The sequence below is a fragment of the Calypte anna genome, chromosome 6, assembly GCF_003957555.1.
Source record: "Calypte anna isolate BGI_N300 chromosome 6, bCalAnn1_v1.p, whole genome shotgun sequence".
Taxonomy (NCBI): domain Eukaryota; kingdom Metazoa; phylum Chordata; class Aves; order Apodiformes; family Trochilidae; genus Calypte; species Calypte anna.
Genome location: NC_044252.1, coordinates 29791067 through 29932102, shown reverse-complemented (window position 1 = coordinate 29932102; position 141036 = coordinate 29791067). Strand labels below are relative to the sequence as shown.

General features: G+C 44.4%; 5 protein-coding genes, 1 long non-coding RNA gene and 1 other non-coding gene across 9 annotated transcripts; 4 read left to right on the top strand and 3 right to left on the bottom strand.

Moving 5' to 3' along the window:
• Nucleotides 1-25535: 25535 nt before the first annotated feature.
• On the bottom strand, nt 25536-33222 carry LOC115598531. Its single transcript, XR_003987713.1, has 3 exons — nt 33139-33222; nt 29443-29446; nt 25536-25547 (listed from the first exon to the last, which is right to left on the bottom strand). It is a non-coding gene; the product is annotated as an uncharacterized LOC115598531 (long non-coding RNA).
• A 6650-nt stretch (nt 33223-39872) lies between these two features.
• Nucleotides 39873-45701, top strand: PRDX3 (peroxiredoxin 3). The gene is made up of 7 exons (XM_030453445.1): nt 39873-40083; nt 40184-40250; nt 40429-40570; nt 41775-41910; nt 43664-43767; nt 44836-45001; nt 45492-45701. The coding sequence occupies exons 1-7, from the start codon at nt 39898-39900 to the stop codon at nt 45543-45545; spliced, it is 855 nt and encodes a 284-aa protein (XP_030309305.1). The 5' UTR covers nt 39873-39897; the 3' UTR covers nt 45546-45701.
• Nucleotides 45702-47711: 2010 nt separating this feature from the next.
• Nucleotides 47712-59721, top strand: SFXN4 (sideroflexin 4). Its single transcript, XM_030453201.1, has 14 exons — nt 47712-47857; nt 47938-48003; nt 49651-49725; nt 50768-50794; nt 50909-50963; nt 51698-51723; nt 53096-53146; nt 53232-53297; nt 53421-53489; nt 54761-54851; nt 56308-56423; nt 57862-57947; nt 58232-58346; nt 59312-59721. The coding sequence occupies exons 1-14, from the start codon at nt 47792-47794 to the stop codon at nt 59387-59389; spliced, it is 987 nt and encodes a 328-aa protein (XP_030309061.1). The 5' UTR covers nt 47712-47791; the 3' UTR covers nt 59390-59721.
• A 6537-nt stretch (nt 59722-66258) lies between these two features.
• DENND10 (DENN domain containing 10) lies at nt 66259-75294 on the bottom strand. The gene is made up of 9 exons (XM_008494968.2): nt 75203-75294; nt 73858-74054; nt 72586-72665; nt 70008-70156; nt 69724-69835; nt 69240-69340; nt 67985-68092; nt 67207-67301; nt 66259-66542 (listed from the first exon to the last, which is right to left on the bottom strand). Exons 1-9 carry the CDS (start codon nt 75246-75248, stop codon nt 66366-66368), a joined length of 1065 nt encoding a protein of 354 aa, XP_008493190.2. The 5' UTR covers nt 75249-75294; the 3' UTR covers nt 66259-66365.
• Nucleotides 75295-77495: 2201 nt separating this feature from the next.
• On the top strand, nt 77496-111998 carry EIF3A (eukaryotic translation initiation factor 3 subunit A). 3 transcript variants are annotated; one of them, XM_030453763.1, is made up of 23 exons: nt 77496-77666; nt 81304-81494; nt 81683-81819; nt 85323-85486; nt 86691-86890; nt 88520-88728; nt 89703-89874; nt 90913-91017; nt 92338-92436; nt 93144-93260; nt 93950-94135; nt 96845-97192; nt 97705-97809; nt 99309-99422; nt 99637-99759; nt 100638-100791; nt 102846-103030; nt 104439-104527; nt 106501-107225; nt 107286-107429; nt 108705-108873; nt 109321-109490; nt 110723-111998. In XM_030453763.1, exons 1-23 carry the CDS (start codon nt 77618-77620, stop codon nt 110962-110964), a joined length of 4197 nt encoding a protein of 1398 aa, XP_030309623.1. In that variant the 5' UTR covers nt 77496-77617; the 3' UTR covers nt 110965-111998. The 3 variants fall into 3 exon arrangements, with proteins under 3 accessions (XP_030309623.1, XP_030309622.1, XP_030309621.1); XM_030453762.1 differs by having other exon boundaries at nt 107256-107429; nt 110723-110964; XM_030453761.1 differs by having other exon boundaries at nt 106501-107429; nt 110723-111995.
• Nucleotides 92800-92932, top strand: LOC115598560. Its single transcript, XR_003987729.1, has one exon. It is a non-coding gene; the product is annotated as a small nucleolar RNA SNORA19 (small nucleolar RNA).
• A 5253-nt stretch (nt 111999-117251) lies between the features above and the next one.
• Nucleotides 117252-118202, bottom strand: NANOS1 (nanos C2HC-type zinc finger 1). The gene is given in 5 exon segments (XM_030453760.1): nt 117252-117637; nt 117640-117703; nt 117705-117833; nt 117836-117972; nt 117975-118202. Coding segments are annotated over 5 exon segments (765 nt in total). The 5' UTR covers nt 118171-118202; the 3' UTR covers nt 117252-117398.
• Between the last annotated feature and the right edge of the window lie 22834 nt (nt 118203-141036).

Sequence of the window (141036 nt, the reverse complement as noted above, 5' to 3'; positions counted from 1 at the left end):
TGCCCAGGTAGCCAAGAAAGCCAATCCTGGCCTGTATCCGGAACAGCGTGGCCAGCAGGTCCAGGGAAGGGATTCTGCCCCTGTACTCAGCCCTGGTGAGGCCACAGCTTGAGTCCTGTGTCCAGTTCTGGGCCCTCAGTTCAGGAAGGAGATTGAGGTGCTGGAGCAGGTCCAAAGGAGGCAACTGGGCTGGGGAAGGGACTCGAGCACAGACCCTATGAGGAGAGGCTGAGGGAGCTGGGGGTGTTCAGGCTGGAGAAGAGGAGGCTCAGGGGAGACCTCATCACTCTCTCCAACTCCCTGAAAGGAGGTTGGAGCCAGGGGGGGGTTGGGCTCTTTTCCCAGACGACTTTCAACAAGACAAGAGGGCAGGGTCTCAAGTTGTGCCAGGGGAGGTTTAGGTTGGAGATTAGAAAGAATTTCTTTCTGGAGAGGGTGATCAGGCATTGGAATGGGCTGCCCAGGGAAGTAGTGGATTCTCCGTGTCTGGAGATATTTCAAAAGAGACTGGATGTGGCACTCAGTGCCATGGGCTGGGAACCACAGCGGGAGTGGATCAAGGGTTGGACTTGATGATCTCTGAGGTCCCTTCCAACCCAGCCAATTCTATGATTCTATGAACCAAATGAAAGCCAAGCTTACCTGTGGGCCTCTCATATGGCAGTGTCAAGAGTCTACCTACCCATGGAATCCTTCAACAAATTCATCAGGTATGAAAATCTTTCATAAAAGTGATGTTTTAACATGTGATAGCTGTATTTAAAACAACAAGTCAACAAAACACCAATTGTTTCAGTGCAACAACTGAAGCATAACCTAGATCAAGAGTTTTTAATTACTGTATTAAAAATGGCATTATCAACTAAATACAGCAACTGGAGAAATTACAGCTCATGAATATGGAAATTACCTGCCAAAACCTTTCTGTAAATGCTTCAGTAATTTTCAGAGATAAACCTCAAACAAGCTCTCTTTCATTTGCAGTTTTATTTGTTGATAAATACCCAGTGTTCTCCACCACATTTTTAGGAAATGTTTTCAATGCAGTCATCATTTAAAAGCGCTTTTTGCAGATGAAGTGCATTAAATGTACCCGAGGTTCTCCTCTTGCATTAAAGGGCATTTTGAGGCCTGAAATAGAAGAATTTTTTCTGCTTTTTAACATTCATCACAGGAAACCAAGACAAGTCTCTTTGGGCCTCAGTATCTGGCATTCCATGGTGCAGCAAAGATCATAAAATCAATCATGATTTTATGGTCATCTAGGACAAAACTTGGGCAATTAAAGACCTCAGAGAATTTTAAGAAGTTGTACTGATGCTGCCCAAAGACTTCTGCTGAGCTTGCAGAGTGAGGGAAACTGAGGACTGGAAACCTGTGTCTTCCTGAGGTGTCCTTCTGTATGCAACTGTTGTGCACATCAGAACCTTCCAACAGGTTTGTTCAAGCTGTTGTTTTACACCTTGACCACAGCCTCTTTCTTTACAAGAGGAAGCAAAGCTGCAGAAGGTGGCAATTACCAGACACTTTGGTTATTTTGTGGACACTCTCCATGATCTAGGAATGCCTGGAGCCTGTTCTGGGGGGATGCAATTCCAAGTCCTAATATGGGGTAGGAAGGGAGAGGAGAAAACTCTGGCCTAAAAGAAGAGTGGTAAGGAAGGCATTGGGATTTGAAAAGAAGAGAGGACAATGACTCAAACTGCCCTGCCACAGTTTCAAGCTACTGGATGATGAAAATGTCAGAATATAAAAATAAAAATATATATATTTATATATAAATATATTAAAAAAACCCCTAAAAACCTAAAACCTAAAAACCAGACCAATGAATCCATTCCTTCTCTATTAAAACAAACTGTGTATATACCAACATATGCACAGAAAAATGCTTCAGCAGATCTTATCCCACTTCTCTACCCGATTTTTTTTATTTATTGCCATAGACCATGAACTGTTTGGCCATAAACAGCTTATTCCCATGTTCTTCTACAGCAGTGGGATGACAGGGCCCCGGGTTCGTTTAGGTTTTTGGAGTGACAGCTCTGATGAACACACTACACAAAATAAAACCCTCCATAATTCAGTGATGCAGCACTTGTGTAAACACTTATGGGAGACCCAGAGGAGACCCAGGCAGAGCCTGTGGCAATATTCTCATCCCCAGGAACTGGAGATGTCCTGACTATGTCCAGCTTGTCAAGAAAAAAACATGTGCCCCAATTGCTGTGCTGCCCACTAGACATTCTCTTCATTTTCCACCTCTGAATTAGGATGTGCATTTCCCACCTCAGAGAGGTGGAAAAAAAACCCAGTGACTTTCTTTTCCTGCTCTGACTGCCAGGTGACTGTCAGATCACGGGATTAAGATACATTTTCCCCAAGATCCAGCCAGTCTCATCTGGCTTTGCACACACTTATTTGTAATTACTTTTCCCTCCAAGCCAACATAACTTTCCCCTAGAATTAAAGTCAGTTACACTTCCCAAAGCAGACAGTGAATGCTTTTCAAGCAAAATTCATTCTCCTCTTAAAAATAACAAATTTGCAGCACTGAAGGAAGGACAAACTACTTCATAGCAGAGCAAAAGCTAAGAAAATAAAAATACAAATAAAAAAGGACTATAGTGCTGAGGCAAAGGGCCTGAGCAACAAATAAAAGATTTGATTTTTTGCAGTGTTTTAATATTTAGCATCTTAAGGCAGTGCCCAGTGGACACCTTGAGCAGTCTGCTGAACTGAAGAGGACTTACAGGTGGAAGAGGCACTGGTGTGAAGCTGAATACCCTGAACACTGAACACTCCCTGTCTCCCAGGAAAGAGAAATGATCCCTCAAGCCCTCTTTCCAGTAAAGCCAGAGCCCTGCACGTGACTTTCCAGCAGTGCAATGAGGACGTGGCAGCTGAAATGCTGAGATATTGATGGGTAATTTTACAAGTGCTTCTGCCAATAGGTGCTTCTGTGATGGATTTCATGCTGAGCAGTGCTGCCCATCCCTGCTGCCTGCTCAGTTCCTTGGGATGCAAAAGCCCTCAGGACCTCTCAGGATGTGTCCTCGCTGACAAAGAGGGAGATGCCCTTTTCAGCTTGCTGGGGAGAAAGAGTCATAGAAGCAACCAGAGGATGGCTGTAAGGCTGTGCAGATAGAAGGCATAATTAGCAGATGAGTCCTTGGCATCCAGAGGCTCTGATTCCCTCTGATTGGAGCCACTGTTGTCACTTAACTTGTGACTCATTTCCTAATAGGGGAAAATAAATGACACCGGAATCCCCACATACCTATTTTCAGCCTCCTGATTAAATTGAGGATGTGGAAGGAGAAACATCTCCTCTCTTGAAAGATGACAACAAAGGAATGACATGCTCAAAATTCTAATACAGATCAGATCTTAAAAAAATAAAAAAAAATTGAAAGCTGAGTATTAAACAGGTCCAGCTGGTCCTGTCCCAAGCACTGGGGAATTGCTGTGCTGCAGAATAACCTGAAGATTTGTTTCTGCAAGCAGAGGATTATTTAGATTATTTTTTTTTTAACTTTTTCAAAATCTCTATACACTTCTGAATGAAAAGGACACTGTAAGTGCTACTGATGTCACTGTGCTTGTGGGGACAGAGAGGGAAAGTGTTAGCAGAGTGAAATTGGGAACCTCTGCATACCCAAACCCAAAGGCAGAGCCAACACAGCAGCCTGTACCAGGTCTGTGCATCTTGGGGATTGCACTGGGGCTCCTCAGAGCACTAAGTGACACAGCATCAGTCAGCAAAAGCTGCCATGGGAAGTGGCAGGTCTCTCTATACATACACAGCCAACTTTTTTGGGTGTGGGTGGGAGGCTGGGTGAGTTTTCTTCCCTACACAGCCTTGGCAAACTGAGATTATTGAAGCAAAACTCAGATTCCAGTTTGGAACGCTGGATTCCAGCACTGATGAAATGAAAGGCATCCAAGGCTTTAAATTCACCTCTTGCTGGATGCAAAATTACCTTCAGGCCTTTTTTAAAAAGGCTCTACCACAAAGAAATGGAAAACACTTATTAAAAAAAAAAGAAAAAGTCTGCAGATGTTCTAAATTACTCATTACCAACACATATAACCTCCCTTCTCCATCTGTGGGCATCGTAATTTTCATCCTCTTTCTCCCCTCAGGCTGTCTAACACTCCATGTATTTACTTTTGTTGAAGTCTGGTAGCAATAGAATGAACCCTGGGCCAGACAACCTTTATGTCCTGTGGGGCTGGGGGTGGCCAAGCCACTTGCCCCTGGCAGCTGTGCCAGACCCAGAGTGCCCAACCCCTGGCATTCTTCTTTTCCAGTGGTAACAGAGAAGAGAGCACAAATCTGCATTTCATACTGTCAGTCCAGTCTGCACAAACTTGACTATCTTCCTCCCATTCTTTAAAAAAAAACACCATAAATTATTATTTCTAAATAATATTGAAACATCCCCAGCAGCCAGGGGTAGGGATGAGCTGGTGAAGCATCACCCAGAGCAGCAAGGGAAGCTAGGTGAGTAGCTGGGCATTTTTTTTTTTCCAGTTTGGAGACAAAAATGGCTTGCAAGACAGCTTGGTGTAAGGGAACTCTGATGACAGGGACAAAGAGCAGGGTGCACTCTGGTTTAAAACATGCAAAATGCATAAAAAAAAAGCATTCCTGTAGGTACAGCCTGAACCCCACTGGCAACAGTGGCCAGAGAATAAACATGAGAGCCAGGACCTGCCATTACACACCAGCAAATATATCTGATGTTGTAAAGCAGTATCAGGGAGCTGCTGTCCTCAGCTCCATCAGCACACACCCCAAAGTACACACACACTGTGCCACCACAGCACAGCCTGCACCAAAAGTATGGGCCAGTCAGCTGAAAGAGGCTTTTCCAGGGGCTGTGGATAAAGAGAGAGAGGAGTTTAATGTGGCAGATGATAATCCGGATCCCTGAAGAGCTGCAAATGTCAAGATAGCTTTTTGGATGCTACTGGAGATCAGCTGGAGACCACGGGGCTGGGAGCACAGGAAAGGCTTAGGAAAGGTCCCTGGTGAAACATCCCAGGAGAGTGCAGGGCAGCACTGGGAGATGGAGCTGGCAGGATGGGGAATTCTGGAAGCAAGGTGAGTCAACAGCTGAGGGCTCTCAAATGCCAAGCCCTCCATTACAGGAGTGGCAAGGAGGAAGGATTTATTGCAGCTGGCATTTCTAGAGGAAAATAATTTACCTTGGCCTTTTTCATGTTGAGCAATGCATCTAGAGCTTGTTAAAGAAACCACCCCAAAATATCATGATATTATCTTTAGGAGAAGATTAGTTGACTGAGTCCCTGCTGTTTTGTTCAGACTGTGAGGTCTGGATGATGAATTAGGAAACACACTTTAGAAGTAATTTTTTCCTCAGACAGGACATATAAAGGTATGTCTAGAATGTATGCCTGTGGATAGCTACCACCCTCATATTTATCAGTGCAATGTACCCAGCTCTGGTTTTGCCTTATTTTTCCTTTATTTTTTTTTTAATTTTTTTGCCAGTGGTGATAATCTCAAGGAACTGGAGAGCTTGTGTTCAGCATTACAAGAAGCACTAACCACAATCTGTCTGAGCTGATCTGGTTTCCTCCTGACAGCCCTCTAAAGTGAATACAAATATGAACCTCACCAACACCAAAATGAAGAATATGGAGAGACTCCTAAGCCCAAAATTGAGCTCTGGATCCCCTCCAGGCTCAGGAATGTTTTGTGTCTCTTCCAGTTACCCAGGCCAGGTCTTCAGCTGCTACAAATAAGCAGCAGTGGGGTTGCTGTGCCCAAGCTGCTGTTCCCCATTCCCTCCAAGGAGAAGGCATGGAGCCAGCCTCCACCACGGGTCAGCTCCAAGCCCACAAGCTTCCAGAAGCAGCTCCTTGGTCTCTTCTGACCAGGAAGCATTTGCAAGACTCTCTGCTGAGCTTCCACCATCCCAGTGAGAGCAGGGAGAAGGTATCCAGGGTGCCTGTAGAGGGGATCCCACCATGGGGAGGGTGCTGGGCAATCCATCACGGTTCCCAGCTGGGGCAGTAAAGGGGTGATGCTGAAAAATCAAGGAACTTGGTGGCTGTTCATGGCTTTGCAGACAAAAAGGCTGATGGGGAAGTTTCTTGGCAGGGAGAGGAGGGAGCCCTGAAAAATGAAACCCATGTTTCTCTGCTTGTGCCAATCTCACACATCCCCAAGATGTACCAGCATGTACCTCCTCCCTCTCACACGGATCCAGCCACTGAGGATCTCAAAGGACTTAAACCATCAACTTTCTGGGGAGGTCCCCTTAATCTTTGTTTAAAATAGGGGTAAACAGAAAGGTTAAGAGAAATGCCAGTGATCTGGCTTTTTGGAAAGGCAGAAGGTAGCTGCTGCAGAGAAGAGCTGAAAACACTTGCACTCTTCTCAAAAATAAACCACCCGGATAATTAGGCTGCCATCTGTCAAGTAACAAACTAATATCAAAGCAAAAAAGTTCAGCCCTCAAGTCCTTCTCGAGCTATTGGCAGCATTTCTTGCTTTCCCTACCCAGGGCACACACACCAGGGATTTCTCTGTAAAATACAGAGTCTGGCATGCAGTGGACTTTGCACATCAGAGCTTCAATAGCACACAGATCTCCAAAGGGAAAGCATCAGATGGACACTTAAGATGTTTAGCTTCAGATTACAAGACCAACTTTAAATTAAAACCATACCACCACTATTTTTGCCAGTATAGAGCACAGAAAACTATGCACCTATCTACACAGAAAAAAAAAAAAAAAGGCTTGAAGCCTACAAACACCAAGTCTACAACCATGTTAATTCTGCATCCCACTACAGAGGTGAAAACGTAACCAAAAATCAAAGGGGAAATATTGGTTTCCACTACATTAGGAGCCTATGAAATTAACACACCTATATGAAAGACTTTTGAAATAAAAATCTCTGGACAACCCTGACTTTAATTTGCAAAGTCCTAAGCAGCATGCAAAAAGTGGAAATTTAAAAAGTGAAATTCTTTCAAAAGCAAAGCTTCTGACTTTAAAGGATTTTTAATCTTAGACACATTTGGTTTCGTGTCATTCAGAGCCTGAGCCAAGCCACAAAATTTGGGTCTGAGCATTTCCCAAAGTTCAAAGCATTTTGAATCCAAAGATTTTGGTTTGGACCCAACGCTAATGCTGTTACTGTATGGGTCAAATATTTTATTATAACGGTAGTAAACAGTCAGAGAAAGCTCTCAGACTAGCCAGGGCTCCCTCTGCCAGTTAATCACAGAAAACATTCACAACAGAGGAATGTAGGATGATGCTCTGGATCCCAGAACTGGCCACAAATTCTGCAGCACTTACGTGGCAGCTCAGTGAAGTTGTATCTGTACCCCAGATTAAGCAAGTTCAAAGGCAAAACCTAATTTTCCCATTAATTCCTGAGGTGTCAAAAGGAGCCTTGAAGCTACTGTATTCAAACCTGACCCAATCCCTTTTGGCCACCTGCTTTCAGAAGTTTCCATGCATGTCTATGCAGAGGAAGAGATCTGCTATTCATCTCCCACCATCTTACCAAGGCAGAGTGAAAGGGAGTGAAGCTCAGGCTCAATTTGATTGAATTTTAATCAGCTGGTTTATCAGCTCTAAGGTGAATGAGAGTTAAATGTGGAACTGCCCTGCTCCCTGCATCAAGAGAAACAGGAGAAACACCCCTGAGAAGGGACTGCTGAAAAAAAGAGATACACAAAGCTGGAGAATGTATCACAGCAACAACCACATCCAGGAGTAAACAGCTTTTATTCTACTGAAGAAGCAGAGGGTTTGCTATGAAGATCTTAAAGAACTTCTAAAATATCTTATGATGCACCCATCCTAGTGGGAAACTGGGCTTGGTTTTTATTGCCAGGGAAACAGAAGGAAAGGTGACAAGATGCCTTGCTACAGGCACTGAAGGAGTTTGGGCATCAAACAGAACTGGACCTCTCCCCAGCCCTTCATACATAGCACTCACACTTCCCCAGATGGAACCTAGCTAGAAGGGAGGTAAACCACAAAAATGTCAGTTGCCTGAAAACTTTATCTATAAGCCCAAGCCATGACTTCTAAAGTCTAATTATTTGGCTTTTAATTTCATGTTTAGGGATTAGAAGCAATTTTTTTTCCATCTTGCCTTAGCCTGGGAAGGTCTCCCTGCAATACTCTGGTTCAGTGGAGTGGGTTCCCTGCCCACACCCAGATGAAAAACTGACCTGGTGAGTACAAATGAACACCAGGCTTTGTCTGCAGGAACAAGTTGTTATGTTTCATTTCAAAAGCCTGAAGGAGGCACAGGATGTCTAAGAAAAACATACTGTAAGGCTGGATGAATGGGGCATCCATTTCCTTGACAGAGATGTCCTGCCTGGCTGCTTTGCTCTTCTTGTATTTTTGATACACAATTCGGTGCCTTCATTCTGTGATAGTGGGACCTCTGCCAGGTGCTGCTCCAGACACTCATAGTGAATGGCTTCAAGTGTGAAATCAACCCAGTTTTCTCTTTTTACAGAGTAGGGAACTCTCTTTGTGATCCAAACAAACCTTGAAGAAGGCTTCAAGCCAACTTCGTCACTGTTTGTTCTTATGTAACTGGAGTAGGAACACTCAGTACTCAGAAGTAACAACAATTTTCCTATATACCTAAAAAACTACTTTTACTTTGAACTTATCAGCAGCAAAAGCCTGTCATCTTTGGACATCATCCACTGGAACTGCCCAAGACAACTTATCTATTATTTTTGGGTGCCAACAACAATGGACTTTATATTGTCCACATTTATCAGAACAGATTTGTTACCCAAGATGCAGATAATTAAAAACAATTCCTTGCCTAGGGGGTCCAAATATTTTTCTGCTGAACTGAAGTGACTTTTTATGTTATATCCATACATGAAGCCCATGACTTCAAGAATCCAAAACAATAATACTCTGCCATTCAGTTTTCAGGGCACAGGTGAGAACAGCCAAAACCTGTCCACAGAGAGCAGCTTTGACCTCTTCTTATGGTTAAAGCAAACAATCCAGAAGCCACAGTTACCTCTTGTGTCTACATTGGTGTAGACATCCTAAATAGTGGTGTAACCCTCAGCACCAGAACTGCACCCAGTTCACAGTCACTGGGGGACAGAGATCCCCCAGGAGGAGCTCCAGAATGATGGATTCTGCCAGCATCAGCCCCAACCCACACAGTTCTGAGGGACTCCCACTGCTAAATCCCCTCCTATGGGGGGATCATCCAAACTATTACATGCCTTAGCCTAAATCCTGGCTGGCCCCCACTGCTAAAAAATATAGGAGAGGGACAAAAAAAAATTGCCTCTGGTGTTGTGGAGTTCTCACCGGAGAGTTCTCATCCCAGGGAAGGAGGGGAGCAGAAGAGGAAGGTTTTCCTGCTCCTCCACACCCAGCCAAAGGGAATTGGGCAGAAATGGGCTCAGGCAGCTCAGGGAAGGCTTCAGACCACCCAAAGGAAGCATCTGGCTGTGGGGCTATTGGAAACAGATGGAGTGAACAAACTGTATTCACTGCTGGGGCATTCCTGGGACAGGAGGGGTGTGGGGTAGGTGCCTGCAAATGGTGGGGGCTTCAAAAGACCTCAGTGGAAGCTTGGCAGAGCCTATGGCAGACTGAACGTCCTGCAGCAAAGCAAAGCAGCCCTGATCCGAGACAAGAGGGAGCAGCTGTTTGCCAGGTATTGCAATTACTCTTAAACTGCTGGTTTGGTTTTTGTCCCCAGTGGCTTGCAAAACTGATGAGGCTCTGTAAGCAGGTGCCATCCTGAGCCAGCAAAGGCACCACGGGGCAACCCTCAGGCACAGGCTGTCTCTGAGCAAGCTGTGAAGCCAGACTCTAGTCCTGAAGTTGGTCCCAAATCTATAACTGCTCCAGAGCAGCCACAGAGGGAGAACCAGAACAAGAACTCACCCCCAGGTTACACACACACAGCCCAAAGTGCTGGGCTGGGGTCAAGCACAAGTCCCTGAATGTTGAACCTGCATAAAGGGCTTTAAGTTTAAAATGAAAGGAAATAAAACCAGCACTTAACTGCACATGCAGCTAGCTACCACCTCTGGTGGCCAAGCCAAAAGTATTAGGTAGAATTAACTTTGGCTGACACTGCAGCATTTACTGTTTAATTTCCTGATACTTAAAAAATATTTTTTTTTTTTAAAAAAATCTGTATCTTGAATATGTGTGTTACTGGGAACAGCTCCTTATTACTTACTTTAACAACAGCTGTGTTTTTCAGTTCACATGTCACAGATTTTTCACCTTCTAAACTCAACTCCATAAAGCAGCACCCACAGCATCTTGGCAAAAGAACCTCCCTCCCTTGGACAAATATGTCACCAGACATTTCTGGCAGGCTGTCCTCTCACAGATAACCAGCATGCTGAGCTAAGAATAGGATTTGCTGCTTCTCTGGCTACTTTGTCCAGGTGCCTGCAGAAAGTCACTTGGCGGGGCAGTTCAGCTTCTCAGCACGAGGCTGAATCTCTAGGAAACTATTAGGAACACATGGAAATGTGTGGGAGTTTGGGTCAAACACATCAAAAATCAGTGCTAAGCATTAGCCTTCAGCTGGTGGGTGATCCCTGGCTAGTGGGACCAAAAAACAAAACAAAAAAACCAACCTTTCCAACTATTTTATTATGGGATAGTCAAAGCAGTATGGCCTCAGACATCTGGCTCTAGTTATTCTTACCAAAAAAAACCCAACAAACCCAAACAAATCAGATTATGGAGATCAGTACTATCCAAGACACCACTTTTTCTTAGGCACAATTGCCTACAATTCTTATGTGCTTAATTCAATACACAAACAGCCCCAATTACATATATAATAAAAAAGTAAAGCACTTCAGGCAAACAAGAAGCCTTCACTGGAGAGCCAGCTGCAGTGCAGGTGTGCTCCAAAGATTCCTGAATAGTATTTATCATAAAACATTTACAAGAGGTCCTAAAGCTTCATGGGCTTTTGTAGCATTCTGCAAAACGTTCCCTTTGTTTTAATTGGGAACATATCAAGTGGCAGGAGATAGAAGGTTACACTCCTTGAAGAGATGGCTGTGGAAAAAAATAAAGAGAGGGGGTTTTGTGCAGGAATCAAACATTACAAAAGGCACAAGGGAAAGAAGAAGGTTACACACACGTCAGATTGTACTGCAAGGAGAAAGGGGGGTGATGGCATCAGGAGAAGAACCCACGGACCTTGAGATAAAGAGGGAACAACTGGAACTTACAGCAGGAAGGCCAGCTGAGAGCCCCAGGAAAGGCTGCAGCAAAAGAAGAGAAATCACAGCTGGGAAAACACTATTTGATGTCTCCCCCAGGAGGTTCAGGGGGTTTCAGCCATCAGTGCGAGGGGACTAATTCTCTGGAACTATCTGTGTGTAGGTGACTGCCTATTTCTGTGTGTAAGTGTGTGTAGGCATGTCTGACACGTGTCTGAACACAGAGACATTATGGAAATAATTATTCCCTGATTTGCCATTTTGATTCCTTTCTGTAATTTCACTTTCTCTGACTACTTGCAAAGGCATCTGCAGTCTCTTTGCCAACACTGGAAGCAAATCACTGGATGCAAAAATATCCACTCTGTCAAGTGGAGCCTTCCTCTCTCTCTCTGTGTGCCTGAGTATGCAAATCCCCTCCCATTGTGTACTGGGGACACCAATTGTCCCCCAGAATTTCTGATTAGACTCCAGCTACCCCATCAGCTTGCCAAGCAGGCACAATTAAGATCTGAACACCATCCTATGTCCTCTGAACACCATCCTATGTCCTCACCTTATCCCTGCCCCAATACTTCCCCGATGCTTTTTGCTTACGTGACCTCACGCTGTGCTGGGGACCTCAAGTTTTGGTGGGGACGTGAGCCCACTGAAGACAGAAAACAAAGTGGGAGCTCCCTGCACCTTGGCCTGGTTTTTGGCAAGCTAAGTGTCCCCTGGCAGCACTGGGGAGGACAGCTGGAAACACCCATGATTGCTTTTAGGGTGTTCCTATCTGCTAAGGCCGGCGAGGTTCTCCTCGCTGTGCTGCTGGGCTGCTCATAACTTCATGATAAATATGTGGCAACAGCTGTTTCCACACACACAAAGGAACCCAGGGATATGATAAGAGACTGAAATGCTCCCTGCCAAGAGGGAGATGAAGGCAAAAAAGCTGGAGGGGGCACCTCTTGAGATGGCCAGGCACATACAGTTAAACAGCTCTTTCCAGCAGGTAGGAGGGAAGGGATAGAAAAGTGACCTTTCCCATTAAGAATTAGATATTTGTTTTGTTTCCCTACGAGTTATTTTTTCTGGCATTGTGACATGTAAAACATTTTGAACTTTCTAAGGAAACCGTTATTAAAGCACTGAACATTTCTGTGGGGCTGAATTTGAAAAACAGAACAATTAGGCACTTCAAAGTTTATCTAACTCAGTCACCAGGCCCTTGCAGCTTTGCCACCAACAAATACAAGCAGTTTGGGGACCATTTTTAATGATTCCTGTACATGACAGCCCTGCCTATAGAAAGAAAGGACCTCTCAACAATTTATCATTGTCTTTAAACCACCCTCCACCTTCCCTGCTGCAGTCTACCTGTGCACATCCTGGAAAAGGAAAGAGTTCCTAGGCAAGGGTTTTTTTGGTTAAGCTTCAAGAGCCCAAAGCTTTAGGGACTCACTGAGAGCTGCTCTGCAGAGCTGGGGATCCAGCAGCCCCAGGTATACAGAAAGAGCCACAATGCTGGCAAAGTGACAGCAAAAAGCAACAACAATGCTTTACTTTCATTAGAATTCACCATTTCAGCTCAACTTCTACCAAGTTCCCCCGAAAAAAAAAAAAAATTTGCAGAGCCACTGCCAAGGTTTAAAGCTCTCCAAAAATTCAGCCAGACAGAAGAGGAAATTCCACACAGCGTGCAGAAAGTCTGAAGGTTTCTGCTAGATAACAGGAAAGATGTGGTTGAGCTTGGGCTAGCACTTCCCTGACCACGTGCATCATCTTCTCAGAGGTGTTCAAAATAGGAGGTTTCTTACTGATGCCAAGGGACTGTCTGAACAGAAAGGTAATTGTTAAACCAGCACAGAAGAATTAGGAAGGAAACATGATTTGCTAAGCAAGAAAACTATTTTCTTCTGAAGAAAGAGATAGTTTTCTTTCTCACAAGAAAATTAATGGGGAATTCATTAGCTTGTTCCTACTGGGAAGGTACTGAAGGGCAGGATTCTGCCACATTTCATCCAGTCTATGTAAGCCGAGCCATCTTGTCTTATCTAAAGCCAAATCACCTTTCCCCCTTTTAAAATAAAACCCAAAAAGGCTGTTTGAATTTTATTCAAGGTCCTGAAGAGCACAGGGCACCATGGTGATGCTCCTGCTATGCCTGGAACGTGAGGCATCTCTGACCAGAAACACTGCAGAGGCACAGAGATAAATGCCAGGAGTTCATCACCTTGCCTCTTGGCCTTTCAAAGCAACAGACTCCAGAGTAACCATAGGTGGAGAAAGAACAAGAGGAGGTGATAGCATTTTTCACGGAGAAGAAGGAGAGAACAGAATAGATGTGACCACCAATGGCTGAGAGCTGGTGCACAGCCAGGTCAGCAAGGGGGTGGCTATTTTAGCTTGAGAAAAAGAGGGGCAGGTGATATGGAGATGTGGAAACAACAGAATGGTGCCCAAAGGCCCTGCTGGGAGCCTGCCAAGCCTCTCGTGCAACCCTGGGTTTAGGAACCGAGGTGGGAAATTAAAAATGGGAGGGGAGATAACAGCAAAAGAAGCTGGGACCCAGCTTTGACCTTAGGGCTGGAAAGATGTGATACAGGAATAAAGGCTCCGTGGCTGGCAGGAGGAAGAGCTTTGGTTGCAGATCAAGGGTTGCTGGAAGCAGAGGGCACCGGAGATGTGGTCAGAAATCCATGGGAGGAGGAGGAGGTTTGGCTCATGGAGGGGCTGCAGCTGTCTGTGCAATGAAAAGTTTCTCCTGGTGTTTTTTGGGTGGAAAAAAAGAAAAAAAAGTCCTTTTGCTCCCAGGGTACAGTGCCTTCAGAACAAAGATAAAATTCACTTCCTATTTGGCAGCCCAGAACTTCTTCAGGCCAGAGGGCATCAGAGCTCAGCCACCTCCACACCACAGCCCCACCAAAGGGCTGGCTGGGCATGGGCTTAAGCTCTGCCAGGGGAGGTTCAGGTTGGATATTAGGAAAAAATTCTTTACAGAGAGGGTGGTCAGGCATTGGAATGGGCTGCCCAGGGAGGTGGGGGGATTCTTCATCCCTGGAGGTTTTTAAGAAGAGAGTGGATGTGGCACTCAGCTGGAAACCACAGGGGGAATGGATCAAGGGTTGGATTTGATGATCTCTGAGGTCCTTTCTAACCCAGATGATTCTGTGTGGAGGCTCCCATTGAGGTGGTGAACATCATCCAGCCCCCACAAGGAGCCAGCGTGGGGTCTTTTAACCACCAGGCAGAAGAATGAAATACCTCCTGAAACAACCCAGAGGCTACTGATGCATCTCAGAACAATTATTTCAGGATTTCCCTAACTTCAGGCACGTGTCACATACCTCTGACTGAGGTTAGGAAAGGCTCAGGTCAGGGTTTTAACAACCCCAACCACCTCGAAACAAGAACTTCAATGCCAGATCAGATTTTTGCAGCAAATAACACAGCTCCAAAAATCCACAAACAGCAACTAAACTGAATCCCATCTCCTGATAGGTTTAAAAAAACACCTAAAACAAGCAAACAAACAAAAAAAAAAAAACCAAACAAGCAAAGCCGTGGAGACATCACAGCACATAGGGAACAACAGAGGGTTTTAAAGCCTAAAATCCAAACAGGGAACTCAAAATAATTAGGATTTCTAAAGCATCCTATTGCTCTCATTCCCATTCAATGCTAAAAGTCTTTTCCATACAGGAAAAGGATCTATTTATGTTTCATTAGTGCCAGTTTTGTGTATACCAATGGAGTGTGTGTGTATAGGAGAGAGGGGAGTAGGCTATGCAGCTGTGAGCTTTCTTGGCTAATTACTTGTTTTCTCTTTCTGAGCAAAATAAATACAACAACAACATTCAACAGGGACTAACAGCACATCTATTAAGGCTGTACATTTTCCATCAGACTCCACTGGTATTTGTCTTACCCATGCTTAGGCTAAGAAACCCAGTCTATGGTATCATTCATACCCAGGAGGAGCAGTGACCTGCTCGAATGCATTTATTAACCAAATAAAATAATACCCTGCCTTGACATGGAGCAATATATGACCATGATGCCAGTTAAACAGGCATTAAAGTATTTAGGAAATACTTCCCTCTTCAGCATCAGCAAGAGCAAAACATTTTGTCCCCAGTAAGGAAGCCTGCAACATCTCCTTAACTACAAAGATCTTCTAGGAAACTACAGCCTGAGCTGTGCTAGTTGCTTTAAAAACAAACCAGAAAGTTTGTTTCAGCCTCAGTTTTAGAAATTATAGATGTCTGATGTTCTGAGAATGCTTCTGGAGTACAACACACCTAAAACACATAAAAACTGTGCTTTTAAAACCAAACAACTGTAGCACTTAATACCCTCAGGCTTAACAACACTCTGAGCAGCAGCTGAATGATGAAGCTTTACAAGATGAAAGAAAAGGAAATTGTCATAAGTGACTTATAAACACTAACTGGTAAATCACAGACTGCAGCATGGTGTGTTGCACCAAGAAGTGAGCAGATATTTCAGGTCCCAAGCTGCCCACTGGCAAAACCTGCTGGTGTTCATATGCTCCCAAAACAGGTCCCAGACTAGTTCTTAAAGCAGACTGACTTGTGGATGTGCCTCATGGAACAACAAAATAAGATGAATACTTGAAAATCATAAAAACTTTGCTTGCAAGTCACCTTTCAGAGGCTGAGTCTGCAGTCACACGTGTTCTGTTTGGAAGGGAGAGGAACCATTGAGATGTTCACAGTCCCTCATGCATAAGACTTTGGAGAACAAATTCACATACCCACAGGTGAAAATCAAATATCTTTAATAAGATATATCTTTCTTTTTCTAAGAAATATCTTTCTTTTGCCCATACAAAATTTATTTGCCTTTGCAGTAAAGAACATTGTTCCTAAATGTTTAAATTAAGCTATAAAGCAAAAAGCAGAAAATATTTTCAACATGTTTAATTTTTTATACCCTAATTGCTTACTAAGTAAGTCTACAGTTACATGCTGTTATTCTTATGGGAGTTCCAACAATATTCCTGCTATTTAAAATATGTTCTTTGGTTTGCTGCTAACTGGAGACCTTCATTAGTCCCGTATTTCGCCAGCAGTAATTATTGCTGGGAGCCTCCATTCACAGTCTGTACAGATCACAGGGAGATACCTATGTGGATTTAAAGCTTAGCTAGTCCTCACACAACTGAACTGTCTGAAAAAGTTTAATTCATTTAAAAGAACAAGTTTAAAAAAAAAAACAAAAAAACCAATATCACCAGATTGGGTTTTTTTCATGCCACGTCAGTATTTGATGCAGCCTCATGGAAGTCAATAGGGTAATGGACTGGAATTAGGAACAAGGCACAGCAGAACTTTAGAAAAAGGAAACCCACTCAGTTCTCTGAGCACAGACACAACCCACTGAATATGGTGACACCATTAAACCTCCCAGAGCAGAACCAGCAGTCTTGAGCTTTCACTTTGGAGAACAAAACTCACAATTTTTTTTCTTCCTTCTTTCTACCCCCTGAAGTGGCCGTCTGATCTCCCAGGGGAGCTGTGACCTCTCCCTAAAGGGATTTTACTGTTATTTTATCCCATTAACATTTTGGAAAGGTCTTGAATCTTGATTTGCTCAGGTGAATTGACTGTAGGAAACAAGCAGCTTCTGCAGCCAACATCCACTTTTTCCCCTCCAATATTATGTCTTGGCAACTGGGTCAAATGCTTTCAGCTGCAGAAATCTTTGCAGGAATCCAAAGAAGCAAAAGTTGGCTGCAGGAGAGGACAACTTTCTCTGCAGGTTACAGTGAGGAGGTGGGGTGAAACAGTGCAAAAATGCCTGGTACAACAGGGAGATGAGGCCTCAAGAGGACTCAAGAGACCTGTATCCTGATGCCAGCTCTTGCCCAGACCCTCTCTGCAACCACCTGGAAGGGGTTTTCCCCTCTGCCCACCTGGTTTGAAGCTTGGTTAAGTTTTACACTGCTTGGGGAAGTGTCAGCATCATCCCTCCCCACAGCTGCCAGCACTGAGCAGCACCAAAGGATTCTGCATCTGCAGCACCACTGCCATGGGGAGTAAACAATGAATATTTTCAAAGTTCATGAGGAGGGCAGGAAACACTTAATGGCTGCTTCTGTGAAATTACTGAGCTGTTGACATAGCCACCAGCAGCTGACTTTGCAAGAGAAGGTTTGGTGCCTTCAGAAGGATTTTCATAGCTGTATGCTCAATAAAAAATATGGGTTTACTGTAAGGAAGATACTCCCAAACCTTAAGGCATGCCCACGTTCCCTTTTACATGTAATCACAGAGCAGGCTGAACCTTAGAATGCAAAACAGGACTTCCAAAAGATTTTTGACAACTTTGAATAATTAATATTATTCAAAATAATAATAAATTGTTAAATAAAAATTTAATTTATAATTAATGTAAAAAATTGTTTAAAATAATAAAAAGCTTCATAAATTAAGCTTAGCCATACTTATAAAGTACAAATGTTGGTGATGAAATAAGGATTCTTAAGAAAATGTGAGGTGCACTTGCTTCCAGTGTCTTGGAAAGAACATGATATGCTACAAAAAAGGGAGTCATCTCAAAAAAAAAAAAAAAAATAGTGTGAAAAAGCAGAAAGAATTCAGTTGGGTTACCTCATTTGGAGAAGGAAGAGATCTGGACATAGTCCTGAGGTTCTCAATCAGCCAAAGTCTACATTGCTTTTGAAGGGAAGTTTGCCAGGATGTCAGCTATAGGAACATTCCTTAATCTGCTTGGACATTAGTGGGGCATTAATCATGATTGCTCTACAAGATAATTAAAGATGAGATTCATCTTTTTACTTCCTTACATGGCACAGCTAATAGAAGAACCAGGCTGAAAAAAATTAGTCACAGCAACTAAGCAGGGTATCATTCCTGAATAATTAGGGTAAATTACTGTAGAATACACTGATCCATGTATTACAGATTGCTACAAAACAAATAAAATAGGCTGATTTATACATAGAAAATAAAAAACATATGCAGCTCTACAGCAAAAGGGAACTTGACTGCATATTCTGTGTTTTCCATGCAACAGAAACACCTGCATTAATACCTTCTTTATTACATCCTGGGGTTCAGCTGCTTTACAGAATATAGGGCTGCTGCAGAAGAGTTTTTGACCATGAAAGGGCAAACAGTTGACTCAGATACACAAAACTAACTGGAGGTCAAGATCATTCTCCCATTCTCCAGCCTCATCTATCAAGATGAAAAAAAAAAAATAAGTCTTATACGCCAGTGCTGGGATAACACAAAATGGAGCTTGGTGGCCAGTTCCCCCTCTGTTTTCAGTCTCCTGAGCATTTTTTCTCTTTCCAGGTGCAGGATTCACTCATGTTTAGAATATTGCTCACCTTCTTACTGACCTCAGCTCCCCTTAAATAGCTGCAGGTCCCTGCTGTGTCTCCCAGTTTCTTCCTGAAGGGGCTGCAGCACCAAACCCTCTGACCTTGTCCCCTCCCAGGGTGGCAGCCAAGGGTGCAGAGCCCAGCTGGGAGCCAAGGGCTGGGGTGCAGAGCCTCCTGGGCAATGCACACAAGTGGGTAAAGCATCCTTGCAGGGAGCTTTACTCCAGATTATAGAGGGGTGCAAGCATCCCAACAGCTCAAGACACTGGACAAGCCCCAGACAGATTGGTTTGCCTTGTGAAAAAAAAACCAAAAAAACCAAAAAACCAGGATTTAGATCCAACCAAAAGGATTAGATGACAACTTGAATATTCAGCCAGAGGAAGGAGCAGGGACTGTACAGCTGCTGCAGAGGAGGACAAGCCCTGAGTCACAGCCTGGGCTCTGCTAACTCCTACAGCAGCAAGAGGGGGTCACCAGAAACTGGGTTTTCTTTTTCCTTCTGGAGGCAGGGTAGTGAGCAGGGTTCTGTATTTTGCTTGTTTCTCTGCAAGGGACTGCAGAGGTGAGAAGTCACTGAGGAACACAGCCCCTGCATGGCTACAGAGCAGTGTGATTGAGGCTTCAATTCTGATTAAATAGTTACCAGAGAAAAGACCATTTCTAAACAGATTCCAAACAGAGCATCACTAGGCAAAGGAATGAGTCTCTGCATTATGAGAAGATCCACAATGATGTTATTTCTCCATGAAAAAAAAAACAGGTAGAACAACAGCACAGACAGATGTGGGCAGGGAGGTTTAGAAATTGCAGCATGGCCACAATCACAACTTAGATCCTGATGGAAATTCCCTCCTCACTACTTTGCAATGGTTGGTGTTCAAATCACCCCTGGCCAGGAGGAGAGCTGCTTGTCAAATAACAGAGCTTCATTTTTAAAACCAAGGTAAAATCAAGAGCACAAATTACCATCAGGTCTGTGCCAGCTGTTACAGATTTTGTCACAGAAGCCCAGACTGTTGATTACATTTTAAATATCCAGATATCAGTGTGATCAACTATCCTGACTCTTTCCAGGTTGCTGTACAGAGATCAGTTAATGGGTTCTTGCCCTCAGGCTAAAAATAGAGGTTTGGAACACTGCAATAACACAAAAACCAGTGCACTGAAAAGCTGGGAAGATGAAAAAAACTACAGACTTCACACAGTTCTGGGGCTCTGGTTGTACCTGCTCACTTCCCAAAGAAATAAAACAAGGTGTATTTAGTGTTTTCAAGAATGTCAGGTATACATGGCAATTAATCCAGGGCTTCAGAGGGAGCCCAGAGTGCTCAAGACTCAGATCTGAGCCACTGCACATCATCAGCTGCAGCCCAGGATGGGAAACTTCTACTGAATCTCATGTTGTTCATGACTCCTAGATTTCAATAAACTTTTCAGATGAGTTTCTACACATGCTCTGACCTACCAGCTGCCTGCTCCAGCCTGGAAATGTTGCTGATATGATGAACTGTATTGGGGATCTCTATGCTCACCTCATTGGTACCAAGTGATTCTCAATATTACTGCAAAAGCAGTAAACTGAACCTTTATCTTATGTGTCAAAAGTGAAAGGAGCTGGCACCCAATCATGTTTTCTTGTGCTTCCAGCTAAAAAAAAAAATTAAATAAATTTAAAAATGGGTGAGTTAAATAAAAAATTATAGTGATTTTGCTGTGTTCCATTGAATAAAAATTAATACCATTGAGGCTGAAATGAGCCTTTGGCACCTGCCCAAATTCAGAAGCTTCCTTCTTTTGAAAAAAACCCAATATATGCTTCATGCAGAAGATCAAGAGAGTGGAATAAGACAGGAGCTGTTGGGGAGATCATCATAAGGCTGCAGTGAGCCAAAGCAAGCTGAACTGACACTGAAAAGAATTAATAAAAATTACAAGACCCGAGGTTATGAAAGAGAAGTGGGAAGTTATTCCCCTTCCTTCAAATCAAGAGTGAAGTATAGCATCAGACTAAGCCTTAAGCACAATCAACACTAAGGAAAAATAAAAAGGGGGAAAAAAAAAAAATCTTTTTAGTGACTCACACCAAGGAGTACTTTCAAGACTGCAAACCCCTGAGGTAAAAAGGTAGAAAAGGAGGGGATGTCAGCTGTGGCTCCTTTTGTAATTGCTTTTTCTAACTGACTGCAGCAAAGCTATCAAGCAGGGTTTGCAGTGTGCAGGATGGCTTAAAATGGAAGAGATTATTATTTTATACAGTAAAAGTATCATAATATTTCAAAGGATGAACAAAACATGCAAACTAAAATGCAACTCTGGCCACTTTTACAGTCAATTTTTAAATCTTGTACCTACTGAATAGTGTCACAGAGTGCAGTGGCATTATTCTCAGACTAAGAATATAAGATTCTTGTCCTAAAATTAATAGCTGTGTTTACAAGCTCTTTAAGATGCTGCCTATTTTTACTCAGTGAATCATTGCCCTTCTTTACAAATTATATTTCACTAATCTTAGCAATGCACACAAATCTCAGTGGTGTTGCTCTGCTTACATACCAAATCTGAAGTTCAAATTCAAAACTATTTGTCACACTATTCAGCTTTAATAAAATCTGTATTTATTGGAAGATGCCACTTCCTCACATTCTCTGAAATCAAAACAAGTGATTCCTGTCAAGCTGTTCCTCTCCCTTTCCCCCCTCCCTAGAGGAAAACAGTAAGACTTCCAAAGAGTAAAACTCTCCCCTCTGCAAAATTATGCAATCCTAAAAACTAGCTTTATCCTCCAGCTGAACCTCATCTACCAAGATCAAATGAAACTTCATCTGCAAGGAGATATTACAGAATTTAAGATACCACTTGTGCTTTTTAAAACACACAATCACCAGGAGTTGCCACCACCCCAGATTAAAAGATCCAGTGGTAGCTGCTGATCTATATTAGCAAATATCTGCAAATCTCACCGTGTTTTTAATGAAATTAGCAAAGCCTCTTTGAAAAAACTGCTCTTTCCACATTTATTTACTAGAATTGGGTGCCAGGCCCTTGGAACAGTTTTTTAACCCCATCAGGCAATAGCCTGGGATGTGAAGCTTTTCCTTTCACTAAGGAGCAATTGCTCAAATTGTCCCTGCCCACAGATTGTTTGCCTGATGGGATTATTATTCCCATCTGAAATATATTTATCTCCTTTGGTGTTGATAGGATGGGGCCTCTTCAGCTCCCACCTGCATTGCAACCTTCTGTGCCTCCTCCTTCAAAACCTGATGCTGAATCCTAACAGCTGAGTGACAGCCTCCAGCATGGAGATAAAGGGCAGAAATCAAAGCTTTCCTGCCTGTCCTCCTCAGAATCTGACCTAAAAACTGCACCACACCTCTCATGTTGGTTCTTCCTTGCAGCAAACATGCATTTTTACAGAATCTGATACCCAGGTTCTCATTCTCAGTTTAATTCATCCTCAAATATAAATATATATAAATATACAAATATAAAACAAAGAAATCACTATTTTTTGCAGATTTAGGCCAGGACTGAAAAAATAAAAAAGATTAAGTCACGTTCTGTCCTTGCCTTGTAAAATATTTCTGGGTTTATAAACAGGCTTCAGGCTTCCACACAGCTGGTAAATGTTTGCTTAGAAATACATTCAAACAATCCCCTTGCAAAGGATTTGGAACATATAGACTTGAGCTTCATTTTGGAAGGGTCATTTACACAGCACATCCATAAGTTTTAAAAAGCTGCCTTCTATTTATTCTAAACTTTCCAATGACCAGTTTGTTTATTCCAACCACCACAGGGAGGTCCTAGAGAGGTCACCCAAGGAATAATATATTTTTCTCTCTGCTTTCCATGCTCAAGAAACCAGAGTTTCCTTCACTTGACTTGATGAATAACGCCAGCATCATCGTACTATTCAGCCTAATGAGCAAGAATAAACTATTATTAATTTCTGCCCCATCCCTAGAAGTGTTCAGGGCCAGGTTCGATGGGCCTTGGAACAACCTGGGAGGAACTGGATGATCTTTAAGGTCCCTTTCAAACTAAACCTTTCTATGCATCTATGACCTTGTAAAGCACAGCAAGTTAAACCCTGGTGCTGTGCAGCCCTATTGCACCACTATTTTTAGGCCATCTGTTAGCAGCACAGACAGCCACAAAAGGGTTGCAAGAAGAGCACAGCTCATACCTGTGCTACACACCCCACTCTGGCAGTCACTCAAGGCACGTAGTATTTATGATACACAGAAAAAAGAAAAAAAAAAAAAAAAGAAAAAAAAAGAGATGTGTTCCCCACAAGAGCTGGAGGCAAACAGCATCCCAAAAAAGGAAGAGAAAATAATATGCTGAATCCATCAAAGCTTGTTACTTCATAGACTTTTCACAGCCAAATAAACATTTTGCAGCTGGAGGTCTGCATGAGCCAGAATAACAAATGTCCTGAGACCTGCTAGAGATTTGAAATTAGGCTGCTTGATGAAAGAGCTTGATCCTGTTCTCAGATGCATGGACAGAGACAAGTGCTTAGAGTACTGGCAAATAATTCCTTGAATCCACTTTTTTTTTAGATTTTTTACTCTCCCCCCCCTTTTTTTTCCCCCTCACCCAGGACTGGCAGGGTTTGAGGGCAAGATGGGAGAGTTGGGTTGGGTTTATTTTTTTTTTTAAGCACATTGTGGCCAATTGACTGGCATGTGGCACACTCCCCCATGGGGTTCTAAATGACTGCTGACCTCTCAACAAGCTTCAGCTGCTCCAAGATTTGCTGGGGGCCCATTTCAGCATTGCCTTCCAGCCCTTGGGTGCTCCTCTGCCATTCAGCAGATGTCACAGGGATGGGTCCTTCGAATGCTGCCATCAGCTGGCAAATTGCAACATTTCTCATCCACAGGGCTTTGCTTTTCTTCACCACCTCTGGAACGAGTTGGCTGGAGTCAAAGATTCTCGGGCAGGTGGGTTTTGACACTTAGGCATGGTGATTTTTTTTATTTTTAATTTTTTTTTTTTTTTTTTTTTTTTTTTTTTTTTTTTTTTTTTTTTTTTGGCAGTGACCTTCACCAACAATTCTTGAGAAATTAAACTCTTTCTGTCACATGCTTATCCCTGATTTCCTATCTTGTCAACTGCTGCTGACTCACAATTGCCTGGACCACAGGCAACCAACTTCATGAGGATCCAGAGTACTGAAAAACATTTTAAAATTTAATTAATTTAATATCTATAGCAATCAAAACTAAAGAAAATGGGAAAAGACACATCATTGGTACTTTCCCTTTGCTTCTGAATCTCCTTTTTTTGTTTTCGGGGGGTTGGGGTTTTTTGTGTGTGGTTTTTAGTTTGTTTTTTGGGGGGGTTTGTTGTTGTTTTTTTTGTCTGTTTGTTTTGTTTTACACAATTTGATTCTCCATCAGTGCCTTCTGCAGATGCTGCCAAGAGAACGCAACTGAAAGGTCAGAGTTTCTCTGTTCTCCTGCCAGGTAACCCCTTTCCTGAGACACCCCAGGTGGGCTAGAGAGAAATGAGGGAGCACTCTCAGGCAGGCAGGGTGTAAAGTTGTAAATAAAGACCTCCTATAGAATCAGGAAGGTCTCCCATAACACACGCAAGCAGAGAAAAAGAACCATTTCAGTCATTTTAGATAGGAGCCCTGGCACAGAGACAAAAAACACTGACCAAAGATCAACCAATGATAATACAGGAGGGAAAATGTGTAAAACCTTAGATATGTCCAGTAAACTGACATTTAACCCAAACCTATTAAATATGCTTTAAAGAGTACAGCAAAGACTTCTCACATTCAAGTGTGGTCTCAGAAAGGGAGCACTGGGAAAATAAACCAAAAAGATAAATGTGGGAAGAGTGAAGTGTAGGAATGATGGTCTAGAAGAAATTAACTACTGTAACAGAGAAAATCAGACCATGAAAATTTATTCACTGGGAGAATGATGTTAGGAAAATGGGAATGGTCTCAGAGCATTGGGAACAGCATGCCAGAAGTCACTGCCTGCCCACATCAGGTAGAGATTGGATAAAGAGACTTAAAAAAAGAGGAGTTAAGCAAAAGAAGCAGTGTACCAAATACAAGGTAACTTCTAGAACTTGTAATATCACTTCAGCCTACTGGGAAAAGCCAAACTTATCATGGAATCACACCCTCAGGATGACAAATGAATCCTTAACCAGTGCAACCCCAGCTGCTACTGCTCAGTCCCTGCATTCAGCATCCTCAGGGAACACCATCAGCAACCTCAGAGATGGAAACTATGATGCAATAGATCTGATTGCATATCCTGATGCAATCCCTCTTTGGTACTGCCTATCCCCAAGGCTCCTTTCCCATCTGAGCAGTTTTTTCAGCTGGTTTTGAGGTGGGCCAGGATGAGAAGCAGATTCAGGGCCAGCTCCATCCCTGGGGACACCTAAGAACCCACTGCTGGGAGAGAACTTGTCCTGAGGACTCTGTGAAATTTGAGGTGGACCCAGGGAGCTGCCAAGCTTGAAGGAGGAAAGAACAGGAGCTGTTAAGCTTGGCAAGATAACTGGTGAGAACAGAAAGTACCTGGAGAATGAAAACTGTGCAAAAGGGATTAGATGAGTAAGGAGATTAGAGTCAGGAAAACATAACCAGAAAAATCAAGATTTCTTGGGCTGCAAGAAAAACTTTGATAGACCCATAAATTGAATTCTTTTTATGCCCAAACTCTTTCAAACCTTAAAAACTGCATGGAGGACAGGGGACAAAATGCCTCAGTGGGCCTTTCCTGAGGGCTGCTCCTAGATGAGTATTAACAGTGCAGTTTTACTTCCAGGTGCTGTAAATGATGGGTATTCAAACTTTCCAGCATCCATTCTGCCACTGACAAATGAGCTGTGGACAACATCCTAGGGCACAGCCAGCCACCCTTCCTTCATTCCTATTATTATTTGCATTATTCACTCCCAGGTCCAAATTAAGCCTCCAGTCCCTGGGTACATTTCTCCTCCTTCTGTGACACTTTCTTCAGCTCTATCTGAAGAGCTGTTAAATGAACAAGAAACAGCTGAGCCACTTCTGCAGACTTTGTAGCCTCACTTCATCATCTTGCCCCTCACCTGTGTTTTGTTCCATCCTTTTATTTTAAACATGCAACTCTGCATTTTGGGTTTTAATTTTAATTAAATAAAATACCCATCATCTTTGCAATATTTTCCTTGGAATGCTTAGTTTTGGTTTCCCTGCCTAATCTGCCTCACAAAGCAGGATGCATTTTTAAATCCTCCAAGCAAAACAGTTACAAGGATAATCCAGCTGAGTGTAATCAAACTGCAGGGTTCTTTATTTGCCTGGCCTTTTAATTTAATTTCACATCTTGTGGTCTTGAAGAAATTTTAGGATTGTATCTTCTTGATATTGTATGGATGATAAACATGAGTGTCAAAATAAGGAGCATTGCCACACAGAAAACTCAGACAGTATGTAGAATATTTTTCAAAAAGAGACCCAGGGGGAGATCTCATACATGAATTAGATCCTTAGCTGCAATTTTCATTGAAAAAAGAAAATTACAATTAAAAAAAAAATCAAAACAAACAAAACCAACACCCACACACAACCCTCCTCCCACAAAATCCCCCCAAAAAAAAAAAAAAAAGACAAGGGAGAAGTATGTCCTATCCAGCTGAGAAGAATCCTTGTTTATGTTTTGATTTCACAAATATCTTTTTTAAAAAGTTAAAAACTTATTTTCTAAAAAGAGAAAGATACTTTGATGAGATAATTTGCTTTTAAACTTCTTCAATGCACCAATATGGAGCTTGATGGAATTTTTTCCGTGGCTAAAAAAAGCCACCACAAAATCCCATTGAATTTAACACCACTGCTTGCACTTAGAGCTTCAGTAGCTCTCTTTGGATCAATACAAACCAGAAACCATCCCCAGAGTAAGCCAGGCTTAAAAGTAGTGTAGTAGAACCATCAGCTGGGTGCCTAAATACAGAAGGTCAGACAGCTTCAGTCTCTACACATGCAGAAGGACTCTGCCTACATCCCAGCAGTCAGCTTTGATCTCTCTGAGGCTCAGAGCCCATCACTATAATGAGTCTGAACACAGCATCAGGGCTTCAGACCCTTCCCTGCAAGCATCAAAGTCCTCAGCATGCAGATGTCCATCTTCTGAAAGAGAGATCATCATCATCAGACCTCAGCAAAGCAGTACCTGGAAAGGGAGTGCTTCTTCCAAGAAAGAGAAGATTGAAATAATGTGGTTATTTTTCCAGTAGTCACCCATCTTACTGGTCACAGGTAGGAAGGAAAAAAAAGCAGCAAGATCAGCCACTGAACGGGTATAACCTACCCCCCAGGGCCTAGAAACAGCAAAGTCAAAGCTGGTGCCTTCCTCTGTAGCTGCTGCTTCCTCAGTTGCCTTCAAACCAGGGCAGGGCACATCCATCCCCCAGCCTGGTGACAAAGTGATGGACACTCATGCTGGGACCCATCTCAGGGCAAGAGAGGGACTGAGGTTTTCATTCTGGAGCTGTTCAAGTGTGAGTTTGGTCCAAGTGCTGCTGGCCTGGCATCACTCTCAGTACAACACCCCCAAACCCACCTCCTTCAGACACTTCTGCCCAAGTTATCTCAGAATATTCTTCCTGAATACAAAAAGCTGGACACAGTCACAAAATCATGCCTACATCTTCTATAAATGCTAAGAATCCTTTTCTGAGTGGACTATTTCAGCAATGTGAAGTTAAAACCCCAGAAAAGGGACTCAGTGACAACAAATCCAGGCAGTCTCTTCCTAGGTTTAGGATTTTGCACTTGAGGAAAGTAATCACATGAGGATAATGGAGCAGATGTAAACAACTCCATAGTTAGCACAGTAAACAAGTTTTACTTCCCAGTTGCTTCTGTGTGTTAATAACCTCTCAGACCATCCAGCTCAGTGCTAACATTTTTAAAAGTGCCTACAAACCCAACAAGCTGGATAGAAATCTGGCTGTAAAAATCACAGTTCCACAGCAACAGCACACATGAAAGGGCATAGTCCTCTTCCTTCACTACACCAGTTTGAGTGGAAGAGTTCTTGGTTTCTCCCAGCTGCCCATGACTGCAAACTGGTGCAGTGGGCAGTCTCCAACCCAGGGATGGCTACAGAAATAAATTCCTTCTGTAAAAGACCCTGAATTCATCCATCCCTCCACATTGCATTCACAAAGACCTGAAGAATCCTATTTTCTTAATTTCCTTGACTAAAATATAATGAAATATTCTGGACTCTTTGGGATATTATTTTTTTCCCCAGATAGAAATGGTTACAGGTTTGAAGAGGAATCTCATTTTTTTTAAACTCCTGCTGAAAAGAATCATAGAATCATAGAATTGGCTGGGTTGGAAGGGACCTCAGAGATCATCAAGTCCAACCCTTGATCCACTCCCACTGCAGTTCCCAGCCCATGGCACTGAGTGCCACATCCAGTCTCTTTTGAAATATCTCCAGACACGGAGAATCCACTACTTCCCTGGGCAGCCCATTCCAATGCCTGATCACCCTCTCCAGAAAGAAATTCTTTCTAATCTCCAACCTAAACCTCCCCTGGCACAACTTGAGACCCTGCCCTCTTGTCTTGCTGAGAGTTGCCTGGGAAAAGAGCCCAACCCCCCCCTGGCTCCAACCTCCTTTCAGGGAGTTGCAGAGAGTGATGAGGTCTCCCCTGAGCCTCCTCTTCTCCAGGCTGAACACCCCCAGCTCCCTCAGCCTCTCCCCATAGGATCTGTGCTTGAGTCCCTTCACCAGCCTGGTTGCCCTCCTTTGAACAAAGCACCCCATTACATGTGAAGGAATGGCAAATTCCATTCCTGGATTTTTCTTTTTAAGCTATTGCAGTGAACTCCAAAAAGAAAACCAAAGGGAATCACTGCATGCAAGCTTCCTCTGCTTCTAGAGACAATATTTTCCTGACAAAGTATTTTGGGCTTATATCAAGGGACAGATGGCAGGACCTTAGATCCCACATTCAAAGCACCAGTTAATGAAGTTGCTCAAGTTAAATTGCAATAATCATATTCTCCATGGGGTTTGAGCTGTCACTACAGTCACCTTCTTTCCCTTCACAATATGCTTCTCATTGTTCTACTGCCCTTTTTCCAGTTGCTTTGCAGCCAAGTTCTTGGAAAGCAATCATGCTTCTTGTTTAGGATTTATTGCAAGCCTTTTGCCAATAAGGACAGGCACAAATCTCTTCTGTGATCATCCTGCAAAAGCAAGCTAAAAATATAGCAATTTATGAACAAGCACATTTCATGTGCTACAAGGCATCAATGTGCACTTAACAAAAACTCTGAGATATGTAGAAGAAAGTCCCCCCTTTTGGCTAGGCTGATCAAAGGCTCTGCTTGGGCACCATAAATAAGTTGATTTGAAAAATCCAGCCCACCTAAAAAAGAAAAAAAAATGCATTTGCTTTGTGTTTTAACGGATGAAGGATTTGGGTTTTTTCCTTTTAGCAGGTTTACATGGTAAACTTGGCACTTCAGAAACCTCATGTCTAAGTGAAACGATAGTTTCCCTTCCAAAGTGGCCACTTTCAAACTACTAGATGCAATAACTGGTTTGGATTCCACTGAAACTCTGAAGTGGGGTGAATTGTCTGTACAAATCTGCAATTTCAGAGTCAACTTTGGGTTTTGAAATGTGTTTCGTGGTGTTTAAGCAAGCCCAGGCACACAGAAGCAGCAGGTAACACAAAGCTGATCTTATGGCTAGTAAGGAATGGATTCTCATGAAGAATATCTAGGCAATCCCCATACCCTGCTCATGCTTATCTAACCATAATGAGTGTTCTTTATACAAACATCACTTTTTCATCATCAGCCTCTCTGAAAGAGTTGCCAGCCAACTGCTTTTGACAGGCAGAGATTCATGGCTGTGGATATTTTAAAGCTTCTCAGCATTAAGGTTGTCCAAACTCCTCTGAAATATTGGGAGGCTCAGTCCTTGGTCTCTCCTGAACCCTTCCATTGGTTCCTTGGTACTCAGTGAAAAAAAAAAAAACAACAAAAAAACCAACTTAAACTGAGAAGATGGAGTGGGATTCATTCACCAGCCTGGGAAATGCTAGCAGGGTGCTGTGTTTATCCCCATTGCAGCTGGCTGGGTGATCCTGTGGTTCAGATGTGATTGCTGAGACTCAGCAACAAGGATGCTAATTAAAAGCTCCAGATAAATGTTTCACCACCTCACAGCACAGGGTACTTACTCAGCCTGTTCCCATTTGGCTTTTCTTTTTATGATTCCCATCTTTCTTGTCTTCCCGTCCCTGCTTATTCTTTTCCCCAGGCAATAAGAGATGGTCCCAAATACCTATTTGATTCCTATAATTAAACCAGATGTATTTTCCATTCAGTCCTAAAAGGGATTAGCAATTTGTGGAATGGGATTTAACATTCAAGAAATGAGAAATTATAATTGAGGAAACAAAATTAAATTATTACTAATAAATCATAAGCAAACTTTCAAATGCAATAAAACTCCATTTTTTTTTATGTGTTTGGACTGGCAGACAATATCAAGTAACTTTTGTGCATTTTTTATGTCTGGAACTTCATATTCAGCAAAAAGATGGAAATTCCCTGAAATTTATTCTCTGCTTAAAACTATTCTGTGCAATACATTTTTGTATGCAAACTGCATTTACTCTTTTTGTTGCTCTAATAAGATTACTCATGTATCACATGGCATCTGTTAATTCTGGATGTGCTTCTCATTGTAATCACCAGGATTTGAGTGTAAGAATTTGTCCAACAGTTATAGAACTTGCTTGGTGGTATTTCAGCTAAAAAAAATTCACTTTGCATCAGGGCTTGGTTTAGCCCAACTTAGTCACACAAAGGAACTTACACAAGGGACCACAGAAAAGCTGCCTCCAAGGCCAAAGCAAATGAGTTGCAAAACTTAAACAAATATTTGCTAAAAAATGTTTGTGGTGGTCACTCAGAGCTACTTTGGAGTCCCTTACAAAAGCTTTTGCCACTGGAGACAACGTTGCAGGTTTACCTAAACCTCCCTTTGCAACAAATCGCAGATTTCCCTTTTGTTACCATTTCTGGGGTTGTGTTCCCTTCACAACTGCGACAGAACTTCAGCATTTCCTAACAACTGCAGAGTACAGCCCATCATTTTCCTTCTTTCTACGTTAAATACCACATTGCAGGCACCATATAACTGAGCTAACACAGCTTTCACTTTTGACTTAACAAGTGGAAACACACACGCATGGACTTGGCTTCGGCTACATGGATGCCCAGCTAAATCTGTCATGGAATCTGCAGGACCTGGACCAAAAACCTCATTTTTAGATACCATAATCCTCAATAGAATAATTTGCTTTTACTCTGGGTCTTCCATATGGTCTTTCTTCCTCATCTGCAATGACATCCACCTGCATTTCCTCCTGCAAGTTTTTTAAAACATTATATTCCCAGCAGCTTGCAATAACTTGCAAAACACAGACATAATACTTGTGGCTGGAGGTCAGGGTCCAGAACTTGTCCTTTTTCTTTTGTTTCAAAAAATTTTCATACCCTCTCCATAAAAGCTTTCAAAATAAAACAAGCACCAAGCCTAAAAAAAAAAAAAAAAAAGTTGGGCTTCATGGATAGAAAAGTTGGAATATAGTTGAAGTAAATCTTGATAAAGTGTGCCATTTAGATTATAGCTTATCCCAGCATGCCAATCAAACATTACTGTTACCATGTGATTAAAAAAAAAGAAAAAAACCCTGTAAAACTGAGTGGCACATTTCAAATGACTCGCAAAATATTGGCTCTCTGAAGCAACACAAATAATGTAATTAATCCCAGTTCTTTAAAGTATTCCTAAAGTCGACTGAAATCCAACCAATGCTGCACTGTTTGTTGGTAGCAACAGCTGCGTCCTAAACAATATTTCAAATGACAACAGAAAATAAAAAATTCTCCATCATAAGTCAGAAAGCTGTAATTCATCGATCTGCTGGATGGGAATAACACCTTTGCCCTTATTATTTATAGAAGCTTTTTCAGGAGGATCTCAGGACTTTACTCCTCAGCTAAGCCTCACAAGTTCAACAGCCCATGAGTTATATAAACATTTTTTAAACAATCTGAACTATTTTCCCAGCAAAGGATCACCCCAGGGGAGGACTATTTGAATGATTTCTTTTACCAAAACTGATATGCTCTACTTCTTCTCCCATTGCTTCAGAGTGACCAAACCTGAAGCCCACCTGAGCAGCCCCTCACTCACAGGTGGTTCCAGGCACTTAAAAAAAAACAAGGCTGCAGGTTGTACCGCACCTAAAAATGCCCCGTCTGACAAGGGTTTTCAGGGAAGAGAAGTTTGGATAAAAGCTTGGGAAAGCTCTTTAGTCAAAGCTAATAAAGCAAATAACACACGCACAAAGCCGGGATGCACCGGCAGAAAACGATCGCGTCTTGGCAGTGATGCTGCAGCCCTGAGACGTGTTGCTGGTGCGTGGCTCTCATCCCCTAGCTAGGGGGGATGCTCCCGCACCGAGGGGCTCTACGCAGCGAGTCGGGACAAGCCCCGAGCCTCCGATCCCTCTGCGGGCAGCGCCCGGCTCCGCGCCCGCGGAGAGCATCTTCCCTTGGGTACGGAGAGAAGGAACTCACGTCCGTTCCCGAAGAGAGGGGGAAAAAAAAAGCCCTGTGAGCCCAATCTACTGGCGGGTATCAGTGTCCATCTTCGCGGGTTCTGGGGGAAGGGGGCGAAAGGGGAGATGCTGGGAGAGCCCCCGCGCATCCCAGCGGATTTCTAACGCGCACCGTGCGGGGCAGAGGCTGCTCCGCGGAGTCACCAGCATCTCCCGGGGCAGGCCTGGACCACATCGGCTGGGAGGGAGAGACGGAGGGGAGGCAGCATCCACCTCGGCCAGGGGCCCCCCCCAAGGGTCCTCCGGAGGCATCCGCAGCCTGGAGGGTGACTGAGCCCCCGGCTCCTCTGCCCGGCTCCGTCCGGAGACAAACACTCTCAACAAATGGGCATGTTTGCAGCAACATGATATCACCTAATAACGCCGAAATAAGGCATGACTGCACGTTTGAAGCGATTACGACCCTGGCGGTCTCAGCACACGGCGCGGAAAGCTATTTGCAGATTTGCTAAAGCCCTTTTGAATGATGCATCTGCAGCTGACCTTTAACAATAGCCGCTGAAATAGCACAATCTGTGGAGCAGATTTGAGGGGAGGGGGGCGGGAAGGGGGAAGGAAGAGATGGTGAATATTGTAATCTCGGCAATCTCATTCACTTCCTTTCCCAAACCTCGGCAAACAGCAGGGGGGGGAAAGCGCTATTTTCCTTTTCACCGGCACTCAAACCAGCCCTTTCCCGACGCCGGTTCAGCCACATGGCACCCAAAAAAGCCGCCACCGGCGGGACCGGAGCGCAAGCTCCGCCAGTTGCCCGCACCCCGCGGAGGGGCGACTGCGACAAGGATGCTCCAGCCCCCCCTCCTCCCCACTCTCTCCCTCCCTCCCGGCGCTCTCTCACCTTCCCTGGCTTTCAGCAAGACGGTGTTGGCAACGATGTTTCCAGCTCCATTGACGAGCTCGGGCAGCGTAGGCTGGCAGCGGCACTGCAGCAGGGCGTCCACTCCCGAGGTGCGGAGTCTCGGGCGACCACCCGCCTCCCTGCCCCTAGCCCCGTTATCCCCCCGTGCATGATCCCTGCCTGCCTTCCTCCCTCCCGGTCTCCTCCGGGCGGAGCCGGCGCTCCCCGCGCTATCAGCTCCTCTCCCCGCTACTCCATCCTCCGCCCCGCGGGCTCCCCGCTGGTTTTGAGGGCTCGGGCGCTCCTGACTCCCTCCCCCCGGGGGGTGTGGCACCGCGGAGCGGCCCGCAGCCCCGCGCAGGCGCCATCACCCGCCGCCGGCTCCCGGGGGGGCCGGGGCACGCCGGGACGTGTAGTCCTAAAGCGGCCCCACCGCACCTGGCGCCGGCCCCGCCGCCGCGCAGCTTCCCCGCGGAGGAGCAGCGACCGCTCTCCCAGGGGAGGATGGAGACCGGAGTGACCCGGGCGGGCAGGAGCCGGGGAAGGTGTTTCGGACCGTGGAGAAGATGCGCGGAACTATGCGCGACCCCCCTTCTCCCCCTACCCTCGGCGGCGCGCCCCGACGGCAGCGGAGCGGTGCAGCCCTGGTGCCGGGCGCCATCCCGCGGCGGCGGACACGGCCCGGGCCCAGAGATCCCCTGCCATACCGCGGGGTTTTGGGGGCTCCCTTGCCATACCGCGGGGTTTTAGGGGCTCCCCTGCCCTGCCCCGGGGTTTCGGGAGCTTCCCTGCCCTCACCCCCCGCCTCAGAGGTTGGGAGAGCCGAGTGAAGCAGCATCCCCAGGAACCTCCAGACTTCTTCGCGCCATTCGCGCCCCTCTCCCCGGATTTCTCGGCTTTCTGGGAATCTTAAAAGTCCCCGAAGTCTGTCCCGGAGAGAACCCCATCTTCTCTGCCACACCATTTTTAAATTAGTTTAAATTTTTTTTTTCGTGAGACATCAGCCACCTGTGAGAAGTTTGTGGATTTTAAGCGTTATATTGCCACATAAATTCTCTTCTGTCTATATGGGACAGATGCTCATGTCAGCATGATTCTGATTTTCCCTGGCCAACAGAGTAGATCGATTCAGCACGTCAAACAAAGAGGAATAAAACCGACCCATTACTCTCACTAACACTTCCCCCATCCGTATGTACATGATTAATCCAGGTGAAGCAAATCAAATTAACATGCACCTTCTCACAAGTGCATGACATTACTCTCATTACTTCTCTTTTTTCTTTTTTTTTTTTTCCCCTTTCTACAGCTGGGCAGAAATAACTTGCAATAGCAAGGCTTTTAGGCTGCCTAGAACATAGTTTCTGAACATGGGAAATAAATGAGAAAATGCATTTAATGAATAATCTCTTGGCATCTAGAGAAAATTGTCTGTAACAAATGCCTTTTGTACCTGATTAATTACCAAACTTGGAAAGTTACTGTGCCTAGCAGGTGCACTATGTGTAATCTTCCTCTCCTACCACTTAGAAAGTACTCACCCTCCGAAGGCTGTGCCATGTTGTGGTTACTTTCTTTTTATGCCAAGTTCTATATAGCAGCAGTGGGATCAGTAAGTACTGGAAGATTTTTCTCTGATTAAATAATTCCTACAGGGAAAAAGAGCTTCCTGGAAACCAGAGCCCTTAGCATAGAGATGAGGTTCCTAAGGAGTGTCTGCCCTGCTTGCTGTTTGGCCATTTCTGTGCAAGGGCTGCTGCTTGCTTGTAAACAGAGCAAATGACACTCAGGTTTTAAGTGCACTTCACATCCCTGCCCAGCCCTCCCACTAATGGTCATCCACAAGGACAGCACCAGCACCACAACATGGCCGATGCTGGAAGACACAGTTGTACATTTTATGACATCCCAACCTTTTCAGTGCTGCCAGCAGCCCTCTCTCCAAAGGAAAATCCCCACATGTGCCTCAGAAGGAGCACTCACTCAGCTTCTGCTGGCAAGCACTGGGATAAGGGTGTGCTTGCCACATCTTAGGACCAAGGCTGTTTCAGTGAGGGAGGGATTTATCCTCATGGGAGACTCCACAGTGAGCACTGCCTGTTGTGTGGAGTGCAACTTTTATCCAGGTGCCAAAAAAAGAGGGTGGATCTTGACAACCTTAATTTGAGCTTGGAAATCAGCACATGAACCTGAGGACTCTAACTGGCTCCTCTTTTATCCAATATCTACATGTCCCTCTCTATACTCAAGGGACAGGCACACAGAACCCTCTGAGTGTCACCCTGTGGGACTCCATGGTGTTGTCCTGTATGCTTTGTGAACATTTATTTAGTTCTTGAAAGGGTAAGTTGATTTCTTAGAAAGAGTTAGAACAGGTCTATGTGGTGTTCACCAATCCAGGGAGCTACCTGGGGTTCACAAACACTCCAGCTCTGGAGCACTTCAAGTTCCTGGCAACCAAGGGCACAAATTACACAGTCCTTTCAGAAACAAGGGGCAGCAACTGAACAGAGTGTTTGTGCTGCTGTCAGAGTGGGTTATTCCAACTCAGATGGATGGCTTTGCATTGAATTGGACCAGGAGCAGTCACATGTGGCCGAGTGCAGGGAGTGGAAAGCTGAGCTCTGCCACCAGACTACTGAGATTCCACAATAACATTTGTCCTTAGTTACACATCTATGTGCAGAGCAGCCATTCTGGCTTTCATGTTATTTGGTAAGAACAATGGAGTGGGTTCTCTTAATTGTTCTTACTGTATTTTAACAAAATAAGACTTGCTTCCAATAAATCTGAGTCAATCTGGTGTGCTGGGATGTGAAAGGAGGTTTGTTGTTTGCTAGCACAACACCCTACTTTGAGAAACAAAATCAAGATAACCAGTCCCTCACTGAATTTCTCTTTTCTGCTACAGTTTTTTTAAGCCTGAACGGGACCACTGACACATGACAAGGATCTGCTTCACTGCAGGCATAGATGGATGGCCCCTTCATGGATCTGGCTCCCCATGGTCTGCCAGAGCAAGTGCCACTGGACAGACCTACTTGTGTTAAAAAGTCCATCAGTTGGTCTTTCAAACCCTACTGAAAGTTTTAGTCTTACCTTATGACTTCTTCAGAGCTGTCACCATCTTCATTTTTTGCATCACCTGGAACACTTGGTTCAAAAAAAAACCCAACAAAATATAGAAAAAAACATATTATATCCATTTTCTCTACACACCAACACAGTCCTTTCATTTCAAGCATGTCCCACACCTAATTTAATGAATCAGTCAGGTTCTCTGTGAGTGAGGGAGAAAGAATTAGGAAAACCTGTGAGTCAATTTGCCTGCTTATCTTATTCTATTCACTGTTGTAACTCTGCTGCTGGAAATGTTCAAGCATGGACCCAAAACCAGGGTGGGAGAGAAGGAACACAGGTCTTTTTTGTTGGCCTAAAGATCCCAATTCAGTGCTTGCTGGGAGAAAAGGCAACATTTAGTATGAATCATATGCAGAAGAAGTTGATTTTGGATGGTTGAAAAAAAAAAAAAAAGGCTACTAAATACCCTGTTAAAAGCGTTTCAGTTAAACCCTGAAATGTGCTTTCTAAGGTGCTTAACGCTGCTCTGCTTTTAAATAAAACATCTTCACCCAAAGTAATTCAGGAAAAAACCAAAAAACCCAAAAAAAACCCTTTCTGAGTGCTGAACAGCAGGGTAGAGCAGGGCTGGCAGCCATCTTTCCTTGATGGGAGAAGAGAGGTTTGCAGATGAGAGGCAGACACCGTGCAAGGCTCAGCTGCATGGGTGTAATGAGAGCAGGAGCAGCCAGGGATGAGTCACAGCCAGGGTGGGCTCCCCCTGCTCCAGCCAGAAACACAGCACCAACACACCCAGCTTTATCCTACCACCAGGAACAAAACCCCCAAAACCCCCCCCATAAAAAACCGCCTCGGTACAGCTTGCTTGAAATATCACGATAAGACACCCCCCCCAGCAGTGAGCCAGCTGTCAAAAAGGCTTTTTCCCTGCACTTATCAATTGGAAACATACCCCAAGAGCAGCTATCTCCCAAATCCATGGTATTTCTAATCTATGCAAGGAATAAAGCCTGTGCGCTGGGAGCTCCGAGCTGGGTTGTGTCAGGAATCGCTTCTGCAACTTATTCCTGAAAACGGGGGAATTCTTTCGGCTCCAGCTGGGATGCGGGATCAGCAGGTGGGAGCGGGCAGACCTGCCGGGAGGCACTTCCAGGCATCTGGATTTTCCAGAGCCTTTGGCTTAAGGACAGAGGCTGCCATCTACCAGCAGCCGGGGGTGATGCACAGTGTTGGCTAAACCAAGCTTAGGGTTTTGGTTTAGATAAAAAAAACGTTTATGCCTCTGTTGTTTCTTCTCGTTTTCAGACCTTGTTTTTCCTCAAGGTAGGAGACAAAGGATTTGGTGCAGGGTTTCAGCACATGGAGTAAAATAACCTGCTAGGAGAGGAGCAGATTTCATTTTTCAGAGAAGCATCTGCCATTCAGTATCATATCTGACTTGGAATTTCATCAGTTAGAGACAAACACTACCTTTGCACCAATATTTTGTTTTGCTAATAAAGATTTTTTCAAGGAGCTCTTTAAAAACCTCAGGGAACAATAATGGTAGCAACACACAAGTGTTATTTAATACTTTTTATCAACGGGGCTAAAGTTTTCCACATAAAGGCATATTTTGTTATTCCCAGAGAGGGAAAAAGAGGCACAGAGTGAGAGCAGACAGACAAATATCCTCACCAAAAATGAATTTTACATCTCCCACTCTCTGCTCAAGGGACTTATCTACTGCTCTGCACCTTGTAACAATACAAACCTTTCCCTAAAGCCTGCTGAAAGCCATGGAGAGTTTTTCCATCAGCTTCAAAGGTCTCAATCTGAATCAGGCTTAAGAACTCTAATTCTTCCCATGTGAACACTTCTGAGCTCACTCCGTAACAAGACAAGAGGCCATGGTCTTAAGTTGTGCCAGGGGAGGTTTAGGTTGGATATTAGAAAGAATTTCTTTACTGAGAGGGTGATCAGACATTGGAATGGGCTGCCCAGGGAAGTAGTGGATTCTCCATCCCTGGAGATATTTCAAAAGAGACTGGATGTGGCACTCAGTGTCATGGGCTGGGAACTGCAACGGTGGTTCAAGGGTTGGACTTGATGATCTCTGAGGTCCCTTCCAACCCAGCCAATTCTATGATTCTATGATTCCCTCAGTCCCAATATACTGGAGCCTGTCCCACCAGGCAAAGCCCTCTGAGAAACAGAAAAGCAGATAATCACCATGATTTGGAGAAGGCTGCACATATGGTACCACGTGGTAGATTTATTTTGAGCTTCAGATGGCAAGAAGAACTGGGCTTAGCATCTGCTCTAGCCTGTCCCAGAGCCAGAGCTGAGGGAAAAGGAACACCTCTTTTATCAGGTGTGCTTTAGCAATGATGAGGTCCATCTCCAAATTGTAGGGATGCCCAATAAAAAGCAAAATGGGAAATAAACCCTCTGTTAAGTGGCAGCAGTTCAAGCTTTTGCCCAGAGTCTGAGAAGCTGAATTATGTTCCCTTCATAACAAAGCGTGAGCAATATTTCCCCACCTGCAAGCCAAGTATTTAAACAAAGGGTTTTAAACAAATAAAACTTTCCGGGGAGGGGGGAAGGACATCGTTTTAGAATACAGCAGCTTAGAAATTGTGAATAATCATCTGTGGGTGAGACAACCATCCTCAGGAAATCCTAGCAATAGCCCTTTTCTTGCTGCCACAATGCAGCTCCCACAGCTGAGGGAAGGGAACTGCAGTGGCCAAACCATCCCAGGGGACAGAGTTTGCTGCACATTTCTCCATTTGAGGGGTTGTGCCAGCCTGGTAGATGTGAATGTGGAGGTGTCATTCTGCACTGCTATTCAGGAACCTGACTATCCTCACAAATTCTCTTCAAATTGGATTCTCTTTAGCTCATAAGGTGAGCTCTGCCCTTTGCTAAAGGCTGTAGGGATTTACTAACATGACTATTAAATCAGAAATTACCAAACCTCAGAAGTGAAACTGGGCTCAACTCAGTTTTATTCCTTAGGTGATGAAGAAACAGACAAAAATAAACTAGAAGAAAAGCTGGAGTTTCAGCAAGTGTTTGATTTTCAGTACTCCAAGCTGTGCACACAAAGCAGGGCAGGCAGCTGGCAGCTCCTTGGTGATCTCTACTGCTCCCACCATCAGATACTTAACAAAAAGAGGCTGAGAAAGAAAACCACTGCTCGACTGACTCCAGGTAGCTCCTTTGGCTTGAGTTGTGAGAGCTTGGGGACAGCAGACTCTCTGAAGCCACCAGCTTCAGGGACACAGGTTGGGATGGATCAGGTGTGCTCCCGTCCTCAAGCTGTACATCATTCCTGCACTGGGAGGAGACAGGAGACCTGGGATAGGGTTTTTTGTGACTCTCCATCTCCTGCAGAGCTAATATACACCCCAAGCGACTCTTTCTAGGGCCGGACCAGGGATGGTCCAAGCATTGAGCTGGACGATGCTCCACGGCTGAGCACAGAGGGAAATGAAGCCAACTTTGCATCAGCTCACAGCCCGGAGGACCTAAGCAGTAATGTCTTCAGGATAGTTAAACAGCTACAATCTGAACGCTTTTAACCATGTCAGGGACGGCTGAATCTGAGAAGCTCCTATGGGGAAGGTTTCCCAGCACAAGCTATTTGCTGTCTGTCGGCACACCCCTAACCCGGATCCCGCAGCCATCCCCATCATGAGCCCCACAAAGAGCCTCACGGCCCCGCTCCCGGGCACATCCCGCTGCCGGGCCCCGGGGAATGGAGAATGGAGGATGCAGGAGGAGGAGCCCCGGGGCTGCCCCGTCCTTCCCCGCCCCGCCGGAGCTGAGCTCCTCCCGCTCAACATGGCTGCCGCCCTGGGAAGGTTCCTGAGGAACGCGGTGAGTGATTGACCCTGCCCAGGACGGCCCCGCTGCAGCGGATCCCGGGGCCGCACCGGGTCCCGGGGCCGCTCTCATCCTCCCTCTTCCCTCCCTGCAGGTGCCCGCTGTTGGGAGGAGGCTGACGGAGCGGCCCCTGCCCTGTGCCCGCCGACAGTTCAGCCTCGGTAAGTGCGGGGAGGGACGGACAGACAGACGGACGGACGGACCGACGGACGGACGGGAATGGCCCCTGAGCCTGCGCCGAGGGGGGAGGTGGCGGTCCGGCCCGGCCTGGCCCGGCCCCGGATCTCGGCCCTTGCCCGCACATCCCGCAGCTCCCGGTGTTTGTGTCCTCCCCCGCAGGCTCCGCTCGGTTTGCTCCAGCGGTCACCCAGCACGCTCCGTTTTTTAAGGGAACGGCTGTCGTCAACGGAGAGTTCAAAGAACTGAGCCTGGATGATTTCAAGGGGAAGTATTTGGTCCTCTTCTTCTACCCCTTGGACTTGTGAGTGCGGGTTGTGGGGTTTTTTTGTTTTTTTTTCTTCCTATCTCTCCTCTCTCTCTCCTTCCTCTCCTTTCCCCTTTCTCCTTCCTTTCCCCTTTCTCCTTCCTTTCCCCTTTCTCCTTCCTTTCCCCTTTCTCCTTCCTTTCCCCTCTCTCCTTCCATTCCTCTCTCTCTCCTCTCCTTCCTTTCCCCTCTCTGCTTCCTCTCTGCTTCCTCTCTGCTTCCTCTCTGCTTCCTCTCTGCTTCCTCTCTGCTTCCTCTCTGCTTCTTCTCTCCTTCTTCTCTCCTTCTTTCTTCTCTCCTTTCCCTTCCTCTCTCCTTTCCCTTCCTCTCTCCTTTCCCTCCCTCTCTCTCCTTTCCCTCCCTCTCTCTCCTTTCCCTCCCTCTCTCTCCTTTCCCTCCCTCTCCTTCTCTCCTTGCCTCCTCTCCTCTCAGCCAGGGCCCTCTCCCTGCCTGAAGGTCACTACAAGTGCTGCAGGTCACTGTGTCTGAAGAGCCTGATCAGGTTTTGGCTGATCTGGGCTTGTCTCCTGAGGCAGCTGTGTGTGTTCCTAGAGCCTGACTGATAAGACCCGGTGGCAAACGGGCCCTGTGTGCTGAAGCAATGGACCCAGGGGCTGGAGAGCATCTCTTAGTTGTCAGGACTCCTTCAGGAGGTAGACACAGCCTTGCAAGTGTGGTTCCTCTTCCTGGCAGATCCCAGGGCACTGCCTTGCAGCTCAGGGTTTCATGGGGGGGGCTCTCTCCTTTTAAGAAGTAGTTTCAACAGAACTGCAGCTGCACAGCTCCAAAGCAAAAGGTGAACAGGCAGGGCTGAGCCTCTCCAGAATATTGGACTCATCAGGAGCATCCTGGACAGTTCTGCAGAAATTTAGTGTAATTGTGCCCATGAGGGTGAATGCAACCTACAGTCCTTTCTGTTACAGTTTCCAAAAAACTCTCTAGAGAGTGTCTGGCACAGAGAGCTTCTCTCTCTCTACAAAAAACCTGCCTAGAACTGAGAGCTGAAAACTAGCGTGCCACCCAAGTTAGTTTCAGTTCAGACTGAAACTAACCTTGAGCAGGAAACATGTTTAACATTATCAGGCTAAAGAAAACGTGCTGCTGCATTAGTGCATAGAAACAGGCATTAAGAGTCTCTTCTAAAGAAAACTCTCCAGCAAAGATTGCTGATCTTTACAGAATGCTCTCTCTTCCCACCCAGCACCTTTGTCTGCCCCACAGAAATTGTGGCTTTCAGCAACAAAGCAAATGAATTCCATGATGCAAACTGTGAAGTTGTGGCAGTTTCTGTGGATTCTCATTTTTGTCACCTGGCCTGGATAAACACACCACGAAAGGTATGAACTGGGTGTCTGTTTGGGTTTTGGTTTTGTTTGTTTGTTTTGTTTTATTTTGAAAAATGAGCTCCTGAGAAGAGGAGTTGAATAAACAATTGTGCAAACACTGATTTCAATAGATTGCTTAAGTGATAAGTCAAGTGCTTAACTTCTACATTTTATGACACAATTCTGACCCCAATCTTTGTTTTCTCGGTCTTTTCCTTAATAATTGGGTTTTTTCCATCTATGTTTTGCTATCAGGAGTCTTGTAGGTTCCATCCTATCCTTACACATTTATCTGGAGGGATAAAATCTCAGTGTACGTGTGTCCTAACCTGCTTATTACAGCTGCTGGTTTGTGTGCACCCTCACAGAAAATGAGCAGCAGCTCTTTAGTCAGGATTGGTAACCAGTTCCTAACAGTGGTGGCTGCAGAGAAGCAGCAGAACCAGGAGTGTATTGGAGCCCTTGTGTTATTAACTCTCGTTTGTTGAAATGCTTCCAATTCTGCAGTACAAAGAGACAAGGTCCTTGGCTTGCTTCAGGGAAAGCAAGCCATAAAGACAGCCTTTTACCAGAGAGGGGGCTTTTTCAGGGGTGTACAAAAATGCCCACTTTGATCACACAAATCACCCCACAGGTTTGGTTGACTGTAGAGTCAGAGGAAGGTGCAGGAGCTCCTGTGCCATCAGTCACAACCCCTGTGGTTGTGCATAGTTTGCAGTTGTGGCCACAGGCTGGGGTGTCTCCAAGTGCCTCCAGGGAGGGAGGAGAGTTTTCTAGATGTAATGTGGCTTGGCTGAGCTTATTGAGAGTGTTTCATTTTCTGCATGCTTTGTACAAAGCTCTAAACCATGATTGTGGACTGAATTCAGTTTACAGAAGCTGTGCAGCACACACCAGTCAGGCACTGCTCAGTGTAGCAAAACACTCTGCAAAGAGTGGAAGGAATTCTGTGGTGGTGCAGATGGGAAACTGACACCCAGAGAAGCAAAGACTTTGGTTTCTCTGACATCTGAGTTCGAAGCTCTGCATAGGAGAGCTCTGTTGCAGACAAGCATTTGCAGGATCAGGGGCTGAGTGACTGAGGTTACACAACAATTCACTGATGAGGACAGGAATAGAAAAGCTAACAAACTCCAGGCTTGTTTCAAGGATAGAGAGCTTACCTCTCTGCAGCTCCAGTATGTTGCAAAACTCAAAGAAGTCCTGGTTGACTCTCCAAAGAAGTTGATTTGGGGGAGGGAAAAAAAGTACATGCACTACATAGAGCAAGTATGAGAATGCTGATATACCCAGTGGGGCTGTTAGATGCCATGTGTTGTGTCTGATCATATTACACAGGCCTGGTTTTCCTGCCTGCCTGCCTTCTCTCCTTCCTTTATTTCTTCCTTCCCTCCTCACCATGTTCATCTTCTTTAATGTTGAATTTTTGTATTCAAAGCTCCTGAACAGGGTACAAGGGATTTCTTTCTGAAAATTTATGACTGTTGTCATAGCCTTTTGCCACCAAAATAAGGAGCTCTAAAATGCTCAGTGCAAAAGAAGTGCCTGTGTTCCAAAGAAACCAGATGTCCCTGACTACTGAAAAAACAAACAAACCAAAACCAAACCAACCCAACAATAAAACCCCTACACACCCCCTCAGTGGTTCCTTCCATGACGCCAATAGCACGAGTGTTTTGTTGTCAGTTTGCCTTCAAGAGCATTGAAGAAGGATAATCCTTAAAAAGTGTTTTGTAACCAAATGGAACCTTGCTCTTTCTTCTAGAGTGGTGGTTTGGGCAAAATGAATATTCCAGTTCTGTCAGACCTCACAAAACAGATCTCCCGTGACTATGGTGTGCTGCTAGAAGGACCTGGCATAGCACTCAGGTAATTGCCAGTAGAAGGACCTGGCATAGCACTCAGGTAATTGCCAGTAGCTCTGTAGTGACACAACTCAGTCTAAGCCATGGGCCATCCTGTCTCCCCCTGCAGGGAAAAATGCACTGAGAGGTGTCACTTTTTCTGCAGAATTTCTGCTGGATTCCTACCCTAGGAGAAGGGGACATGAGCATTATTTGTTATGGGCAGTAAGCTGCAAGTTTCTCCAAGCCTCTCTGTGAATACATCCAGGAGAAAAGCAGCTCTTGTGTTCTGAGTGAGTGGGGGAGATCCCTGCCATAAAACCCCCCAAGATTAGGATAGAAAACCTTTTCATATTTTTTGCAGTTGAGGTCTGTCCCTTTTGTATTTTTTTTTCCTTCCTTCTGAAGGGAGAAGAGACTGTCTTACCTTTTGTGTGAGATGTTTCTAAAGCAGTAATCCCAGAGGCCACTGCAGTCAATCCCATAATTACCTAGAATTAAAAAATTGACATTTCTTTCTCCACCATGGGAATAATTAATGAAAGCAAATAGTGGTCCTTGAGATCCATTTAATTGGGTAGAAATCTTCTGGATACCTTCAGTTCTTGATCTCTTTGGATCAGGAACTCCTGGCATTTATTTGTTGACAAGTTAATGAGTATGATAAGACTGGGACTTTGTTTTTCACAAATGTTTATATGCAAGGATTTAATAGGATTTAATTTAGTAGCTCAATGCATAAAGAACTCTTCACTCAGGACCTTTTGGATTTTCATATAAAAACAACAGGGGAAGGCTGCCAGCTACCAGCTTTGATATATAGGTGGGATTAAAAGTTCTGCCTTAGTTACACATCTGTCCCAATTTAAGAGTCTTTATGCATATTTTGTGATTTCCCAATACCATCCCAGTTGACTTTGCCATTTGATCACTTCAGTAACAAACCCCCCAAACCCAAACTCAGCATTTTTGCTCCTCCTAACTCTGAAAAGGGCACCGAAAAATTACTGCCTTGCTGATACCACTCACCCCCTTTCCTGCTCTTTGGTTTTGGGGTGGGATTGGCATTCCCCAAACCCTTCTTCAATTCCAGGGGTCTCTTCATCATTGACCCCAATGGGATCATCAAGCACCTGAGTGTCAACGACCTCCCCGTGGGTCGCAGCGTGGAAGAGACCCTGCGCCTGGTGAAAGCATTCCAGTTTGTGGAAACACATGGAGAGGTTTGCCCAGCAAACTGGACTCCAGACTCCCCTACAGTAAGTGCCTGCTAAATATCACTGCTCTAAATATAGCCAGGGGCATGTCTGAAGGGCTGAGAACCAGTTTCACACCAGGTGCTTGACTTCAGGCTGTGCCTCTTGCTGGAATCGGGACATTTTATCAGTTCTGTCCTAGTTGGATGATGCTAAATGTGTGGGTTCTGTGAAGAGAGTCACTGATTTTCTTGTAGAAGACACAAATTGTGTTTAAAACTCTAAACTGGACCATTCTCCACCAGCTGTCTTTAGTTTTTTTCCTTATTTAATGCCCTGCTTGCTGCTCAGCAGGAAAAATGTGTTATATACCTAAAATCTGCAAGTAAGGAGCTTGTACATCATTTGGGTTTTCACCTTTGAACCAGGTACAAAACCCATCAATAACCTATTATTTTTATGAAGTATGCATGGATTTTCTTTGATTAAGTCTCAAACCTGTAAATGTTTTATCTTACTTGTAGCATATAACTAAACTTCCTTTTCTTGACAGATCAAACCGAGCCCAGAAGGTTCTAAAGAATATTTTGAGAAAGTACACACATGAACACTCAAATATGTGGACAAAACTCGTAGTTGCCAAGCACGTGAAGACATTAGGAAAGCAGCTGTGATTATGAAAAGAATAACAATAATAATAATAATAGTAAAGGTTATTTTCTGATGCTTAAAAAAGAAAAATAAATGTTGAAATATTTACTGATGTCCTTGTCCTGTTTTAAAAAGAAGTGTAAAATCTTAAGGCTTTCTCCCTCTCTTTTGCAAATTCTGTTTCATGAGTTTTCTTCCTGAACATGACAAGTACACAAAATACAGCTGTATTCTAGGTTTTTCCTCTTCCCTTAAATAGTTTTTTGACCAGAAAGTGTCCAGCATTTCCTTTTCTTGCACGAAAAATTCTGTTAAGTTTGAAAACAATGGGTACAATGCAGAAAACAGAATGTTTGCTTTCAGTTAATCTTGCAGAGGAAAAGATGAATGTAACAAGTAAAAAATTAGTGAAGAAAAATCCTTTTTTTTCCTGTGTAAATGCACTATAACTTGAAATGAATGTAAGCATGTGCCACCTTAATCCTGCATATGGTTAAAGATGCAGTGCAGCTACACAGGAGCATTAATAAGCATGAAGAAATTCCATTCCATGTGGGAGAAGGTCAAAACCTGAACCCCAGGAGTGGACTTACAGGAGCTTAATGCCAATCTTCAGCCACTTAAAGCACTGCTCTTTGCCTTGAGTCTGTCAAAAAAAACTTAAAAAGGTGAAATGTACTGCTTGAAAACAACGTGGTGTTTCTCTAGAGCTGTAATAAATCTTGCTCTTGACCAGCAGCAGGTGTGTTGCTTCATTGTTCTTTCCCTTTATCCCCAAAGATTCCTCTTCCTCTGGTTGTGAAGAAGTTGGGTGAGTTGCATTGCCTCAGAAACTCCTGTCTGTCCCTTTGCTCCCAAGAGCTGGCACTGCATGTGCACCCCTGGCACTCAGGGCTGGGTAAATCCCTAAAAACCCAACAGCTTTGCTTTGTCTGGTGCCTTTTGAGCAGGGGAAAAGGGACTTGGAAGAGAGGAGCAGGAGGGAACCACCTGGGGAAAGTGGCTGCTCTTGTCCTCAGCTTTCAGGGATGCAAACAGGAGCCTGAGGTTGTGTGGTACCTGATGATGCTCCAGATTGCAGGACTTGAAAATCCTGGTGTTTTTTTTTTTTTGTGGTTTTTTTTTTTTTTTGTTTGTTTTTTTTTTTGTTTTTTTTTTTTGTGGTTTTTTCTTTCTCCCTTTCCTTTTTTTTTTATTTTTTTCTTTGTTTTTTTCCTTTTTGCTTTTTTTTTTCTTTTTATTTCCCTTTTTTCTTTTTTCTTTTTTCTCTTTCTTTTCTTTTTTCTTTTTTTTTTCTTTTCTTTTTTCTTTTCTCTTTTCCTTTTTTTTCCTCTTTTTTTCCTTTTCTTTTTTCTTTGCTTTTCTTTTTGCTTTTCTTTTTCTTCTCTTTTTTTTGTTTTCTTCTTTCCTCTTTTCCTTCTTTTTTCCTTTTTTTTCCTTTTTTTTCTTTTTTCATTTTTTCTTTTTCTTTTCCCTTTTTTCTTTTCCTTTTCTTTTTTCTTTTTCTTTCTTTTTGCTTTTCTTTTTCTTCTCTTTTTTCTTTTTTTTTCTTCTTTCCTCTTTTCCTTTTCTCCTTTTTTTTCCTTTTTTTTCTTTTTTCCTTTTTTCTTTTTCTTTTCCCTTTTTTTCTTTTCCTTTTCTTTTTTCTTTTTGCTTTCTTTTTTCTTTCTCTTTTTCTTTTCTTTTTTTTCAGTCCCAGTGTTTTGGTTCTGTTTTCTGTAATGCCTTCGTATCCATGGAGTTTCTCCAGTAAAATCTGGGACCTGCAACACGTGCAGCTCAGCGAAGACCAAGGAGGCTCCACCAGTGTTGGTGACAACTCTGTGACACCCCCGAGCAGGGACAAACACCCTCATCTCCTACCTGCCCGTGTCTTTCTCTTACTTTTAAGTCATTCTCAGCCCACGGAGAGGACACGGGTGGGGTGGGGGGAGGGGATCTGGGCTGTCCTGCTCCCTGGCTCTGCCTCCACGTGTCCCGCGTGGGGAATTGCTGGAAGGGGGAAAGCAACCCGACCTTTCCTCACCACCATGCGGGCTCTGCCCTCAGGGTGCTCCCGTTCCCCGCTGCCTCCCTCCTTCCTCCCTTCCCTCAGCCCGGGGGAGGCGGCCCGGGATCCAGCCCAATTCCCGGCCGGGCAGGGGAACCCGGTGCGGCGGTACCGAGCCCGGGCGGAGCGTGCATCAAGCGGACCGTCCCCCCATGGGCGGCCTTCCGGTGCCCGGCTCCATGGACGCCAACCTGCGGTTCTGGCGGTCGGAGGGGCAGGTGAGGGGCTTGGAGAGGAGGAGGAGGAGGAGGGATGGAGCCTCTTTCCGAAACACCTCCCTCAAACGCTTCTCCTTCAGTCTTTTTTCCAGAGGTTCCTTCTCTGGGCGGACGTTTTGGATCCCTTGCTGCTCCTCAAGTCCTCCGTGAGTACCGCGCTGCAGCCTCCTCATCCTCCTCCTCCCTAACCCCTGACGGGAGGGGAAGGTGCCCCAGGGCCCGGGCAGCATCGGGGGAAGGGGACACTGTCCCCACACCCCTCTTTCCGGGAGGTGGGTGCCGGGGCTCAGCTCCGGGGCAGCCCCTGGCTGTGGCTGTGGCTGTGCCCGTGGTTGTTTTAGGGACGACTTAGGGTCAGGAAACCCCCAGAGAGAAGAGAGAGAAGAATCCTAGGGCTGGGAGTGCTGATCCAGTGGCAATTTGCGGTGGGAACACTGGTGCTGGGGACCTGGGAGAGGTTTGCTGAGCCCCAGAATCTCTGCTGGCCAATCCACACCCCCATCCTGGAGCTCTTTGATTCTCCTCCAAGTGGCTGCACTGAAAGGAATCCTCCCCTACACCCCTGATCTGCAGGGCCTTTTGGTACCCGGGAATGATTACTACAATTTTTAGCATTTTTTTGCTCAAAGTGTGATAATCAGCACATCACCAGCCACTGAGCTGAGCTTCTACACTTCAGGACCTGTCATGACAGCAGACTTCAGGGGAAAGTGTGTTTTGCTGTTGTTCCACTTCTGTGTAGCTTTCATAGAATCATAGAATTGGCTGGGTTGGAAGGGACCTCAGAGATCATCAAGTCCAACCCTTGATCCACTCCCACTGCAGTTCCCAGCCCATGGCACTGAGTGCCACATCCAGGCTCTTTTGAAATATCTCCAGACACGGAGAATCCACTACTTCCCTGGGCAGCCCATTCCAATGGCTGATCACCCTCTCCAGAAAGAAATTCTCTATTTTCTAACACAAGGAGGCACAAACTAATCCCAAATCTCCAAAACCCTGAATGTACTCTAAAAATGTCTTCTTGGTGTTTATATGTGTGTAGATGTGTAACGTTCACTTACTAAGTTATAATATTTGCAGATGTAAATATATGTGGAGATATAGATCCATGTAACACATGCACATATATAGAGACTGGTAATAAAATGCAAGTGCCAAGGAAGTATCTCCTGGACACACATTCTCTGCTCTAGCAAAGCTTTCCCTTAAGAAAAATAAATTTAAGAAAACCCAACAAAAAATTCCTTTAACATCCTGAGCAGCTCTCGTGCCACGTGCTATGGTTTTTCCTCTGACAAAGGAGACCTCAGGGGAAACCTCATCGCTCTCTACAACTCCCTGAAAGGAGGTTGGAGCCAGGGGGGGGTTGGGTTTTCCCAGGCAACTCTCAGCAAGACAAGAGGGCAGGGTCTCAAGTTGTGCCAGGGGAGGTTTAGGTTGGAGATTAGAAAGAATTTCTTTCTGGAGAGGGTGATCAGGCATTGGAATGGGCTGCCCAGGGAAGTAGTGGATTCTTTGTGTCTGGAGATATTTCAAAAGAGCCTGGATGTGGCACTCGGTGCCATGGGCTGGGAACTGCAGCGGGAGTGGATCAAGGGTTGGACTTGATGATCTCTGAGGTCCCTTCCAACCCAGCCAATTCTATGATTCTCTGAACTGCTTTGGTGAAGGATAAGTGCATGAGCTTGACATTCTAGGTTTTACTTAATGTGTTTTACATCTCATGTATTGCATTTAGAATATGGAAAACTTAGTTATTTTTTTTTCTGTTTTATTTGTTTTGAATACAGGAGGAAATAAGAAGAACCAGGTTATTAATACAAAACAGTGAGAAGACACTAAATGAACCCATACGAGATGCTCAGGTATTTTGAAGCAGCACTTGTAGAAAACAGAAGTGGTTTTTTCCATGACTGGAATACTTGATATCAGTGCAAGATTCAGTGTAGTGAAATGAGGCAACCAGGTGCCACTAATTGCCAGGGAGTGGCATGAGCTTGTGTCAAGCCCACCTGTGCCTAATTAGGGTGGGCCCCCACTGGGCATGAGCAAGATTAGGGGGCCAATAGAACCCTAATTAGGCACAGGTGGGCTTAACACAAGGTCATGCCACTACCTGGCAATTAGTGGCACCTGGTTGCCTCATTTCACTACAAGCCAGCAGACACAATACTGAGATTCAGCTACAAGGGATAAGAGATGAAAAACTCCTTGCCTGGGAGGCATTTTTTTGGTTACTGCTGATGCCAAATCGCAGTTTTAACATCCTGAAGTTAGGTTAGGTACTGCTGAGTTTAAAAGATGCTCTCCTCTGCTAGGAATCATCACTTCAAACTTGTCTGCTCAGAGCTGGGGTGATCTAGAGAAGTGATAAACATGTGAAATGCTTACTGAGCTCATTTTGAATCTTTGGGGTTGCATTATCATAGAGAGGACACAGGTTGGTTTGATTCCATACCTCATAAAATCAGGAGTGGCAGCACTTGGGTGGGAAATCTGCTCCTGGAATTGCTGGCAAGCAGTGCTGAGCCCTTGCTTCATTTGATTTTTCATTTGATTCACTCTGGGCTTGACTCTTCCCATGCAGCATTTAATATCTTCTGAAAGAAATATCTGAAAAATAATCTGAAAGGAGAAAGAAAGACTCCTGTGGTTCCACAAGAGCTAAAGTCTTAAAATCAGTGTTTTTTAGCAATATTTAAGCATTGGGGGTTTTTCAATGTTTTTCATTGTTACACAGCATGTGGGATATGAGTAAGTTATGTTCAAGAAGGAGAGGAATTTTAGGAAAGAAATAATTCTTTATAAATGTAAATTATGGGAATAACATATGTAGCAGATATATATAGAAGATTTACCCAGTCTCTTCTTAAACTTGACTACTAACCTTATTTTCAAATTGTTTAGACAAAACAAGCATTCCTGCTAAGCCTGGTAAGTTTACAAAATATCCAGACACCTTCTCCTTTCCTTTCTTATTCAAGTATGGCAAAGAGGGTCTAATTTGATTTTTTTTTTTTCTTCCTTTTTTATTTTTTCCCTTTTAAGTCCAGTGTCCACCCTGATACAAACAAGATAATTCCTGTTTTGTTAAGGCCTCCAGGTAAACTGGGAGAAGTTTTGTGGATGTGACTGAAGGGGGATAGGTCAGAAGAAATATCCACTGTGACACTGCAGTGGCACTCTTCTACATACAAAAAAAAAACCAAACAAGAAGTATTGGAGGATTTATTTACTCCTAGTGTCCTCTTGAGGAGTTTCCTCCTCAGTTCATCTGCTCAGCTAGGCAGAAATAATTTGACCAATCAGTTTCTTATCACTACAGGAGTTCCCAACTCCCTCCAGATATAAAGCAAGCTACTACAAGCTAATTTTCCACTTGAGGGACTTGGCTGCTCTGTGAATTTACTTGCTGTGGTGGCAGAGAAAATCTGCCTGAAGTGGAAGCCAAGCCCCCCAGGTTGTTAATCAGCTATAACCATGCTTAGGCTGCTTTCTCATTCCCTTACATAACCACTGAGGCTTGTGGCAACCTCTTTCTGTTGAACAGAGAGGGGAGAAGCAATTTCTGCCCAAAATTTCTTTCCAAAACTGAGCAGCCACACTGAGTGGAGTTCACAAGGGTTTATTTTCCCTGTAAGCTGTGTCCAGATGCTCTTGGGAATGAGAGACAGAGGTTAGGACTGGAGTCTGTGGTGGTGGTGGTGGGTTTTTTGTGGGCCAGTGTTTTACTCTGAGCTGAAAGTAGGTGGGGGAAGTTTGGGGGATTTCCTGCTCAATATCCAGACTCACTGCAGTTTTTACTGAAATTGTTTCTTTTTTTCTTTGTTTTTAAAGCCTTCCTGCCCATAACACTTCCACTGGTGAGTAAGCATGAAAGGTGCTGATGTGGCTTATCTTTTGCCAATGCCAGGGGTTGGAGAGAGGGAATAAAAGGCTTTATGCTCCTTAGTTGTATTTGCAGCACAAGTTTTTAGAAAAGCCATCTGATTTATGGGAAGTGCTGAGTAACCTAGAAACTGAGCCCTTCAGGAATCCCACTGAAGTCTCACCCTGTTAGTTACCTTCCTTCAGCAGCATTCACAGAGGCTGAGCCTGAAGGTCAGCTGGTTGATGCAAGATGAAATTCACTCAGAACTGAGAGCAAAGCCTGGCTTTGGCCTGTTTAACCTCAAAAAGACTGGAACTGCAGCAGGGAGGAGTCAGAGCCCTGTGTTCTGTGTTTCAGATCCAGAATAGGATTTTTTTCTGGAAAAAAATGTAGTGTATTTGCAAGTAAGAAAAGGTCAGAATTGGAAGGGGAAATTACAAAAATTTTGAAAAAAAACCTTGTTACACTGCTCAAAAATTCCCTGGTATCTGGAGCTGTAATTATATGCATCTTCCTTTAGATGTTTTTGCCTTTCTTTTTGGAGCACACATACTGAGATGTGTCATTCCATGGAAAGATTCCAGCAGGAGCTTACATGGCACTACTAGGAAGCCTAATGGAAGTCTTGATGGCTGTTAAGTTCAGGAATAGAATAGAATTAATAGAATAGAATAATAGAATAGAATTAATAGAATTAACTAAAATAGTTTTTGATATTTACAGCTTAATGCTTTTTTTTATGGATGTGCTTAGATTCAGCACTGGCATTAATAATAAAGGTAGCTGGTCCACTAGTATTAAATTACTTATTGATCCTGCTCTTATTCACTATTTGCCTTATCTTGGTTGACTCTGTTCTTTAAGAGTGCTCCCCACCTTCAGCTTGGTAGGGCAGACCTCAAGAAAGGCTGTGGTTTATTAAAACTGAAGTTTTTTATTCACTGTCTGGATGGAGAAGGAGTTGAATTTGAGGTGATCTTTGCTCTTAGATGAGTGAGATCTGCTATTTGTACCCCCACTGGTCAAAACAATCTGGCTCTTATTCACTTCTTTAATTAATTAATTTTTTATTATCTCAGTTATTTTATTTGCATTTCTTATTTTGGTTAAGAAAGCTTCTTGCTCAAATATTCCAGCACATGAGTTGTTTTAATCAAAATGTTTCTGGTTTTCATATTGGGTAGAAAAAGTGAATGTGTCACATCTGTGGCAAGGATCTGTCTCAGCCTAGAACCAACACAAATGGCTTTGGGTACCCTCTGGAACCTCTGATAATGCTGCAAACACTCACACAGCAGTTATCTTGGTGCTCTTGCCCCCAAAACTTCATCAATCCTAATTTTCTTGTGGGGTTTTCTCCTCAGGTTGTTGTTTCATCACTTCAGCGCCACGCAACGCAGACATTTTTTTGCCAGGTATTTGCCTCTTTCTTTCTACATTTACAAGTCTTCTGGTCTCAGTCCCAAATTAATTTTTGTTTATGATCTCTCCTTTCTGCAGTTTGTGTTTCACACATATAACACAGCATTCACCCTCTTCAATGGAAATGGTACTGTAAAGGCTGAGGTATGTGTCAAATTTTTATTTTTTAAGTCATCTTCATTCTATAAGGCCATTTTGAACATGACTTACAAGTGTATTATGAATGTAGGATTTAATTAATATGGTCTTTTCTTCTGTCTTCCTTAGGAGTACTCAGTCCAACAAAAGCAGATCCTGTTTGGCTTGGGAGCCATCTCCTATGCAGCATGTATTGGTGTATGTATCTGCTTGGTGATTGCTTTCCTGATAAGGTCTGTTAGAGAAGGAGGCACTCAGATAATCAATCACCCTGCCAGATGCCCTTCAGGACTGAGCTTTAATGCTCTGCTCTGATGTCTTCTCCCAGACCTGCTGGGAATAAGAATTTTCCTGCTCATCTGTCAGCCAGTACCTTGCTTGTCTCTCTCTGATGCTTCCTCTTCTGTCCTTTTATGATTCTGCAAGCTTAGGAAAGAGGTGGTGAGAGGGATGGGCCTGGTTTTACAAACATGGGATAACTTGCTGGGTTGCTATCACTGATTTTTTTTGATGTGGTGCTGTAAAAGAGGTTTGTCTCACTCCAAACAAGGGGTGAAATCTCTAGGCATCTCTATTCAGATTTCAGGAGCATCAAAGCCAAGAAACTGCTGCACTGAATTCAGGTTAAATCACCTTCCAGGAGTAGCAGGTAGATGAAGGCTTCCCAGCTCTGTGCTGGAACAGGAATTTGGAGTTTTCAGTTTGCTACAAGCAGAATGAGCACTGGTGTCCTCATGACACTCATGACCAGTGTAGGTGCCTCTAGAGTGCATTTCTTCACTCTCCACACTTAAACAGTCGTTTTATAAGCCTTCTTATAAGAAAAATAATGGCTTTTTCTGCTTTTGTTAGCTGGGTTTTCACCTCTGTGCACTAGGCTAAGCAGTCAGGCCAGCAGTGCTCAGGATTTACAGAGGGGTGAGGAGACAGCTCATGGGTGAATGTGGGAGTTCTTCCCTTGTCCTCTGGGGGAGACTCAGGGCACTGGTGTCCTGGCCATTTTTTCCTAAATGAAACTTCCTGGAAGTGTATTAAAGTCATATAGAAAGTGCAGAGAATCAGGAACAAATGCACAAGTGCACCAGGTGTCCTGTTAGAGAGAGAGAGAGCAGTTGGACAGCTGCCCAGGGAATATTAGCCAAAGGTAATTGTTTTCCTTCTTCTGTCTTTGTATTCATACTCCTATTGTCCTAGACATTTTAATGTTTAATACTTTTTTTATCACAGTATTTTGTATTTTTATCTAAAATAGGGTTATCTATTTTTAGCTATTTTAATTATAAATTTTATCTAAAAGAGGGTTAACTAGAGAACCTGTGTATTTTGTTGGAATGTTAAATCAAGGCATTTGTTTATTTTTATAGGTGGTAACTCTGTATCAGATACTTGCTTTCCTAAGCTGTTGCACTCAGTGAAATGCAGCACATTTTGTTTTAATAGAAGGTGCCTGTTTCCTCCCAATGCTTTAGGCTCTTCCTGTTGGCTTCATGAATCGCCATGGAGTGAACAATCCACTCCTGCAGCTCCTGGTCAAACAGATTCTACCTGCTCCTCTTTTTGGTGAGTATAAAGGAACTGCAGCTGCTCTGAGGACCATTTGCTGCCCTTTTCTGACTGCAGAATTTTTTTGCCCTTGCACAAATGTGTTCTGACAGTTCCTCAACCTTCTTCTCTGACTCTGTTTGCTGGGTGCTCTCCTTTGTGGGAGAGTTTACACTCAGTGATCACTGGAGCTGACCTTAATCGATTGACCAGCCTGCTGGTTTTTAGTTTTGAAGCTGCAGAGTACTATTCTGACCTCTGTATGCATGGCAGGCAACTCTTTCTCCAAAAATACCCAGGGGTACAGCTGGCATTTTTCTTTGGTTTGGACATTATACCTGAAATTATCAGGAGGGCACATCTGACAGTGTGGAAAGTGAGTTCTTGGCAACAGAAAATTGTTACCCTTGCAAGTTAATAAGACTCAGGTCACTACTGAACAGCTCTACTGACATGGTGAAGTAGCACCAGGACAAATTAAACTATTTGATGTCATTAACTGTTTTTTTAGTACCATTGGAAAAAAAAATATTGGCCTTTTCTAGGGGGGAACTGGTAAAGTTAAAACACACCATCTGCTTTGTTCCAAGTTATGTGAGATGGCTTCCCAGATCTTTCCAAGGATCTGCATCAGAGCTTTCTGACTTGCCCTTGGAGTAAATGTCAAAATGTACTTTATTAAATGTAGAGAGAAACCTGAGGGTAATTGATTAAGATAAATCCAGTATTTGAAAAGTGGCATCTGTCACACTGCTGTCTTTATTGAACAGCCCTGCCAAAATCTAATGAAAAAGGAAATCTTCTGTTTCAAGCATGATCAGTTTGCCCAGCTTTGTGTTGTTATGCCTGTACCTTAGTCTAGAAAAGAGAAAGGAGAAAACAAGCTGGATTACTGACTCCCATTTAATGTGGCCCTCATGGGAGCCTGTGGTTCAGGCTTGTGTTTTCAGTGACTGGCTGTGGGGTGGATGTTTTCATGTAAAGCTGGGTCTGGAAGAGACTGAATCATTCTCATCTAGAATCCAGCTGAAGCACTGCCACTTGTGACAGGCAGACAGCTGGGCAAGCAAGTGCCATAATGGGAAATATTAGTGCCAATGTTCCTCTGGAACCTTTCCTGTTCCCTTCAGAGTCTTTTCTTCTGCACTAACCAGTACAAAACCTATCCACAACACACATCTCTCCCCTTAAGAACAAATTCCTCGTGGTTTGAGCTAGATGGCAGTGATTGAAAGCTCTGAGTCTGTAATGATAAAGCACCTTCTAGGATTGGGGCCTTAAAAATCTTTGTCAAGCTTCTGAAACAAAGACTAAGATCACAAGTAGATCATTATGGGCCAGTTTCTTCTTAAGCTGCATGGTCATTCAGTTGTGAACTGTTGAACTGGAACTGCAGAATGCACAGAATTACTAATGTTACTATTGAGAGAGTCCATTTGAATCTTTTAAAGTAAAACCTTCTTTAACCCTGCAGGCCTGATGAGTGCTTTTACTGTGGCAGTGGTGAGAATCCCAGAGTTTGAGAATGGAATTGAAGTGATGGACAGGAATGGAAAGGTTGTAGGAGTGTCACAAAAGGCTGGTGAGAAGGTAGGCAACTTGTCTTGGATTTCATTCCCTGCTAAGAGCTGAATGGAATGCTGAGAGTAGATGGAGTTGGATATCTTGAAATGAGGAATCCCAGATGGTTTGCTGAGTCTTTGGGTAGGCTTGGACTGGGTCTCTGAATTTTATTGAATTTTTATTGAATTGGCTTGGTTGGAAGGGACCTCAGAGATCATCAAGTCCAACCCTTGATCCACTCCCGCTGCAGTTCCCAGCCCATGGCACTGAGTGCCACATCCAGTCTCTTTTGAAATATCTCCAGACACGGAGAATCCACTACTTCCCTGGGCAGCCCATTCCAATGCCTGATCACCCTCTCCAGAAAGAAATTCTTTCTCATCTCCAACCTAAACCTCCCCTGGCACAACTTGAGACCCTGCCCTCTTGTCTTGCTGAGAGTTGCCTGGGAAAAGAGCCTGGCTCCAACCTCCTTTCAGGGAGTTGTAGAGAGTGATGAGGTCTCCCCTGAGCCTCCTCTTCTCCAGCCTCAACACCCCCAGCTCCCTCAGCCTCTCCTCACAGGAATTCTGCTGGATCCCTTTACAGCCTCCTTGCTCTTCTCTGGACCTGCTCCAGCACCTCAATCTCCTTCCTGAGCTGAGGGGCCCAGAACTGGACACAATAACACAGTAACACCTCTGGGACCAGGTTCCACAACTTGAAGGGTTGGCAGCCTCCCCAGACCAATACACTGAGTCCCAGAGCTGAGTACTAGACACACTAGCACTGGCTTTTCTGTTTCCCTGGCCACCTTAGAAGGAGATAAGACTCTTGATCCTTCTTCTGAAGGAAAACTTGAGAGAAAATCCCTATATTGAACATCTCCCAAACACCTTCTATGGCAGCAATATTACTTAAAGGCTGTGCCTTCCAAAGGGTAATGAGATGATTTGCTGCATTTTATCCTTGGGCTCCTGTTACTGACCAAGCTGACTCTATATTTGCTCCATGCCCTGCTCATCAACATCCACTGTAGAGCCTGGTTTAGGAATTAGAGCAAGGAGTCATATTTTACATCCTATTAATGATCCTCTCTTTCTACACTGCTATCCAGAGAGGAGGAGAATAGCTAGATGAACATAAAGATTTGTGGGCATCTGGAGAGAGAGAGCTTCAGATTTGACACAGGATGGTTAGGATGTCCAGAAGGTGCAACCATTTGGAAGAAGTTCAGCACAAGTTAAAAAGAAAACAAGCAAGTCTCAGCAAAAATATTATCATGGTAGGAAAACTGAATATGGCATCAGTAGTTTCAACTCTTTTTTAAGCTGTTTCTTAGCTACAAATATATTTTATCCTCATTACCTCAAATATACTTTTACCCTCATTTACCTGTTGCTTGAAACTCCACAGTATTAGACAAAAAGGTGCTGACAGAGGCAGTGGAAGCTTTAACAGTGTTTGTTTTTCTCTCTCCCTGGAGGCTGTCAGAGAAACAGCATTGTCCAGGGCAGTCTTGTTTGGGACAACACTCTTCCTGACACCTGTGCTCACACACTTTGTGCAAAGGTAGGAGGGGCTGCAAAAGGGCTGGGAGTGCATGCTCTGTTTGTATTCTGGTTTTCAGTCTGGCTTTTAACCACTTGACAATTTTTTCTTGGGTTTGTGGTGTTCCTTGCCTTGGTGGAAGTTATTATCTGGGTAGAAGGAAATTATCCAAAGGAAACGAATCCAGTTATGTCCACAAAGATAGAGGATTTGCAGGAGGTTGTGTAAATCTGTGAGGATTTTTCACTGTCAGATTATTTTCCAAGCCCAAGCTGACATACTTACCTTTTCCATGTCTTTAACAGAACAAACTTTGCCAAAACTCCGCGTGCTTTGGCTTCAGTGAGAATGCTTATGATGACATCAGTACTAGCAGGGATGCTACCAGTATCACTCAGCATGTTCCCACAGTGTGGGGAGGTAAGGCCTTTCACAGGAGATGACTTACAGTTATTATTATATTAAATAGTTACTCAAGAACTATGCCCAGGAGTCTTAACACCACACAGAAAAAAAACCCTAGAGGATTAATGTGGCTGTGCATCTAAAATGGGGCAGAAGAGGGGCTGCTTGTGAACACCCATGTACTAGGCAGCAGCTTAGAGGACTTCTTGAGTCTAAGTTACATTGTCTGTTATTTATATTTGTTTTTTGGTGTTGATTTATCAGATTTTCACAACACTCTGAAGCAAGCAAGGTCAGGAGAGCTGTCCTAAAGATTAAAACCAAGGCTCTTCCAGCACTGTTTTCAGTACTGCTGGAGATAGGAAGGATGTAGTTCAGAATTTTTTTCTTTCATGAGCTGGTGGGAGAGGTAAACCAAGTCATATGTGACATCTCTTCACCCTGCTGTACTGAACTGTGAAAGTTTCCTTTCCCTGGGAAAACAGGCATTTCTGGCAGGTTTTGAATGGAGGAAGTAGCCCTTGAACTTTGGGCTTTGGAGAAGAGGCCAGGTGAGAGAGAATATAAGAGATACCTGAAAATAAGAGATTACCTGAGCATAAATGAAGGGACCTGTGAGAATTTAAATACTGATTGGCTGGTTGGTTCCCTTTGAGCTTCCCAGCTGCTCAGGCCACAGCAGAATTTCTCCTGGGGTGAGTCACCCAAAATCTAGGGAATGGAGGCAATGTCACTAATGCTCTGTTTAGCTCTCAGGAGTTCTTCTAATTTTAAATAAAACATATTTAATTCATTTATGTGTGCTCATCAGAACACATGCAAAAAAAAAAAAAAAAAAGCCCCAAAGCAAAATAAACAAAAGAACCTCAAATCCCACACAGTCTTGCTTCAGTTTGGGCAAAGTTCCATGCAGTAAAGAGGGTTTAATGTATACTTAGCAGGACATGGTGGTGTTGATTCCCTTTTTCTATACCTTTCAGATAAAACGAGCAGACCTTGAACAGGAAATCCTGTCAGCTACAGAAGAACCAGAGTTATTCTACAACAGGGGATTTTAGAGGTTGGCTTTCATATACAAATGTGTGCTCTGGTTGAAGGGAATTCTGAATGCAGCAACAACTCCAGGTGGCACACATGGCTGACAGAATCCTGACCTCCTGGTGGCACAGGTAGCAGATCTGGTGTGCAGTGGGGTGGTTTGTGAAGGGACAGGCTTTGCAAAATGATTTTGCAGGGCCCAGCCCACAGGCAGATGTCTACATTTAATGCTGTAATAATGATATTTGTAGCAGAAAGCACTGTGACACAGCAGTTGTCACACCCTGTGTTCTCTATGTGATTGATTTCTTAATTAAAAGATTACTGAACGCAAAAGTTTGTGCTGCTACTCTTGCTGCTGCAGCTCTTGGCATGGTGCTTTCCAGGAACACAGCTGGTGAGGGTGTTAGCAATAGAATTCCTTTGGGTACAGGCAGGCTGGTTCTTCTCAGAACACTTTGTATGTGTAGTTAATACCACTCATTTCAAGGATGAGCCAGGGAGCCATTAAAGTGATGGCAATGTAACATTTTGTTCAATTCAGTTGTTTTAAGAAATGCTCAGGAAATGAGTGTCAGAATGTGCTGCAAAGTGGTTCCTGACTTTTTTGACACCCTTGAAGGAATTGTGAGGCCTCTTGAGCTTTAGAACCTTTATTTTTTGACACTAGAGCCACTGAGAAATCCTGTGCCTTTCTGATCTTCTGGGGGACAACATGGAACCCCCCACTTAAGCAGGTTGGTGGTGTTTATCCAGACAAAAAAAAAAAACAACTTTTCTTTTGAGATGTGGCATAAGAGTCAGCCTGTTGATCAGTGCAATGATACATTTTTCTGATGGTGTGAAGTTATCCAGGGGACCAGGGATGTCTGTTAAGAGCTGCAGAGTTTACAACACTGGATATAAAACCAAGTGAAATCCCAAAAAGTAATGAGCTTGGCAGAGGGGACAGTCCAGCTCCATGGCTGACAGTAGGAGTGGAATTAGGGGTAGCAACAGATTGCTCAACACATCACTGAACTTTGAAGTTCTTTCCAAAGGGCATTGCAGATACTAAAAGCTGACCTGAATTCACAGGGAAAATTGATGTTTCCAAAAGGAAATCAAGGATAACAAATTCATGGGAATTCCAGCAAAAAAAAAGCTCAGAAGCTCCATACTGCTGGAGAGTGGAAGAGGGCAAGAGCTGATCTGCCTGCTCCCATTTTCATGTTTGCATTTGGGTGGCCACTGGGATGTGACATTTGGCTGAGTAAATCTTTAGCCTGGCCCAGTACAGCTCCTTTCATGTGGTTTGCTGACCTGCCACCAAATGAAGATCAGGCCCTTTCCTGAGGGAACAAGGTAGAAAGCAGCTCCACAAGCATGGCTGAAGACCCTGTGGCTGTGATGAGGACAGATGGGGGGTGATAGGAAAGACAGCTCCAAGATCACTGATGACATTTGCTAAGGCTGTGTGTGGCAAGGATAAATCTGCACCAAATAATGTGAAATTATTTCTGTGAAAGTGGTTATTACAAGTACAGCCTCCAAAGTCTGCCATAACTTCACTTCCTTGGAGCACAGTACACAGGTCCCTGTTGCTGGGAGGATTGGATTTTTTTGTTTTCTCACTGTGGGAGGGAACCAATGGTTTCCCAACCTTCTCCATCCTGACAGGAAGACAGCAGCATAGGGCAAAGTAAGGAGAAACAACAGGCCTGGTCTCCTGCAGGAAAACAGTTCCTGTTATGCTTTTGGCACAGAACAAAAACAGGAAGCTCGAGTTTAGCTTATAGGGGGAGTTCTGCCTTTTTGGAGCATTCCTCTAAGAAGTTACTGCAGGAGGGTCAGACAAGGAAAGAGGACTGGAGGAACAGCACATCCTAAGGACCTGGAACTTGAGGGGGATGTGCTGGGAAGCTCTTCCAAGGCACTATGGATGCTGCCTGCTAAGCTGCCAAAGCTCAGAGTGACAAAAGAATTTGCCCTACTCCACTTGGAGACTCTTGTGGCTTTTTACAGGTATCATTGACACCTCCTGAACTTCACAGGGATGACCCAGCTTTGCCTTTGTGAGGCCAGGTCTTAACTAAATAGTTAAATCCCATCCAGGTTAAGAATATAAAACCAGTTGTACTGGGTCAGAACAAAGGTCTGCCTAGCCAAGTGTCCTCTCCACTGGCAACCAAAAGGGGACACAAGAAGAAAAGCTCACATCAGGCTGAGAGGGAGAACAGGAGCAAGGAAGAGCCATGTCCTGCTCTTTTTCCTCAGCTACTTCAGGGTTAGGTGGAAGAGGCTTTTATAGTCTCAGTGTGCCTCTCTCTATGAAGTTTGCCCCCTTCCAGATCTTTAATTACAGTGGCAGAGCTGACAACCTGGGGTAACATTCTCTAAACTCCCATTTCTCCATTTCAGTAACATTCCAAAGGCAAACTCAGATGGGGTCTAATTCCACTCTCAGCAAACACTGGCACTACAACAAAGACCCACAGCACCCCCCTCTCCTTTTTCTAATATAATTTAAGAATGGCTAAAGTAAATGCTAATTACATGAACCACACTGGCAATAAAGAAAAAAAAAAAAACAACAGGAAAACCCCAGCAGTAGAGCAAATGCAACAAATGGAAGAGAATGCATTTGTGAACTTTGAATTGTCATGGTAACTAGACAGGCTATAAATTCTCTGGCACCACACTTGGATGTTTTAAGCAAATTGATGTCATTACAACTCTGTGAGTAAGGCTGATGGAACAGAGCTGGTAATAGTGTCTGTTATTACAGCTGCCCCTTACCAAGCTCTGCCAGCTTGAGTTCAAATTGCCCATATTAAACACAGCCCCCTCAGGGCTATTTAATAACTCTTTCCTTTTCCCCAGTCCCAGTCGTGTTCCTACTGCCCTAACCAGAATTTTCTAGAAGAGGAGAGCAAGCTCTTGCCATTTAAATTGTCAGCCTGGGTTATTCAGCTGCTTCCCAAATCAGGGCAGGGAGAACATATTGCTAGAAAGGCCTTGTACTCCTTGGTCTTGAAATAAATTCATTATGTGACTAGAACTGCCAGCACCAGACACACCTGGTACTCCAGAGGGATGAGGAAAGTGAGGGCAAGAAGACTGGGACAAGGAAAAATGCATCACACCTGAAGGACTTAGCAGGAGGGTCCTACAGGACCTTTTTTTACAGGAGAACCTTGGTGATTTGGAATAGGTAACAACACAGAGCCTGATGTGGGTCTGTCTCCTGCCTTTAGCCCCAGCTGGTGTGTGATGTGACAGCGCTGTTTAAATAAACTCCAGTAGCTGGAAGCTTTGGGCTTCAAGGACAACTGAAGTCTCAGTACAGCACAAGAGAAGTTCCTCATTTCCCCAGCTTGGCATCTTGAAATTTAGGATTGCACAATGAGGCTTCCCTATCCCTTTAATGTAGCTTTTAAAAAAAAAAAAAAAAAAAGAATAAATAAATAAAATCAGCCACTCCCCTGTGAGGAAATACTGAGATCAAAGCATTTCCTCAGCTGTGTGGCAGTGCTAACCCCAAGCCTGTATCACAGCCATTCTGCTTTTCCCTGCAGGCCATAGGGGGGAGGAAAGGAGAAGGATGCAGGTGGGGAGGGAGCTCTGGGCTTGACACCACCCCATGTGCCTCAGGGAGGAGCTGGGGAAGGAGCTGTTGCTCAGTCTCTGAAGTCTCCTCCTGAGTCTTGCAGCATTCAGCAGCTCCAAGGAATGACCTCACCTGCCAAAGCTCCCTCTGGCTCAGAATCCAGGCAGGCAGCTCCATGGGAAGGGAGTACTGCAGGATGAGGCAGCTCTGAGCTGCCCACACTGAGCTCTATGGCTGGGGTTTATCTGCTCACAAATACTCATCAGCCCCTTTAGGAAGCTGGGGAATTGAAGCAGAGGTTGAAATCAGAGCAGCCCTGGAGTTTTGAGTTTGCCAGATGTCCAGTGGCAATTTACAAAGCACTGCATTGCTCTCAGGCAAAACATTTCCCCCCACACTTGCCCATGGAGGAAACAAGGCAGGGCAGCTCACACCAGGAACTAAAAGCCCAGGGATGAGAGCATTATCTGCAGCAGAGAATTAACCTTAAGAGACAAACCCAATTTACTCAGCAAAATCACAACTGAAGGGAGTGACTGTTTTACCCTCTGCAACCCTTTGCTGTGTTCAGCACCTTGCAGTGGCTACAAACATAGTGGAGATGGATCTGGGTCAGCTGGGCAGTGAGCAAGATACCTTTTTGGGCAGTACCTTTTGCCTCAGGAAGGAGCCGTGCAACTTTTTTGTTTGAATTCAAGGTTTTCAATCAATCATTCTGCAGGCAGCATCCCCTTCAGAGGCGTGTGTCTCAGCAGGAACCACCACTCTCACCATTTTGTATTTATCCAAGAACAGAAAGGCAGAAAGATGAGAAGGTGGGAAGGACAGTTTTGGTTTACATCATCTCTGCTTCTAGGAGGAAGAAGAAAGGATGTCATCTGACTTTGCAAAACCAGCAACTGCACACAGAGCCTGCTTGTGCACACCCTGGGGAAAGGGAAGTGAGAAAGAAGCAGAAAGCATTCCCTGTCCTGACCTTCCTGATTTTTCTATTTTATTCTCCACCTCCTTGAGATGAAACAGTGTCAAAAGTCATTAAGAAAATGCAAGAACATTAGGACAATCCTTTGAAAGAACTGAAGCTGAGGGAGGCCAATACACCTCTCTCAGTGCTGACACAGAGATCAGCACAGATGACAAAACTCTTGGAATGTTTAGTGGTGCATTTCTGACCTGAAACATCCAGCTGTAGCTTCGTCCCAGGATTGCAAAACTAAGAGCCAAAGCCTGTGACTCAGTGATCACAACTACTGAGAAAAACATTTACATAAATTAAAGGGCAGACTGTTCATGATTTCTTTAATAGACATAAGCATGCTACGAGTGCAGTTCCTTAAGTGCAAAACTGTGTTCCATTTGTTTCACACAAACCTCAGAATGCAAGATCCACAACACCAAGGTTTTCAACTTAAAACATTTCCAAACAAAAAGCATTCAGTATTTACTTTGTAACTGAGCTTCTCTTCTTTTTGTCTTTAACTACCTTAATGAAACACCTTAAGGCTTTCTGTTAATAAGAAGCTATGTGGATATCTGCACAGTTACCACCTGGTGTTAAGATAGATGACCAAAAAAAAAGCATGTTCTGTTTTTTCTTGGTGAATGACTTCTGTTTCAGTAGTTCTGCTACTGCAACTGTTGTAAAAGTCCCAAACCAGAAGCAGCAATACTACAGAACCATTAAGGAAAAAAAACCAAAACAAAACAACATTAATGGGCAAATGGGGAAAAGCAGCTGCAGAGCACTTAGAAGTAAACAAAGGCAATTGCAGTATTTTTCTCAGAAGTTAAACAAACAAATGAAAAACAAAGCACTCTTCTGTGTTCAGAATTTAGGCTAAGTGTTTAAAGCAGAAGTTTATACCCCTGAAAATAGGGGATTATTCTGAAGCACTTTCATTTACTGTCTGTAATAACTCACCATTTTATACATAAATGCCACATTCCTTATCCACATTCTAAAATAGATTTCCTTAATATATGATACATAGCAAAAGGGCAAACCTTTTTCAAGCCAACATTAGTTATTGATCAGAATAGCAAACATCCAATTATTTAACAATATAAATATTGATTACTAAAGTTTTAATCATAAGTACAAAATCTCTATGCAAAATGACATGCTTCAGTCTATCTGTACAAAGGGCAGGAAAAAGGTTATTTTTTTCAGGTAACAAAGTGCTACTGCAGAACTGACTGATTTGTTGTGGACATTTCTGAAGAAGTACAGATTGATTGGCTCAAAGTATTTCCCTAAAAAGACTCTAAATTCTTCTTAGAAGATTACAAAGCAGTTAGTTTCAAGCTGCTTAGGGGAAAAAAAAATAATTATTTGTTTGAGTTATGGCTATGCAGTCAAACAAGAAGGCAAATTTTAATTTTCTCTAAATTATTTCCCAGTTTTCACTATTGTCTTCCAAAGTTTCTATCTAGATTTGACACAGAGCACCATTAGACAGCAGCTGTGTTACAGCTCAAGCAGTGTAATTGGTGCCTGTGGCCATTTGAACACTTCTAGTCCGTCAGCCTCCATCTGATTTTCTGTCAAATGGACCAGGAATTAATGGCCAGCTATCTTCTCAGTGGAGAATCTAAAAAACTTCTTAAATTACTCCAGCTATAAAGCAGCACTTGTCAGTGACCCCCCTAGGAAGCCCCATTTTGGCTACAGTAATCCTGTTCTCTTTTCCCTCCGTCAGAGGCAAGGGATGGAGTGAAATGGGGAAAACCTCCAAGGCAAGAATCCCAAAGAGGTGTTTAACTCCCACTTGAGCTTCAAAATTATCTCTTCATTTATAGAGTAAGGCTAGCACATTGCATTTTTCCAGACATCTTTTACAGCTGGACACTTTCAAGTAGAAAAAAAAAAATAATAGAGAACTTATTAATTTATTTGGGATATCCAGGTATCAGGCAGTCCAGAGCAAGAGCAGCATCTGAAAGGCTGGAAGCCCCCTCAACACCAGCTGCACACTCAGTGTCTCCCTGGGCAGAGCCCAGAACATCCAGACTGTGCTGGTTTTACAGCCTGTGTGCTGCACCCTCTGTTCCAGAGCCCAGGAAGAAAAGTCAGAGCAAGAGCAGAGCTGTCAGACATCTGGAACCTGCAAGACAGACTGGCACAGCCTGGACACCCAGGCTCCTGCTCCTTGTGTACACTCTCACCTTGAGATGTGAGAGAAAGGAGCCACGTATACAAAGTTACAGCTGAGGAAAGATAATGACACCAGGAATGTTCCCAAATCTGCCTCCACATGTTCCCAGTCAAGCTCCAGTATTTTGCATGATATCATGGTAAATATTCACTCTTATACCTTCAATTTTTCCATATAAAATACCAGGTGTTCCTATCTGCATGGCAAAGACAGTATTTCTGGGTCGGTCCATAAATCTGCAGTGCATCAAAATCAGATTTTGAGCATTTGTTCAGCAGCTGCTAAATGAAAAAGGAAGTTTTCTGTAGCTGGTGGAAACCGTTTCTGTCTCAGGGCCTCAGAGTTAAGGGTTGGTTTTCCATTCCCATCAGAAACTTCAGTCAGTGAGGCTAAAATAGCCAAGATTTCTTTTGTCTTCAGAGAAATATCCTTGAAGAACAGAAAAACAAGCAACCTTGAATATAGTGTAAGTTCTATTAATGTTTTAACATACACTTATTAAAAAAAAAATCAGTACAGATAAAAAGAAAATAATGATAAATAAAAGTTAATTTTAAATAAAGACCCCATTTATTTTAAGGAAAACTGTCAACAGGTCTTCAGTCTGCTCTTGTGGGATGTTGAATAAAGGGGGTGCAGCCACTCCACAGGCTCTTTTGACTAAGTTTCTCAGTTGTGAAATGTCTAATAGTGTATCAGACAGGGGGAGAAGTGAAAAAAAGGACAAACAACACATCATAAAAGCCAGTTTTTTAGCTCAGAAGCCATATCTCAGTAGGGCTTTTTCAAAGGTGTTGAGCAAAACACATGCTTTGTGGAATAAAACTGAGAAACTAACTTTACTGGAGGTTTCATAATCAATGCAAGTTTCTTCAGCAATGTGGTTACCCAAGAGATAATATAAACCAATATAAACCAATTCTGCCAACCTCCAAAGCCTGTATAAAGAATAAAAATGCTCCTTTGTAAAGCAAGAGGGTGGAAGAGATCAACTTACTCCCAGGGACAGTCTTCAACTTACTCCCCTCCTTTCACCACCATTTAGTGATAGAATTAATTTAACTGGATTTAAAAAGAGAAATGAAACACTAACCTTAATGACTTGGCTGTCTGATTTATCTGGATCTTCAGCAGATTGAACAATTAGTTGTCCAATTTCTTTGTGAAGTTTTCCCATTGTCATTGCCTCTGAATAACAAAAAAAAAAAAAGTCTGCACATTCATGTAAAATGACCACTTCTGTGACATCTAGGAATTCATATTAATAATAAGCCAAAACAAGGAATCCCCTTCATGACTCCATTTGAATCTAGACCTGACCTATCAGCAGCCATGGTGGCACAGGCCAACTGTCTACCTCTAAAGCAGCCCTAAGCAGGTGACAATGACAGCAAGACAGCAAACAAAACACAAACTTTCCTTTTGAATAGTCCCAGATCTCCAAGTATTTGCTACAAGGCTTTTCTAAGGACTCTTGGTGTGTTCCTGCACTCAGTACCCCTCAGCTGAATGTCTTTCCCATGTAATTGTCCAAAAGACATGGTTTGAGATCTCAGTTGTACATTTGTTGGAAGACAAAGCCCTGTCTTTCCACATGGAAAGTTTCACCAGTCTTCCAGGAGCTCAATAAATCTGCAGGACAAAAGCTTCCACGTTGGCTTTCCAGAACCTGCATGGAAGGAGGATCAAGAGTGCCTGACCAAGGTTCAACAGTTACTATCAACCCTGGAATAAACAGCCCCTAAATAAAAAACAAAACCAAAACAACAAAAACAAGCAAAAAACCCCAAACAAACAAACAAAAAAGCCCAAACAAACAAACAAACAAAAAACAAAACAAAAAAAACCCCAAACCATAGAAAACAACCAACCTTTTACTCCAGGGGAAACAGAGATCTCACTATCTGCCAAATTCACATACACGTCGTAGAGGTCTGGCCTGCTGTTGACTTCAGAATCTGTAAATCCAGCAATGTAGCCTGGAGAGCAGAATTTTGGCAAGATGGAGGTCTTCATAAACACAATCAAACCAAACCCAAGATGTTGTGGAGAACTGCAATCCTACAATCTGTTAATCACTGGACCCAAGAGGTTGCACTCTTGACACTGTCAGTCACTTAATGAGTGTGTCCAGCTGAATGATGCACTTCTGATGAGCTTAAAAATTAGCTTCTAAAATCTCCTTAATCATCCTGTGCTCCTCTAGCACAATATGTGATATAAAAAGGTTATCAATTTGAAATTTTAAACTCTCTGCCTTACTACTTAAGTCATTTATTTGTAAGTGGAAAACCACTGAAGTTCCTATTTAACAGAATCTCCACTCACAAGTCCCTTGTCATCACTGTTAGATTGGAACTGGGGAATAAAACCAGAATATTTTCTTATTTATAGCATGCCAGGTGAGCAAACTTAGAGCAGCTTTTCTCTGTGAAGGATGTTTAGTGAGCTGAACCAAGCACTGTTATTAATGCAGTAGAAATACTGAAGATGAGTCTTTTTGCTCATTAGTCTGTATAAAGAAGCCTCTTAATTGCCACACTATGTGTCAGGACAACCTCTGCATAAACTAAAGGCCTCTTCCTGGATTATGTGTTAATTGCTACACAGTGATCTGTCACACAGAGCAAATTCCTACACAGCTGGTGAAGTCCTCTTGTGAGTAGGAGCCAGAGATTTCACTGGCAGCAGTCAGAATGTATGTCTGGAACTTCAGATTTAGGAACCAAAAAAAAAAAGCACACAAACAAATCTTCAAACAGGAAGTTATTAGCTATGTGTAGAATTTGGAAATCTAGTAGCTAAAGGGAGCTGCTTCTGTACAACAGTGATACCTTCAACCCCTCTGATCACAACATCAAAAAACTCTCAAAGCTGTTTTGCATCTGCAATTAGGGGCACACAGAAACACCAGCTTAACTAATGATCTTTTACCATCCTTCTTTAGTTGGGTTTGCTTTTTCTAAATAAAATTATGTGGTTCAAATTTGAACAAGAGCATTAGTAGCAAATTAACCACTTTTTCCTCAAAGATCACTGATGAAAACAGTGCAGGAATAAAAAAAAAAAAACCACACCAAAAAACCCAAAATTTAATTTCTCTTTCAATTAAGAAATTATCACTACCTGTGCAGGCTTTTAAGGCTTCCACTTCCTCTTCATTTAGATGTACATAGGAATGAAGAATTGACCAGTCCTGTCGATGCCACACTAAAGCAGGCAAAGTCCTAGAGAAATAATATTGATACTTGGCACACAGGAGATTTTTCCTTTTATTAGTGAAATTTTTACAGTACAAAATGCATGTGATAAGAAATAAATGACCAGGTCTCATCTGGTCTGGTCTTATGGCATGCACATAAGTGAACTGCAGAGGTTCTGACTATCAGAGCAAGCAGAGCTTATCACTCATCCTACAGCTGCATTTCTCTCAGCTGATAAACATGCAGCTAAAAGCCTTAGGAGGTGCTTAGCAGGATGTCACTGAACAGATTTAATGGAGATATATGGACATTTGGACATCCAGAAACACAAACATTTCTCTCAGTGAGGGCTCAAGACTTTCTGAACTTTTAGGGGTGGCTGGGGAGGTAGGGATTGACAAAAATACCTGGTAAACTCCTGGATAGCTTCTATTCTAGGATGGTACACCACAATTCTCTTCTTTAACATCAGTGCTGTATACAAGATAACTGTTTCCATTCCAAACTGAGATACTATATCTAGAAAAAAAGGTCAAAAATTATTTTATGGAAGATTTACATGCTGGTAATTACAACTTTTTGAAGAAGCTTAATGATATCAGCAGAGATAATACTGTTTACTTGGAGTACACATGAAAACTGGATTGTATTTTCTGTTGTACAAAAGAAATCAGAGAGTTTTGGTATTAACCTTTGATGGAACCAGCAAGATAAGCCTTCCGAGCATCAAAATCTTTGCTGAGGAAAGATCCATTTTCTTCACTTTGGCAGATCCCCTTGGTAAGAACTGCAATGTAGCTCTCTATCATTTTAACTGGACTTCCATACTTCAAGTAGATTCTGCATGAAAAGAGAAGAGTCTGGTATTTTGACTGTAAGCAGTACCAGGAGATACATAAAAGAAAATCACAGCATCACAGACAGCAATATTATGGGCAACAGTTGTTATTTTGGATGCTTGGTTGAGGTTTTAAAGACTGAACTAGGAGCCTTTTGATACAGACACAAAAATGTGTCTGTCCTGGATGCAAATACTACTTTGTATTTTTATTTGTTGTATGAAAGAACCAACATTTACCAACATAGAATCATAGCACAAAGGTGTCAGCAGCCTAAGGATTCTTTGCAGGCTGGGAAGGGACCTGCTTTATGAAAAAGCAACTTCAGTAACTCCTGTTACCACATGCAGACCACATAACCAGTTCTCAATGGGCCAGGCCCAGAGAGTGGTGCTGAACGGGGCTGCATCAAAATGGCGGCCGGTCACTAGTGGTGTCCCCCAGGGATCAGTATTGGGCCCAGTTCTGTTTAATATCTTTATCGACGACTTAGACGAAGGGATTGAGTCCATCATCAGCAAATTCGCAGATGACACCAAGCTGGGAGGAAGTGTGGACCAACTCGAAGGCAGGAGGGCTCTGCAGAGGGACCTGGACAGACTGGAGAGCTGGGCTGATCCCAACGGGATGAGGTTCAACACGGCCAAGTGCCGGGTCCTGCACTTTGGCCACAACAACCCCATGCAGCGCTACAGGCTGGGCACAGAGTGGCTGGAGAGCAGCCAGGCAGAAAGGGACCTGGGAGTCTGCATCGACAAGAAACTGAACATGAGCCAGCAGTGTGCCCAGGTGGCCAAGAAGGCCAATGGCATCCTGGCCTGTATCAAAAACAGCGTCACCAGCAGGTCCAGGGAGGTGATTCTTCCCCTGTACTCAGCACTGGTTAGGCCACACCTCGAGTACTGTGTCCAGTTCTGGGCCCCTCAGCTTAAGAAGGATGTAGAGGTCCTGGAACAGGTCCAAAGGAGGGCAACCAGGCTGGTGAAGGGACTCGAGCACAGATCCTATGAGGAGAGGCTGAGAGAGCTGGGGCTGTTCAGCCTGAAGAAGAGGAGGCTCAGGGGAGACCTCATTGCTGTCTACAACTACCTGAAAGGAGGCTGTAGCGAGGTGGGAACTGGACTCTTTTCACAGACGACCATCAACAAGACAAGAAGACACAGTCTTAAGTTGTGCCAGGGGAGGTTTAGGTTAGATATTAGAAAGAATTTCTTCACGGAGAGGGTGATTAGACTATGGAATGGACTGCCCGGTGAGGTGGTAGATTCTCCATCCCTGGAGACATTTAAAAAAAGACTGGATGTGGCACTCAGTGCCATGGTCTAGCAACTGCTCCGGTGGGTCAAGGGTTGGACTAGATGATCTCTGAGGTCCCTTCCAACCCGGCTAATTCTATGATTCTATGATTCTATGATTCTATGATCCAAGTTTCTTTACTCTTTAATAAGTGGTGGACAAAAAAATATAAACAGATGTCCTTTCTGCTCATGGATAAAACCAACACAGAGACACCAGAATTTATTTTACAGGTTAAGGTATTTAAGGAACAGTGCTGAAGCTCTCAACTGTTTTTTTTTCATGGTAGCAATGGTACAAGGCTATGTCACCCTTGAAACTCAATTATCAAGGTTAAAGGATTTGATTTACTTGTTAAATCAGCATGAATGTGATCCACAGCCAATCTAAACATTTCATCTATCAGTGGAAAAGCACAACCTCAGATTTCAGTACCCTGCAGAACAGATAATAATACCCTGACAGAATCTCCAAATCTATGATGCAATAACCTCACAGTTGCATCCAATAGCTGCAACATCTTGCAAAATCTCAGGGAATACTCTCAGTATCAAGAACTGGGACCAAACTTATTTGGGGACTGAAGAAAATGAATAGAGATGCAGAGGGAGATCATGAGAACTGTGACATGGAGGGAAGTGAGTAAAGAGGAATAGGGAAGGAGAAGAGAGCTGTGTGGTTGGAAGAAGGAAGACAGAGCCACAGACTGCCTAGAGAGGCAGAGAGACCTCCTTTCAAAAAAAAGGAAAAAAAAATACACTGGGTGTTGTGCCCTGCTCAGAGGAGCTGCAGGATATATCTGTAGCAGAGGTGGTGGGGAGGGATGCAAATTACCCACTCTATCCATAGTGACCTGTAACTGCACAGCACTGACCTCTTCACAAATGTTTATAGTTTTAAACATATGAAAATGAGTGTTGTGTGGGGTGTCTGGAGAAGACACCTTAAAACCTACTGGGCACCTGACTTTCACCCAACACTTACTGCATGAAGACATCTGATTCAGTTTGTAGAGCTGAATTTCCAGCAGATGGTGAGACCAAATACAAACAAAACACAATGGAATTTTATCTCTTGCCTGGGCCAGAGCAAAACATGCACACAGCAGTATCTCAGAGCAGCTTTTATACAGACCTGCAGAGTATCCTAGTGAAGGCTGCATACTTCTCTGGGTTGAAGTCTTTGGTAGTCAGAACAACGGAGAAGTGGGTCACCTGGGCAAGACACATGCAGAGAAAAAGGCACAGCTTATTTAATGGCCCCACATGAACAGAATTTTTCATATTATTGAATTTGCTGCAGTTTCAATTAAAAAAAAATGAACAGCAGCAGCAGATCCAAGTTACTGACTGCAGGAAAATCCCAGCCAATGGGTTTCTGATGCGACTCATTTCCATTAAGTCAGATCTAGGACACACTATCTTTTGCTTCATTTACTCTCTAAAAGTTGCTTTCCTCATAAGATTATCTTAAAAGAAGCATCTCTCTTTTCCACAGCAGGTATGAAACTTCCAGAATTTGTTGCCAAAGGAGGCTGTGGAGGCAGACAGCATCAACATGTTTAGAAAGAAACCTGAAAGAATTCAAGGTGAGAGACTCTCACAAACAGAAATGCTCTTTTACTTCCTTCATGTAATTACTGTGGGGTGGGACATTATGAGGTGGAAAATCTGCAGACAATGACCAGGCTCTTGTGTCTTCCTCAAATAGCATCACCACCACTGTCACAGGCAGCAATGGGCCATGTTATTATTTTTTTTTTTTATACCTTTAAGGTTCATAGGAGGTGTAAGCTTGGAGGGAGGAAAGGCAAGCAACATTCTGCTGTGGGCATATCACATAATCACCTTATCTTTCTACTTAAAAGCAGAATGAAATATGAAAATTGAATAAACTTAGAAAGCAATTTACTGAACTTTGTAATAGGGAAAGTACCGAAGATAAAAGTATATTTGCAGTTATCCAGTTAAAAATGCATCGGAAAAGAAACTGCCTATATAACTCAACCATTTGGGAAAACAAAAGCATTCAGTTCTAACAGCAACAAGATTTCAGACACTTTGTAGAGCTTTTTTGACAAAAGAAAAAGAAGAGGAAAAAATGCTGACTTGAAATTCCAAGCAACTAGAAATAATGGCATGAAAAAGCACCTCTACTTTGAGACACAGAATCTAAATCTTCTAGTATTTCAGTCTCTGCACTCCCATCTAATACACATCTTGGTGAAAACTTTAACTTGCAGAGAGTTAGAGAGATGGGCAAGACCTGCATTTGTGAGCCCACAAAACCTCGAATCCCTTCCCTTTCTCACAGCACACAATGGGAAAACCCTACTTAAATTGCCAGAAGCAGCTCTGCAGAAGTCTTCCCTGAACTTTACCAAAACACCAATGAGCCAAGTCCTACCTTTTTCAAGGCTGGAGAATCTTGAACTTCCACAGTTGTGATGTAGAACCATGACCTTTTATATTGGCCAAACACAAATGTGTGAAGCAGTTTATTTTCATCTGTAAGGCAGCACTTTCGCAGCAACAGACTCCTCAGTTCAGCTGTTATGGATGGATAACACCAAACCCACAAAGCATCTCCATTGGTGTCTTTTTCTATGGTGGAAAGATGTTCACTGTGAGAATGTCAAACAGCAGCAAGGAAGTAAATTGATGGGTTAATCAGGTTTGTTTCCTGGAATCTGATTAAAATTCCACCTTACCCTGACCCTAAGACAGCCAGTTCTGCCACTAAGGTTTAAGCTGTAAGGCAGCACGTGTGCTACAGGTTTTGTGTTTTAAATGTCAACAAACACTCACTCATGACCTGCTTCCTGAGGTCAAAAAAGCACCAGGAGTATGAACAGGCATTCCTATAAGCAAGGTATGATCAACAAGCTCCCAGACCAACTTATTTATGATTTTCCCTGCTTTACTCATTTCTGATTTCATGACAAAACCTCAAAACCTGTGAATTTCAAAGAATCATGGAATGTTTGGGTTGGAAGAGACCTTAAAGACCATGTATTTCCCAACACCCTGCATGGGCAGGGACACCTCCCACCAGCCCAGGATGCTCCAAGCCCCATCCAACCTGGACCTGGACACTTCCAGGGATAGGGCAGCCACAGCTTCTCTGAGAAACTTGGGCCAGGGGCTTACCAGCCTCACAGTGAAGAATTTCTTCCTGATAGCTAATCTAAATTTAACCTTTTTCATCTTAAAACTGCTTAAAACCCTTTGACCTATGGCCTACTTGTAAAAAGTCCCTCCCCAACTTCCCTGTAGCCCCTTCAGGTACCAGAAGGATGCTCCAAATTCTCCCCGGGCTGGACCACCCCAAATCTCTCAGCCTGTTTTTATAGGAGAGGTGCTCCAGCCCTCTCATCATCTTCATGGCCTTCCTCCGGACACGTTCCACCAGCTCCATGTCCTTCTTTTTTTGTTGAGGACACAATACCCGGGGTTGGGGTCTCCCCAAGGCGGGGTGTGTGTGTGTGTGTCTGAATCCCCTCCCTTGGCCTGCCGGCCACACTCCTTTTGATGCAGTCCACGCTAATTCCGGCTTTTTTAGGACCCTGTAGCAGGACCTGTGCACGATTTAGCTCTGTCAGAGGCAGACCCACACGGCACAACCCCAGGGACAGCCCCATGGCCGCAAGCGAGCGGCTCACAGCTCCCTCACACCGCCCACCATCACCACCATCACCACCACCCCCAGCCCGACCCTTCCCGCAGCTCCCCGGGGCCTGCAGGGCCCTTACCGATCAGCCCCACGGCCAGCAGCAGCTGCGATTCCGGTTCTGCCATCTTCCCCGCCCAGCCCGGCTCGGTCCGGCCCGGCTCGCCTCGGTCCGGCCGCCTCCCGCCCGCGCCCCGCCCCGCCGTCCCCCCTCACGGCCCCGCCGCCATTTCCTCAGCGCTCCCGCCCCGCCGCTTCCCTGACAGCCGCTGGGACCGGCCAGCCCGAGTTCCCTCAGGAACAAACAACCCCCAAAAAACCGACTTTTGGGAGAAAAAAAAAAAATAATTTATTTGATGCGCTCTGGGGGCACGATTCACGTGAAACGTTCCTCAGGAGGCGGAGGAGGAGGCGGCCGCCCCCCCGAAGTCAGGGCGAGGAGCGGTGCCCCGGTCACCACCCGAATGGCAGCCGCCTCCTTCCCGGGGTGTGCATAAAGTCACCTCCGAGAGGGTCCCCTGCGAGGTGAGGAATCAAATAACGAATTTATTTGGGAATAAAAGGGTCTCGTCCTGAGGTTTGAATGCACAATGGCATCCGAGCACCGTGAGGCAGCTCGGAATCGTCTTCAAGCCCGGAGGGTGTTGGGGAACTTTGGAGAGATCAGAGAAGCGAAGCAGAGCCTCAGAGAGACACCGCTGCTAGAAAATGGTGAAAAAATGGTAAAATGGTAAGAAAAAACTGTCCCCAGGAAGGCTGGGAAGCCTCGGGATGGGTAGTGGCTCTGGTGACAGGGGCACGGGCAGATGCTGCCACCCAGACCTAGCACCCATCTCACCGACTCCCGGGCTGATTTGAAGAAAAGGACTATAAAATAGTTCAGGATTGTAAATATTTTCATGGAGACTACAGAATATTTCACTGTGGCTTGAAACTGAAAGGTTTAGCCTGCCAGAGCCATTTCACAAGGCAGGCTGCACTAAAGCACCAGCACATCCATCAGTGATGTGGCTTGATGGGGACACTGCACCTCAGGGACCAAGGACATGGATAAAGTCCCCAGAGAAGGCAGCCTGAAAAAAAATGTGGTTTTTTTTTCCACTCTAGAACACAGGCTCACGCAGTAGAGTGAAGAAAGACTGGTGTTACATGGATACACTCGATGGTACTAAAGCTTCCGTGGAGTGGATGTGTCTTTTTTTTAAAAATCTTAGTTTTAACTGTTTATCAATAAACCATGACTGCAAGCCAACCTTACGTTTTTAAATGCATTGTACAATAGTGATGAAACTTTCTGGTGGTTAATGTCAAGAACATGCAAAAAAAAAACCAAACCAAAAAAACAACAAATCCATAGGAAGAGATGCACCAAAAGAGAAATTCAAAGGACAGGGACAGGCTGTCTTTGGTACAGACCTCTCCATCCACCTACTTTGGGAAAATCATACTTAAGAAACTAGTGAAACACAGCCTGGTCTGCAGAGAGCCACAGCAAGAGTCATGATGACAAAGCCATGGCTGCGGCTGAAAGGTTGAGAAGAACAAAGTGTTTGATGCCTTCAGTGGAGACGCTGTTGACTCATCCAAAATATCCCATTACTCACACAGTCACTGCTGTTTTAGTGCCTTTGCTGCTGCTGTTCCAGGGCCTCTCCGTCTAATCCAGAGTTTTAGACAGCTTCCACTTCACTCCATGTGCCAAAAGGAATTTTCACATCGGTAGTTTGGAAAAAATGCACACTGGCAGTAGTAGTTCTCACACCAGCAGTAGTACATACCATACTAACATCACTACTGCTTTTTATTGTAGTTGTTTTTTTTTAATTATTGCTTTTTAGAAGAAACGGCCAGATTCCCTGTAAAGATTGTCCTGATTTTTTAAGATTAAGGATGAGATCTGCAGCTGATGATGCACCCAAAGGGCCTTTCTGCCAGCTCTTAACTGCCCCAAAGTACAACTTCTGAACTGCCTGAAAAAGTCGCACAGAGCAAAGGCAGAGCACACACCACTGCCAAAATGCTCTTCTGCATCAAATTTATTTCATCCAGAAGCTCCAGGCTCAAGCTCCCATGTGAGAGCCGCTGCCTCCACCAGGAGCCTCATCAACCCGGAGCCTGCCCTGCCCTGGACGGGTACAGGGGGGCCAGCGACGCCGCTGTGACCGCCCCTACACCAGGCACTAGAACCCCTCCATCCCCGGCCTAGCACGTCCGGAGCGCTCCGGTACTCCCCTGGGGCGAGCTCGCACAACGCTTGAGTGTGGCCCAGATCAGAACGAACCGAACCGAACCGAACCACCCCGAACTCGGGACCGCCCCTCCGCGCGTCTCTGCCACCGCCCTCCCGCCCAGCGCGCCGGGAGGGAGCTTCCGCTTCCGCTGACGTCAGAGCGCGCGGGTGCGGGCCGCCCTCCCTCCCTTTCCGGCCTCGCAGGCTGCCAGGCAGGAGCACGGAGCCGCCGCCGCCGCCCTGTGAGGAGCCGAGGCCGCCGCCATCATGCCGGCGTACTTCCAGCGGCCCGAGAATGCCCTGAAACGGGCGAACGGTCAGTGCGGGACGACCCCTCCCCACCCCTCCGCTTCGCCTCTCGCATCTCCACGTCGTGCCGGACGGCCTCAGCCGTTCCTTTCCATTCCCTTTCTCCTCCCCGTCCTCCCCCTCCCCCCCCCATCCACCTCACGACCGCGCCGGGCCCAGCCCTGCCCTGCCCGCCCTTGCAGCCCCCTCCGCCGGCCCCTCAGCGCAGGGCATGGGCCGGCGCCGCTCTGGCGCTAGAGGAGAGGCCGCCCTGGAGCGGCGCGGCGCCGTCTCTCTCTCGCTCTCCGTGAGGAAACAGCCTTGGCCTGCCGGCGCCGCATGGCGGAGGCGAGGCCCGGGCAGCCGTGGGGAGCGGGCTCGGCCCGGCTCCGCCTCCTCCTCCCCGCCGAGGCCCCCGGCCGCCCCTGGCGCCCCAGGCGCTGCGGGAAGGGCGGGTGGGTGGTGGGGGTGGTCGCGGTAGCGGGGGATTGTTCCCCCGAAGCAGCGCGGCCCGGGCCCCGCCGCCTCTCAGGCTGCGGCCCTGAGGCAGATCTGACGCCGGGAAGGGGCTCTCTGCTGGCCGGGGCGATTTTAAAACCGGTCTGATCCCCGGGCCTCGCCGTGTTGAGTAGTCTCACCCTTCATGTGACTATGATTAAAGTCCTTCAATAACGCACAGGCTGATTTGCCCCTGGAATAGAAACCAAGGAGAACTGCGCTGTAGCTGGCTCGTTGAGTGGCTCATGTAAAGCTGGGCTGGTTATATTTATCAGCTTGTCTCCTTTCAGCCTAAGTATATGGCTTTGACACTTCTTTTTTTATTATAGTATCCTATTTTGAGCATCTAGCAAAATCATTCAGACACTTCATTCAGACACAGGACTGATTGTAGGATGACACTTCAAGGCGTCCAGAAATTACAGATGATGTAGAGGTCTTGAAATGACAGCTGAGGAGGCTGTGGAGTCTGGGGACTATACTTAATTCAAGTACTTGGTAATTAAATGAGAAAATATTAATAAAGTACTGCATGTCCTGAAGGTTTCTAATGGAAAATTCATTGTAAAACGTATTCCCACAAAGATAAAAAGTTGATAGGTAAAATCAGCTTCAGTGACCTTGCAAAGATGAAGTTGTATTTCAACAATCCTTTCACTGGAAAAGCTGCACCTACCATAGTGTATAAACGTCAATTAAACTTAAGAATTCTTGGGAAGGGTGAGCTGTACTTGGTGAGCAGTCACACTGGTGCAGTATTGACCTTGAACTGCTGTTTAATTCTGGCATTTTACCCTTCTTTTCCTGGCGTTGAAGAGCATCTTTCAATTCACATCCCTTGTACTACTGCAAGTCTGCTGAGTTCTGAGGCACTGAAGGAGTGGAGTTGAAATAAAGGATTGAAACTGAAGGAAGTGCTCTTCAGCCAGATGCTGGTGGTGCCCAGTTGTGATAAATGGAATAGAAAACATGACACATGATGTCATAGGGCTCAAGCCTTACCATGGCCAAGTGTGATGAAGGGTGAGAAGTCCTACCCAAGGCAGGTTGTAGGCTGCAGGAAGCAGTTTGCTGTTAAGCTGATGTTTCACAGTGCAGTTTCCAGAGGTTCAGTGTTTGCATTTTATATGTAAGGCTTAATTGAGCATTTGGGAGCACTTTATGCTTCAGGTTCTCCCTGATCTCGCTGTACAAAGTTGGTGTTAGGAAATAAGAACTTGAGTGATTATAGATACTTACAGATACATAAGAAAAGTTGTTTTTTCTTGCAGACAATAAATGCAGGTGAAAGCCAACCCTTGACTATTCTTAATATCTGGCATTGCTTTGTAGTCAAGGACGTATTACAACTTTTGGAAGTGTTTTATTGTGGCAGGTGCTGAGTTTGTTTTCTGTTAGAGATGCTGGATAATGTGTGACATTTTTCTCACCTCTGTGGTGATGTACATTTCCTCAGATTGAAAATTTAGCTTAATCTGGGATTTTGGGTTAGCAGATAAGTTGTCTGTGTGTGTATCAGCTAATTTTTCTCCAGTCAGCTTCAGTTGATGTTTTGGTTATCTTTTGGCATTTTAAGTCCTGTAACAGGAAAAAAACAGATAAAATGTAATCCTGACAGCTGCTCAGTTGCAGATCTTTGTTTCTATGACTTACAGTTTCCACTGCAAGGCACGGTGATGTGTAATGTGTTTGACTTTTCAGGTTCACTTTGTGCTTTTACTACATTGTCTGTTAAATTAGCCTTAATTATTTGACTTACTGGTAAGAACTTGCTTGGCCAGAGTTAATTAAAAGTTTCAAAACGTGACTTTTGTGCTTTGTCCAGTTGGTTATCGAGTGCTGAGAGTTGGGGCTGGAGTAGCCTGGCATTGTTGCAGGATTAAACTTGCCTTTCAAGTTTATTTTCATAAATAAGAAAATTGTAAAGCTGAGCACTAATTGTCTCAAAAGCAGCACTAAGAGAATAACTGTAAATTATGGGATGGAGAATGAATTCATTTGAATGAATTCAGTCAGTAAGCATAATAATATTGCTGAATACTGACACACTGTTAACCTTAATTATCTTTAAATACAACACCACGTTTTTTCTAGAAAGGAACTTGCTTATCTTATGCAAGCTCATTATTTACTTAAACTAAGCCCCAAATATGTGGTCCTTAAATTAAAACTGCTGCTTTCAAAATACATCCTTTAGCCTGGTTTCGCTTCCAAAACTTAAAAGCTCTCTGATATCTGAGCACCTTGAGCTGCCCTCACTTTAATCCTTTCTGCCATTGTTTCTTTTGGAATGTAATGATTTCCCAAGTACTTCATGGAAAATAGACTGCACCCCATAGCTTTTAAAAATACACACATTTCCTCTTAGCTGTACTCCACTTCTTGGTATCTTTCAAGCATGTTTGCTTCTCATTCTTTACATTTTTATCTTGCTTTTCTCCAGTGAGGAGGACCATTTGTGTAGGGCCTGTGTGTGCTGGAAGCTGGCTGTGCTGCTTTAATATTTGCTCAGGGATAGTTTCTGTATTTTGTACAGAGCAGTGTGATATGTCAGAGGTTTGGTGCTTAGGGATCCTCTTAATAACCAACAGCAGCTGCTTAAGGAGTGAATAAATGGGCACTGGTTTAAAAAATGCCTGACCTCTCAGTTGGACAGTAGCAGCTCTTAGTGTGCCCTATAAGCTGAATCTCTAGAGCACTCTGACTTGAAAAAAAATTCCAAAAAAAATTTCTGAACAAAGTTGCTTTTTTTTTCCTGTCTTGAGACCAGAACTTATTTTTAAGTCACATTCAGTGGATGGTTTGCATCTTGTTGAACAAAACTGATAGCTGCTGTGCTACAAGCTTTGTGGTGTGGAAACTGGCTTTAAAGTTGGATGTGTGTGTTTAATTAAAATACATGAAATGCCCAGTCATGCCTTGGTGGATGGTGAGACATCTCTGCCATCCTGAAATGTTCAAGTGAGAAGGAGAGGTTTGCCTGTGTTTGCCAGTTCTGTCACTGAAAGGCTGCAGCTGCAGCTGCCAACGTGTTTGCTGCAGCCAGGGAAACCAAACCATCAATGAACTTTGGTTAGTTGCTTGAATTCTAAAAGTTCACAGTGTCAAGTATAAAAATAGGCATCTTCTGGCTTGCAAGTCTTTGACTAGTTGGATTTTACTTTCAGAATTCCTTGAGGTTGGCAAAAAGCAGCCTGCCCTTGATGTTCTCTATGATGTTATGAAAAGTAAGAAACACCGAACATGGCAGAAGACCCACGAGCCCATTATGCTGAAGTACCTGGAGCTCTGCGTGGACCTCCGCAAGAGTCATCTGGCAAAAGAAGGGCTGTACCAGTACAAGAACATTTGCCAGCAGGTATGGCTTTTGAATTTTTGTAAGTTGTAGCAAGCATGTTAGGTTTCAGCTCATGTGATCTAAAAGGAACTGACCGGTCATGTGTTAATCTGCCTTTTAAATGTTCCTGGGTTTGTAGTGTTTATGTTTTAAATATTTGCTGCCTGTTGTGGGTGGGAACATCTTTCCATTTTCTGCCTTTCATGTAGGTGAACATCAAATCTCTGGAAGATGTTGTTCGTGCCTATTTAAAATTAGCTGAGGAAAAAACAGAAGCAGCTAAGGAGGAATCCCAGCAGATGGTGCTGGACATAGAGGACTTGGATAACATCCAAACTCCAGAAAGGTAAGTGGCCTGTCTTTACATGTAGCAGTTTACAACAAAGCATCCCTGTTTTCATGGAGCATATTGGCAGTTCAGAGAACTGAGATATCAAGGATGAGTTTGAAATGGTCTGTTCACATCTGTATCTGTAGTGATATTGGAGAGTTTATTACTGAAAGCTGCTCGTTATCAGTTATGCTGTTAGTTATATTAGACCAGCTTAATTCCTTTATGTCATAACCTCCATTCTTTCTGACCACATTGTGATCCTACAAACAGAAGGAAATGTTGCTTCATACTTACTTGGGTTACTGATAACATAATAGAAAAAAGGGCCTAAAAATGAAATTAAGAGTGTTATAACTCGTTGGATGGATAATGGGAATGTAGAAGGAATGGGAAAATAATCTAAATAAATATCCTGTAGGTTGGTTATAGACCTTCACTAGCAAGTAGTGCCAAGTTAGGATAGAACCACTCCAGCTCTGTGAGGAATCACTCTTGTGTTCTCAGCACATTTTGTGGGAGAATTTCCTAATCTGCTTCAGGCAATGTGAGGTTAGCTCTGGCTGCCTATTTATGTTCCTCAGATGAATCTCTTGGTTTAGGGAGTGCTCAAGCTGTCTCCAGTAGTACAGCTGTGTATGTGGTGACATTTGTGGAAGAGGGGTGACAAGGTGGAGGTGAAGAAATGTTTTAAAGAAAGCACTCCAGCTGAGTTTGGAGGAGGCCATCTGCCCACATCCTTTAAAAAAAATCAAAAAGTGTAAGAAATAAATTAAAATTTCCCTATGTCAAATTAAAATTGCTAATGATAACATATAAAAAAGGATCTTCATCCATAAGTGGAGAATTCTAGGAAAAACTGTGGTGAAATTCTGAGTTGAGTTGAGGTTGGGCATCCTAGGTGTGGTCTGAAGATACTGACTTTTGTAAGCATATTGATTCTGGAATAAAAGAGGAAGGTTTTTAGAGCATGGAAATAACCCTGTTTGAGGAGAACAGAGGATTTAGCTTTCTTTCATGTTGGATGACAGGATAATTTCTGTCCTGGAGTTTTTAAAAATATCAGCAGATATTTTGGGTACTAAAGCTCTGCAGCTCCCCATCTGAGCAGTTGTGTTTTCTCACCCGTGTGTAGGACTCAGTAGTGGTCTGAACAATTGCTGATGGGGTGTTATCTTGATTGTAATAACATCCAGGTCTGTGGTTTAAGTTTTGAAGGAAGTAGTACATGGAGTTAAACATAAAATCCAGCAGAAGGGGAGGTGGCATCTGATTACATTAGAATTTTATTTGCTAATTTAATTGTTTAGATTTATGAAATCACAGAGATCTAAACTAGGGAAAAGTAAAGCTGCTGGTACCATCCATACCAGTTGAATTGGAAGAGGACTGACTGTGACCAGTGAGAAACTGAGGACATAGAGTGACAAAAGGAGATAGGAAGCAAGAGTGAAGTTAGTGGGGATTCATTCAGGTAAAATCTTGGCACAGAGACTAAAATAGTTGAAGTTACATCTACTGATGATAGAAAATTGGAATAAATTATCAAAGTGGAGGGCATTTTGTCTTGTGTAGGCAACTGTGAGGGATAGTTATAGCAGTCAAATAAAAGTCACAAAGACATGGAGTAGCTGTTGATTTACATGTAACAGCAAGGCTCTCTGGTGGGTGGGTGTTGGGAACTCACTGGTGGCAAAAAATGAGAAGGTTACAGACCTGTCTTCAGTAGCTCTTCCAGGATGACAGTGCCATTTGTGTTACTTCAGTGGCTGAAATAGTCTTTGTGACAGGAATCCCACTGATGGAGGACATTGAAGGTCGACTGAGCACTCTTTTCCTTGTTCTCTTTTGTGTAAATGAGGCCTAGAAAATGTTTTTTCAGTCATACATCTTTATCTGAACAACCATGGTTCCTTTAGTGTTTTTTAGGGTCTGTTTTGTAGACTTTTCTTACTTTTTTGCTGGATTCACTGCTTGATCTCTTGGAGAAGGCACTAGTGAAATGTAATCTTTAATACTGCATGTAGTACTAATATTCAAGTAAAGTAGAAGCAGTGTAATAGAAAGGAGTGACAAGAGCTGAGAATTTGTTATAAGCAAAGTTCTAAAGGATTTTAAAGATGAAGCTACTGGTGAAGATGATGGGATCACGTGGGCCCTAGCACTGAATTTGTCTCTAAATCTCAACAACCTTTTCCAGTGTTGTTTCTCTGAGTGAGGGAATGCAGTTATGGCCACTAAATGGCAGATTATCATAACCTCTGACATCTTTAAGCATGTTTTTCATATCAGAATTTTTAAAGGATTTGATAACTCTTTATGTAAGCATTGTAGCTCTCAATGTCTGTAGATCCTAAGACACACCACCCTTTTGTTAAATGTCAGTAAGAAGTGAGCTCTCCTGGGCAGCATTGCTGATGACTAGAAAGAAAGTTCTTGCAAGCAGGGAATCGTAGAATCATAGAATTGGCTGGGTTGGAAGGGACCTCAGAGATCATCAAGTCCAACCCTTGATCCACTCCTGCTGCAGTTCCCAGCCCATGGCACTCAGTGCCACATCCAGTCTCTTTTGAAATATCTCCAGACACGGAGAATCCACTACTTCCCTGGGCAGCCCATTCCAATGGCTGATCACCCTCTCCAGAAAGAAATTCTTTCTAATCTCCAACCTAAACCTCCCCTGGCACAACTTGAGACCCTGCCCTCTTGTCTTGCTGAGAGTTGCCTGGAAAAAGAGCCCACCCCCCCCTGGCTCCAACCTCCTTTCAGGGAGTTGTAGAGAGTGATGAGGTCTCCCCTGAGCCTCCTCCAGCCTCAACACACCCAGCTCCCTCAGCCTCTCCTCATAGGATCTGTGCTCAAGTCCCTTCACCAGCCTGGTTGCCTCCTTTGGACCTGCTCCACCACCTCAATCTCCTTTCTAAGCTGAGGGGCCCAGAATTGGACACAGGACTCAAGCTGTGGCCTCACCAGGGCTGAGCACAGGGGCAGGATCCCTTCCCTGGACCTGCTGGCCACGCTGTTCCTGATCCAGGCCAGGATGCCATTGGCCTTCTTGGCCACCTGGGCACACTGCTGGCTCCTGTTCAGCTTCCTGTCAAGCCAAAGTATTAGAGTAGACAGTGGTATTTGATTCTGAAAGGTACAGTATGAACCTCCCAGGTAGAAGAGGAAAGGTGGAAATCCTGAAATTGATTCTCTTTGGCTTACTTGTGAAGGATGCAAAAACTCCTCCCAACATCTCTCACCTGGACCTTTTACATGTCAGTCATATGTGCAGGGGCCGAAGTTTGAAACTTAACAGCAAGGAAAGTTACCTGAATCTTTTAAAGAAAAAGGGAGAAGTCTAAGGGACCAATTTGAAAGTAAGAGATGGGCTTCTCAGCAATAATTTGCTGTTCAGTTTCGTCTGATCTCAACTTAGATCTTGATTAGAAAAAATGGTGAGAATTTCAGGGAATTAACCCTTTTTTTGTTTTTTTTTTCCTTACCCCTTCCCCTTCCTGCTCCAACTCCAGTGTTCTTTTGAGTGCTGTAAGTGGAGAAGACACTCAGGATCGTACTGACCGGCTGCTTTTGACCCCCTGGGTTAAATTCCTGTGGGAATCCTACAGACAATGTTTAGATCTTCTCCGAAATAACTCTCGGGTGGAACGTCTCTACCATGACATTGCACAGCAAGGTGAGCTGAGAAAAGGGAAGCTCAAAACTAGAAATTGGAATGTTATTTCTATTTGAATGCTGCTTCAGAGTTGGAAATGTGTCAATCTCTTAAATATATCTATGTACACACATACTATTCCTAAAATTACAGAGGTTCCTTAAAATTGCTGAGGTTTCTTGACTCTGTAACAGAACTTGCAAGGAAAAGTTACTTTTCCCTGGACATACTGAGAATATGAGAATTAGTGGTGCTTTGTATTTATTCTTTCTAAGTTACTGTTTGAAGTCAGTTGTGTTTTTCACTTTGCTACCCAGAATGGTACCAGTGGCCAGTCATCTGACTTCAAAAAGTAGTGCACACACAAGGGTGCTGTAACATTATTACCTTAAAATTTTGACACAGACATAAATTAGCAGAATGTTATGTGGAAAATACTAAGAAATTGTCTAATATTCTTTCTAGTATTATTCTGCAAAAATTTGATTTATAAGAATGAATATTTACAGTTTAATTGCTTCTCAAGGGTCAGGGATGAACATAATTTTTTTTTTGCTTTTTTAATACATTTTTAAGGCTCTATATATTTGAGAAAAAATCTTAGATTTTTAACCATGGATCCAAAGTGTGCAGGCAAGATGACTGTCATATGAGTCCAGGTGCTTTAGTGTATTTAAGTCTTTCTGCTACTGTGTCAAGAGTTCTTTTTATGGCTGTTTCTGGTCGAGTTGCATAGAATTTTCAGAATGACAGGCAAGGCTAACACAGATTTTTGAGGGGAACTATGAGGTCAAAGGTGATTTCTTTTTTTTTTGAGCCATTTCCAGTTGTTTTCAAGCTTCATTTAACTTTTCTATGTGCAGATTACTTAAGAATTTTTTCCCACATTTTAACAAAGCCAGATGAGCCATTCACAAACTCTTACTTGCTCTTAATTCAAAATAAAATCCAGATTCACTGCATAAATTGGAACATTTTTAGGGAGTGTCAGAGAACTCCCTTTGCTCTTTACCTTAATTCTGTAGAAGCATCTTCATATTTCAGGGTCAGGGTGGAAGTGCTCTGCATCATCCCGGTGACAAACTGCATCTTGTTTGATACATTTGTGGACTGTCAATGAGGATTCTGTAAAACGTGCCTGTTTACAGGTGTGAATCCCATTTAGAGCTGTCATGAAGTCACCCTTAGTCAGCATTCTTAATTTACACTGCTCATTTTTTTGCAGCTTTTAAGTTCTGCCTGCAGTACACCCGTAAGGCTGAGTTCCGGAAGCTCTGCGATAACCTGCGGATGCATTTGGGGCAGATCCAGCGTCACCATAACCAAAGCACAGCAATCAACCTCAACAATCCTGACAGCCAGTCCATGCACCTGGAGACCAGGCTGGTGCAGCTGGACAGTGCTATTAGCATGGAGCTGTGGCAGGTAGGCAGCAGGGCTCCTGTAACCACACTGTGTAGTCTTCAACCTTTCCAGGATCTGTTCCACGCAGAGCAGGTTTCGTGGTATAAACAACAAGGTAAAGACAGTGTAATAGCTAAAGAATAAAGTTGGATATCTAGAATGTGGTACTATGTGTACATCCAATACTTAGTTTGATGTTCCTGCATAGCATTTCAAACCAAGCTTCTGCTGGTAGTACTTAATGGTAACGTGGCCGAATTAATTTTGAGTTGAGGAAGTGAGAAGTTAGTGATGGTAGAATCATAGGATTGGCTGGGTTGGAAGGGACCTCAGAGATCATCAAGTCCAACCCTTGATCCACTCCTGCTGCAGTTCCCAGCCCATGGCACTGAGTGCCACATCCAGTCTCTTTTGAAATATCTCCAGACATGGAGAATCCACTACTTCCCTGGGCAGCCCATTCCAATGTCTGATCACCCTCTCCAGAAAGAAATTCTTTCTAATCTCCAACCTAAACCTCCCCTGGCACAACTTGAGACCCTGCCCTCTTGTCTTGATGAGAGTTGCCTGGGAAAAAGCCCACTCCCCCCTGGCTCCAACCTCCTTTCAGGGAGTTGTAGAGAGTGATGAGGTCTCCCCTGAGCCTCCTCCAGCCTCAACACCCCCAGCTCCCTCAGCCTCTCCTCATAGGGTCTGTGCTCAAGTCCCTTCACCAGCCCAGTTGGCCCTTTGGACCTGCTCCAGGACCTCAGTATCCTTCCTAAACCTGGTACCTTCACGTCTGCCATCTTGAGTTCCTGTGGACTAGGTCACTGAGAAGGGGTTGGTAAATGCTACAGGCTTTTATTAGAGCCCCAGCACTGCTGGTTGAGTTATTGTGGAATCACGGACTGGTTTGGATTGGAAAGGACCTTAAAATCCTCTAGTTCCACCCCCCTGCTATGGGACACCTCCCACTAGAGGTTGCTCCAAGCCCCATCCAGCCTGGTCTTGGTTATTGTCTAGGCAGTGAGGGTGCTATCAAGGCAAATTTTTTAAGAGGTGCATTGCTTTTCTAGCTTCTACAATGCCAAATTCCTTAAAAAGCCAATGTTTTACAATATTTGTTTTTTTACAATTTTTGTGGGGTTTTGTGAATTTGGAGAATGTTGTCTGTGTGTTGTTTCCATTAAATGGATGTACATAATCACTTGTAAAGGCATTATGTGTACTTTTAGAGAAACTATACCCATTTTTGATCACAAAAATGTTTCTATGCAAAGTGGTAGAACCAGTAAAGAGTACAATTTGTGTTAATTGTGAAAGAATTTCATTTTTGTTACTTGTTCTTTTCTCTTGGTTCATAGCTTGAAAATTGGGGAAAAGAAAAATGGTTTTCAAAAAATTATGCAAATTGTTAACAACCAAATTCTGAGCAGGTAGTGAATGGATTTGCAGTATATTCAAGTAATTTTCTTATAAGAAAGTAGTCTGTCCTTTCATGTAGCCAGCAAAACTGAGGATTAAAGCCTTCAGTGGTATCAAATATATTAGTCTTTCAACTTCATAGTACAGCTTTTTAGATATCCTTAACATGTTTTCTTTCTCTCTTTTGGATGTTGTGGAAAACTTCTTAAAAGTGGATTATTTGGTTTTTTTGTTTGTTTTTAGGAAGCTTTCAAAGCAGTGGAGGATATTCATGGGCTATTTGCACTGTCTAAGAAACCACCCAAACCACAACTGATGGCAAATTACTATCACAAAGTTTCAACTGTCTTCTGGAAATCAGGAAATGCTCTTTTTCATGCATCCACACTTCACAGACTTTACCACTTGTCAAGGGAAATGCGGAAGAATCTCACGCAGGAGGAGATGCAGAGGTGGGCAAAGATCCTTCATGTCATCTTAGGTTCTGTTGTTAGCTCCACAGTTCAAAAAGAAATATAAATTGTACCCCAAAAGAAGCAGGTGATCTGGTGGTTGTGAGCAGCCCTGCTTAAAGTGGCCACTGCTAATTGCACCAAAAAGAAACTTAGAGCAAGGAGGGTGTTTCACAAAACTACAGTGGAAATAATGTAAACATCAGGAGCACCTTGCTTAAACTTCCTTCTCTGTTGCTGACTGGAAAGCTAGGCAAGGTAATAAATATCTGTGTTTTCTTCCTTTTTGTCTTCTGAGTGGTGGGATTTACTTTGCATCATTTCACTAGAACTAGCATAGGTTTTTTTCTTAATGTAGAAAAGTCTGTGTGGCCAAGTGGTCTTTATTCTTTTGATAACAGCTGTGATACTGGCAAGGCTTTTGAGTCACACAGAGTTATTGGCTGCATTGACCTCTTGCAGTTTGTGTGCAGGCTTTTAGAATTCAGAACCTGGTGGGAATAAATACTCTGGGGAAGTGTTTATATTCCTTTTCATCTGGCTGCTAAGGTCAGAATTTAAATATTTACCTGTAATTTGTTATATCAAAAGGTACCTCTGGGTTGCACAGCAATTTTAAAAAATCAATGCAATCAAAGTAGCTGGTGTGGGTTTGCAGCTAAAATAAATGTTTCCAAGGTGCTGCTTTCTGCTGTTTCCATTGTTTTGTAGTAATTTGATATTAAATTTCTTTATAATTTGTATAAATGTGTATGCACACAGAAGTAAGTAGTGAAAAGATGTTATCAAAATCTCTCCCTTGGTTGTGGAAAAGCACTGCAGTCTGCACCCTTACCCTGCACTGCGCATCTTTTCTGTCACTGATGGTATTTTTACAGTTCTGCATCACAAATGCTACTCATTGCCACGTACATGCAAAGAATTAATTAGTTCTGTCTTGCACTTCACCTTCTGTGGTTGTGCTTTGTCAACAGGATGTCCACTCGTGTCCTTTTGGCCACTCTCTCCATCCCCATTACTCCCGAGAGAACGGATATCGCCCGTCTCCTGGACATGGATGGCATCATTGTGGAGAAGCAGCGGCGTCTGGCAACCCTGCTGGGTCTGCAGGCTCCACCTACTCGTGGCAGTCTCATCAACGATATGGTAGGTGGTGGTGGTGGTGGTCAGATGAGCAGCTTTTAAATGCTGAGTCCTCTTTTGGTGATAGTTTTCCTTGGAAAACGGAGCACATAACTTAGCACTGTGCTTAGTTATGGGACAATGGTTTAAGAATTAAACCAGCTTTATGCTTAATGGTGTGACTTACAGTAGAGTGTTAACATGTCAGATTGATGAGAAGGACTGTTTGGAAATGGCAGCAATAGGGGAGGCCTAAATGCTTGTGTGCTTAACAAGTCAGATTCTGTATTGTCCATTTATGTCACAAATGTTGTTTTGAGAGGTCTGAAAGGAGTTATGAGCCAGAACTTCGGGGTTTTCCCTGCTCTGAGGTGCAGTGTAATTAACTGAACCTAGTATTTATTTTTCTGTCCTAAATATATTTCAGATAACCACAAGCCAGATAACAAATAGCAGATTGTAAGGACCTGAGTGACTATGAAAACATCTTTGTGTCTCATTTGAAGGGAGGCTACACTTGTGTATCATCAGATCTTCCCAAATACCCATATACAAATAAGGCATTCAGTCATTTTCAGAGGATATCTGAATTTCTTCCAGTCACTTGCATGCATTACATTCATAGTTCAGTTAACAGTTTGCAATGCTACTTCTATTACCTCTCCAGTTTGCCCTAAAAACACACTTTAAGACTTGGTAAGTTTACTGATGAACTGAGGTGTGTCTGGTTTTAGTTTGGATGCAGGCCTACATCTGTGTAGTGGGACTTGTGTCTTACAACTGGCTAATAAGCTTAGGGTTATACTCTAGTCTAAATTTGGGTCTTGCTTGTGTGGTTTTGTCCATTTTTCCACTTCTAAATACAAATAGCTCAGTGGTACAGCCTGGAGTTATTGTTGCTGCAATTAAGAATGCTGTAGTGAAAAAGTACTATCCTGTATCAGAAGGTACATGTGGTGCCTATTTAACTTCTTGAATGTAAAATGCTGGAAGCATTATTTATTAATACTATGTTTATTTTGAACTCTTTGGTTTGTGTTTCATTTTGTTTGTTGACTGTAGGTGAGGTTCAACGTAGTGCAGTATGTTGTTCCAGAAGTGAAAGACCTTTACAACTGGCTTGAAGTAGACTTTCACCCCCTCAAGTTATGTAGCCGTGTCAGCAAGGTAAGTTTTGTAGCTCTGTTTGTATTGTCATTGGTCTGTTATTTGAGTATTGATCTGTGGTAAATACCAGGTAGCTTTCTCTGTTGCCAGAATTTTCAGTGATAAGATTAATTTGGTCAAATTCCATTACAATTACATGTGACTAACATCTGGTATATCATAGAATCATAGAATTGGCTGGGTTGGAAGGGACCTCAGAGATCATCAAGTCCAACCCTTGATCCACTCCCGCTGCAGTTCCCAGCCCATGGCACTGAGTGCCACATCCAGGCTCTTTTGAAATATCTCCAGACATGGAGAATCCACTACTTCCCTGGGCAGCCCATTCCAATGTCTGATCACCCTCTCAGTAAAGAAATTCTTTCTAATATCCAACCTAAACCTCCCCTGGCACAACTTGAGACCCTGCCCTCTTGTCTTGCTGAGAGTTGCCTGGGAAAAGAGCCCAACCCCCCCCTGGCTCCAACCTCCTTTCAGGGAGTTGTAGAGAGTGATGAGGTCTCCCCTGAGCCTCCTCTTCTCCAGGCTGAACACCCCCAGCTCCCTCAGCCTCTCCTCATAGGATCTGTGCTCGAGTCCCTTCACCAGCCCATTTGCCTCCTTTGGACCTGCTCCAGGACCTAGACCAGATTATTGAAATAGAAGGAGAATTCATTCTGGTCTCTAAGGTGCTATTCTCTGGGCCTCTGTTAAAGTAACAAAATTTTGGGAATGTATTAATTAGGTGGTCTTCTTTGTGGAGAAGTTATAAACCTAAGTTTTATTTAAAGATACAGAATTGAGAGCACTGTTTGTGTGCACGTATCCCAGTGCATGCAGGTGAGTTGTGTGGGAAGTGGAAATCTACACCAATGAGTATTTTACTCATTGGTATTTACTATGAAAATACAGAGATATAAAATACAGGGAGATAAAACAGCTTGAGAGCTGTTGATGAGGTTAATGTAAATTCTGAAATCTCTGAAGCACATCATGTTCTTTTTCTTTGTTCTTGTTCTTTGATGTTTTTGAAGCACATCATCTTCTTGATGGTGGGAACAAAGAAACTTGAGGTGCAAAAAATAACTTGAAGGTAAATTAGCAGTGTGGTAAATGTTGCCAGTACTGTCAGTCACCTTCACACAAAAAATGTTGGCAATCCATGATAAATAAAAGTGTTCTGATCTAATGATACACTTCAGTAAAACAATGTTGTGTTTGCACAGAAGTTCTGTTGTTTACTTCTTTAAACCAGAAGTGTTTAAGAACTGTGCCTCTTGCTTTAATGTTGAAGTTTTGAAGGGTTGATGCAGATAGAGTAACTTTGCAGAATTTTGATAGGTTCTGAACTGGGTGAAAGACCAAGCTGAAAAGGAACCTGAACTGCAGCTGTATGTCCCTCACCTGCAGAACAACACGATTCTGCGCCTTCTGCAGCAGGTATGGATAAAAATAAATGTGTGTTTGTAATTGTACATAAGTTAGAACGTGCTGTGGAACAACACTGAAGTTGGAAACTTCCATGCTGAAGTAGTTTTTTTCCCATCAAATAGGAGACCTTTACGATGTTGAAATATTTCTTCAAGTATATAACCTGTGTTTTCAGGTTTGTACGTTATTTCAGTACAGCCATCACAGCTGTACTTAGCAGTGGTTGCATACAGGGGCACAACCTCCTGTCTGGTTTTTCTTTGTTACAGGTGTGAGTTTTTAGTTAATTCATCATTTCTTTAAACGTTTTGGATTAAGGTCTGGGTGAGGTATTTAGTTTTCACTCTCTTGTGTGTCTAGGTGTTTTATAAAATGCACATTTCATTGACCTGCTTTCTTTACAAGTGACGAGCAGTGTTATTTCTGATGTGCTAAAGAAATGGTTGAAGGCTAATTAGCAGCATAGCTGTTTGTAGTTACTGCTGCCAGTCTCCTTCATACAAAGAAGACATTCAGGAGTGGCTTTTATCTCAGGTTAATTTTGCATACAGTACAGAAATACAATCCTGAAAGAGTATTTTTAATTGTATTAATATGTATACACCCATTTATTGATGATTTAGTAAGTTAGCTTTAGAGCTTGCACAGCTACAACAACTTCTGTGTCTGATCTTTTTTAATTAGGAAAAATCCCTGATGTTTCTCTTCACACACAGGTGGCCCAGATTTATCAGAGCATTGAGTTTTCCCGTCTGACTGCTCTGGTTCCTTTTGTTGATGCTTTCCAGCTGGAACGCAATATTGTTGATGCAGCCAGACATTGTGACTTACAAGTAAGTGCTGTAAAAAGATCTCTGTGGAATGGTGGGTGGATTCACCTGTAATTCCATGGTTGGAAACTAACTGGTGTTCATTGATCCCAGGAAAGACTATTGGTTCAGATAGCTGGAGATACTAAACAGAGTAAAAGATGCACGTGACACTAAATTAAGAGCTGACAAAATAAAATTTGCTGAACCTTGCCCTGTGAGCCTGTCATTTAGTCCAGAATATCCTGAAGCAAATCTGAACCAGCAGGGATGTGAGCTTGAGACTACAGTGGGTTACTTGTGCAAGACTGAAGAATTAACCCTTGCTGATGTTGGGTTTTGTCTGACCAAGTGACTGAAATAAAACTCTGTGGTTGAAGATAGCGTTGCTGGTAGAGTTGTCTGTATGGAATGAACGACAGCCTCTAATGAAATGTTGAAGCTGGTGTAGAGATACAAGTAGTTTCCAGTTGAGTTTACTTATTAATTATCTATTTAGGGTTTTTTAGCTAAAGCTGAGTTAATTAATTAAAGTTAAAGTTTTTTTCTAATTTGTCATTTTTCATGGTCTGCTATAGCTAGATTTATTTTTAATGAAGTAATTTTTGCTCAGAGCCTCTGTTGACTTACATTGGTCATAGGCAGAGCTCCAGAGAAATTGTTTAATAAATAAAACAATCCTTTTCTTCCCCCTTTTTTTTTTTTCCCCCAAGGTTCGCCTTGACCATAGCACCCGGACCCTGAGTTTTGGCTCAGATTTGAATTACAGTACTAGAGAAGATGCTCCCCTAGGCCCTCAGCTACAGAGTATGCCTTCTGAGCAAATCAGGAACCAGCTCACTGCCATGTCCTCAGCTCTGGCTAAGGCTCTTGCAGTCATTAAGCCTCCTCACTTACTGGTAAGTCTTTCTGAGTCTTCAGAAAATTTTGACACATTCTGACATTTGCCCCAAATGCATTTTGTGATGTTTATCTGGTGCTTTTTGGTTAATTTTTGCTTTTCTGATCAACTGCTCCTTCTAGTAATTTGTTTTCAATGTAGTGGTTATCAGTAGTTATCAGTATTGTTACTGCTGCCCCTACACCCCCCCCTCAGAACCAATAACTGATCCTTGAGGTGTTATGTAGGGTACCACTAACATATTTATTTATGGCAAAGGATGCTTCTGCATCTGTTACCTGCTTCCCTGGTCTAATGTATCTGTATTTTCTGGTTCTGCCAGAGAAGCCTGGTTGGAATTCATGAGGTTATCTGCACTGAGGAGTTACTTGGTTTACCTTTCCTTCACATAGTAAAGGCACTGAGCTAGATAATGATTAACCTAAGATGGCATTGCAAGGGTTTGAGCAGAGAGAGATTCTTGCTTTTTTAGGTTTGTGTTGCTCTGTTTTTCAGAGCATTGTGGTAACAATCTGTGCTGTAGTGTAATGATGATAGTGGGCTCCATTTATATCCTGTGGATTAAGTAGCAAAGTAAGCTAATAACTCTAAATGTTGTATCAAAGCTCTTCTATTTTAATGAATAACTTTTCTCAGACTAGGTGTGCCTTTTCATGTAGTTTTGTTTGCCTGTTTGTTTTCAGGCTGGTGGTGGTCAGCTGTTTGTTCTTGTGGATAAATCAGTCTTAAATCAGTCAGCCTAGTTAGTGTTTGGCCATAGATAAAATCATGTCAAAATGTACACAGGAGGCCTGAGTTTAAATTACCAGCCTTGCAAATACCAGGTCTAGGATACACTGAGTAACAACCTACCTATAGATTGGCCTGCAGGCCTAGGATTTGTTTAAAATTTTGCATGCATCCTTGAAAATCCAAGAGCCTGCTTTCTTTTATCCTTCCTGGAGAAACCACTGTTGTGAAGAACATGGAATGTAACTTCATAGCTTAAAGGTGTGAACAAAAGATCCCACAGCCCAAGAACAGAGCTGTCCTGGTCACTCCCTGTCCTCATCACTGGGGCTGTTGGCTTCAAGGTCAGACTCACCCATGAGCTCACATTTCAGGTTCTGCAGAGCCCTGTAGGAGCCAGGTCTGGCTCACTCTCAGATTTCTGGCATGCTTTGGTTGTGGCAAGTTAAAACTTCACTTCTCTTAAAAAGAGCAGTGGTAATTTTTTTTTTTAATGTTTATGAATGATATCATAGCAAATGTAAAAGAGAACTTTTCCATACAGAAAAAAGGCTGATGGTGAGATGTCCATGTTAGATTCTTTATATGGGGTGAAATACTAAGTAGTAATTTTAAATATAAACACCAAAGCAGGACTGGATCATGATTCCTGTTAGCTTACTTATGTTAGCTTGAGTATACATGAGCTGTTTTATAGTGTTCAAGAGAAAATATTTCCTCTAAATAGCTTTTATGAGTGATTGATATTAGACAGATAACTGGTTTGAATGAAAAAACATTTTTTTTTCCTTTATAAATGGAAAAGACAAACACTTGACATGTGAGCACAGTTAGCTGAATGAGGCATAATTGCTAGTAGTTCAGTTTGTAAAATTGGAGTAAAATATCAAGGTTGGTATCAACCTGTGTGTTTAGACAAGCTACAGAACTAGTTGATATCCTTTTTTCCTTTGCTACTCAGGTTAATAGTTTCTATTTTTTTAGACACTTAATTTCTGTCAAATTTGTTACAATTCACAAAATTGTTAGATTTATCTAACACATTTCATTTCTGTGTTTCTGGCACCTCAATCTATCTTTAAATGCTTGCAGATCTGTAACACAACATGGATGTTTCAGTCTTCTTGTTGAATGCCCTAGAAGAGACAGACTACTAAAAATACCTCTGAACTAGCTCACATTTCAAGAGCAGCATGACTTGAGGGAGTGTAGTGAGCTGATGGGGCTGCAGTGCTCTGCTGCTTGCTGGAGTGATTCAAGCAGGCAGTTCCTGAGCTGGCACAGTTACACCTTCTCATGTCTGCAGCATGAATCTCTGCAAAGAACTGTAAAGGTTCTCTGGAGGAGAGAGGTGGGGTGGTGAGGAGGGATGCTTAAAGAGTATTGGAGAATTTATGCTAGTGACTATAAGTTTGCTTTATATTATTTAATTAAAAGTGGGTTTATATGCAGTGTTTATACCTAAATTGTTAAAGAGACAGTAATTTTTTTTTTTTTTACATTTTTTCATCTCTTATGTCAGTGTGTTTGGAAAAAAACAAAACTTCAAACCCAAGAGGTCCCTGGTGAAATACAGGACGTGTTGCTATACCTGCTGACACATGCAGACACAGACAGGATTGACCCCCTCAGCTGCATTTCACTCAGAGCTTTAAAAATCTCTAACATCTGGGTGTACAGTGTTTTGGGGCAGAAAAACAAAATAGTGTGAAACTATCACACCCTTAAGATGTATTGCAGAATATTGTCTTTTACAGCCAACTTTCTCCATTTGCACACAGTTCTAGTCAGCTGACACTGCCTTGTTATGCCACGTGCACTGGTGATCAGATTTGCCAGAAAGTTGTGGTTTTATGCAGTTGGCTACTCCAGGGAGTGAAATTAATTTTGAGTTATCTCTGACAACAACTTGCTGTGTTTTCTGCCTTTTTAAAGAGATGCTGCACACATCACTGTCTTCTTCTTTATTTAAATTCAGCAAGAGAAGGAAGAACAGCACCAGCTGGCAGTCACTGCCTTCCTGAAAAACTCAAGGAAGGAGCACCAGCGTATCCTGGCGCGTCGTCAGACAATAGAGGAGAGGAAGGAGCGCCTGGAGAGCCTGAACATCCAGAGGGAAAAGGAGGAGTTGGAGCAACGTGAGGCAGAGTTGCAAAAGGTGAGGAAAGCTGAGGAAGAGAGACTGCGCCAGGAGGCCAAGGAAAGGGAGAAGGAGAGAATCCTGCAGGAGCATGAACAAATCAAAAAGAAGACTGTTCGTGAGCGCTTGGAGCAGATCAAGAAGACTGAGCTGGGAGCCAAAGCATTTAAAGACATTGATATTGAGGTAGGCTGCTTATTTTTCAGTTATTTTTTTTTTAATGCTTTTCATGTTGCATTTGAAGGTTACCTGATTTTCCTGTTCTTTAATGCTTTTGTACTGTAACTGGTCTTACAAACAGCCTCTCCTAAAAATGAGAGTCTGACGCTTAAATATTGGATTTGCTCAATGCTAAACCTTAATTCTGAGTTTGGGTAGGGCCTTTTTTTCAGCTGGAGGAATTAAGTCCCTGCTGTTTGTTTCCCCCTCCCCTGCTTTGTTGCTTGAGCACTATCTGAAATACAAAATAGAACAGAGTGCATTTTCTACCTGGACTGTGTGTCAGTTGAAAATAGAGAGTTTTTAAATAATAAAAGTTACCCAGAAGAGAGGAAAAGAAGAAGAAACTGAGAATGATTCCTGTGCAAAAAGTTTACCATTTAAAGGGAAAACTTCAGAGAAATTTGAACAAATTAGACCCCATTTTTAACAGGGAAAAAAAAAAGTGCTTTATTTTGTATTGATAACTTTACTTGTAGGATCTTGAAGAATTGGATCCTGACTTCATAATGGCCAAACAAGTTGAACAGCTTGAAAAAGAAAAGAAAGAACTTCAGGAGCGTCTGAAGAATCAGGAGAAAAAGGTACCAAGTAGGAAGGGTACAAAAACTGTGTTTATGCAACACTTTAGCCTAGAGGCTGAACTCAGGTGTTGAGTTATATATATACATATATAATATGTATATATGTACACACACCTCTATAATATTAGTGTTGAAAATGTTAATATAGAACTAAAAAAAAAAAAGCTAAGTGAGTTAAAAAAACCCAACTGATTTTCTACACAAATATGTTCTTTTTAATGGAGTTGTCTTGAAAATGGACCCACCCTTAACCTGTGTGTGAACTGAGTCTTAGGTGGGAAAATCTGTAATGGGAAAATGTTCAGAGAAAGTTAAGTGTTAAGGTGAGGCCATGACAAAGAAGCTACATTTAATTAATTGTATTATTCCTTACTGTAACAGAGGTAATTCCACTGCTGGCGCCCTTCTAGGTAGCAGAGTAGCATCTGTCTGAGACTTGGGTGACCATAAAAGTGTGAGGAGTATCTTGGCATAGTAAATAGAAAGTTACAACTTGTGATAGTATTCAAGAATGAAACAGAAGTTACATGATACTGTTGGTAATTCAGTTCATTTAAAAGTGGCTTGATACTAGAAAGTGTCAAGTTAATTGAAAAAGCTTCCAGTGAGGATCTTCTGTGCTGCAGACCTGTAAGCCTGATGCTGATACTGGGCTAAGCAGCTGGAAGTTAACCAGTAGAATCAGTAGTCACCTGGGTAGATACAAACTATCAGGAAGTGTCAGTGCAGCTGAAGAAGCCAAGGGCTGCTTCTTGAAGGTCTCTGAAGTTGTCAAAACAAACATGAGTAGGGGTGAGCTGGTGTAACTGAGTTGGATTTTCCAAAAAGCTTATTACAGAGTTGTTCACCAAAGAAGACTTAGCAGCTGTGGGTTAAAAGGAAGTGTCTGACTGAATGTCATTTTACATAAATATCAAATACCTTGTGTAGGGAGAGGGGAAAGGAAAATTCCCCAGTCTTTAGCTTTTGTGTATTAAATTACAGGTTCCAAACTTAATATTCTTAGCAATGAGAACTCAGTGGTTCTGCATCTTGAGCACTGGCTGCAGTTCTGGTCACTTTATCTCAAAAAGGATGTGGTTGAACTGGAAGTCTGAGAGGAGGCCAAGAAGAAATAAGTGGATTGGCTTCTGTGTAGGAAATGTTGGTGTAAATTAGTGTGTCTGAAAGACATCTGGAATTAGGATGTGATAGCAGTTTTTAAGAGTGTACCCTGTTCTAACAGCTGATGTTGGAGAGTCCCAGCTGCAGGGGACAGTGAAGTAGAAAGTGTTAAATGTAACTGATGTTGGAGTCAGATTGAGGACTGTTTGTAAAGAGAAGGTGAATCCTTGGTTAGGTGGAGCATTGGTGTGGTCCAACATGGAACAGTAAAATAACCTGATAGGATGGGGAAATCCCAAGATATCAAGGTTGTTTTGGGGGAGATGCTGAAGATTGAGTGTTTCAGATTTGCTGTCTGCATGCTGCCCAGCTAAGAGCGTGGTGTCTGTGTTTAGATTGACTACTTTGAAAGAGCCAAACGATTAGAAGAAATTCCTTTAATGAAGACTGCATATGAGGAGCAGCGAGTGCGTGACATGGAACTGTGGGAGCAACAGGAAGAGGAAAGGGTAAGAATTTTTAATAAGGTGATAAATTCCATTTATTTCCATTCCATTTTTTTATGTTCCTAAGAAGAACAAAGTGTTTCTTTGAAATTTTAGTGCACAGCACTCTTTTGTCTCGAATCTGAAAGAGGAAAAGATAATTTCTCTTTCTAGTGGCTGAGCTAGGTTGAACACAAACACATAATAGGATTTCACTTTGTACATTACCTGTTTTTAGATCACCACTTTGCAATTGGAGCGTGAGAAAGCCCTGGAGCACAAGAACAGACTCTCAAGGATGTTGGAGGATAGAGATTTATTTGAAGCCAGGCTCAAAGCATCACGACGAACAGTTTATGAGGTATGAAATATGGTGTTGTAATAAAATATTCCCCTAAAGTGAGGAACAAAACACCAGTGATTTCTTCATGAAAACTGAAAACAAACTGGTACTTAGAGTGGTTCTGAATTATGAAGCTGGTTATTTTCTACTTTGACTAAAATAAATTAAAATAATCTTGCTCTTGTTCCTAGATATATTACAGGTTTTTACAGCTTTTGGCATAGTTTAGGTGGAAAATAAAAGGTAATTTTGTTTTTTTTTTTTTTCAATGCAGCAATTAGTAAGAGATCATTTGGTAGCAGATGTACAGCTGTATCTTTACAGGCACTTGCACTTACTGCAGTGATGGTATAATACCAACAACATTATTGAAGCTGAGAAATAGAAATAATTACGTTGGTTTTTTTTTTAAATCTGAATCTGGAAATCATTCTGATAGTCCAGGTATTTGGAACTTCCCTGACAGGGAAAGAGCTGTGCCTTTGTTCCTTGCTCTATTAATTGGAAATTTTACATTTGCTGAGGCTTTCTGGCTGTGATTATTTGGCTTAAAAAATAACAGCAAAAGAGGTATTATGTTAAAATAAGTTAAATAATTGAATATGATTCTTTGTAACAAATATAGGTGATTTTAGGTGATGTTTTTTAGGTACTGGTAAGGTAGTAATTTAAGTAGAAAAGAACTAAAATGGTTCATTTTGGTTGTCTCCTGAGCATAACACGTTTTCCCATGTGTGAAATGTATTGCAGCAAAGGTTAAAATGGCAATCAGGTTGTTTCCCAGGAGGGCAAAGTTAGTATGTTGCAGTTGGTTTGTGTTTCTCTGGGGCTTTATTTAGTCATTTGTGTCAGACATTTCCCCAGTGGTGTTCTCACCTGTGCTGTGTGTGCTGCAGGACAAGCTGAAGCAGTTCCAGGAGAGGTTGGCAGAAGAGAGGCGCAATCGTTTGGAGGAGCGCAAGAAGCAGCGCAAAGAGGAGCGGCGCATTGCTTACTACAGGGAAAAGGAGGAGGAGGAGCAAAGGCTACGAGAAGAGCAGCTGCTTAAAGGTATCATTCAGAATGTGGTTATCTCATCCTTTGGGTTCTCCACCTCTTCCAGACATGGACGCAGTGATCTTCAGGTTTCCCTGTTACACAATGTTGGAGGAAGTCTTTTCGCTTTCAGCCAGTGGTGAAAACTGTGTTCACTGCTGTTAGACCATGTACCTTTCCATACCCTCTGAATGCTTACCTGTGCAGCACTACATATGGCCCCTCAGTTTAGGAAGGATATTGAGGTCCTGGAGCAGGTCCAAAGGAGGGCAACCAGGCTGGTGAAGGGACTCAAGCACAGACCCTATGAGGAGAGGCTGAGGGAGCTGGGGGTGTTCAGCCTGGAGAAGAGGAGGCTCAGGGGAGACCTCATCACTCTCTACAACTCCCTGAAAGGAGGTTGGAGCCAGGGGGGGGTTGGGCTCTTTTGCCAAACGACTTTCAACAAGACAAGAGGACACGGTCTTAAGTTGTGCCAGGGGAGGTTTAGGTTGGATATTAGAAAGAATTTCTTTCTGGAGAGGGTGATCAGGCATTGGAATGGGCTGCCCAGGGAAGTAGTGGATTCTCCGTGTCTGGAGATATTTCAAAAGAGACTGGATGTGGCACTCAGTGCCATGGGCTGGGAACTGCTGCGGGAGTGGATCAAGGGTTGGACTTGATGATCTCTGAGGTCCCTTCCAACCCAGCCAATTCTATGATTCTATGAAGGCAAAACTTTATAGGAGGAAAGGAAAATGAATGCTTCATGACCTCCCCTTTTCCCACCCATAAATAAAGGAGGGGATAAAGAGATGCTAATGACTAAAATCAAAGAGTTGATTTTTCGTTTAGTTCAAGTTCTGCTTGTCTGCTTGTTTGTTCATATCTTAAAGTAAACAGAAAAGGAGCTTAAGTGTCAGATGGAGAATTCAAGAATTTTAAGTGACTCAAACACCTTTGTGAGTTGCTCTGTTTAGTAGCCTGTTTGAAGGCTTCAGAAGAGATGATAGGCATCCTGTAGGGTAAATATCTGTCCAAGCAGTCACTTGGTGGCTGAAGATTTTTGGGTATCAGTTCGTAGTCATGCAAAGTTTAAAAAGCAAACAAAACTCAAGTAATCCTGACTATCAAATTTCTGACACTGCTAGTTGATTTTTTTTGTTTGACCTTTTCTAAGGAAAAGATTTTCTACCATGCTTGAGATAGTTACCAATATTTTAGCTGGCACATTAGTGGCCTACACATCAAATTAATGTACAGGTATTGGGACATTTTCTCTCCTTTTCTTGCTAGCTGTTGTTCCAAGATGCCACATTAATAGATATATGAGGGTTCCTTTCCCTGCTGCTGTCAAGAGTTAGGATATTTCCAGAAAACAGATTCCAGGGTTAGTTAAATGCATCCTGTGAAATACCTCAGTTTTCTTTCTTTCTTGCGTGCTTGCTTTCTTGCTTCCTTTCTTCTTTCCCTTCTTTCCCTTCTTTCCCTTCTTTCCCTTCTTTCCCTTCCTACCCTTCCTACCCTTCCTACCCTTCCTACCCTTCCTACCCTTCCTACCCTTCCTTCCCTTCCTTCCCTTCCTTCCCTTCCTTCCCTTCCTTCCCTTCCTTCCCTTCCTTCCCTTCCTTCCCTTCCTTCCCTTCCTTCCCTTCCTTCCCTTCCTACCCTTCCTACCCTTCCTACCCTTCCTACCCTTCCTTCCCTTCCTTCCCTTCCTTCCCTTCCTTCCCTTCCTTCCCTTCCTTCCCTTCCTACCCTTCCTACCCTTCCTACCTTTCCTTCCTTCCTTCCCTTCCTTCCCTTCCTTCCCTTCCTTCCCTTCCTTCCCTTCCTTCCCTTCCTTCCCTTCCTTCCCTTCCTTCCCTTCCTTCCCTTCCTTCCCTTCCTTCCCTTCCTTCCCTTCCTTCCCTTCCTTCCCTTCCCTTTCTTTCCATCATTCATTCATCTATTATCTATGTATTTATTAATTTGTTTGTCATCTTAAGGAGTCAAGGGGGAGAGGTTGTACTTTGTAACCTTTCTGTGGATACAGCAAAGTAACAAAATCTGTATCAGTAATAATTCTGTTTACATTTGCAACTGTGTAGAGAGGGAGGAAAAGGAACGCATTGAGCGTGAGAAACGTGAGCAGGAGCAGCGGGAATACCAGGAACGTGTCAAAAAACTGGAAGAACTGGAGAAGAAAAAACGTCAAAGAGAACTGGAGATTGAAGAAAGAGAGCGTCGTCGAGAAGAGGAAAGGAGAGGTCTGGATGACCCATTTTCGAGAAAGGTAGGTGGTGCCTGACAGTTTGGGTTCTTTTTGGCTGCTCCTACTGTAGATTGTTTGCATGAAGGTGGTAGCATTGCAAATCATAGTTGAAAGGGTTGTTTTAAGTTGGAGCATAAGTGGCTAATTTAATAAATAGTTAAATTCTTGTTACTTGGTTTAAGATCACTCCCTGGATCTGAAATTTGTAATTCAGTAATAAAGTAAAACAAACTGCTAAATCTCCAGACTGTTTAAAAACTCAACAAATAAAAAGAATATTGAATAAAATTTTCAGACTAAAGAGGGAAGGCTGTACTGGAAGTAAGTGTAGTGACTGATGCCAAAGTCAGAAATAAGACCAGATATTGAAGAAAAATTCCCAGACTAAACATAAAAGGATTGGTTTATATTTTGTAAAGAACTATGCAATAACATAAAACACAAAAAAGAGATGTGTGCTAAGTCCCATTTACATGTACAGGTAATGGGGGAACAATCATCCCAATCCTACAGGAAACATAAGAGGTACTCCTAGGTGTGGGCATTTGGTTCTATGGAAATGCTGGCTCAGGTTCTGAGGGAGATCTGGTAGAAATCTCTGCCAATGAAAGATGACATTTGCAGTTTGGGGATTCTTTATTTGCTCACCCTTGTTTGTTGGGGTCATTTCGAGAGCAGACACTCATGAAGTTGGTGGCTATGCAAGATCTTGTGCAACCAGTGAATTTCCCCATACTGAAGGGTGGACTTTGACAACTAAAACCACTTTTCAAAGAGCAGTTTAATACCAGAGTGTTCTTCTATAAAGAGGTTGTGTGATTATATGAAATCAGGTATTTTATATGGCTTACCTGATTTGCTTCTTGGGGAATAAAGGAATTAACAACTATGTTCCAAATAGCTTTAGTGGTTTGGCTTTGTCCATCAATGGGACATTTTATCCTTACTAAAAAAAGAAATAAATTCTTATTGCTCTGCTGTGCATCTTAGCAACCTGTGAATGCCAAATACCTCATCTGTGCTGTGCTCTGAGGTACTCAGAACAAGAGCAAACAAGTTTTTTAATTTATTCCTGTGGTCATTAAGCAGCAGGCAAATGGTACTGTTAGAACCACTTTTTTATGTTAACAGGTGGTAGCTGTGGTTCACTGTAGCTATTGTTCATAAACTTTTTAGTGTATTTGCATGTCCTGATCTACTAGTAAAGTATGGGGCACAAAGGGGGAAACACACTGTTCCTAAGCTCTGATAGAGGCAATAAAATGAGTCAGTTGAGAAAATAGAATATTCAAAACTCCTGATAATTCAGTATTCTCTATAGTTTTAATGAGCGATTTTGAAATGGCAAATTATGCTCTGAAAGGAGTAAATTAACATGTTGAAAATCTTAAAAGTATTCAGAATGTTGCTCATTTCTTTTGGCACACAGGAATCTCGTTGGGGTGATAGGGAGTCTGAAAGCTCCTGGAGAAGAGGTGGTGAGACAGAATCTGAGTGGCGACGAGCACCAGTGGAAAGGTAATCCTGGGATTACCAAGCACCTCTTGTATTGGGCTCAAAATTCATATCCTCCCTTTTTATTGCTACTGATGAAGTTGCACTAATTGAGTAATACTTCATGCTTTAACATCTCTGAAAGTTACTTTCTATTAAAAATTGCTTTCTAAGGATTTTAGAGAGAGATTTTTTTTTATCTTGTTCTTCCAAAACTAAAAAATTCTTCCAAGTTCCTCAAAGTGATTCCTCAAAATTCTTGATGCTGGGTTGTCACAAACTGTTGCCTCTTTGTTCTCACCTCTTGGAGTCCTACATCAGTTGTTTTATAGCAAGTCATTGTTCTTTTGTTTACATTTCAGTAGCACAGTAGATTTCTAAACCTGTGGGGTGTTTTTTCTTTGTGTTTGGTTGCTTTGTGGTTTGTTGGTTTGTTTTTTCTAATCCCTAAGAATCAACTCCAGTGCAGTTTCTCTTATACAAAAAAGCAGGTACATCTGCAAAAGAGAGAGTACATCTCTCTGATGTACCACTGCTTATTTCTTTTGGGTTTTTTTTTTGCTAAGGAGCTAGTTTAAGAAGGTTAATTTCCTGAAATAAATGGATTAATCTGGTGACAAAGCTGAGGTTTGTGGTCTAAAAACATGTAAAACCTTAAAGATGTTAAACTCAACAGTGTGTCTGGAGAAGTGACAAGAGTAGAAAGCTCTAACCATTGTCTGACATTTTAAGTGTTACAAATCCAAACATATTTCAAAGATAAAGTGATGACTGAGTAGCTCGGGGAGAAATCTCTCACCAATTCTCTACTTCCCACATACACCATAACAAGGAGACTCCATGCAAACTGGGGTAGCCAGCCAGAGCCTGGTGTACCCTGTGTGCCTCCAGGGAGTAAGGGAAGGCTGAGTGATGAGTTCACTACATTGTCCTGCCATACCTGGCTGTGGGTGCTTGTCAGTGAAAGCATTGCCTGTCTGTTGGGCTGGAGCTGTGCCAAAGCTTTTGGGAACAAGGATTGGTCTGTGGGGTTGGCATATGTGTGATAAAGGGGGATCTTTACTTGCTGGTTGTGGGCTTTTTGAATTTGGGTTCTTTGAGACTTAGTTTGTTAGATCATAGAATCATAGAATTGGGTGGGTTGGAAGGGACCTCAGAGACCATCAAGTCCAACCCTTGATCCACTCCTACTGCAGTTCCCAGCCCATGGCACTGAGTGCCACATCCAGGCTCTTTTGAAATATCTCCAGACACGGAGAATCCACTACTTCCCTGGGCAGCCCATTCCAATGCCTGATCACCCTCTCCATAAAGAAATTCTTTCTAATATCCAACCTAAACCTCCCCTGGCACAATTTGAGACCCTGCCCTCTTGTCTTGCTGAGAGTTGCCTGGGAAAAGAGCCCAACCCCCCCCCTGGCTCCAACCTCCTTTCAGGGAGTTGTAGAGAGTGATGAGGTCTTCCCTGAGCCTCCTCTTCTCCAGCCTCAACACCCCCAGTTCCCTCAGCCTCTCCTCATAGGGTCTGTGCTCGAGTCCCTTCACCAGCCCACTTGCCTCCTTTGGACCTGCTCCAGGACCTCAATCTCCTTCCTGAGCTGAGGGGCCCAGAACTGGACACAGGACTCAAGCTGTGGCCTCACCAGCACTGAGTACAGGGGCAGCTGATTGGTGCAGAAGCCCAAACCTCTTCTGTGGTGTGTTTCAGCAGTTAACCAACAAGAAAGTGTTGGTTCAGACTGTGGTTTTGAAGGAGATCATAAATGATTCAGTCTGTACTGAAGCTGTAGGGATGGTGACCTGCCCACTTTCCCATAGCAGTCTGGGCAAGTAGAAGGTGTGCCTTCAAAACCTGCAAGCTCTGTAAATGTGTTTGCAACCACGTCGTGGAGACATTCAGAAACAGCTTTGAGGAGGTTGTAATAATGTCAGTCTTACATGGAAATATTTCCTGCATGTCAGCTTCAACTTTCTGTTCATTCCCTGTGCTTTTGTAGAGATTGGCGGCGAGGAGACACGAGAGATGATGAAAGATCTTTCCGTCGAGGGGATGACCTGCCACGACGTGGGGACGACCTGCCACGTCGAGGGGACGACTTGCCACGTCGAGGGGACGACTTGCCACGACGTGGTGCTGCAGAAGAAAAGGAACGTCCTCCTGCGGAATCAACGGAGGACAGGCCAGCGAGGCGTGAAGGAGAGGAGGACAGGCCACCTAGACGTGAAGGGGACGACGACAGGCCCCCCAGACGTGGTTTGGATGAGGACAGGCCCCCCAGACGTGGTTTGGATGAGGACAGGCCCCCCAGGCGTGGTTTGGATGATGACAGAGGGAGCTGGCGGGCTGCAGATGATGACAGAGGTCCCAGACGTGGAATGGATGACGACAGACCTCCCAGGCGGGCTTTGGATGACGACAGACCCCCCCGACGTGTCTTGGATGACGACAGACCCCCCCGACGTGTCCTGGATGATGACAGACCCCCCCGACGTGTCCTGGATGATGACAGACCCCCCAGACGTGTCCTGGATGATGACAGACCACCCAGGCGCGGGCTGGACGATGACAGAGGCAGTTGGCGCGCAGCAGATGACGACAGAGGACCCAGGCGTGGTCTGGATGATGACAGACCCCCCCGACGTGCCATGGATGATGACAGACCCCCCAGACGTGCTTTGGATGATGACCGGGGCAGCTGGCGTGCAGCAGATGATGACAGAGGTCCCAGGAGAGGGATGGATGATGACAGAGGTCCCAGGAGAGGGATGGATGACGACAGAGGTCCCAGGAGAGGGATGGATGATGACAGGGGACCATGGCGTAATGCAGATGATGACAGGCTCTCCAGGAGAGATGATGACAGGGGTCCGTGGCGTGGAGGTGATGATTCAAGACCAGGTCCTTGGAGACCCTTTGGAAAACCAGGTAAAATCTGATCTCCAAACCGTGTGTTAACCTAGGATGTAACTGTACTCAGAGCCAGAGGTGGGATAATCAGCTAATGTGGACACTCCTTTCTTTAGTATAATTAAAACTTTTGGTTTGGTTTAATTTAAAAAAATGCAGCAGTGTCTGCTGCTTGCCTTGGAGATACCTAAAGGTTTCTTGGAAATGCTGGTGGTTTGCCTGTGTGCAAAACCAAAACGCAGCGATTGGAGTGTTCTGATGGGAGAGGAGCATTCTCACTGGCTTGGCACACCTTGATCTCTTGCCCTGCCCTCTCTCTGTGTCTGAAATTAACCTCCTGTGGAGGATTTTGATACATCATTCAAGTGGGTCTGGTTTTGATAAGCTTTTTATGTTCAAAGATACTAATATTTGATATACAAAGATATTCCTGTTTTTATCATGCCTTTTTTTGGCTTTTGTGTCTGCGTTTCTTAAAAATCGTGTTTTGAGCAGGATATTCATAAAAATTTGCTTGCCTAAAACCTCAGTTGTAGATACTCACAAAGGAATCTGCTGTCTGAGCCACCTCCTTCACTTTTTCCTGCACTTGTTTTGCACAAGACTTGAAGGAGCTTGTGGTTTGGAACTGAAAACTGCTGACTGTTATCATCAGCTCTGCTAAACTGCTGCAGGCAGTGGGTCCCACATGAGGGATAGATCATAGAATCATAAATAGAATCACAGAATCATCTGGGTTGAAAGGACCTCTGAGATCATCAAGTCCAACCCTTGATCTTCTCCCCCCCGTGGTTCCCAGCCCATGGCACTGAGTGCCACATCCAGTCTCTTTTTAAATATCTCCAGGGATGGAGGATCCACTACTTCCCTGGGCAGCCCATTCCAATGCCTGATCACCCTCTCTAAATAATTTTTTCCTAATATCAAACCTAAACCTCCCCTGGCAGAGCTTAAGCCCATGCCCTCTTGTCTTACTGATAAGTGGTTGGGAGCAGAGCCCGATTGCCCCCTGGCTCCAACCTCCTTTCAAGGGAGTTGTAGAGAGTGATGAGGTCTCCCCTGAGCCTCCTCTTCTCCAGACTAAATAACCCCAAAGGTCACTAGCTGCACATTAAGCAGTTCCTACAGTGGCTCTGGCTCCTGCTCAAGGTGCAGGCTTTACACAAACATCTTGAGTTGGGTCCTCAGGGATCAAAACTTGAAGAACCAGTTCCTTTGCGGGTTTTAAAGGATTCTTTGTCTAGAGAGAAATGGGAGCTCGGTCATACATTCCTTTGTGTTTCTGACTTGCAGGGGGATGGAGAGAAAGAGAAAAGGCTCGGGAGGACAGCTGGGGGCCTCCCAGGGATTCCAGACCTCCAGGAGACCGTGACTGGGATAGAGACAAAGATCGGGATGAGAATGAGAAAGATCGTGAATTTGACAGAGATTTTGATCGGGATGATCGCTTCAGGCGTCCCAGGTTTGGCTTCTCCACTTCACTACATCTAGAATCTTTATTTTTAAAAAAAGGAAGTGCCCTGCTGATGAAGAAATAATGTGACGTGTCCTAGTGAAAGGAAGAGTGGTTGGTTTCTATGAAATGAAGCACTTCAGTAAATGCAGAGTGGCATTTTGGGGGCTTTTTGGTTTCTTATTTTTAACTGCTTACAGAAGGAATTTCTAAAATGCTTTTCTCCTCTTTTTATTATTTCTTTTTAACCTGAGTCAAAAGATTTTCGGGTTGGGCTCCAGAAGAACAGAAAAAGCTTTGGAAATATGTCAGGGTGTTAAACAGAGACCCACCAGGCCTGAAAACAGATCTGTGTTGTGATATTTTTTTAATTTTTTTTTTTTTTTTTTGCTTCCTTCCATGGCATAGATAAAATCTTAACATTTAGTCTCACCTTGATGTTTTGCATGGCAAAAGGGATGATGCTGGTTGGAGAAGAGGGCCAGCTGAGGAAACTTCTAGCTGGAGAGATTCAAGTCGCCGAGAAGAGTGGGACAGAGGTGGCCGTGACATGAGGGATCGACGTGGTGATGACAGAGAGCCACCCCTCAGGAGAGGACCACCACTCAGATCTGAGCGGGAAGAACGTATGTTTATCCTTGTGTGCCTAAAGCTGACAGTCATTGCAGGGCCTAGGGCTACCCAGACAGTGCCCTTGGGGTCTGGTGAAGTGGGAAGCAGTTGTATTTTCAGCCATCTAAACTCCCTGTGCAGAAGCAAAGTGATAGAGAGAAGCTTAAGTGTAATTAACACATTTTTCATGAATCCTAACTTTTTAACTGCATTCTTCTCAGTGTTTCACATCTGCAGCAGCAGGATGTAACATTTTTTAGTATGCAGGTGTCACTGTAGGATTATGTTCAGGGTTGAAACGATTTCTTGTACTTGAATTATCAAAGTAAGACATCCCAGAAAGCAACTTTTGTTAATTTCTTAAAACCATTAAAATATGAGGGAAATATTTCCAAACAAGGCCTTGTGGGTGGCCTTTGATGAATAACCTACTTTAATTACATACATGAGCCTGTTTTAATTATGTACATTTATTAATCCTTTGCTCTGCTCTAAAAGTACAGTAACAGCAAATATATTTGGCCTGAGATACCCCACATTCCAGGCTCAGCATTCCACACTGTCCCTGCCCTGCTTGTGAGGGGTTCTGTCAGGAGAGGCTGAGGGTTCTTAACATTGAGATTTATTGGCTTTAATGAATCAAGAAATGTTGGTATTTGCCTGGTTTGGTGTTTAACGCAGCTCGGGTCAGACACAGCTGGGGGGGATTTCTACCATCCTTTTGGTGGAAAAGAACAGTTTTGATGTAGCAAAGGATGGTGAGTGCTGTTACCTGTGGAGCTGTGTAATCCAGTGCTGTTCATAACCTCTGATTTCAGCAGGCTGAAGAGTAATTAATTTACTGTCTTTTGGGAGTGAACACCTTCCACAGGAGTTTTTCTGTTAGGATTTTTCTGTTTTCAGGGCTCAGTCATTTCCCAGGAGACATTTTCTTGTGTGTGCTTTAATTCTGCTAGCAATATAAGAATATATTTTTACAAAAGCATGTACATCCAGTGGCCCATTCTTCCTGCAGTTCCTGTGTTTTAGAGATGACACTTGGGTTGCCCACAACAACCCTGACTCTGAGAAGAGGCTTGAGAGTAGTTCCTGTCCATTACTTCACCCTAAAAATGAAACTCTTCATTTGGCTGCCATGTTACCTCTGGGGATCAGTAAATCAAGACTCTGGGTGCTGGACACATTTGTTTAAACTCTTTCAGGCTGCTGGTGGAGCATGACAAAGGTGGTTTTATTGTCTTTGTAGCAAGCTCGTGGCGACGTGCTGATGACAGGAGAGAGGAACGCGGAGAAGAACGTGAGCCCGTCCGGCGAGCGGCTCCTGCTCCTGCTGCTCCTCCAGCTTCAGCTCCCCCTCCGGCATCCAAAGAACGGGAAAGAGATGGGGAGAAGGAGAAAGGTTCCTGGAAAACAGAAAAGGAGCGTGAGCCCGTTCGCCGTACTAAAAACGAGACAGATGAGGAAGGGTGGACCACTGTCCGGCGTTAAGCGAGGGGCCCGGAGCTCAGCCCATGTTTTAGCTTTGATCAAATCTGCGGATTCTCTTTGTGCTTATAAACATTCTGAATGGGAATTCTTTAACAAATGTTTTGAGGTAACACGAAAGCATGAGCTTGAATTACTTTACTCCTATAGATTGATCATGCACAAACTCACAGCAGAAGGTTGGGAATGGAATGCCGGTTGATGAAATTTCAAATGATGCTTATTTCATGGGTCATTTGTTGCTAAAATAAAGAAGAGGTGAGCCCAACAGTTGTCTTGAGTAATGCTTCTCTCTTGCACCAGAACAGGCTGACCTTTTTGGTTTTAGTCTTTCTTAATTTGGAATGGGGTATTACTGTCACAGAACATGCATTTGAAAACCCCTCTGTTCACACAGTGGAATTATTGAGAAAAAAAAAGCAGAGATAAATGAATCTCCTTAATTAGCCAAAAAATACAAAAGCCCTCTTTTACAGAGGTATCTTTGGGGGCAGGTGGTTTCTGAGAGATGTATTTCATCACTATCTAAATTCAGTAAGTTGTTTAAATTTGAATTAAATACAGCAAACATTATGAGCATTAGCTACACTGGGATATTTTCTGCAGATTTACTTGAATACATAATGCCTACGAGGCCATTTTGCAGTCCTTGTTCCAGTACTGCTGCAGTGTACAACCAGAGAACATCACAAGCTTTTACAATTTAAGTGTTTTGGTAAGGATATGGCTATGTATTTTCTGTTGCCAATATCACACTTGCTTTTTCCATTTCTGGATAATTCATGCCTTTCAAGGATTTATAAATATTGTCATATTTAAAATGTGTGGTTTTTTGGAGAACTTGTTGAATCTTCCCCCAACTCTTTGTCTTCAGGGTCAATTCTTTCCCTTTCCAAACAAGTCATTTGTAGTAATGGCTGTGTTGCCTTCAGTTTTGGGGTGAGGTAACAACAATTAACTATCTGGTCATACTGAAGCCAACACAGAACTTGCTGCTGTGTGTTTCTTCAATGATAAATAAACAACTTAAGGAATTAGCTGCTACAGTGTCTTGGCTTTTTAGTAACTCCCTGCTCTGTGTGTAATGCAGAACAACTGTACCAGCTGAAGGAGGATGTGAGAGCACCTGGCATGGTTTCTTCCTGAGAAACCTGGTTTAATTTTGATGTGTATGAACAGAATTTGTAATAAGCTGATTTTATGCCCATCAAATATATTTCTAAAACAGATTTCTTTCATGAGCCTCCACTAACAACAATACTATAAAACAATATAGCTAATTTGAAGTATTAAGGCTCACAAACAGTCACTGTGGCAAAGAGTAAATTATATTTTTGTTCCCTTTTCACAGGCATAGAAGTATACACAGAGGTAGAGTTTACTAAATATCAGGTACAAGATATTATGAGAATTGGGCTAAATCTAGGGGTTTTCTAGTGCTGTTTGTATACTTAGGGTGCTTGGTACTTCATTTGCTCTCTAATTTTAATTTAAATTGGTCCTCCCAGTTCAGTGTCATCCACAGACCTGCTGACAGAGCACCCTGTTGCTGCCTCCAGGTCCTTGAACAGCACCAGGGTAAAGCCACTCCAGGCCATTAACCAGGATGCTGAGCCTGAACATCCAACCCCTTTTTCTCCCAGCTGGTAGTCCAACTAAGCTGTAACATCCTACCTTGGGCACAAGAATATTCTGTGAGACAGTGTTAAAAGCCTTGCTAAAGTTGTGGTGAAGAACATGGAGCCACAAAGTTACTTTGTTGTTGAAGAGTGGTGATTCAGGCATGGTTTACCCTCAGTAAATCCATGCTGTTCCCAGTCACCTTCTGCATGTGCCCCAAAATGTGCTTCTTCCATGACGGTCCCAGGGCTTGAAGTGACACCATCTGGCCTGCAGGTTCTCTGGTGGTTCCTTTTGGCAGTTTCTGAAGATGGGTGCAACAACTGCCTTCCTCCAGCCATCAAGATGTCAAGAATACCTCCAGCCATGGCTTTTTAACCTTATCCAAACAAAGCGATTTTAGTGACTGCTGCAGCAGCTCCAAGCTGTGTTCCCAGGTTTGTGCCTCAACCTCCACTGAGACTCTGACCATGTTGCCAACACATGTAGAACTCTGAGGACTGAGCAGCTTGAGAAAAGATCTGCAGGATCTGGGAGCTTTACAGGCATGCCAGGCTGTTTATTTCACTGCTTGAGCATTTTAAACAGAGCACTAACTACAGTCATCAAACCCCACTATTGACCAGAGCCAACAGAAAACCTCCATCTCCAGCCACCATCAGCAAAGTTTGGTGACCTCCAAGCATTGATGAGGTCAGAGGAATGACTGACTTGCCAAGCATTGCTGCACCTGATCCACATCCACTGAAACAGCTACAACTTCCAGTGAACCTTACACTGCCACGTGCTATATTTAGAAGGCAGAACTCGAGGCTGCTGCTCCTGCTTAAATGATGCAAATGTTGCTCGATTAAAACACATCTCCAGCAGAGCAAGGCAGGATGTGAGCAGGTATGAACAGCCCAGCTTCTCTTCTGCTCCAGGAGCTGCCCAGAGACTGAGCCCTCACTGCTGAGCAGTGCTGAGAGCTGTCACAGAGCTCAGCAGAAGTAGGGCATAGCCATTGGAATTGTTTCCTCTAAAAATGCCTTTGTTCTCAAAAATCAAATTGGTATTTTGAGAGCTGGCAAGGGCAATGAATGAAGTGTGCCACTCCCAGCCTTGGGCACTGCCACAGCTGCATCTGGGTACACGTCGTGGCCTTGGTGACACCAAACTAGGGTGCAGATTGGCTGGTGGACAGCCAGGAGGCAATCTCCACCAGGAAGAGAGCCAGAAGTCTTGTCTTGCTGTACATAAAATGTATCTTGGTGGTTTGAACATCTCTGGGCTGCACACACTGACAGGAGCTGCACCCGTAGCCACGTTTTCCTTCTGTAACTACACAGCACTTGTTACAATTTTTGCACACCTACAAGGTAAAGGGGTTGTGTCAGTGAAAAGCAAGGTGAAAAATCTACCACCAGCACCCATCCTCGGCCCTTTACCACAGAACTGAAAGATGCAGGCAGCATGAGAGGCTTAAGAGGAGCACCTGACCCTTCCTGCAGCCATATGAGAAGGAATTGCCTCCCTCCTGCTGTGATGGGGCAGACTGTGCCCAGTATATAATAATAGGTACAGCTATAGGTACCTATAGTAATAGGTACAGCTATGGAAGTGAAGATGTTCATAGCCTTTGGGGTTTAAACCTGTGGCTTAAGGCACTGAGACAGAGGCAGTTCTGTCCAGATGGGTGTCACTAAAGATGGGTACAGACTTACCTGACTTTAGGTGAATCAAGTTCTCTCTGCATCTGAAAGGAGTTTTTATTTAGAAGGAGTTCCCTTTCTGCCCAGACTGGTATCAAGTGGGCCATGAGCTGCCCAATACTGTTGTTTCATTCCTCTTACCAAAATACCACTAGGGACAAGATTCCATCACTGACATACTTATGAGTATTTCCCTGTAATATAATTCTCTGAAAATATTTGGTTTAAATTGAGTGGTTGTGATCTTTTGATGCCAGCAGAACAAAGGAAGATAGCAAGGGGCTTGCTTTCTTTAGACCTCTTTGGTGGAGCACATAACAGCTTCCAACCTAGGTTACTTTCAGATTAAGCTATTTGCTATTCCTAGGATTGAAGTTACTAATGGAAAATGCTCCCAGTAATTTAAGGAGCCAAAGCAACACTGTAAGCACGATCTGTTGTAATAAGCTTTTCAGAGTGACCCAGAACAAGCATGTTTCTGCTTACACAGTGCCACAAGGAGTGTGCTGGTGCACAGGAAATTGCAGGAGCTGACTAGAAAAAAAAAAAAAAAACGAAACAAACCAACCCAACAAAATGTTCTTAAAGGCTCAGTCTTTATGAGACACAGACCTGCAAAAGTTTAAAGGGCAAGTTGTCCTGTGACAAAATCATGTCACAGATGCTTTCCTCTCATCCTGCCTTTTGCTGATTTGGAATCTTGTTGTCTTATCTCTGGAATAGTTTGGAGGAGGTTTTGTCCCAGTTGGTCTTTTGAAGCTGTTTCTCTACCACCTTATCTTCTGATCAGATGCCCAACACCCATACTGTGCCTCCTTTTTCACAGCAAGGCTGCAGGACAGGAGGAGCCAGCAGAAGCCCTGGGCAGGGCAGGTTTCCTCTTACATGAGTGGAGGGAAGAAATGGGCACAAGGAAAGTCCAGTTCAGGGGATCTCCTGGTGCACCTGGAGGCATTGCAATAGAGCTGATCCTACACAGTAGCTCAATGTACAGATGAACAAGGTGGGGGGGATGTATCAGAAAAGCTCCAGCCCTGCCAGAACTACCCCAAAGAAAATAACTGAGAAAGCTTTACTTGCCTTTTTTTTTTTTCTTTTTTTCTGTCCAGTAACAATCAACTGCATTCAGACATATGAACTGATCTTCAACTTTCCACAAGGAGGTAACAGAAGCACAGAAGAAAACTCTCATAGCATCACACTTCAGCTTGATTCTAATGTGTGGCAGAAAGAGATTCAGCCTATGTGGACCGGGTATCACAGAACCAAACCCATCTGACCTCTGAGTAACCATGGGACACAGCCCAAGGTACTTAGCCCAAGGAGAAGGTAGCCACAGCCACTGACTGCTCAATTCAAGCCCCATTGCATTTGGTAACAGATTTGACAACATCTTTGAAGCTATTTGATGAAGATTTTAGAGAAGGTTTCCACACAGATTCAGTTTCTCCCTCCTAATTTCTACAGCTCTGAGGCAATAACAGCAACATCTAAAACCCTGGGTCTCCTCCCCAGCCCACTCTGCACATGTTTTGGCTCCATTTACCACTATCCTGCTCCTCGCCACTCTGCCCCATCTCCCACCCTGTCGAGCAGCTTCTCCAAAGGAACCCACCCAAATCTGCATCACCCCTCATTTCCTTACCTCCCTTTTCCCATCAGGGCCTTTCTCCTGGTGGTGCCCCAGCAGCTCCTGCACAAGCCTCTTGTCAGCTCCCTGCTTTTGCCAGGGCCACCCCTGGGGACCAAGCAGCCTCTCCATGCCTCAAGTAAAGCCACCTGCAGCTTGCACTGTACTTCATCTGCTCTCTGCACAGAGAACATAGGCACCTGCCTTTCTGTTCTGGACGATTCTTAAGCAAGCTCCAAACCAGCTGCTGCTCCTTTTCCTGCCTCCCAGTCACAGGAAAAGCAGTTTTTGCTCTCCTGAGGATTAAAAGCAACGTAGTCCTGTCATACTCAGTACCAAGGAACAACCACCATCACCTAGGGCCCAGGCATCCAGCACCAATCTTAGGTTTTGTGAAGTCCATGTAGTGTTTAGGATATTTGCTAACCCCATGAGCTGATGCCTGCCTCCCACCCTGCAATCAGTTAAAAAGCACATTCTCTCAACTCTTGAAAATATGCAACCTCCCCTTCCACCATTCTCCTACGGTCACAGCCTTCTGCTTTGTCCAGCCCTCTCCTCTCCAAAGGCTTCTTTCCCGTCGCCATCCCCCTCTCCAGCATAAACACAAACTCCACCAGAGCTCATTCTCTGCCATACTTACTGCCTTTCCTTCAGCAGAAGGGGATCAAACTGCACCTCGGCCCAAAAGTCAAGTGTGTTTCCCAGCAAGCAATTCAATGCTTTCTCCTCTCAGTCCTTCCTTAAAGCCGCGTATCAGACTCGGGGACCTGCGAGACTCCAGAACGGCTCAGGGGTGACGGTGGGGCAGAGCTTTGGTCTCCCATGGTGCAGGGGAGGGTGATGCCATGTCGGGGAGGGGGTGGTAATGACCGAGCGATTAACCGAGTGCAGGCTTGATCACGATTTGCTTCCCGGTTTTAAGATGGGTGAAGAAAAAGGAGTGCTCGGGTGGTGACTTTAAGACGCGGAGCGTTGTACCCTAATTAAACAGCAAGACGACAGCTCTCCCGCCCGGGCTGTGCCAGCCAGACCCCCCGACGGCTCCGAGGGGTTGGGGACGCGACTGTCACCGCTCACCCCTCTTCTGAGGGGCAGAGAGGGGTCCGGCGGCGGCAGCAGCAGCAGCGCCCGGGGACCCCCGTGTCAGCCCCCTGTCCCGCTCTCCGCCCGGTGCTCGGTTTAACCCTCCCTTCTCAGTTAGGTCTCGCCGTTAATCCGTTTCCGTAAAAATCACATATATATAGATATATATAAATTTTTTTTTTTCCGTACAATAAACAAATACAGTGCATCTAAACTGCGCGGTGCCAGCGCGCCCCGGCCACCAGCGGCGGCGACACGGCCACCGGCCCGGCGCTCCCGCTCGCCAGTCCTCGCCTTTAATGTATTAATGTGTGAATGCACAAAACCCGCCATCCGCTCCAAAATAAAACCAACAAAACCCCCAGGGAAGAGGCGGGAGGAAGCCGGGGCTGCCCCCGGGGTGCCGGCGCCTAACGCCCCTTCTTCCCCAGGGCGGTCCGGGCGTGTTTGAGCTGTTTGGCCGCCTGCATTTTGGAGAGGGGACAGTACTTGATGGTGTGGGCATTGTCGCCGCTGGCCCCGCAGAGAGGGCAGGTGTAGCGCCGGAGCACCGGGCAGAGGACGCGGCCGTCGGGTCCCTTGAGGATGTGGGTGGTGTAGAGGGCCACCGCCTCCTTGTTATTCCGGCAGAAGACGCAGACCTGCAATCGGGTTTGAGGAGACGGGAGGCGGCCCGCGGGTGGTTCGGCAGCCGACCCGCCACCACCACCCCGCCCCCAGGCGTGGGCCGAACCCTCCCGGCCCGGGTGCTCCCCCGAGCAGTCGAAAACGACGGCCGCCGGACCGCCGCGCCCAGGGAAGGGGCTGAAATCGGCGAAACGCTCCTCCAGCAGCCCCTCGCCGTGTGGTGGTGGTGATGGTGGTGATGAAGGTGATGCCCGCACAGGTCCAAGTCGTGCAAGTCCTCGAAGTACGGTCCCGCCACCTCTTCCTCCTCCTCCTCCTCTTCCTCTTCCTCCTCCTCAGCCGCCGCCACCACCACGGCGGGGGCTCGGCGCCGAAACCTTTTCCTGGGTGCACGGCTTTGGTGATGAGCGTGGCGAGCCCCAGGTAGTCGTTCCAGGAGTTGAAGACGTTTCCGCAGGTGCTGTGACTCCGGCCGCCGAACCGGGCCGCCGGTAGGCACTCCACGGGCGGGAGGTGCCGGTGCTGCTCCAGCTTGCCGCCGGGAAAAGCCTCCATGGGGGGGACCGGGGCGGGGGTAGGGGTGTCAGGGGGGGTGCAGCCGCCCGGGAGCGGCCGCTCCCCCGAGAAGCGGGGGCGCAGGGATGCGCTTGGGGGTCCCGCAGGGGGTGGGGGTGCAGGGAGGGATGTGAGGGTGCAGGGGGGGGGGTCTGGGGGTCCCTCCGCACCCTCCGCTCCGCCGCCTCTGGGAGCCCGGGGCCGTGCGAGGCGCCTCAAATAAGGGGGCGGGGTGGGGGAGAGAAGGGGGGCGGCGGTATCCGCGCTCCCATTGGCTGCCGGCCAGAGTCCCCTCGCTCTGATTGGCTGATCGGGCAGGGTGGGGCGGGGCGTGAGCTGGAGGCGCAGGTGTGGCGGCACGTGCGGGCGGGGCCGGGTCGGGGGGGATTCCGGGGTTTGGGATCGGAACCGAGAGGTTTGAGGGGGGTTCCGAACCTGCAGGGGAATTGGAGCACGGGGAAGCGGGCAAGGAGGAGCGAGTGGGCCGTGCGGGATCGGTCCCGCAGAGCCCGGGCCCGCCGGGGAGGTGCGGTACCGCTGCGTGCGGATTCGGTGTCTTCCGGCGGAATCGTGCAAATTGAGTCAAGTTTGGTAAAACGGAAGGAGGATTGTAGGATCCGTGGGATGGTTGGGGTCGGGAAAGAACTTTTAAGATCAGCCGCTGCCCAGCCCATCACTGAGCTGTGTCCCATCAGCACCGCCGCATCTGCGGGGCTTTGGAGCACCTTGTGGTGGGGGCACGGGGAGCCCGGGCAGCAGGATGGGCACGGAACCCCCCTGGTGCCGAACCCAAGTGCTGGTGGCCCAGCTCAGACCCTCTGATGGGTGCTTGCAGGGCAGCCACCATGCTGCTGGATAAAGGGAGACACGAATTCCCTGTCCTGACACGGAAAATTGGGCTGGTTCATCCCCCAACCAGATCCTCCTTCAGGAAGCATCACGTCTGTGCTCTTCCACTTAGGCAAGAGGAGTTAAAAATACAGCCACAATTAAAAATCTTATTAATTACCTGCCCCTCTAAGAGCTGCTGGGCTGAGCAAGGTGGGTGAGGTTCTGCCAGCACTAAATCTGCCTCCCCAGTGCAAGGCCTTGATTTGTGGGTCTCTCCCAGCAGGTAAAGCAGCTTTACAGTGTGGTTTTGGTGTTTGCACAAAATCAGTGGCTTGCACAAGCTCAGACACCAGAAATGACTCCCCAGGGGTTGGTTTCCTGCACCACGAAGCCTCACTACACATCCCCAGCCACGTAGAGTGGATGTGTCCCCAACCAAGGAACGATGCAGGTGGCTGCACGGAGCAGAGCCAGCTGGGAGCAGCATTTCAAGGTGTGAATGCTCTGGTTTGGAAAATGGGGCTCTGCTCTGTGCTGAAAACCTCTGCAAAAGAAGCCCCGTGACCACACCTGTGCTTGTGGTGGGATATGGGATGTTTCATAGCTGTGGAGCTCAGACAGGAGCCGGGTCCTGCACTTTGGCCACAACAACCCCATGGGGAGCTCCAGGCTGGGCACAGAGTGGCAGGAAGGGACCTGGGAGTCTGGATTGCCAGGAAGCTGAACATGAGCCAGCAGTGTGCCCAGGTGGCCAAGAAGGCCAATGGCATCCTGGCCTGGATCAGGAACAGCGTGGCCAGCAGGTCCAGGGAAGGGATTCTGCCCCTGTGCTCAGCCCTGCTGAGACCACAGCTTGAGTCCTGTGTCCAGTTCTGGGACCCTCAGCTCAGGAAGGAGATTGAGGTCCGGGAGCAGGTCCAAAGGAGGCAACTGGGCTGGTGAAGGGACTCGAGCACAGATCCTATGAGGAGAGGCTGAGGGAGCTGGGGGTGTTGAGGCTGGAGAAGAGGAGGCTCAGGGGAGACCTCATCACTCTCTACAACTCCCTGAAAGGAGGTTGGAGCCAGGGGGGGGGTTGGGCTCTTTTCCCAGGCAACTCTCAGCAAGACAAGAGGGCATGGTCTTAAGTTGTGCCAGGGGAGGTTTAGGTTGGAGATGAGAAAGAATTTCTTTCTGGAGAGGGTGATCAGACGTTGGAATGGGCTGCCCAGGGAAGTAGTGGATTCTCCGTGTCTGGAGATATTTCAAAAGAGACTGGATGTGGCACTGAGTGCCATGGGCTGGGAACTGCAGCGGGAGTGGATCAAGGGTTGGACTTGATGATCTCTGAGGTCCCTTCCAACCCAGTCGATTCTATGATTCTATGATTCTCCAAGGTGCAACTTGGTGACAGGTCTTGTCACCCTTCAGTGGAGCCTTTTGGGGCCTGTCCGCTGGGGTGTGGGGACATTGCCCCTCTGAACACAAGTCCATGGCCTCATTTTCATGTGAGCACTTGCAGGTGGTGCTGGAGCCAGTAGGGATGGGGGAGGAAACAGATGGGTGACAGGGTGCAGGGGGATCAGTCAGTTGAGCATCACAGCCTGGGGTAATGGTCACTCATCTTTTCTGGACATTTTAAGAGGAAATCTTGGAGAACTTGAAGAATTTCAAATCACTTCATGATGCAGGGAGTGACGAGGAATGTGGAGCAGCATAAAAATTACCCACACTGGGCAAACCTTGGGAAGGACAGACCCCATCACTGGCAATGCAAGGACAGCACCCTCTGTTTGGCTGATGGCTCATGAGCATTGGCAACCCAAGTGGATGAGCAGTATTCCAAGGGTTACTCTGCTGCTTTCCCTGCCCAGATTTTTGCAAATTGTCCCCCATGTCCCAGGTGCGAGGTAAGCAAAAAATCAATGGCTCACTCAGATATTTGCAGGTGTCTTCAGACTTCAACCCACCTCAGCCCAGCTGGCTGGGCAGCACATCCCAGTGCTGTGGAGGAGTAGGGAATGCTGCTGCTGACACTAGGACAAATCCATGTCTCAGTGAAAGTCTTTCATCAGGCAAGCAGTAAATAAAAACCAAAGTCATGAACAGCTAATGGAGAAGTGGCTGCTTCTAGGAAGGGTGCAGCGTTGGTGTTGCAGTGTTCCTGGAAAATGGTTTTCATTTGAAATTTTGAGAACTGCCTGAACAACTGCTGCTTTGTCCTCAGGTGGAGCTTGGGACTCTTTCTAACTCTGTCCCACACTACCTTTTTTGGCAAACCTTGTGAGGACTTTGATGGTGTAAAGCCACAGATGTCTTGGTGGTGTCTGGGATGAGTATTTTGTGGCAAGGCTGCACAGCAGCCCTGGGGAACTCTCTGCTGCAGCAGAAGTGACAAATAGCTGCTGGCACCATGAGTTCAACACTACAGCAAAGGGGACACTTTTCCCCAGTCCCTCAGAGCAGTGAGAAGCCCTCCCACAGCTTGAAGCTAATCTGAGCTCAGGAAGCCATCAGATCTGCTGAGAGTAAGTAATCTGCTTGGGGAGGTGGGGCTGGGATGGGAGTGTCTGCCCCCCACAGGAGTTTGTTGAGCCCAGGATTGCTCCTGGGAATATAAATATATATGTATATATACATATATGAAAACTATGGAGCCACAGAGCTGTGGTAGTGGACACCAGTGTGCATCCCAGCCTGGGACTGAGGGACAGAGCCCTGATGCTCTGGATCACCAAACCCTCGCACAGAGAGAGCCTCTGCTCCACTGGACCACTGCGGTGTCCCTGGGCATCACTACCTGCCCAAGAAGCCTCCAAAACCTGTGGGGCCAAAGCAATGTGGTTGCTGCCCTCCTGCACACCACCAGTGAGGTCCTCAGAGAGGCTTGGAGGAAAGTTTTCTTTCTTCACATAAGGGAAAAACGATCCCACAAGTTATTTAACAAGAAGGAGAGAAGGATTTAAGCACAGGAGGGCTTGAGTCCACACAGGACAGCTGTCAGGTTTAGAAAGGAGATTAGCAGTTCATTTGAGAGATACATTAGGAAAAAAAGAGCTTACTCCAGGGGGCTGTTAGCTCCCTTGAGGCTGGGGAGGATTTAGTGTCTGTAAGTGTTGATGTATTGTGCACATTATGAAGCTTGCTATCCCAGCAGCTCTGATACGTTCCAGCTTTTCTTTAAAGCCCCCGTGGATGTTAAAGTGACTTTTATTTAACGTAGGAGATGTTGACAAGCTCCCCCAGGAGGCTGGCAAGCTCTCAAAAGGATCTTTTAAAATATTAGCTTCACTGCCACTTTTAGATGGTGGTTTCCCCCGCCCTCCCAACCCCCCCCTCTGGAGTATCAAGGAGTGGTTTGTTTCTGACAGCACTAAAAATACATGAGGTGTCTGCTGACACAGGCAAGATATGCCCTGTGCTGGTAGGACTCCCAGCCTGGTGTTCAGGGATCTTATCTAAAGCTTTTGGTTTAACAGATGATGCTTGTGTTTGGAAAACCAAAGTTTATAGCACAGAGGGATCCTTCTGGTGAGAAGATTGGAAGCAGCTGGTGGGACGAGGATGGGCAAGCTTGGTTTCAGTGGAGGATACAAACACAAGTCATGGAAGGAAGAGCTTGAGCTCAGGGGCTGCAGCTCTGATGGAGGTGTGCCCATGGGCTCATGGCTTTCCCCAAATTTTCCCTGTTTTTAAGGGAGAGGGGCACAAGGGTCTGACCTACAGGTGAACATGGGGCAGCTGAGCTGGGGGGGCTGTGGGGAAGAAGCTCCTGCTCCCCACAACTGGCAGGGGGAAGGTGGGGGGCTCAGGGATAGGAGAGCTTGAGCTGGCACGGAGATGTCAGTATGAAACATGATGAAATGACTCGGTCCCTTTTTACTGGCAGAAATACTCCTGGGTGGGGGATTGGGGAAGTAAAAGCCAGTTGTGAAATAGAACTTTGGTTTGGGGAAACTTTCTTTGAAGACATGGCTTTTGCTTTTGTTGTGTGGAAGCAGCTGATCCTTCAAGGAGGCAGAGATCTGATTGCAAAGGAGGCAGTCGTGCTCTCACCTTCCTCTGATCCATGCTGAGCCCAGTGGGCTAGTTCTGCAGAACCAAACACATTAGGTCTTTCTGTTCCAGGGTATCAAACTTCTCCATGGTGTAGGCACCAATTTTCACACTCTGTGCCTGAGGCAGGTCTGACTGTCCAGATCTGTTGTCTTTGGCTGTTTTGGAGTTCCATGAGAGTCCTCAGGCAACTGCAGCAAATGTTTACCTGTGCAAACAGGGCTGGTGGGCAGCATCATGTGTTTTTAGCTGCTTCTTAATTTGATTCAGCCATCAAAAAAGCAGAGCAGCAGACAGCAGTAGCCAGCTCTCTAGGAACTGCTGCTCTGCCTCTCTGCATGCAGACAGCTGGAAAGAACTGTGGAGAGAAAGAAATAAAGGTGCTCCCAAAAGTAGATCATATCCTGGGGAAGGGACACAGCACAATGTCTCCATTTCATGGGTGTAAACCAGGGGAGGCAGTTGTAGGTCCCCAGTGAAGCAGAACTGGGCTGGTGGCTCCCAGGTCTTGGCACGTAGCAAAACCTCCCCAGTTCTCCAGCAGTAAATGTTCAAGGTTCAAGTGAGGAGCTGGGCTGCAAGAGCTGAGCCTCTGATCCCAGAGCAGCTGCTAGACAACCACACAGGAACAAATAATCCTATTTAACTGCAGTCTGATGAATGCCCCCAGTTGGAAGGCCTGGAGTAAAATATGGAAGAGTCAGCTCATAACCTGGGCTCTGCACAAGTTGGGTTTTGGGTAGCACGAAGAGCCCAAGTAGTGATCATGTGAGTAATGTGTATAAAATAGAAAAAAACTATATGGGCTACATAAACATGGCTCTGCTTCACTGTTGAGCACTTAGTTTTCCAGGAAAAATATATTCTTTTCCCTATTTCATTTAAGATCTATCAGTGGCATCTTCTGCATCCTGTATGGTTTGAACCTGAGCCTTCAGCAGAGCCTGAGCTGCAGCCTGGTGGATGTGCAGAGGGGCACACTGCCAAGGTGATGACCAGGCCCTTTTCAGAGCTGACAGCAAGCAAGAAGAGAATAAAACTTCATGTTTTGGGAGCTGATGGTATAGAGAGGAAAGAAACTGATTTTCCTCTCACACAGAAAAATTTGTTAGCTAACGCTGAGATAGTTTTCTACAGAGTGTGTTCTGGACACAGATTTTTAAAAAAATCTTCAAATTCAGAGCACTGCTGAAAGTGTTGGAAGTAGTGGCTTAAAAAAAAACCATCACAAGGCTATTTTCACAATGAAAAACATATCCACTCTGATTATTGTGGCTGATAAACAGCAGACACTACCAGCTCTTCCTTCATCTCTTGCAAATGCATGGAAACTAAAGGAGAAAGCAAAGGTCACAAAACCACCAGGGTTTTGTCTTGCTCATCCAAACTACTGCAGAACACAAATAGAAGCCAAGAATCAAATGTTTATCAGCAGAAGCAGGTTTTTCCAGAAGATATAGTAAATCACATTAGTATCTCATGGAGATGAAGGTCAAAGTAGCATAGAAATTCATATGTACTGTTTATGAGCAAATCAAACAGTTTTTAGGAAAACTGAAAGCTTTTTGTTTAAGAAGAGTTTGTGTTTATGCATTCTGTAAATTCATTAGGGAAGCATAATAAATGCCATAAGCATTTTGGTTCCTAAATGGCAAATAAGTCTTCTCTCTAGAGCAAATCAGACTCTTGAAAAGGAGAACCAGGTTCTTCTGTAAAGATCCTGTGAACAGAACAGTAGCACAGAAAACATGCTCATTTTACAGTTTTATAACTCCAATAATTCAAGATGGGTATTTGAGGACCAGCAACTGCCCATAAAGCTGCACCCACCACCTCCCACCTGGGCTCTTCATTTGGAAATGCTTGAGGTTGAACTCGTGGCTCAGCGGTGTCCGCAGCAGCCAGGGCTTCATCTTTGGAGCTTCTCATGGCTGGCAGGTTGTTATCTTCTTCCTTGGTCAGCATCTGCCCCAGCAGCTCTGTGTCTGGCAGAGGTTTGTGCTGTCATTGCCTCTCTCAGGCTCTAGTATTTTGGAGGTTTCCCTCAGCTACATTTGGAGCATCAGTCGGCTTTGCCCGCCTGTAATGCTGTTTCACACTTTCCTTTAACTCCAGGAGGAGAATAAATGAAAACCCAGCTCAGCAAACACATAAGTACAAGCTCAACATTGCAGGCCTTGCTCTAGTCCTTGCAGTTTTTCTCAAGATTGGCAGTTTCTGTTATATTTCCAGAGCCTGAGGAGATTTTAAAGCCCAGAGAGGTGTTAGGGTGACTTGCAGTGCAGGGTAAAATCCTGCTCAGCTGAGATGGGTGATGAAATTCCTGCTTTATTTAAAGAGGGTGGGCAGGAGTTTCTGGACTGATTGCATCCTGTGCTGCCCACACTTTCTTGTCTGCTGTGTAAGGTCATGGAAGTAAAAGGCCAAGTCAAGTTATTTGCAGAAAAGCAGAGGCTTTCTGTTTTGGACGAGGCTTTGGATTCCTTGAAAAGAGTATTTCAAATAAAATTTTGGCTAGACACTCTACATTCTTTTATGTATTCCTCCTTTCCAAAAAATCCTGCTGGAGCATATGCTTGAGAGAGCTTGATGCTTGCATGAGGATTTACTGCTTTTAGTTTCCGAATTGGTTCCCAACCTGAATTAGCAAATGCTTGTGCATATTTCTAATAGCAGCATGAATTCCAGCAGACTTTCTGAGGTCTGCCTGGCTGATTAAATCCAGCAAAGGCTCCTGCTAAGCTCCTCAGCAAAGCCAAGGATATCAAGGACTTTAAGACGACCACAGATTCCGTTCTGAAGATTTTTTTATTGTGTGAAATTTTACCAAGCAGAAGACATATATATTAGTTGATCCATATAAATGTCATACACACATGCAAGCCAGTAGATAAGTTCCTGTTATATTAATTTCACATGGTGAGGATAATAGTATTTCTCCTGACAACTTGATTAAATTTGTAAAAAATTCCTAGTGAAAAACAGTCATTGCTTTTTTTGTCAGGCTGGTGTGATTTAACTGTAAGAGGAAAGCAACCAAAAAAAAAAATAAAAATCAGGCCTGCACTTGAGAACTAGCACTCTTATTTTCTGCTTTGTTATTTGGTACAAGAAGTAAGCAGAGGGCTCTTCATTGTTCTGCTTGCTTGGTGGTGCTGCTTTCCTTAATCTGAAGTTTTCTCTATTGGGAAGAACAGTGATGACCAAGAAAACAGTGAAACAACTGAAGAATTCTGAAGTCAGGAAATCAGTTTAAATGTTTTACACTTCTGATGTATCCTGGGATTTCTTTGTCTTCTCAGAAGTCACAGTTAGCTTTGACACCAAAGACTTTGTGGAGAGGAAACCTTCATTAAAAGTTTGATGCCTCCACCTTGAGGTTTCCAGCAAACATGTCTGGGGACATTGGGTTTATCCTCCAGCTCAACAGAGGAGATGGGGTTTTGGAGTTTGATTTCCTCTGTTCTTATGGGACAGGAGACCCAATCTCAGGGAGCTGTTTCTCAGAGCATTTTGTGCTGCACAAGAAGGTCCCTCAGACTGTGATGGAAACATCTTGCCTCAGATGCATCTTGGTTTGGGGAGGATTCCTGGAGATCTTTGAGGGTCAAGGCTGGGTGCCTCTTGAGTCCTGCCACTCTGGGTGCTTGTGTTGGGTGAAAAAGGGGTCCCAAGGCTGAGCCCTCTCCCTGGGGACACCCTGGTGTGGTGGAAAGGCTGATGTTGCCCTTGATGTGCAATGATGCCCACACAATCAGGAACCACCTCAGTGCCTGGCCAGGGTTACATGCCCAGAAGATATTGTCCACCTCTCACTGCTCCCCTCCAAAGAGCTTCTCAGTTCCTCAGCTCTGCCCTGCTCCCAGCTCATCTCATGCCCATGCTCACAGCCAAGGCTGGGACACAAACCTCATCCACCTCCCAGGGTCTTCCCTTATCCCTGGCCTCTCTCCTCCTGCACAAAGATTGGGAGTGGAGGTGATTCCTACCCATTGAGCTCCTCACCTGGGAGTTCTGGATATGTCAGCTTGGGTGCTCCCATCTGCAGCAGTGTGAGCAGATTGTAATCTTCACCTGGGCATTTCACACCCCCTGGGAGCCTGTGATAAGTTTCCAAATTCTTGTGACCCTGTTTTCACACAAATCCCATTCTGAGTCTGACCCCAGGAGCACAACTTTCATTTGTGTTTGCAGGAAGAGCTATTTTGTTGAAACCTTTGGGTGCTTTTGATATTTTCTTTCTTTTCCTGAAGGGAGAAACCACTAATTATAGATGGAAATTGCACCTCAAAGATCCATCTTAATAATATAATTGTAGTAGCAGGGCAACTGGTATGATTATGTGCATCATTGCACTTTTCAGCCATTAACCAGCTTTTCTTGGTTAATGAAGTTAGTAAAACCTAGAATGTGCTTTGCTGGAATATATCCAGTGGAATCTCATTATCACCTACAAGCCTTTATAATTGGGGTGATAATGTGCAAAACGTTATATTGCTGATAAATGAGGTGGGATTAAAAGAGAACCAAGTTCTGCTCTTGGTTACATGTGATGGATTTGGGGATTTTGGTGTCTGTTTGTGGAATGCCCACTGCCCCATGTTGAGTTTGGGGGCTGGTGGGGGGGTCACATTTCAAGCAAGAAGAGGTGCACTTGGAGTGAGTCCAGCAGCAAAATTAATGAGAGCTGTGACCTCTCAGGAAAGGTAAAAGAATTGGTGCTGTCGAGTCAGGAGGAGGCTGCAGTGAGGCATGAAAATGGTCTTAAACACCTTCAAAGAAGGGAATAATCTGTTCTCCATGATCCTCTTGGATAGGGCACAGAGGAATGGGCTTAAAGCAGAGAGGGGGAGGTTGATGTCAGCTATTAGGGAAACACAGGAGGGGGAATTAAGGACTGGCTGGAATTGTTTGGGCCAGGGTGTGCCAAGGGATTCTCCACTCTTGGCAGGCACCAGGAAGAGGTGAGGGAAGCAGTGGTGGAGGTGGAATGGGTGCAGTGGCCTTGGCTTCAGGCAGTGGGGAGCTGGAGCACTGGTGATGCTGTTTTAAGGTTGAAGGCAGATGCAGGTGGGAGACTATTAACAAAAAACAACTTGCTGAGTCTGGCAGGAGGATCTGGGATCAGGGTTGTACTCACACTTCTTACACACGTGGAATGGCTGGGCAGGATGATGATGGAAGGGAGGAAAAGCTGTATCAGAGCAAAAGGGAGCATTGCTGTTCGCTTCCTGGGATGATGCAGGATACAAGGCTGCTTCTGTTAGAGCTTGTTTGGATGTCAGTGTGTCTTTTTAGGAAAAAAAACCATGTTATTAAAAAAATCCACCCTGTAATGAAGAATCATCCTTTCTGCTCCATCTCTGGCTTTGATAACAAATTCATTATTTGCACTATTAAACACCTGCCCCACCTTTCCAGTCAGAACTTCTCTATTTCCAGTATCAAGGTTTTCCTGTGCTAACTGAGGACCCTGATCTCCAGTTTTCTCTCTTCCTGTAAACACTGGTAGTCTTTAACCAAGCCATCCCTTCACCTCCTCTCTTCATAAGCTAAACAGATTGACCTCCTGGATCTGTAACAGTAAAGGCTGTTCTTCCATCCTTCCTATTCCTCTCTGACCTCTCTGCAACTTTTCAACATCCTTTATGGAAAGAGCAAGATTTCCAAAGACAGAGTCAGTGCTAGAGGCAGGAATGGATGTGTTTGCATTTCAAGCTGTTGCTGTCATGCAGATAACCAAAGACATATTCAGCAGTGGTGGGCAAGGCTGGGGATGAGGAAATCAGGAAAAGCCATTCCTTGAACAACCTGAAAGTAAGAGCCAGGTGAGGCCACCAGGAGAAGTAGAGGTGAGACATGGAGAAATTTCAAAATGTTTAAATCCCATTTTCTGGATAAGCAGAACAGTCAATGATTGTTACATCTGCCACTCAGCACATGCACAAATGTAAATGCAGATTTCCAAAATGTCCTGGGATTCTGATCCTTTAAAAAGACAAATTCTGGTCCCCTTGAAATGAATGGGAAAACTCCTGCTAGTTTTATCAACTGGAAGGCAGGAGGGCTCTGCAGAGGGACCTGGACAGACTGGAGAGTTGGGATGATTCCAACGGGATGAGGTTCAACACGGCCAAGTGCCGGGTCCTGCACTTTGGCCACAACAACCCCATGGGGAGCTCCAGGCTGGGCACAGAGTGGCAGAAAAGGACCTGGGAGTCTGGATTGACAGAAAGCTGAACATGAGCCAGCAGTGTGCCCAGGAGGCCAAGAAGGCCAATGGCATCCTGGCCTGGATCAGGAACAACGTGGCCAGCAGGTCCAGGGAAGGGATTCTGCCCCTGTACTCAGCTCTGGTGAGGCCACAGCTTGAGTCCTGTGTTCAGTTCTGGGCCCCTCAGTTCAGGAAGGAGACTGAGGTGCTGGAGCAGGTCCAAAGGAGGCAACTGGGCTGGTGAAGGGACTCGAGCACAGATCCTATGAGGAGAGGCTGAGGGAGCTGGGGGTGTTCAGCCTGGAGAAGAGGAGGCTTGGGGAGACCTCATCACTCTCTACAACTCCCCGAAAGGAGGTTGGAGCCAGGGGGGGGTTGGGCTCTTTTCCCAGGCAACTCTCATCAAGACAAGAGGGCAGGGTCTCAAGTTGTGCCAGGGGAGGTTTAGGTTGGAGATTAGAAAGAATTTCTTTCTGGAGAGGGTGATCAGGCATTGGAATGGGCTGCCCAGGGAAGTAGTGGATTCTCCGTGTCTGGAGATATTTCAAAAGAGCCTGGATGTGGCACTCAGTGCCATGGGCTGGGAACCACAGCGGGAGTGGATCAAGGGTTGGACTTGATGATCTCTGAGGTCCCTTCCAACCCAGCCAATCCTATGATTCTATGATTCTATGATTCTATGATCATTATTTGTTCACTTACTGGAATCATATTATTGGGATAATTGGGACATGAAGAGCCACAGTGCCATGCACTCTGGTTGTGTGTCATTTCCCTGGTGTGAAAAAGGAAGGTGGGGATTCCCAGACTGGGGAAAACTTCCTGGGATTTTATGACTTCTAGTTTGGTTTTTTTAATTTATGTTAGTGTATAAATATTTTATCCACTTGCTACATTTGTTCTGGTAATTTGCTCATTCTGAGCACTTGGGTTTTTGTTCAAACAGCTGAGGAAAGTGAAAATATTTGTTCATAAGTATGTTTAGTTGTGAGAAGATTCCTCTACCATTCAAATTTCTTGAAGGATTGTCTTGATTTTCTCAGCAGCTTTGTCCTTGTACCAAATTACAGCTTTCCAGATGAATATGAATGCTATTCCAACTTGGAAAAAAGAGAATGCAAATCAGCACCATTGTTTCTTAAACTAATGAACAAGTTTCCTCTAAGTTGAGCACCCAAATGTTATAAAAATTGAAAGTGCATGCTGCTGAAAGCTGATATTATAGAGCTGATTTTAAACAAGGTTATAAAATAGCAATGATAATAAAAAAAACAAACAGTGCTGAGATTTAGTTGGATTTTTCTTTAAATTTATGATGCTCCTGAGAGGCATGATATATATTACATGTGAATTGAAACCTAAGTGTGTTCCTTTGAAAACAATATACTTGTAAGTTTTTACTGAAATGGGAGGGTTTCACACATGTGGAATTCGTCAGGATTTGAAAAACAGTTTTCAAACCTTATGGTTAGTTCAAAATGCTTCTTAGTGTTGTTTCAGCAACTGCAGCTGCCAGAAGTACAAAGCTTGAATGCCTTGGCCTTGTTGAAACAAAACATTTAAAAATGTTCATTTTAACATTTCTGATTTTTTTTTTCCCCAGAAATGGTGAGAAATTAAAAAAATGTCACTGTTTTATTCTGATAGATGCCAAGTTTCACCCGACCCTGGCAATGTTGTGCTGTCACTCATGAAAAGCTCAGAACCTAAATTCACCCATGCAGAATCCATATGGTTTTGTTTAGATAATTATTTGGATCAGGGCTGTTCCTGGAGGAATACCAGTGAAATGACAGTGCCTGCAAATAGGGAATGAGATGGGAATCAGAGGGGTTGTACAAAGTGTTTGTTTTATTTTTACCATTCCCAGCTCAGACAGCAAACAGAGCTCCTGTCCTGGTGTTCAGCAATGTCACAAAACACTGGAATGCAGAGATGATCAGGGTGCTTTGAAATAGAATAATCTATGAGGGTCAAAGCTACCATGAAATGAAACAAATACAGATTGAATTAATTGTTCTTAAATTCTGGGACTCCTCTGAATGTGGTTATGGTGTCTTTGACCTGCCTTGAACCAATTTTGCCACTGGCACTGTGCTAATATTTGAATGAGTGAAATCTGTATAAATCCAGAATTGAACTGTATAATCCATGATGAATTTTCTAGGTGGTGACAATTGGTTTTCTCTGTGTTACTTACTGGCTCACTCCATCCCTCCCCTTCTCCCCATTTCCTCTCAGGTTCATGTCAGACAAAACTTCACCGTGATTTCAGCATTTCAAGATTTTTAGGCAGGGTTTAAAAAAAATACAAAACAGCCCATCTTTAACCTCCTGTTTGGAGAGCCCCATTAGCCTGATTCCAATGGGATGAGGTTCAACACGGCCAAGTGCCGGGTCCTGCACTTTGGCCACAACAACCCCATGGGGAGCTCCAGGCTGGGGACAGAGTGGCAGAAAGGGACCTGGGAGTTTGGATTGCCAGGAAAGCTGAACATGAGCCAGCAGTGTGCCCAGGTGGCCAAGAAGGCCAATGGCATCCTGGCCTGGATCAGGAACAGCGTGGCCAGCAGGTCCAGGGAAGGGATTCTGCCCCTGTGCTCAGCCCTGCTGAGACCACAGCTTGAGTCCTGTGTCCAGTTCTGGGACCCTCAGCTCAGGAAGGAGATTGAGGTCCGGGAGCAGGTCCAAAGGAGGCAACTGGGCTGGTGAAGGGACTTGAGCACAGATCCTATGAGGAGAGGCTGAGGGAGCTGGGGGTGTTGAGGCTGGAGAAGAGGAGGCTCAGGGGAGACCTCATCACTCTCTCCAACTCCCTGAAAGGAGGTTGGAGCCGGGGGGCGGTTGGGCTCTTTTCCCAGGCAACTCTCAGCAAGACAAGAGGGCATGGTCTTAAGTTGTGCCAGGGGAGGTTTAGGTTGGATATTAGAAAGAATTTCTTTCTGGAGAGGGTGATCAGACATTGGAATGGGCTGCCCAGGGAAGTAGTGGATTCTCCGTGTCTGGAGATATTTCAAAAGAGCCTGGATGTGGCACTCAGTGCCATGGGCTGGGAACTGCAGCAGTAGTGGATCAGCTGTCCTCTGGCACTCTGGCACCCTGTGTGGGCATCAAATTCTTATTGCTGTCCTCTTCCTGCTGACTTCTCCTTCTTGATGATTCCTGCTTGGGTAGGATGAGGGAAGGGATGAAACTGGGTTTGCTGCAGGTGCCTGAGAGACCCAGAAAAAAACCTCTGTGATCCAGTGCTAACACACAGGCTTTTCAATCTAGCTCTGCAGGGCTTCCTCCAGTTTAGTCTTTACATTTTGTAAGCATTTCTGTGACATCCCACTAATACCTGCTGCATCCTGTGAGAAAGTGCATTTTTATCTCCTTTTTTTTTTTTTTTTTTTTTTTTTTTTTGTGCTAAGGTAAAACACAGGGATAGAATTCATCCATGGTCACCTCCAAGGGCTGTGAAAAAACCAGGAATGGGTTTGTTTCCCCATGATGGGCCTTAATCACAGACACAAAAAAAAAATAATAATCCTTCTACTCTGGTGGAGCAAGTCCCATCGGGTGGCTGCTTTGTGGCTGTGTGCATTAGTCCTGCAGTTCATAGACCTCCCTCATTAAATGGTCACATGTTACAGACTGAATGCCAGGCTGATCTTCCAGCCTTGTTTTTGCAGTCTGGAAAGGCAAACGGTGGCTTTAAAAAAAATAAAAAATAATCTCAGCTTTCATTAGGCACTGTCTGAAATGAGCTAATCTTGTTTGAGCATCACATAGGAACTGTGATGCTGTAAACAGAGGGGTGTGCTGGGGGATATGGGGACATCAGAGATTCTCCTGGCTCTGCTGAAGCCTCCCCCTGCCTGGGATAGTATTTAAGCAAAGCCAAGAGAGAGATGAAACTGCCAAGCTCACAGCTACTGACAGCTGGTAAATAACACTCGTGTTTGGGAACAGCAAATGGAGAAAATGCATTTGACCTTTGGTATCTTCAGGGAGCTTTGTGGTCCCCACGTAGGAAGGAGTTCAGGTGTCAGGCAGGGAGTCTGATAAGTGATGAGTAAGTCTAGAAATGTTTCTTCTCACATGACTAAATTCCCTTCAGTACCAAGCTGTGTGTCCCTCACTAGCACATCCTCATGCTGTGGCTCTCTTTCTTTGGGCTCTCATTCCAAGGCCAGCTCTGGGGACCTGGATTTCCACTGCCTTAGGAATTGTGCCCAAATTCGTGTTTGTATTTGGGTATCTCTTCTTTATTCTGAGTTTATCAGCAGCACTGAGCATTGTGGGGCCCCCTCCCTGCTCTGCTGTGTATTTATAGGGAGTGAGACCAACCTGTGCCTCTGTGGAGTGGCTGCAAAGGGTTTAAACCATCTCACATCAGCCCAGGAGGTCTTTGCAGCCCCTGGCTCACCTGTTGTTACAGGGTAGACAACAGAGGGCCAGAATTATCCCAGGATCTCACCTCTTCCATCCACTAAATAGCAGCAGGAACAGAATGGTGCTCTTTTTGCAGCCCAGCTCAGCTCCTGCTGCAATGAGGGATGAGGGATGGTTTTCTAGGAGCTTCTAGTGAGTGGTCACTGCTTCCCAGCTTGTTCTCAGAGCTGGTGTTGGATGCTCTCTGCTTGGCTGGCAGCACCAGGGCAGGGAAGAGCTTGAGGTTAAACATCCTGCCTGTTTTTTTGGTGTGCCTGGGGTTGGGGGGGTTGCTGTACCTCAAATGAACACAGTGCAGGATCAGGTGCAGGATCAGGATGTCACTGGGAGTCTAATTACATTTGGGGTGTAGAGGAAAATAACTCAAGTGTGAAAAGAACATGTCTTCAAATGAGCATTTTGCTAAATGGGTTTGCTCCTCTGATTCATTGCTCCAGTGCAGGCTTTCAGCCTCCCCAGAGCAGCTCATTGTTCACTCATTTTTGCTCTATTAATAAACATGCACACAAGCACTTAAATGGAATAATGTGCCTTGTGAAAAAAAAAAGACAAAAAAAAGACAACACAGCTTGATTTCCCTATGGGGGAAAAAAAAAAGCTGCACAAAGAAAACCAGGGCCATCCTGGCAGAGTTTTGTTTATTGAAATAAATTTGGTGCTTAGGCTTAGCTCTCAGGGTTTTCTGTGTGGCACAGGGGCAGTTTTACTGCTCCTCTTGTTGGAGGTTAATTTTGTTTTACCCCAGATCTTTTCTTTCTCCCTTCATACATTTCTCCTTCTTCTTAGTCTGTTGTGTTTCATCTCAGAGTCAAATCTGGTGCTGATTTTCTGAGATTTTGTTTCAGCTGAGCTTAAATGGGCATTTAACAGGGAGCTGGGTCAGGATCAGTCTCCCAACACTTATTTATGGTCAGTGGGAGATGATGTTGGTGTGTGACAGGGTGTGTGACATTATGGAAAAGCTTATGGTCTTTTTTCTTTTAGGTAAAGTTTCCTCTCCTTGATCACTTTTAACGTGTGCTTTCACAGCTCCTGTAGATGTCTTTGGAGGCCACCTCTCCTTTTCCCTTTTGCCCCTATAACTCTTTGGCCAGTGCAGGTTTGCCAGAAGAAATCTCACAGCAATTTCTGAAATTCTGAAAATTCCCTCACCCTGGGGTGTCATCTCAAGAGGTTTTCACCTGGGTAGACAACAAGCCTCAAGGCACCAATCTCCACTGAGTTTCTGGGATAGACATCAGATTTCATCCTGATACTTGATGCCACTTTTGAGGAGTTTTCCACTTCAGCTGTGATTTGTATCCTGTGTGTGTTTGGGGGGGTGACAGAGGGACAGCCCTTTCCTGAGTACTGAACTCCTTCCTGCCTTGCCAGGCTTTTCCCAGGGATTTTGAAGGGTGGAGGACACTTCTGGTTTATGTCTTCCCCCTTGGAGGGTCCCAGCTGCCCTCTGCCCCACACCCCCCATTGCTGGGGGGGCTCCTGTGCCAGCAAAGGGTGAATTCCTCCCCTGCAGCACACCAGGGCATCTTGTGGCCTCTCCACCTTCTCCTATCCTCTCTACCCTGTCTTCCCAGGGTGGTGTGCAGGAAACTTTGGCCATCAGAGTGAGCAGAAGCATCCTCAGCACCACTGGGAGAAGAAGGGTGGCTGCCCCCGGGCTCTCCTTGCAAGGGGGAGAGCAAAGGATCTGGAAATGAGTCCAGTGTATTAATAAGCCAGGCTGCCCCACATAGCAGGAGCAAAAAGTGGGACAGTCAGCACACTGCTAATTTTACACAGGCCTGGGGGATTTTTATTTTTTTTCCTTTCCAGGGAGGGTGTTATCGTTATTTTGTGTCCTAAAGGGGCCCAAAATTAGTGCTTGTCAGAAGAAAGCCACTATTGGAGGCTTTGGCCCAGGCAAACCAAAAGAAACCTGGTTCTCATGCACAAGCCCTGGCCCATTAACTCCTCAGCCTTACAAAACAGAGACAGAAACCAAGGTGCAGAGAGGTGCTGGCTGCAAGTCCTCACCTCAGCCCCAGCCCCCCCGTCCCCCACTTCCCCCAGGCAGGCAGTGAGTGAAATCCAGTCCCCTCCAGTCCCTAGGGACACAGAGCAGGGCTTGGCTTTTTCCTGGCTTCCCCCAGAACCAGGCTGTGCCTGCAGAGTGGGAGCTGTGGCCAGATGAGGGATGTGCTGATGTGCATCCCAGCGTGAAGACTTCCAGTCCCTTCATTACCAAGAACATTTGCAGCTTCTCTTTAAATCCCAGTGCTGCATCTCTGCACCCTCTTCCAAAGGCAAACGGGGGTGCTAGCCAGGAAGGGACTGACTGGGGGACCCCTCCCCAGCTCTCCCAGGGTTCCTGGCACACCCACCCTGGCACCCTGGAGCTGCACACACAACCTTGGGCAGCTCCGGGATTCCCATCCTGGTCCCCACCTGGATACCCAGAGTCTCATTCTGCGAGGAGCTGAGAGTGGTAACCCAGGGAAAGCAGCTTTTAGTCAAGGGGTTTGTTGACATGCCTAAAGTTCACCACTTTTTTAAGTGCTTTGCTTAATTAGGCCAGACTGGGCTGTGCCTTGAGGATCTGAGCACCAAGTGAGGCACCCGCTAGATTAGAAGTGATATTTTCAAGCAAAAAAGATAAAAACGAAGCACTTAGCTCCCACTTCTGCAAATAATTAAGCACATGGGTAATTACTGATCTGTTTCATCAGTTATGCTGATTTCAGTAGGGCCAGGAGATAGATGCTGTAGTTACTCAAGTGTGTAAGCATATGCAAGGTCGGGCCCCCGGGTTAAAAGATCGTGGAGACTGGGGAAATAGATTTGTGTAGAGTGTCTGGCACATGGGGGCTGCTCTGCTGCCACACATCCCTGGGTAGTACAGTAAGAATAATAATGCCAAATTTAAGTACTCCTGATTTTTAAAGATGCTGAGCACTGGCTTTCCTCACAGAAATGTGGCTTAGGATTCCTGTGTCGAGCAAGTCCCAACCTGGATGGTGCAAAATAAACAGTGTGTGCTGTTTGGGCAAGGGAATTGGGGCTGTTCTTTTCCTAAATGTCAGTGTTAAAATACTCTCTTCACTACTACAGCCCCTAATCCAAAAGCAAGGAAGCAAAATCTGGGCTGCAGTAGATTTTGTCTCAGCAAGTCAGTGATGCTCCTCTTCTTTTGTCTGTTTGCTTTTCCCTGGGTAGATATATATCTTTTTCTTTTAAAAAAATTCCTTTTAAAACCAAACACAGTCCTTATCTGCTATGAATGACTTAATTCTGGATATCTTCTTCCCCTGCAGATGATTTGATGTTTACAGAACTCAGGATTTAGTAAAAAATGAGAAGGGAGGGAGGGAAGAATAGGAGTGAACTGAACTAAGCTGACCCAGGAGAGGCTCCTGCCACTCCATGAAGCAGCTGTTAATGATGCCTTTGATAATGTGCCATGCAGAAGGGACCTTTACATGATTTCTTTTCTCTATCCAGAAGGCCCTGGGTTTAAGCTGATTGTACGTGCCCTCGGGGGGGTTACAACACCATGTTTTCAAACAGAGCCACCATGAAGCACCTTGTGGCACAAACAAGGCTCATTAGCATAGCTCAGCAATTAAAGCCTGCTGGGTCTGCTGTCCTGAGATAAAGAACTCCCAGTTTCTGGCCAGGTTGACTTTCACTGGAGAGGAATTGGCTGACAGCTTGGAGTGGTGACGTTTGGTCCCCTGAGTACAGCTGTTCACAAGGGGTGATCTTTCAGAATGTGACTTTTCCACAGACTAACCAAGGGTATTAGCACTGCCTAATTACAGGGGGAAGCCAGGGGCAATGGTTTTTCCAAGAGTGGGAACATCAGAGGCCCCAAACAGCTGGGTAGTGCTTGTGCTTTTCTCTCTTTGAAAACAACAGCCCTGCTGGAGGAGAGCTCCCCATCTGGCAAGCTCTTCTAATTCGTGTAATAAATGCAAATGATATTTATTTTATTGTCACCAGGCTTTAATGAAGTTTAGAAGGCACTGGATGCATGTGGCAAGATGTGCACCTTCAATTCAGAGCAAATGTGTTGTAACCTTTGATTAGTGCTCCTTTGATTAGGAGCTGTTTCTATGTTAGTCTGTTTTGGATGTTTATGAACATTTTTTTAAGAAAAGAGGTTTTCTTCTGTTTGCTTCTCCATACAGTGACTTCAGGCTGTTTGATTTTGGTTCTTTTTGGGTTGAGTTTATATAGGAAGCCTTTTAAGGGGTTTATTTGTTGGTGTTCACTTCATACAATATTAGTATGCTTGCAGCTCTTAAACATGAAGAATAAAGGGGCTTGAATCCCAAAGCAACTTTAACACAGGGGTTCTTCATAATAATCAGAAAATGGAGTATGTTGTCCAGGATCCTGCAGAAATGAAAACAGAAAGGAAGAGTTACTGGGGAAGCAGTGGAAAATTAATCACTCCAGGAGCAAAGTAAGGAAAAAGCCCAGCACCTGTCAAGGTCAGGTCCTGCCTCAGATGGGAATTCAGATTGCAGAGAAGTGAGATCCCAGGACCCTGCTGCTTAGGAAAATCAAGTGGCACATCTGAGCTGCAGGCTTGTCACCATCTACTTCAGCTGCAGATCCATGGGGCTGCTTACACCCAGTGCTGTCAGAAGTGCAAGAGAATTGCACTTCATACATATTTTAAAGTTTTTTCTGCTAGTAATAAGGCAGGTGAGGTTGCCACAGGAGGGGTCTCAGACTGTACTAGGTGTCTGAGTACAAACAAACTTGGAGGTATGTCCCTTAGTTTGTTCCAGGAGTTTTTGGGTGGGATCTGGGGCTTCTAAATGTTACATACAAACCTCTGCTTCCTTAGACCTCTTGGAAATGGGAGGAGTGAGGTGGGATTGTGTGTATAAGACATATGAATATATATAGATAAATTTATGAAGCTGGGGCTGGTTAAGGAAGAAATTAATTGAGAGATGAGGACCTGAGGAACCTTTGTGCTGGAGTTCTGCAACCTTTGGGGTGATGGCACCTGGAGACCTTCCTTCTTCATCATATCAGTCTAGTTGTTTCAGAACTCAGCTTCTTGGTCCCTAAAAGGCATTTATTTCTGCAGCTGGGATGGTCTTTCCCATCCCTGTTGACATGCCCTCTCTGTCAACTCAAAACTTAGGGCTCTGTTTTTTTGGCAAAGCTCAAGGACCCAGCAGTAACAGGCTGAAAATCTGGTTGCAGAACAGGAGGAGATCAGGTACCAATGTGGTGAGTGTGCAATGTGTACAGGGAGGGTGTTCTGTGTGCAGGGCAGGGGCTTAAGGCCAAGACATTGCCTCTAGGTGACTTCTGTCCACCATGAAGAATGAACTCTTCTCTGCAGTGAATGGCTCTATAAGCTTTTTCTTTTTCTTACTAAAAAAAAAACCAAAACCTTTTCAGTGAGCATGTGGATCCCCATAGAGCTCATTTAAGCCCATTAACAATAGACTCACTTTTCTTAATTACCCTTTGCAGAATCATCCTGGGATTCCCAGGTGTCCTTGGGCCACAGGTTGAAAACTATCTATATGTTGAAGGATAAGGTGTCTGCTGATGGTGGTTAGGGATATAGAGCAGTTTCTGAATTAAGCAGGAACTATTGGTGCTTATTTTGTGATAATCCATCTCATTTACCCCAGCTTGTAACTCTTTAGGAAACACCATGTTCTGAGTGAGAGCCAGTAATGCATCCACAGACCAGGTGGCCACAAGTACAATTTAGCTCTGTGTTTGCTGCAGATGACATTGGTTTTGGGCCAAACCATGAACCAATCTGAGGTACCTGATGGTGAGGAATGAGCACATGGGACTGTGGTGTCTGTTTGTTGCCAAATAAATGGCAGCAGGAGGCTTGGTGTGTCTGAGGCTGTTAGATCAGAGCCAACATAAATACTGGTTAACCTGTGTGTACCTACTTTGAAATGTCCCAAATGAACCCAGATTTCTCTGGATGAATGGTGGGGAGGGAATAGTCTGTGTACATTGATGCTTAACTGCATGGAGCATCTCTTCCCAAGCACACAGGATGCTCCAGTTCCTGCAAGGATTTTCCTCAAGGAATTTACAAAAGACAGAAGAAGTGAGGAAACCCTCAGTGTTTGTTTTGTCAAGGAACTGATGGGTAACCTCCACGCAGCTGTGGGAAGGGTATTTGTCAAGGTGAAGATGGGTGGAATTCCACAAGGAATCCCAGTAGTGTATGTTGTTATTTCATGCTGTAGAGCAGGCAGAAACGTTTTGGGAATTAACAAAATGGAGACCAGCAAAGCAAGTGGACTCTGCAAACTCTGTTGAATGTACATTTTTCTTCATTATTTTCTCACTGAAGCGTGGTGATGTCTGATGGAGCATTATGGATGGGGAGAAGGAAGGAAGTGTTAGTAAAGCCTGAAAACAACAAGCTCCTGCTCTGGCTAATGAGGCAAAAAGGAAATTCTGTCTGTAGCACAGTGGAGTCCAATGAGGGAGAACTGGGCTTAAACTAGAGTGGGGGAGTGGAACTTGCAGAAAGATCCTGTCTGGGTTAAATATATAAAACTTTTCACTTTACAGTTTATCCCTGTCTTCTCATCTAGAAAATGAATATTCACATGGGCATTCAACTTCCTTGGATGCTGTGCACCTTCAGCTGTCGTGAAGGTGACTGCTATTTGTTGTGGTTTTACTTCAAAGATCTTCCTAGTTCTCCTAAGACAAAGAAGGCTTTGACTCAGTCTCTTATTGCAGACCAGATAGAAAGAGATAATTTTTCACCCAAGTTTTGAGAGATGTCTTGACCTTCTTAGTTTAAATGTAAAACAAACAAACAAAATAAAGGTAAATGAAGCTAAGATGCTGTGCCCCTGTGGCAGAAGTTTCTTAATAACAGTTTGGGCAGACTTGGTCAAATTTTCTTTTAGTGCCCCAGACATGTTAAAGAATAAATCCCTGGGGTGGGGTTTGTCCCACAGCACACTCAAGTTTGGGCCCCAGAGCCCCAGGGAGTGAGGATTCCATCTACAGCTCTGCTGCAGACTGCAGGGTAGTTTGGGTGTTTAGATGTGAGTTTCCAAACAGCCCAGGCTGTAAAAGTGCCTGTGGGGTGTGCAGTTGGAAACCAGTCCCAGTTCTTCTCAGAAGTCACAGTAGTCCTCAGGATGTTGACTCTCTGACTGCTTAAACCAAGCTGGTCAGAGATACACCCCTGCTCAGAGAGCTGTGAGGTTGTAGTGTCTGCTGGGGAACTGGTTGTAGGTACAGCAAAACAGAGCAAGTTGCTCTCTCTGATGGTTTTTCTTACCCAAAATGGAGAGAGGGGGACACAATCCTATGTCACTAATAGCACATACTGATGAAGCGAGCAT

What these genes read in the sequence shown, in the direction of transcription:
- PRDX3 (XM_030453445.1), top strand. Translation starts at nt 39,898, where the DNA reads ATGAGCCCCACAAAGAGCCTCACGGCCCCGCTCCCGGGCACATCCCGC. An exon ending in GGATAAACACACCACGAAAG is followed by an intron (nt 41,911 to 43,663) that starts GTATGAACTGGG and finishes TCTTTCTTCTAG; the next exon opens with AGTGGTGGTTTGGGCAAAAT. An exon ending in GGACCTGGCATAGCACTCAG is followed by an intron (nt 43,768 to 44,835) that starts GTAATTGCCAGT and finishes CTTCAATTCCAG; the next exon opens with GGGTCTCTTCATCATTGACC.
- EIF3A (XM_030453761.1), top strand. Translation starts at nt 77,618, where the DNA reads ATGCCGGCGTACTTCCAGCGGCCCGAGAATGCCCTGAAACGGGCGAAC. An exon ending in CGACGAGCACCAGTGGAAAG is followed by an intron (nt 104,528 to 106,500) that starts GTAATCCTGGGA and finishes GTGCTTTTGTAG; the next exon opens with AGATTGGCGGCGAGGAGACA. An exon ending in CAGATCTGAGCGGGAAGAAC is followed by an intron (nt 109,491 to 110,722) that starts GTATGTTTATCC and finishes TTGTCTTTGTAG; the next exon opens with CAAGCTCGTGGCGACGTGCT.
- SFXN4 (XM_030453201.1), top strand. Translation starts at nt 47,792, where the DNA reads ATGGGCGGCCTTCCGGTGCCCGGCTCCATGGACGCCAACCTGCGGTTC. An exon ending in TGCTGCTCCTCAAGTCCTCC is followed by an intron (nt 48,004 to 49,650) that starts GTGAGTACCGCG and finishes TTTTGAATACAG; the next exon opens with GAGGAAATAAGAAGAACCAG. An exon ending in AAGCATTCCTGCTAAGCCTG is followed by an intron (nt 50,795 to 50,908) that starts GTAAGTTTACAA and finishes TTCCCTTTTAAG; the next exon opens with TCCAGTGTCCACCCTGATAC.
- DENND10 (XM_008494968.2), bottom strand. Translation starts at nt 75,248, where the DNA reads ATGGCAGAACCGGAATCGCAGCTGCTGCTGGCCGTGGGGCTGATCG. An exon ending in GCTGGCCGTGGGGCTGATCG is followed by an intron (nt 74,055 to 75,202) that starts GTAAGGGCCCTG and finishes TTTCCACCATAG; the next exon opens with AAAAAGACACCAATGGAGAT. An exon ending in GCTATCCAGGAGTTTACCAG is followed by an intron (nt 69,341 to 69,723) that starts GTATTTTTGTCA and finishes TTATTTCTCTAG; the next exon opens with GACTTTGCCTGCTTTAGTGT.